The sequence below is a fragment of the Apus apus genome, chromosome 3 (genome assembly GCF_020740795.1).
Source record: "Apus apus isolate bApuApu2 chromosome 3, bApuApu2.pri.cur, whole genome shotgun sequence".
NCBI lineage: Eukaryota > Metazoa > Chordata > Aves > Apodiformes > Apodidae > Apus > Apus apus.
This window is the reverse complement of record NC_067284.1, coordinates 32,976,499-33,120,677: the sequence shown is the minus strand read 5'-3', so window position 1 is coordinate 33,120,677 and position 144,179 is coordinate 32,976,499. Positions and strand designations below refer to the sequence as shown.

The 144,179-nt window shown below is 44.5% G+C and overlaps 2 protein-coding genes across 5 annotated transcripts; one reads left to right on the top strand and one right to left on the bottom strand.

Annotated features, from left to right (window-relative positions):
* The first annotated feature begins 645 nt into the window (after positions 1–645).
* ODC1 (ornithine decarboxylase 1) lies at positions 646–9,903 on the top strand. 2 transcript variants are annotated; one of them, XM_051615185.1, is made up of 11 exons: positions 646–777; positions 3,476–3,621; positions 3,792–3,965; positions 4,115–4,287; positions 4,580–4,714; positions 4,865–4,946; positions 5,284–5,367; positions 6,648–6,810; positions 6,899–7,011; positions 7,303–7,517; positions 9,427–9,903. In XM_051615185.1, the coding sequence occupies exons 2-11, from the start codon at positions 3,520–3,522 to the stop codon at positions 9,566–9,568; spliced, it is 1,383 nt and encodes a 460-aa protein (XP_051471145.1). In that variant the 5' UTR covers positions 646–777; positions 3,476–3,519; the 3' UTR covers positions 9,569–9,903. The 2 variants fall into 2 exon arrangements, with proteins under 2 accessions (XP_051471145.1, XP_051471146.1); XM_051615186.1 differs by lacking the exon at positions 646–777 and adding an exon at positions 972–1,024.
* Positions 9,904–26,352: 16,449 nt separating this feature from the next.
* On the bottom strand, positions 26,353–89,716 carry HPCAL1 (hippocalcin like 1). 3 transcript variants are annotated; one of them, XM_051615495.1, is made up of 5 exons: positions 89,608–89,716; positions 74,219–74,265; positions 31,865–32,267; positions 30,595–30,700; positions 26,353–27,624 (listed from the first exon to the last, which is right to left on the bottom strand). In XM_051615495.1, the coding sequence occupies exons 3-5, from the start codon at positions 32,240–32,242 to the stop codon at positions 27,527–27,529; spliced, it is 582 nt and encodes a 193-aa protein (XP_051471455.1). In that variant the 5' UTR covers positions 32,243–32,267; positions 74,219–74,265; positions 89,608–89,716; the 3' UTR covers positions 26,353–27,526. The 3 variants fall into 3 exon arrangements, with proteins under 3 accessions (XP_051471455.1, XP_051471456.1, XP_051471457.1); XM_051615496.1 differs by lacking the exon at positions 89,608–89,716 and adding an exon at positions 89,498–89,587; XM_051615497.1 differs by lacking the exon at positions 74,219–74,265 and having other exon boundaries at positions 89,608–89,698.
* Between the last annotated feature and the right edge of the window lie 54,463 nt (positions 89,717–144,179).

The following is a 144,179-nucleotide window of genomic DNA, read 5'->3' as shown; positions in this document are numbered from 1 at the left end:
GAGAAGCGTTTTGTGGGCAGGGAGGGAGGCAGGGGCAGCACCGCGGGCAGCCGCCAGCGCCGACACCAGACCCGCAGGGGCTGCGGGTGCGGCGCAAACGGGGCGGCTCGGCGGGACACAAGCGCTCCTGAAGCGTCACCGCCACTGATGCCGCCTGCGTGACGCTCCGGGTCCCCCGGCCCGGCGCTTTCTCTCTCGGACACCTGCCAAAGCATCCAACGCGGCCGAGGTCCTGCGGCCCACCCGGCCACGCAGGGCAGGGCAGGGCAGGGCAGGGCAGGGCAGGGCAGGGCAGGGCAGGGCAGGACGCGCAGGGCTGCCGCCGCGGGGCCCGGCGCAGAGAGGTCCGGCGGGGACGGGACCCGGGGGGGCTGCCCGGGGGGGCTCCCGCAGCGCACCCCGCCGCAGAGACCCGACGCGCTCAGCGCACGGCAGGGCGGGGCGGGGCGGGCGCGGGGGGCGTGCCGCGCCTGGCGCGTGTTGGCCGCCGACGTCACAATAGCGGCTGGCCAGAGTCCCTGCCCGGTCCCAGCCGATCGCGGCTGGTTTGAGCTGGTGCGTTGCCATAGCGACGCGGGCTGCCCTATATATAGGCGCGCGGCGGCGAAGCTTTGTCAGGCGCCCCGCTCGCCCCGCCGGCCTCGCCCCTCCCCAGGCGGCAGGGCGCTCCCGCCCGCTCCTCGCACCGCGCCCGGCTTGCTGCAGGAGGAGGTGGCTCGGAGCCAGGGCACCGGCCGCCGCTTGACGGCAGCTCCCGCCGCCGCTGCCTGGAGCGAGGTGAGCCGGGACGGGCGGGCGGCCGGGGCGCGGAGGGGAAGGGAGCGGCGCGGGGAGGTGGGGGAGCCGGCCGGCGCGGAGCCACGTGTCTGCGGGGCCTCTGCCAAGAGGCCCGGGCTGGGCGCCGGCTGCTGCCGCCGGGCACGGGGCCTCCCTCCGCGCCCGGGGAATCCCCGGCCGCGCGGGGGCTGGGGCTGGGGCGGGGGCGGGAAGGCAGGCTGCGGGCTGCTGCGAGCGGGGCAGGCGGGTGAGCCCGGGGAGGTGGTGTCGGTGTCGGCGGCGCGTCCGGGGCTTGGGGGAGGGGGCGGCTGCTCCGCGGCCGCCGGGCTGCTTCCGGGGTGGGGGGAGGCAGGTGCGTGGCGGCAGCGCGGCTCGGGGCGGGCCGGCCCGCTGCGCTGCCCCGGGGCGCCCGCCCGGCGCGGAGGCGGGAGCGCGGCCCTCCCGCGGGGCTTCTGCGGGGCTTGGGGGGCAGAGCTGCCGGCGGCAGTGGGCTTCAGTACGGGCGACCCCGAGGGCGAACCGAGATGGCTGCTCGGGAGAGGGACCGGCGGCGGGGTCAGCAGCCGCAGACCCGCAGCGCTGGGCAGCGGTCTGCTACCTCCTCGGGCGCCCTTTCTAGGCGCAGTTTTGGTGTTTGAGTGAGTGCAGAGCCTGCAGGCATGACTCAGCCGTGTCTAAATACAGCTGCTGAGTAAGGGAATGTTCTGGAGACCAACTTCTAAATGAGCAGAAATTAACCTTTCTTCTGGGAAGCTGCAGACGCTTTGCACACAGTGCAAATAGAAATATGCTCTGGGAGGCTACAGTTTGCGTCTGCACGATCATGTGCTGTCTGTATTCTGTGTAATTACACTGTCGTGAATATTGTGCAATAAACTGGAGATGGAAAGCTTGGAAGAACTTCTTAAAGTCTGCTGTGACCAGTAAAAGTAATACCCATTTTATAGGTTAGAATGAAAAGTGCTTTTCATGCAGCTTTGTGCAGGGGAGACGATAAACTAAATTCTTCCTGGTGGTGTTCAGGTCTCTTAAACACAGCTAGAAGTCCCTGAACAGCTTTCTGCAAGGCTGCAACGTGGTGTTGAAGTTGTCCTACACTCAGATGCATCTTCTCTTTGGTAACAGTTTCCTGAGAAGTGTTTAATTTGCCGTTTCTTAAGGTGCTTTTAAGAGAAGGCTTTAATCCAGCTTCTGGGAGAATTAACATTGCATGTAAATGAGAGCAGGGGGTCGAACAGGCTTGGTGGATTGTTGGGGCTTATTTCATTAAAGCTTAATCTGGTTTGAGTCCCAGACCGGGTTTGTCTCTGGTAAGTAGGAATTGATCAAAAGATGTGAAGTAGTTCTTGACACTGGCAGTTCAGGTGCCGTATGTTTCCAAAGGCTGAAATTAAGTTGTATACTCACTGACTTTTCAAAGTCATTCAGTAGATAAAGTTTATGGATTTTGGTATACACAGTGTATAGAATGAATTATTCGGTTGGTCTTAGAACCTTGTGAGTCTGTAACAGCTGTACACTATGTTCTTTTTCGTATTTGTTATAAACAGTCTTTTTGAAAATAGATGGAACAGTGATGTAACTAAAGATCAGTGAACAATTTAGAGTTTGCATAATCTTCAGTTCAAATCTATGTGACTGGATGGAGTGTAAAAATGCTGAGGGAAGCTGAGGGCTGGACCTCATTGCATGAAACCGTATCTACCCTATGAGTCACTTGCAGTGCTGAGGTCTTTAAAAGGTAGCTTGAGTTAACAGCTAATGAAGTAGACTGTCATTCTCTACATCCCAGTAAAAGGGTGAGCCATACACTTTGCCACGAACTTCATAGGTCTTGGGTGGCTAAGGAATGAGCTTTTGCCCTTTAGTTCTAGTTCTTAAGGGACTTTCTAGTTTGCTGGTAGATTTCTATTAGCAATGAAGATTTTTTTGTAGACTATTGTAAAATCCTGTTATAAAGTGTTAATTTGGATCACTGTTAAGACTTTGCAGACTACAGGTGGGAACCACTCCTAGTGTGTATGTGCCACTCCTGACAGCTATGGTTTTCTTTTTGTGTAGCCTGGAGGTCATGGGTAGAACAGGGAGACTCTAACCACCAACAGAGGAACTTCAAGGAAAGCCCTGACCTCATGGCTGGTTTGTTCCTGGTCTGAACTGTAGTGAGAATCCAGATGTTCAGCTGGCTTTGACCTAGTGAGAGTTGCTACTACTCAGAAGTCAGTAACGTATAAGCCCTTTTGGTAGTAACATACAAGCCCTTTTCCCAAAACTAGTGAGCTACAGTAGTGCTTTAAAGATGTTAAAAAAAACGTGGCAAGGTTGATACTGACACTAGCTGTAATATTAACATCTTTGATGTGGAGGTGAAGAAAAAGACAGTGGAAACTTTTGGGGACAAATAAAATCTGGCAGTATTTTTTTATTTTTTTTTTCTTCAGATAGGTTTAACACATCATACTGTTGCTGAATAGAAGAGAACTTGCCTTCAGGCTTGCAAGATTATTGTGTAGATTGCATCCTGGGTTTTTGATTAAATCTGATCTGTGTAAATTCTGAACTATGATGCTGTTAGTGATCACTATAGGAATCATATAATTGTAAATTATGTGACCATATGAATTCAAGTGAAGTAGTGAATGTAAACCATATGGATTTAAATGAAGTAATGAGTTGCTTTTTGGTTTTGTATCAACAGTTTGTACTTAAGTCCTTTCAATTAAACCTGAAATCTTGGAAATCATGAGCAGCTTCAGCAATGAAGAATTTGAACTCACCTTCCTCGATGAAGGCTTTACTGCCAAGGATATCCTTGACCAAAAAATAAATGAAGTGTCATCTTCTGTAAGTATGATAGGATAATCACTGCATTTCATGACGCTACAAATTTATAAACTAGTGGAACAAGTTGTCTTTGCAGATTTTCTTCTGCAAGGCAACCTCCTCAAACCCTGACCTCTAGGCTTATCCTGTTATCTCTTGCTTGTAACTTAAAAGATGTGTCTTTGCTCTAGGATGATAAAGATGCCTTCTATGTTGCTGACCTCGGAGATATCGTGAAGAAGCACATGCGATGGCATAAAGCCCTTCCTCGGGTGACCCCCTTCTATGCTGTAAAATGCAACGACAGCAAAGCTGTGGTGAAAACACTTGCTGTTCTTGGCGCAGGATTTGATTGTGCCAGTAAGGTATGATCTTGACTGTGTTCTGGTATGTGATGTTATTACATGTTCAGCTTTACAGGATGTGTTAACGTAAAAGAAAGCATAACTGAGTGCTGCCGTTTTTCTTGTACTGATTAGTTTGATCTCACAGGTGTCATCTCTTCTTTCTTCAGACGGAAATACAGCTGGTGCAGAGCATTGGTGTGCCTCCTGAGCGAATAATATATGCAAATCCCTGCAAACAAGTATCTCAAATCAAACATGCTGCCAGCAGTGGTGTACAGATGATGACATTCGATAGTGAAGTAGAACTAATGAAAGTTGCAAGGGCCCATCCAAAAGCCAAGTAAGTTATGCTAATTGTTCTGGAGTTCTTGCTTGGGTTCCCAAGTTACAGAAATATCTCTTACCTGAAACTTGTTCTTCATTGGTTAAGATAGGCTGGAAAATTATGAGAAAATAAACCTACTTTTAGCCAGTGAAATCTAATCCTGTATAGTCTACTGGCACAGTTTACTTTTAAGTACACTGGAAAAGACAGGAAATCTTGTATGTCAGTCATCATTTTAAGATCACATCTGCCTGATCGTGGTATCTTATGTACTGGAACTTGAACCCTTATGTTTTCTTGTTTCTAGATTAGTCTTACGCATTACAACTGATGACTCCAAAGCAGTTTGTCGTCTGAGTGTTAAATTTGGGGCTACGCTTAAGACTAGCAGGCTTCTTCTGGAGCGTGCAAAAGAACTTGACCTTGCCATTGTTGGAGTTAGGTGAGTTGATGATACCAAAATACGCTCATATTAAATAAGATTTCTTTAAATGGTCTACCTGACAATAGAGATGCATATGATAACTTGAGTTTTGTAGAAACTTCTTGACTAATTTGCCAAATAGCAACTGATAAATTTGTATCTTTGTAGTTTCCATGTTGGAAGTGGATGTACTGACCCAGAGACCTTTGTTCAGGCCATTTCTGATGCTCGCTGTGTGTTTGATATGGGAGTAAGTCTAGCTCTACTTTCTCTGGAACTACTGCTTAACTGTTGTGGCAAAACAGATTCAAATGTAAAACTGTTACAAGTTTTAAAGCTAGCTAAGTCACTGATTTCATGTTGTTGGAATTTTTGAGGTCATGATGGCTTATTTTGACCAGTTCTGCAAAAGTCATCTACAGACTTGCTAGAATCAGCAGCTCAAACTCAAGTGGTTGTTACTTGAGCATGATGAGCTAGGTCTGATCCAATATTAATAAAATGACTCTACATTACATTACTTTTTAAGCTAAAATGATTAACTAAGAACTGCTTTCTTGACACTGTTGCCGTTAATCTCATTTCAGGCTGAACTTGGCTTCAGTATGTATCTGCTTGATATTGGTGGTGGCTTCCCTGGCTCTGAAGATGTCAAGCTTAAATTTGAAGAGGTATAGCTTTGCTAAGAAGTTCTCAGGTTGCTGAGTCTTTTTTGGATGTTGATCTGAGTTAAACAAAATCTTGCTCTTTCTATTTTTATTCAGACTCATTTGCAGAAAAATTTGCTTGGCTGGAAATTTAATGTAGAGGAAAAGGGGAATTAATCTGAAAAGTGAAGATGAGATGAACCAACCCATTAGACACTAAATGACTGCATAAACATGCAGATATATCAAACTTAGAAATCATGTTGTAATTGCAGACTTGATTCTTACTGGCATAGACTTCTTCCAGTTGATGCTATATTTAAGAATATCTTGTTTGGCTGTGCTCCCAAACAGGGAGAAAAAGAATCCAGAATCCTTACTGTACTTCTGGGTGGCAGCAAACTAGATCAGTGCCTGATCTGATTTAGAACTAGGTTTTAGATAGTTTTTTAATTGGTCGGTGTTCTTCAGTCTGCTTTTACACGGAAGTAGTTCTGCCCTCAGAAGAGGCAAGATTGCTGGGTATTAATAGAACTCCCCTTAGAGCAGTGTTATCAGAGCACCTGCCAGTCTGACATAATCAGTTAAATGATGTTTACTAAAGGAGGCAGCAAATAAGTTACATAAAGTGAGTTTTCTGCTAATAACATGGGCTAATGTTGTCTCACTTGTCATACCTGATAAGAAGGCTGGCTTTTTGTAGTGTAGTATTGGCTTACATAAAGTCTCTGGAGCCAACTGTTGTCATTGAGCTCCATGGCATAACACAGTCATGCTGTGGTTGGAGGCAACTTACTAATTACTGATAACTTCAGAACTTGGAAGTAACTGTATCTTAAGGCAGCTGAATTTCAAAGGTGATGACAAAGCCTTCTTTCTTCATAAGATACAGTCAGGTGACTTCTTTAGGATGCAGTGTGTTGGGGATTATTGCATGATTAGCACAACTGTAGGTGGACTAGAAATTAAAATTGAAGTGTGGGGGCTTGCAGGGCATTAATGGTGGTTTAATGAGTCTGGGAAGATTGACTTCCTTTAGACTCTTAACATGGGCTGTTTAGTCACTTGAATTTTTAAGCTGCAAGTGATGTCTGCTTTTGTTTCTTTGTGCCCCCTTAATAGCAAACAGAACTTCAGGAAAATAAAGCTAAAGCAATCAAAAGATACTACAGTATGCTAATAGTTACTGCACACTTGGAGCAGGGTACCATTGTCAGCATGAAAGTCTGACTTTGTCTGAGACTTCTAAAATAGCATTTGAATAACTGCCAAAGTTTTAATATTGGCAACTGATTCTTCCCTAGATCACAAGTGTAATCAACCCAGCTCTGGATAAATACTTTCCTCCGGATTCTGGAATAAATATAATTGCAGAGCCGGGAAGATACTATGTTGCATCAGCGTTCACACTGGCAGTCAACATCATTGCAAAAAAAATTGTATTAAAGGAGCAAACAGGTTCTGATGGTATGTAATCTTGACCTAATCTTACTTCTAGCCAACTATGTATTTCTTTCCAAGCATTCTCTTACTAGCCTGTCTCTAATTCTTCCAGATGAAGATGATACAAATGACAAAACTCTTATGTACTATGTGAATGATGGAGTCTATGGATCATTCAACTGCATCTTGTATGATCATGCACATGTTAAACCAGTTCTGCAGAAGGTATGCTCATTCAGAAGTATCACATACTAGCCATGTGTCGTGGGTGTTTAAGAACCCTCATCACAGCAGTTGCTTCTGTAGTTCACTGCTCCCTTCATGTTGCCAGAATTTGGCATTTCACTTAAGAAACATGCAGTGGAATTAATTAAAAGCCCAGGGTGGAGAAAGGACCTGCAAGCAGCTCTTCCTCCTCTTCTCTGCAAGGTGGAATGTTACACTATAATTATGATATTACTTCTGGAAGCTCTTGTTTTGGTAGTCAGACTAATGATAGTGAACTCTTTTCTTCAGCGGCCTAAGCCAGATGACAGCTGCTATTCCTGCAGCATATGGGGACCAACATGTGATGGCCTAGATCGTATTGTTGAACGTTTTAATATGCCAGAGTTGCAAGTTGGTGACTGGATCCTGTTTGAAAACATGGGTGCCTATACCGTTGCTGCAGCTTCTACTTTCAATGGATTCCAGAGGCCAACAATACACTACGTGATGTCAAGACCAGCATGGTTAGTAATCAAGTATCTTGATCCATCCATGCTTTTGATAGAGATGACTGTAGTGAATAGCTGATGTTAGTTGGCTGCCCCTTAACAAACAGGGCCATAGTCTTGGTGCTGTTGCTCTTGGAAAACCTCCTTCTGGTGTGGAAGGAGGCAATGTCTCTGAAGGTCCTTGTTTGCTTAGAACAATGCTAACACTACCAATTACTCATTTCCTCTGATTTACTCACTTCCAGGAGAGGTACTTCTACAGGGAGTAATGTTAGGGTCTTTTCTTTAACTGGGTTTCTAGCTGGTGTTTTTCACTCTTGCACAACATACATAATCATTACAAATTCTTTACTGTTAGCTTGTGTGACCAGTCAATCATAGTTCTAATGGGACACTGTCTTCTAAATTGATAGCTTGCTAAATCCTGATTGCAGGATGCATGAATATTCAGCAGACTGCTTCTCAGTATGATCTGTTTGAGAGCTGTCCCTTGGTTTAGGTTGAGCTCTGGCTGATTGCTTAGTGCAGAGTGCTAGATCTCCAGGGGAAGTTACTAAACAGGTAAGCAAAGAAAGCAGAAGTGCCTATTCAAGTGCAAAGACACTGAAACTGCACCTTAAACAGTAGTTTAGAGTAATCTGCATGCTCCTCAGTGCAAGAGATTGCATCTTCTGTCAAAGTGGGCCTTCCTGTAAGAGGAAGTCCTTACCCTCTGTGTTGATGTCTGCTTACTGAACTGGCAGAGAGCATTTGGGCAGCATCATTACCCTAAAACCTGAGTGATTTTGCTGTAAGTTCAGGGGAATGCCTGCCATAAAAGTAAGAGGAAGCTTCCTCCATTCTTTTACTAGCCTTGCCTCTTTAAGTAATGCTTTTATTGTTTCTTTAGTGAAACTTGCTGTCAATTGACGTGTTCCTCAAACAAAAAGACTCCAAGCTTGTGCCTAGTTGAACTAAAAATGGTCCTGCAGGAGAATAATTAGCTCTTTAACTACAGCAGTGGCTTTCTGTTAAAATGTAATACTTGGTCTGAGGCATGCTGAGCTTTATTATGCAGTCATAACCATCATCCAAGGCTACAGTCCTCTTTTGGTCTACATGATCTCCTACATTTTCTGTTTTGCCAAAAAAATTCTGTCATCTAAGCTGGCCCTTGACCGAGGAGGGTGTATCAATGCAGATCTTTCTAGCACAGGTGAAAGCTTTTTGGAACGTAATCTATGTATAAAAAGGTGTACAGCAAAATCTGTGGCTAGATAACTGAAGATAAAGGGACAGGAGTATTATATGTGTCTAAGTAAAAGCTAGGAGTATATGGGGAGCCATGTAGTAGTACATACAACTTCTTGGCTTGCATATCATGTAAGATAACAAAGTCCAAAAACTCAGTCAGCTGAAGGTCTTCTGGAATTATCTTTCAGTACAGCTGTCTGGTTATGGATGGAGTTGCATGGTTCTCACTGGTCAGCTCATTTACATTCCTAGTCTCATCCATACTTGGTTCAAGCTACCCAGGAATGTGAGGATGCGGCATAAGGGGATAGTCAGTGGTGTAGGTCAGGAATTTGGAACTCCTGAGCAGTAGGTCATTAAATTCATATAGCGTGTGGTATATGGAGGTAGCTACAGGCTTACAGCAGATCTAGCTAGGTCCTACCCAGAAATGGTGAAGCCAGCTTGGTATTGGCATTTGCCCTAAAGCCCAGTGAGCCACGAGTCATCTGCTCAGAGTCTGCTTGGAATTTTAAATTTTTCCTTCCCTCTGGTAATACTGGCTAGATGGCAGATGATGAATAAAGAGTTCGTGTCATGCTCCTTGGCAGTAAAAAAATAAATTGCTTACTTTATTTTTGGCATATTGTAGTGAGCTGCTTTTTGACTGGTTGCTTTATTTTGTTGTGTTGTGTGTTTTTTTTCTTTCTAGGCAACTTATGCAGCAGATCAAGGAGCAGGGGTTCCTAGCTGAAGTGGAGGGGCAGGATGTTGCTAGTCTGCCGCTCTCTTGTGCCTGGGAAAGTGGAATTGAATATCCGGCAACTTGTGCTTCCGCTAGTATTAATGTATAGGTAATATTTAGTAATAAGCTGCAAGGTTAGGCATTGAAATTAGGGCATTTGTGGGACCATTAACTTAATTCTTGCTAGAATTTTTAAGTGGTTTTTTAAAGTTTAGGTTTGGCATAAATGCGACAAAAATGACTAGGAGATGGGTCACAATTATCTGTGTTCCTATGGAAACTATTTGAATATTGTTTTATATGGATTTTTATTCACTTTTCATGTATGCTACTAAAGACTGACCCTCAACTGTCAAACAAGTATTTGTAGCTTGTGTATGGCAGAATGGGCTAAGCTTAGTGTTTTGTGACCTACCCGTTTTAAAATAAAGTATATTGAAATAACTGGTTTTGTGTTTGATTAATTTGTAGAAACTTAATTTATCATGCATGGCTCTTACAGCATATATGAAGACAGCCAAGATGCTCCCAGCCCAGAGCTTATTAATAAATGAATAACACAATTGCCATCTCCCCTACCCTTGCTCTCCCAACTTACTGGAATGAAGGAAGCCCTTAATGGGTATGGAAACTAAACTGTCTTTTAATATGTGGTTAGAAAAAGCTTGACAATCAACACGTTGAATACAGTGTGAAATGTGGTGAAATCACATTTGGTTTTCCCTGTTGAACATGGGTTTAACACAGTTGCATATTCTATGTTCAGTGCAGTGTTTCTTTTTATTCATGTTGGTTTAACTGCCTTGGTCAGGACTAATGGCTGTTTAAACACATCTAGTTGTTAATGAGAGAATGCAGCACAGGCTCCAAGCTGCTTGTTACATGTGTGAGCATTAAAATATGTCATGGGAAAACTTTAAGAAGCTGAAACCAGGGCTTATGAGTGGGTCACAACTACTCTGACCCTCCTTGCCTTGGGCCATAGTATAAAATGGATGATCAGAGATGGGAACTCAGCATCATTTTTACATGCAATACAATTAGAAGCTCTTACTTTAATGTAATAAAAAAACCCCAACCTTTTTAAACTTCTGACTTTAGATTAAATGTGATGCTTAAGTAGTAAATAAAGGGTGTGTTAATGATAAAATCAGAGCCTGCTTACTGGTGTAGAGCATTCTGACTTCTGCTTAAACTGTTGCTAGTTTGCTGCCACTTGTTGCACTAAAATTGCAACATGTTTCTGACAAATTATTGGATCCCGTTACCAGTCTGGGATCTGTACATTGCATTCCTGACAGAATCTGAATCTGTTCAGATTGCCAGAATACCCTGGACTTGCAAGTATCTTAGCAAATACCTGATGTGTAAAGATGAAAATGTTAATGTACCAATTAAGTATGGAAAGCTTAAGCCTAATTTAGAATAAGTGCTAAAATTTAAAGGGTTATCCAAAATGGGTAGCATTGTTGATAGAAACATCTAGCAAGATGGGAAATAAAGCTGTTGTTTTTCACAGCTGCTTGTAAGAAAATATTTAACCTCCAGTCTGTTTGCAGCTGAGACTACACTCGCTGCTATCTGAGCTAGTAGGGTAAACAGAAGTGATGGTACCTTTTTCCTGATTCTCTTGAAGCACCCCAGGTGACTTTTTAAAAAAAGTCGTCATTTGCTTTGGTCCTAGCTTCAAGCTTGGAATTGAAATAGCACTGGCCTTTATTCTCGTGTATGGAGCAGACCAGCTGCTTAGCTATTGTGCTACACTGCTGGAAACTTCAGTATGTGGGGGAACAGTAGCCTTTATCTCAAAGAAACTCCACCCAAACCAGGGTTTCTTTTAGCCTCTAAATTCTCATGGAAACTTGATGATACTTAGCATGAAAGCAGAAGTAAGGTGTGGTAACCAAATGTTGGCACTGTTAATTTCACATCTAAATCTTGCCATGTGAGATCTAAGTGCATTTGAACCAGGGGAAAAAAAAGCCTAACGTATGCAGAAAAAGCATGGCTGGAAAGCCTGCAGTTGTCTAAAGGAGATGTAGCTACTTAAATTTGCGTGTTTGAAGGCTGGGGATGGTTGAGTCACAAGCAAGTGTGGCTGTAGTGAGACCTTAGGTGGTACTAGCACTGCAATGTGCCCCAGTGGCAAATGGCACAGACTGGTTTCCTCTACTTGCAGCTAGTGCAGACCATCTCCAGCAGGTAGTCTGAAGGCAATCACTTATGGAAACTAATTAGTAAGCTTCCTTGAGAGCAATTCAGCAGGCTGCCAATTAGTTTCTTAATCTGCATTTAACTTGATTGGTTGTTTTAGCTATTTCATTGGGGTTTGTCTCAAAAAAAAAAAAAAATTAAAAAAATTACATCTGTTTCTCTGCTGGAGGCCAGTGCAGTGGCAACACGCTAATGAGCATTTTGATTAACTTATGATGCTCCCTTAGAAGAGGTGTAGCTGATCTCAGTTCTTTATCTTCCTCTTCCATGGCAGGTATGTCACAGCCTCAGCTGGCACTCTGTTGGCCATGTTTAAGGAGATATCAAGTGCTTAAAAAAGAACTGTTAATTGTCTTGAGCCTATTCTGTGTAAAAGCAAACAATGATGGGGTTTTTTTAGGTGGCTTTTACTACTTGTGAGAATAATAAAACTTTACATTAATGGTGGTGTATTTTTAAGCAAGACACAAGTTTCCCATTTTAAGTTGGATTATGCTGAGCAGATCTTGTGGGCTTTAGGACACTGAGTATATATCCTTCATCTCACAGCTGCCCTGCTTCTGGCTTCCAAGAATCTTAGTGGTCTGTTTCACTTTTCAAAATTATTTTAAAATACCCCAAGTGGCAGTAATAGGTAATAAGGTGACTGTGGAGATTCCCTACCCATCCACATTAAGGGAAATGCATTTTTAAGTGTAAGTTGGACAGCAATGATGTAACAAAGTAAGCTTTGAACTCCTGTAGCTTAACTTGACCCCCCTTCCCCAAGTCTTAGGCCATTGAAAGCCTTTGCTCTGTTTTGCCATGTTAATTGATCAAAGCCAGTTGTTCCAGCTACACATCTTAATTATTCCCCCCTGGAGCAACCTTGTCTGATACGGGACAGAAGGAGTCGCATGCCAGAAAAATTGAGATCAGCTGCATTTGTATTATACCATTAGCTCAACAAGTATCAAAGTTGGAGCCAAGAATGCCTGTGTTTTCAGCTTCCATCTTCCTAACCATGCTCCGTTCTGTGCTGTGTGTCCCACTGTGGACTCTGTTGGCCCATTTGCAGGGACTGTGGTATTCCTGCTCCTGGTGTCCCTGGCAGTCACTGCCCTTGCTGGCACTGGTGATGGTGCTGTTGGGATCACTCCTGGAAAAATAAGAGTAATATCTGGGACAAATAACAAGACGTCTCCCTGAGAGGAGGGCATGGCTTCTCATCACCCCTTTCCTCTTTCTTGAGTGGTGAAGCCACTTAAAATCTGAAATGAATCCCCTTGGAAGACTTCAGTCTCCTACCCCATTTGTACCAGCCGGCTAATCTTGAGCTGGGAGCAGCACTGAGCAGGGACCCCCGTGGCTCCACCTGGAGCGGCAAGAATTTCTCCAGGAACAAACCTGGAGCTGAATGGAAGGCTTCTCTCTCACAGGCCTCACCCTCAGCAAGCGCTGTCATACAAACAGACCTTTTATAGCTAAACACAGCATCAGTTAGCAGTAAGACTGAAATGGAAAGTTTTCTTTCCAGATCAACCCTCTTCCCCCCCCCCGAAAAAGAACATCATTCTCATAGAATCATACAATGGTTTATGTTCAAAGGGGCTTTAAAGATCATCTAGTTCCAACCCCCCTGCATGGGCAGGGACACCTCCCACTAGATCAGGTTGCTCAAAGTCCCATCAAACCTGGCCTTGGAACACTTTCAGGGATGAGGCATGCACAACTTCCCTGGGCAACCTTTACCAGTGTCTCATCACCCTCACAGTGAAGAATTTTCTCTTAAAGTCTAAGGGCATTCCTCCTAATGTCTAGTTCCTCCTAATTATCCACAAGTATTGCAAGAAGAGGTTAAACAAATATGTTATTTGATTGTCAAAAAACAAAAGGTCATCAATCATTGCAATAATCATTATTATTTTTTAATTTTCTCTCAAAATAAGCTCTGGTAGGTACCAAAAGAAGTAAAAGTAATTTGCTTTAGAGAAATGTCCCTGGTTTTGACATGCATTGCCTGGTTTTCTTTAGTTTGAAGGCAGTTGGTATCTCAGTGGCTACGGTCTGGTTGCCATTCCCACGTCACAAATGTCTCCAATTCGGGTTTGTCTTTAGCTAGTTGACTACCCTGAAAACACACTGAGAACAGGCAGCATATATGGGGCTGGGATTCCTCCTTTGCCAGGCATTGCCATTGCTCTTTAGCTGGTGGTGTAGTCCTCTGCATAGAGGAGGTGTTTAGAGCAGCTGCACTACAGGAGTGCCATTTTTGGAAATCTGGCTGTGAGTGCTCAGAGTGATACAGCCACCAAGATGTGGCCCTTTGTGGCATGACTCTAAGGGCTAATGCAAAGATGAGTACTTGGAGGGTGAACACTGATCACCCCTTGAGCCCCCTCTGTTTCCATAGGGAGAGGCCACCCACCCTGGCAAACAAAGGGAGCTCCCTCAGGGAAGCATGCTGAGGTCTTGCATGTGTCCGCCTTGTCTTGCAAATATTGCTGCAGTCCAACTAATGTTAGACCCTTATTTGCTTATGTTTCTTGATGCTTACACTACAGCAGCAATTTTTTTCAGTCTGTTAGTCTTTGCCTAAATGCAAAAGCGTTAGCACATTGAAACCAACCCTTCCTCTTCCTCATTTTAGGGAGTTGGTCCCAGTCTTGCTCACAGTATTCCCACCAACAAGAAAAAAAAAAAAATATATATATATATATCCTTTTTAATTCACACTCACAGAGTGCTTTGCAAAGGATTAATTGGCTTGACCTTTGTGGTTCAGAGCCAAGTGCCATCTTCCAGTCCAGAAAGTGGTCATGAGACAGCCAGGCTGCACAGCAGTTCAGGAAAGGAAGCAAAGGCACAGACACTTTTCAGCCCAGCAATGCAAAGGGAGTGGTGATCCCTGTTGGATTGGTACCAACACCTTCCTATTGCTGGGAAGGGCAGGATCTGTCCATGTACCTTAATAATACAGCAAACACCGTGTACAAGCTGAGAAAGGAGACCTTTAGCAGATCAGTGCAAAGGATTCCCAAAGTGGTTTGTAATCACAGGTGTTACTTCACCCATCCTTAAAATGCAGTTCCCTGCTTTGGGAGAAGATCAGGATTTGGGCATTCAATGGGCTTAATCATCACTCTTTTGTATTTGTCTACTATGCTGGGAAGAACAAGATATTAGCTCTAGGTTGACACTTAAAAGGAATGGGGATACTATACTTGAACAGAATAACGTCAGTGCAATTTTCAGTAAGATAATAGAGGTGCTGTTGCCCTTACTGTAAGGACAAGAATAAAATAATCTATTGTGTTGCTAGATAAAAAAAAAAATTCTTGCTTAAAAATTCCAGTTGCTGCTCAGCAGCAGCAAAAGCATTTTGCTGTAATGGCTCAATAAATATTTCCCTGCAATGATCCTCCCTCTTTCCTACAGTCAAAACTTGCATTAAACCATTAAAGTGTCTGACCAAAGTTTAAAGCAAAAGAAAAATCCAACTCTTCATGGAGACTGCTGATTTTGAGGGGGAAATTCCTCCTGCACCCTGCCAGGGTGGCTGGCCAGACTCCCCAGGAGGTAAGTGCTGTAGGACTCATCTGCTTGTGCCGTGCAGGTTTCGTCTCCCCGTGGGGTGATTATACCTAACTACAAGTGAATCCAGGGTGTTCCTCTGACTGTGGCCAAGAAAGATTCTCTCAGAGATAACGATGTGGTGACTAATTAGCCGAGCAAAAGCCCTCAAGATGGAGCTCAGCTCAAAAAAAGCATCAAAAAAACCCCTGTCTGACAGAGCCAGGGAAGGCAGGAGAAAGGAGAGACATGGAAAGCTTTCAAATGAATCCCACACTCCCTGATGCTAGACCGCAGCATAAGCAAGATGTTATTAGAGAGAACAAACACAAATAAGAAAGTACAAGGAAAAAGTATGTACAAAGTAATAATGAAATTATTGCACAGCTCAAAAAAAAAAACCCAGCCAAACAAAACTCCCTTCCGTTCTGTTCACAGAAGTGGGAAATTGAGGGTTTGGGGGTTTTGATACACAAAACACTTCAAAATGAGTGGTTTGGTTTTTTTTACTGTTAAGGCTGTTACCTCAAATGTCCCAGAAGCTTCCAGTTTTCTGCTTGAGGCTCAATCCAAGGCTTGGCTCTTCCAGTAGCTATTTTTGCAACAATTTTATTCTCCTTTATAATTTCTGGGGTTAATTTAGGTTTTCTGTTGTCAAGGGTTTTCTTGGAGCTAAGTCCATGGAACTGATCTATGGCATATTCTGTAGAGCAGCTTTGTAGAATTGCTGATGTTAAGTGGTAACAAAGCTGGAATCAGAGGGGGCTCAGGCTGCCTGCAAGGAGAAACTTTGCCCCATCAGGACAGTCAGGCAGAAGACAGGCTGCTGGTGGGGCTGGCTCAGGCTTCACCTCCGGAGGCTTTCAAGACCTGACAGGACAAAGCTCTGGGCACCCTGGGCTAACCTTGCAGCTCATCCTGCTTGGAGCAGGACATTGGGCTAGAGACCTCCTGAGATCCCTCAAGCCCTAGTGTGCCTGTGCCCACTGTGCTCCCCAGTGGGTCTGGCAGTGCTGTGGGGCTGAGCCAGGCAGTGCAGTCCCCTGGGTCCTGCAGAGGGCTTTGCAGTTCAGATTGACAACACAGCTCCTTGCCTGACTTCCCACTGGAGCTGTGCTTGGTGAGATGTTGGTGCTCCAATGCGAAAATGGATCTAAGAATGGGGTCACCAAGATGGGTAGCTGCCTCTGAGGAGCCACTGAGGAGAGCTGACCCACTTCTGCCTCACAGAAGGGGGGGGTGGTCCAGAGAAAGAGTGGGAATGGATGCTAGACCATTACCATGGCTGTTGGAGCAAAGGGAAGTGCCACATCCTACTCTATGGGACGAAGAAAGTTCCTCACCCAGGAGCTCTGACCCTCCTAAGGTGGCATCTCACCCTCCTGCAGCAGTTTCCCCGTGTCCCCAGCTGAATGTGCTGCGTGTCAAACTCGGGACCACCATTCACTCCTCCTCCCAGGTCAGGCAATAGCTTCAGGCTTTGCAGGGGGCAAACGGCTTCGGAAGCAGAGACCCACTCGCAGCCTCAGGCTCAGGGCACTGGGCAGGGTGGTGTGACATCTGCAGGGTCAGATGTCAGGGCTGGGAGCGTGTCTTCCTCCAGAGGAGGTGGATCTCGCTGGGTGGAAGGGCACAGCCCAGCACCTGTGGCCGCACCACCTGCGAGGCCGCCGGGAGCGGGGGAGAAGCAGCCGCCGTGTCCTGCCCTGGCTCGGGTACCCAGGGCGGCATCTCCCGGCCCCAAGTGCTGCAGCAGCTCCGGCGGCCACCTCAGAAAGGGTGGGCTAAACGGCGAGAACGTAAGTACGTCTTCTCCTTGGTGGCTCAGAAAGGGAAAGACGCAGAAAACCAGTAACTTGCACAGAAAGTAGAGGAAAAGGGGCGCGCAGGCCGTGGCTAGATGGCAGCAGCAGCCCGCGCTGGCGCCTCTTCGCTAGCGCCCGGAACTGCGAGTCGGTGTTTGCTGCCACCTGCTTCTCGGCAGACCGAGGTTTCGGCTCTTGGACAGTCCCACGGCTGCGGTTACCACCTGCATACTTAATTTTTGCGGGGAGAGCGAGGACGTTTTTCTGTTACCAGCCAATAAATTGTCCTGCACTGAGAAGAGCCAACAGAGAAACTGTGCTTGCTGGGAAAACATCACTCCTTACATCTTTGGCTTTTCAGTTGCAGAGAAGGTGGTGGAAGGGAGGTGGCTGGAACAGACAGCACCAGCTTACCTTGCTCAGGATGTGCCTCTCCACACCATGTCCTGATCAGAGCCGGATGAACACCCCGTGGCCCAAGGAGGGCTGGAGCCAGGTGCCTTACGGTGCTTTTTGCATGTGGAAGGTGTAGATCACCCCATACCCAGAGCTGGATAGCTTAGTCTGGGTGTTAAACCAAGGCTTGGTTGCACCCAAAGATGTGGATGCACCCCGAGATGCACCCTGGAAGAGGAGTCCTGCTGCTGTCCCCTCTTGGAGAAGAAAACTACCGTGCCTGGGCAGATGGTGCCACTGAGGCTGCAGTGAGGAACAAACAGTTCATCTCCACTGGCTTGGCTTCTCAATGCTGTTCCCAGTAACGCCCAGGGACACGGTGCAACCATCCTCTGCCTTCCTGCCAGCCCGCCCTGGCTTCCTGAGAGCCAGAGTGTGTGTGTGTGAGCAGTAAGAGGAAGAGGAAAACCAAAGTGGAATGGGACAAAAAGCTACCCTGATCAAGCTATTAATTACTCTGAGCTTTAAGTGCTGAATTGCTGGTACCTAATGAGATTTTGTTCTGTCCTGAGCAATACCATGCAATAAAGTATATTTTATCTTTGGGAGAGAGGGATGCAGCTGAGCTGATACCAGACTTAAGACAAGAGAATATTGACGTCACTCTGAGGAGCCCGGCTGCAGATGTTCAGCATCATCTCCAGCCTCAGGCCAAAGGTACACAGATTACCAAGGCAGATTCGCTGGCCTGTGTTAGCCGCAGGGTCAAGACAGGCTGATCAAAATGTTCCCTGCCGGCATTAGGCAGCTGTGAAGCTATTTGCTATCAGTCTGCACGAGTACCACTGACACTCTATGTGATTTATCCAGGCACCAGCTGGCACCTAAATAGCCTGAGAGTTTAATTTGTCAAGTGAGGATCTAAGGGCACACAGGTTATGAAGGAAGGACTGTCTGTGCCTGCACAGGAGAGGGGGGGTTTCAGAGGCCACCATAATCCCACATGATGTGTGCAGTGCCTGGGGAACCCTCTTACCCAGCTCAGTAACACCCTAAATCCAAAGGTTCCCCAAAAGCTTATTTCTCGTGTAAGTTGAGCACTGAGCTGATATTTTCGGACTACTACCCAAAGTGATCCCAATATGTTAATTTGGACCCTGAAGTGTATGAATAGTTAGAACTATTTTTTTCCCTGAGTCTTTTTTTTTTTTTTTTTTTAGGTAATAATAGGTAGCTTAACTAAAATTTTTACTGCTCCATCATCAATATGGAGAAACACTTCTGCAATGTTTTGCATCATCTCTGATGATCCTAGACAATTCTGTATACTGTATCCATCCATCCCTTTTGAGACCATTTAGGAATGTGTTACCTCTCCATTCCTGCAGAGACCACAAACAGATTAATCAGGCAAGACTTCATTTGTTTTAGCCCATTTTGTCTCTTCCTGAATACATTACATTTATCCTAGGATCTGGAATGTCTGTGCTTTGCTGCTGTCTCTACCATTTTTTTTCTGGTTCAGACATCGGGCTTGCCAGTCTGGAGTTCCTCAGACATGCTGGTGCATAAATTGTAAAACATTACTATTCTGAGATTTCAAAAAAAAATGCTTGCTACTCTGATAATTGGATAAAGGTAAAAACCTGTCTGGGTCAAATCTATTCACTGTACTTGGGCACTGGTTTCATTCAGTCCAAGCTTACCCAGGTCCTTGCTGTGCAATTGCATCCTGTCTCCTAGGACATGTCAGGGGATGTCTGTGAGCTCCAGTTCATTGTCAATCACTAATTAGTCATCCAAGATGTGGGTGCCCCCTACAGAACTCAGAAGGCGTTTTTCTGCATTAGTGTCATGCACAACACATGGATGTGCCATTTTTTCCCATTTGAGCCCTTTTCCTTCACACACCCATGGCAGAGGAACCCACTTATCCAAGGTTACCAGCCCCTTTCCAAAGACCTCTTAGAAATAAAACTAATTTCCTAGAAGCACCTTCCTTTCATCTAAGGCGCTATTTTGTCCTACAGCTAGCAGTCTTGCCTCAGAAAAAGCCTGAAAGACAGAGCTGTACAGCTGATGGACATGGAGACTTTGAAGTGACTCTGCTCCAGGGCAGAGGTGGGAATTACTCATTGCAGGAGAGAACAAGGCAAACCCAGAGGCAGGACATTAACCTTTATCCTTAGAAAAGTATTTGTAAGTAGTATAAAGTGAAGCAGCTAGGAGCCATGCTGCCCATACCACCAGCTCCATGCTCTGCTGGTGGTTAGCTGAGAGGTGGACAGTTTCAGGATAAAGTCCTCTTGCTTGGTGGGTCTAAGTTTTACATTAGTGATCCACCGTCACATCCACAGTCTACATGTATGTCAGGCTCAGCCTTCCACTGCTGGTCCATCCTCTTCCTCATACCTACTAATCCTTTCTTTTTTTTAAAATGCTGCCGCTGAATTTTGTGCCTGTGCTCTCCTCTGGATTTGCTCCAACAGCTGCGTGTCTTTCCTGTACTGAGGACTCCAGACCTGGATGCACTCTAGGTGGGGACTCATGAGAATGGAGGAGCAGAATCCCCTCCCTTGACTTGCTGGCTATGCTTCTTTTGATGCAGCCCAGGATACAGTTGGCTTTCTGGGCTGCTAGCGTATATTGCCAACTCATGCTGAGCTTTTCATCCACCTGTACCCCCAAGTCCTTCTCTGCAGTCTCTTCATTCCCCAGCCTGTGTTGATACCAGGGGTTGCCCTGATCAGGCAGTCCAGGTGCAGGACCTTTCACCTGGACTTGCTGAACCTCATAAAGTTCACATGGGCCCACTTCTCAAGGTTGTCCAGGTTCATCTGGAAGGCATCTCCTCTCTCAGGAGCATCAACTGCACCACTGAGATTGATGTCATCTCCAGACTTGCTGAGGTCCACTGAATCCCATTGTATGTCAGTGGCAATGTCCATGCTTTCACCCCGGGTGACAGCAGCTCTCCAGCCATGCTGCCGTGGATGAGCGAGCACCACAGCTAAGCAAGTGCACATAGATTGAAAGGGGTGATCCTGTACAGAAGAAGTTTCCAGGAGACATGGCAGTTCATGCCACTCCAAATGATGACTGCTGATGAATGGGTATGTCTGAAATTGCCACACGGTCTACAGGAAACCCAGGAGCAGATCTTGGCAAGACATGTGGCTGTCACCAGTGCCTCCTGCTTGCAGGCAAGGTCAGGTGTGAGGAGGCTTGCTGAGATTTGTGGCTCACCCCGACCGAGAAAGCATGGGCTGATGGGGGAATTTCTATCAATTGGTGCTAGCTCAAGCGTGAAAAGGAAGTTTAAAAACACAAGCCAGATAAGAGCACCAAAACTCATAGCTGGGTGGAAAAAGCACACAAAGGCAGCTGGCAAAGAAGAAACTAAAACTAGAAAAATGATGGTGGAAATGCAAGAAACAGCACAAAACTTGCTGACTGGTAGAGGAACGGTCTAACGTCAGCTTTGAGAATTAGATACTAGAATATGGAAAATCACTATAGTTGTTCTTCACAGTCCTTCATCCCTTTCCCTGTATTCTGGCTGGTGTCAAACCCCCCAGAAATGCAAGGGAGTGCAAAGCACAATTACCCTGAGAAAACTTCCTTGCCAGACAATTGCTATGATGGAGCAGAGAAATAGAGGGCTTTGGTCCCCTCCACTGCCACCTCACTGGATCATCCCATGCATGGTTGCACAGATGCTGCTCAGTAGGGACTTTTTGGCTCATCCAAGCATCCTGCCCAGTGCAGGTACTGTGAACTGTGAAGAGAAGCTGAATGTGGGGGGCTGTGAAGTCATCCAAAATGGGAAGTGAGGTTTTTCTTCAAGCAAGTTGCTTTACTCTGACAGGAAAAAAAAATGAAATAAAAATTAAACTCCTGGCTCCTTTTTGGATGTTTCCATAGTAACTGAGGCAGCCCCAGCCTCTGCTGCCTGGAGAGCATCACCTGGGTACCATGTGGTGGTCACAGGAGAGCCCACATGGAGGTGCAGCCAGCGTGGCTGGCATCTCCCTTCACAAACATCATAGGAAAGCATCACTCTCAAGGAAAAACAAATTAAAAAAACAAAACCTTTTTTCCTGGTTTTTTTACATAGTTTCTGGCAGCAGTGCCAGCAGTTATCAAAGGACTGAGCAAACTTGGAGCTGGTGAGTTGCATCAATTGAATGGTCCTGCAGGTTTCGCCAGTGTGGCCCATGATGCCTTGGTCCCAGATGGCTCTGGAATCCTTGCGGGAGAGTTGGAGTCCCCTGGGGGCCTGTTTGGGGAGCCTTGCTATACTGGGCATTTGTCACTGGGTCCCGTAGGGAACAGAGGGCTGGTGGTGGCATGCCATCCCATAGCTGATGTCACCAGCAGCTCATCGAGAAGTGGGTGTGACATCTCCTGCCAAGTAGCTCAGAAATATTCAACAACTGCTTTTAAGATGGCTTAAGCCACTCCTGCTTAAAAATGAAGTTCTGTTCTTATATACAGTTATCTTTAGCCCATAGGGCTTGGGAGGTGGGGCACAGCAGCGGCTGTGTCCAGCACGTCCAACCATGTGTCCAGCATGCATGCAGCCTTGCTCCCCAGTGTGACCATGGGCATGAGGTGCTGCTACTCATGTTCTTCAGCAGGCATCAAACCTCCTTGTTGGGAGCCTTGCAAGTATTAATAATTGAGAAGGAAAGCAGCACAGAAATTAACCATGGCTGTGCAACACTAACATCTAAATTAGCCGAGTTTTATTTTCCCCAAGGAAAGCATGTGCAGAGTTTGTGCTTTGTGCCTGGCTATTAAAGGCATATTAAGGCTCACTTGTTGGGCTACCTTTTCTCTGAGGAACCAGCTGCCAGCATTCTGCTTGCTGCCCATGGCATCAACTCCACAGTGGAGTCAATTACTTGCCCTGAAAAAGGTCCAGGAATTTACTGAAAAAACAATAAAGAGGAAAACCATATGGGTTCAGCAGCGACCTTGCTCTTGGCTGACAGGTTCAGTCATCACCTCAGCCCCAGAAGCCTCGTGTTTGCTTGCCCCAGTAGGGTCTGGCAGGAGGAAGGGTCTCTTCTCCCACCACACCTTTGCATCCCTGTGGGAGCTGGAGAAGAGCAGCCTGCTGCCTGCAGCCAGCAGCGGCTCCCTGTGTCCTCGAGAGGGAGATGCTCCCCAGCTCCATGCTGTGATGCTCAGCACATGGCCTTTCCTCTGGCTTCTCTCAAAACACTTTTAAAACCTAGACATCTTACCCCAGGAGGAACAGCCCAAACGGAAGACAGATCCCTGCTTCAGCTCAGGTTTATCTATACCAGTTCTGTGTTTCTGCATGTTAGGGTATGGGCTGGTATACTAATTATATGAGTTAGCTCACAGGCTACTCCCTGTCCAGGCCTTCCCTTCATCTGCTAGGCAGGTGATCTCCTCGTAGAAGGATACAAAATCAGCCAAACAGTATTTTCCCTTTGTGAACTCAGGCTGACTGTCCCTGATGATGTCATTATTCTTTAAATGCCTTTCAATAGTACCCAGTATGATCTTCTCCATAAATTTTCCAGGAACTGAGGTTAGACTGACAGGTCTGTAGTTCCCTCAGTCTTCTTTCACACCCTGACTGAAATAACACTGACTTTCACAGACTGAAATAACACTGGCTTCCAGTCAGCAGGGACCTCCCCAGGCTCCCAAGACCTTTGGTAAATGAGAGGGGTCCTGCAATAACAACCACTAGCTCCCTCAGAACTTGGTGGTTTCTGACTTGTCTGGCATGGCCGTCAAACTGGGATTAACCCAACCCTTTGGTGATGCATTGCCCACCCTTTAGCCACAGTGACCATGAGAGAGTGTTCAGAAGTGTGTCTGGGTCTGATCCATTATACTTGATACAGATGGGCAACAGGTAAGGCCTGCTTCCAGGCACACTGCTTCCAGTGATGTAGGCACATCTCCAAAGCTTCTATACAGAGAGCTGATCTGCTCTCCTTTTTTCCCTCACTTTTCCTTTTTTTTCCAATGAAAACTTCTCCCCTCTCCAAAGAGATAACTGCAATTCTGGTGTTCATCAGCAAGGCATCTGCCATCATGCAGCCTGGGGATCTCAAAATGCCAGCATGCCCACCAGGCCACTAAAAGTCAATGGCTGTTCCTAACCTTTAAAGATGAAGAGAGGATGCCCTGCATAATGGATCGGGGACCATCCATGGAGACCATCTGCCCAGTGGCTTAAGAAATGCTCATGTTGTTCTTTGCAGGAGTTTATTACTCAGACGCTAATGCTAAAAATACATTGCAAAGGGCCTTACTGAAAAACAAAGGGCTAATGCAAACGTGGTGACAGGGAAACACAAGCCTGAATCCAAGCACTTCTGCCATCCCGGCTGGAGTTAAGCTGCAACCAGACAGGCACTAACTTAATTTGAAAGGCAATGACATAATTCTGAATTAGCTTAAAAGGACCTGCAATTCATACAGAAAAGCCTGAATTTATGTAGTAATTAGCCAGAGCTTTCAGAGTGCTAGGTACTTCCGTGGTGAGAAAATACATAGCAAAGTAAAAATGGACCCGCTGATGGGGTTTTTTTGGTGCTAGACTCACTTTTGCTAAGTTAGACTCTATTTTTGTTTAAACATACAATTCCCACAAACACCAGCCACTTAACAAGTTGAAGTCTTCTATTAATCACTTGGACATCACTTAACAAGTGATTAACCCGCCCTACACATCAGTCCCTCACCAAAAGACATCCCTGGAGCTCAATGAGCAATAAAGGTTTGTGAGCTCTTCATTGATTTCTCCATCAGTTTTGAACTTTGCCTGGATCAACTCTCCAATGACACATCCTGGAGGATGAGCCTGGAAATTGCTCTCCCTTCCTAGTCCTCATTACCAGCCAGGGGAGCAGATGTATCCTCAGAGGAGCTCTTCAAAGCACAGCCAAGATGTTCAAAGTTACCCAGTGACTACAGATGTACAACTTCAGCCTCTGAAGCAGGTCTGATTTTAAGAGCTGCTTGACAGCAGCAAGATAAAGCACTTCCCAGTACTTAGCTGGCCTGTAATCAAAAGGTTCTCCGTATCAGAAGCCACCTTTGAAACACAGCCTGGTTGGGCTTCAGAGCACCTCACCAGCTCCCCCAGCATGCCGTGTGTGACCACCACTCCTGGGTACCTTCCTCACTTGCTTTCCAAAAGGCAAGCTGGAAGCATCTTGCTTGCCCACCCTGCGCAAGCCCTGGTTTGAAATGGAACCAACCCACTTGAAAAGAAGAAACTCGTTAAAAGCTAGGAAAGCAGTGGGGGACAACCTAAAAAAAAAACCAAATCGGGGACTGGAAAGGTTAAAGAGGAAAAGAGAAAGGGAGAAGTTTGGCCCAATTTACAGGACATAATTGCACTGTCTGCATGGGGCTGCTCAGGGTCTTGTCAGCCCACAGCAGGCAGCAAACTCCATCACAAATACCCTGGCACATTTCAGAGCAAATGATTTTTTTTTGCCAGTCAAATTCAGACTCTTTCATTTTGATTCTGCAAAAACAAGGTCAAAATGAGCTTTGGTAAGGAGGGGGTTTTTTCTTTTCAAATGAGAAGCGTTTGGGCTTTCTTAAACACGACTTAAATTATATATGACAGACCTAAGTAGAAACCAGAAGAGGAGAGATGTTAGGACAAGGTGGCAAAGGTGACAGAAGTCCTACTTACGAGAGCAGAGGAATGACAGAAGAACTGCTGCATTTATGAACGCTACAGCAAAACAGTTTTCACATCCTTGGTCCCTAAGAGAAGGATATTGTGCAACACTTGACTAAAAATACGCCTGACTCATTTTAATATTGTACAAACAAGACTCAAGTGCTGTGGTCTCTCTCAGAGGCATCATCCTGCAACAAGGTCAATTTCCATCTAAACTGTGTGCAACTAAACAACTGCTACAAAGCCCATGAAAAAAGAGCCATTAGTGTAAGAACATCTGCAGCATCTTTAACATCACAGTATCTTCTGTGATGACAGCCAGCCAGTGTGAACAAAGACTGGAGAGAGACTACAAACAACCACGGAATTATATATTTTTTTCCAATACTTGGCTTTTTTTGCTGGGCTCATCCAGAGAAAGCAGGCAGGGTTCTGATTAACTCTCCTTCCAAAGTTGTGCTCATCAGCAGGGTGTTGCAGTTGAAAGGACTGGTTTAATAGCTCAAATGTTAATTTCTAGGGGGATAAAAAAATGAACACACTTTTCTGCTTGGCAGCACTGACACGAGCCTGTATTGTAGACCGAGTCTGACCTAACAATGTGTTTCCATTGGGATATTGCAACCATCTCTTTCTCTTTTTAAAAAATACTTATTAACACCTAACCACTACTAGGCCGTTCCACACAGAAAAAATCTCTTAATTACATGCTTAATATTAACCTCAGGCCAAATAATGTGTTGATACTTTAATTTGCAGAGAGGACACACTTAAGCAGCTACCTGCAGACTTGATGAACACATGGAAAACTGCTTTCCATGCCACCAGTGTCAAACGTTACTCTTAACGGCATGTAGCTGGTACCTGACAGGAACGAGTTATTTTTATGTTTTAAACTTGTTGTCACAACAGCTTGGCCAGCAGGGCTGGCAACTTTCCCTTCAGTACCATGAGCATCTCCACATCCAGCAGAAACTAAGTTGTCACCTTCCTGCAGTCTTCACCAAGGAACTGCCTTCACCCAGGATCCAGTTGGGATGGAGCAGGATCCCACAGGCACCAAGATGTCTGAGTTAACCCAGCTGCAACACTGGCTCCCAAAAAACCCCAAAACATACTTACAAGGCAACATGACTTAGCCAAGATGGGGACACGCCGGGCAGGGAGCCAGCCTCAACCTTCCCCCAAACATGTGATGATGGGAACTTGTTCCATGGGTTAGACCAAGACAGGCAGTGACAAGAAAAGTAGTCTTTTATTTCAATTAATATTTCTTGGCATTAGGCAGATATTAAATAACACTGGAATGCACAAGACTATTAACATATCGACGGCAAAAGGGAGGAGGTGTAGCCGAGTTGAGAACAGCAGTGCGAGTCACGTCACCTTGGGGCACTCAAAAGCCATTTAACGCAGCAACCACCAGAAAGTAGGACTCCACTGAGAAATACAAAATGAGGATGAAATCCTTTCAGGTCTTTTGTTAATATAGTAACGTTGGAACAATCAACAGTAAAAATGAACAAACATTTGCATTCAGGAATCGAACAGAGTGAAATACCCACAAACTGCTAGTCATGCATTTCTTTTGGAACAGCAATTTGCTAATGCATAAATATCACCAAAAAAACCCCAAACAATCTCCAAGATTTTAATAAATCACAGACAACTAGAAGAAACAAAGCTCGAGTTCTATTTTATGCCTTAAATAGATGACCTAAATATTTAAAATTTTACTTCACCATATATATATAATTTATATATATATTAAAAGAAAGTAAAGACCAATAGATAAGTGCAAGCAATTTTCCTCAAGAAGAAAATTGGAACCATGCCCAGGAAAGCTGCTTTTTTTTAAATTTTATTTTATTTTTTTAATTTTTTTTTAATTTTTTTTTTTCTTTCTACTCCATTCAGTCCGCTTATTTTTCTTGTTTATTTATTTATTTTGTAACACAGTAATTTCTCAAGCAAAATAAATTACCTACCATCTGCTGTGTCGGGTAAAAGTCCTACCTAGCATCTTCTTGGGAACTACCGGAACGTCACCTTTCTCACGGGCTAAGTGAAGTGGTATCTCACCAGCAATTTGAACTCTTTTTGCAGCTGCATGTAAACATCCCTTCCGATTTAACGTTTAACATGTGTGGAGTGAACCGCAGCGTCACGGGGAAGCGGGAGCGGAGCTGCCGAAGGAGAGCTGCACCGGTGTTAGTCAGGGGAGCCAGGGCTGGTTCGCTCGGACACGCGCGCACACACACACGCGCGCGCACACGCACACACACGCACGCACAATCTGGCAATGGGATCTTATCCGTGAAGTGTGGAGGGATGGTTGAGAAGGCATCCGTTTGCGAGCAAAGCTTGAAGGACACAAGCCGAGATTCGCTGTGCACACTGTCCGCTTTCATCAGAACTGACTCGCGCTACTGGGGTCGCACTGTAACAACCGCACGATGGAGGGATCGCTCTTGGCACCTTTGATGAACTCTTCCAGAGACAGTTTACCTGACAGGGAGGAAAAACAAAATGGAAATACTTTTTTACAAGTCCGTTGCTGCCACCACCATCGCCGCAGCTTAACAGCACCCCCTCCTCACTGAAGCAACATATGTATATTTAATCTATCACAAAGGCATCAAGGGGAATTTAGCGCAATGCTCAGCAGCCAAATCCTACTCAAGCCCTTAAGCCCAGACACATTTTTCTCCTGCAAAACAATCCAGCATAATAATTTTTATTTTTTTATTTAAAAAGACAGTGCAAAATATAAAACCAACTATCGAATATCATTTGACAGGTTCTTGCCCAGAATCAGACTACACAAATTACATGACACGTGAACACAAGGTATAGTACCTGAAGAACACGTATACTTTGAAAATGCTGCTTATATTACTATAACATTTTTAACCAAATATCTTGAATTCCCCCACTTCACCCCCTTGTTTGTTGTGACATGTAGGCCTGAGCAGTGATGGCTTCTCCTGTACCTACAACGTCAGTTTGGATGGAGCTCTGAGCAATTTGGTCTAGTGGAAGATGTCTCTGCTTATTGCAAGGGGGCTGGGGTTGGGGTGGACTAAACGACCTTTAAAGGTCCCTTCCAACCCAAACTATTCTATGATTCCATGGTTCTACAAGCCCCTTTCTGTGCCCTGCTGGGTGTACAAGCATAGGACCAGTTTAACAGGGCAGCAAGAAAAGCCAGCCTTGGGGAAGCCACCTATTGCCATGTATCACTCCTGAGTGTTTTTTGTTTATAAATCTTTGTCTTAGGCTAGAGGTGCTGGCTTGGAGGGACCCTGTAACAGTCTGTACATCTGCAAAGGTGATCTGTGAGCAGTGAACACAAGGAGCAACTGCTCCGGCATCCCCTGGCTCCAACAGCATAGGAGGAAAGATCCCATCTGGTTTCCCAGATCTCATGCGGGGATGACCCAGACTCCTGGCAGGTTTTTCCTGAGCTCAGGACTAGCTTCCTGCACAAATGCCATCAGGAGCCTGTGAGCAGCCTCTGCCTTGCCTACTAGCACCATTACCCTCCTGCTCCAGCACTCCAAACCATGGCAGAAATAAGCCATAGCAGTATTAACAAGAAATGAAACATTTTTCCCTAAGAACTGGAGGAGACAAGGATTTGCTGCGTCCCTGACATCATGTCCAGTTATGTCCCTTCTACCTCACGCTCCTAGCACAACCTACCCCTAGCCTCACAAAAGACCCCATGGCCATCCTTACTCAACCCAAACTGCTCTGCTCCAGACAGGAAGGACACACACATGAACATCTTGCTCTTGGCAGCCACCTGCTGCCACTTTTGGCCACATGCCCCTGAAGGGAGGGAGGCACAAGCTCATTGCAGTGTTTTTCACCAGCCCCAGGATGGTTCCAGCCTGCTGCAGGGATGGGAGGAAGACTAAGCTCTGTGGCCAGCACCCAAATGAGGTCAAATAGGGAGGAATGTGTAAACCTTCCTCTTGTAGAAATTATGGAAGCTCAAAAACCCATGGCACACTTCTGTCCTAATTTCTGGCTTTTAAGCTAATGTCCCAAACCAAGTGTTTTCTTAAGTTTTTATCAGCCTAAAAAAGTACTCGTCAATATCAGAACACCGACTAGTTCCCCCCTCTGCTTGCAATACTTAAAAGCAACGCATAAGTTAAAATCTATTTGCAATGTCCAACTGTCTGATGGGGAAGAAACATTTCCAGCCTCCAAGAGCACACATCTGTGTGCAGGCTCTGCTCCTTGGCACTACACAGCTTGCAGGGTTGGTATTTTACTGGAAATAGGATGACTTTAGTCCAGCAAAAAAGGACAACAGATGGAGGATGTATCTAGCAGGTTTTGTGACCATGACTCTGTTGCACATCTGCACACGTCACTACTTTCCACAGAACAAAAATACTTTAAGCATGTCATTTTAGAGCCCTTCACATGTGAAGCCAGGGGACTAAGTGCCAGCTTTTATGAAGTCAAAGGTAAAATACTTGAGGACTTTAGAAAGGCCAAGAATTTGGGTTACAGCAGCAGATGCCAAAATGCAGCCATAAAATTCTCTTAAATATAAAACCTTTCTGTACATAAGATCATATTTTTCCAGGTCTCCATATCTCAGAGCTAGAACCAAATCTTTCTTTGCTCCCATTGAGCACAGCAGTAGGATACCGATCCCGGTTTTGACCTGGGCAGCTGCCACCTTGGCTGCTGCCAGGGTAATTCCCAGGGAAAGCTCTACCTTGACTGGGATGAGATGAAACACATTGGCAGACTGATGGGCAGAGGAATTTGCTCAATTTTGCCCGTGGTTTTTGAGCCAAAGGAAATCAGCCAGCTCAGGTGGAGGGGTCATGATGGGTGCTCTGTCAGATAATTTAACCAGTGGCTCCATAATTGGTTCGGGAGCTGTTACATCCCCTGGATGTGCTTGCTGCAACAAAGTAAACACTACAGGAGCACATGTGACCACGCTTAGATGTAAACACACCATAAACATTCACAGAAAATAAGTATTATGGACTGTGGAGAATTCTTGCTTTCAGGTAGCAACCACATCCCTGATCTGCATTACTGATGATAAACCCAGGACTGCAACCCTATCAAAGGCAACAGGAGAAAAGCCTTGTGCCTAGTTTGTGCTGCACCCAGAGAAAATAATCCAAAGACATCAGACACAGGGGAGTTTGAGGGAGCCTTTGCAGCAGGGGATTTACCTCCAAAATGTCAGGGAAGGAAAGACTGCCTCCCATCCCTTTATCGCCCCAGCAGGAAAAGTCTCTCACCTGCTGCCTTTTAATTCACCCTATGTGTTACGGACCACAGACCTCACTGTGGCCAGGCAGATACCAGAGGTATCAGTGGGACATCCTTGCCCTCCACCCCCTCTCCCCAAATACCATCATCTGCTTCGACCAACACTGGGCTAGAAAACCTATCTTTATAGAGCCTCTGAAGGGGTGCTGGTGAAGATCCTACCATCATTGTTTGTGTCCATCTGTCTGAAGATCTTGTCTGTTCGCTTCTCGGGAGTAGATTCATCTTCTGGCATTTTCATTACTGATGAGACCATTTTGTAGATTGCCTGAGTATTAAAAAGAAAAAAAAAAAAAAAGAAGAAAAAAAATATAGCAAAAACACAACCCAAGCAATAAAGCATCAGGACTGAGAAAAAGAATTTAAGCCTGCAGCAATAAAAAAAGACAGCTGACCCTGGCAGGCAGCTGCATGACTTTATAAACCAAAACAAATAGGAATTTCTTATTGCAGCTTTTTTTAATTTTTCTTTCCTGTATCCACTCACACTTCAAAATAAGTGCCCAGTCCGCTGGGTCAGTTTAACTGAAAGTCAGGGTCTAAATTAATGTATGAGTAGGACTGAGTTAAAACACAGAAGGTAATGGTCTGTAATTCTCTTTTATGCAACTAGGCTAAGCCATTGCCTCTCAACACACACTCAGTTACATGTACGTGTGAGGTGTTGTATGGGTTACAGGTGAATATGAACACAGAGAAATAGGGGTTGGTTTTTTGTGTGGATGGGTAAGGAAATGCATTTTCAGACTTAAAAGAATGTGAATAAAGATGAGACCTCTTTAGGACATCTGCAGTCCTAGCCCTCCTCCTAAATTATCCCTGCTCAGTCACGAGAACCAAGTGCCTGGGCACTGGTTGGATGCATTATGTGCTTCCCAGTGCCCTTTGCAGTGCACTGGAGACACATCTCAGCTGCAGAGCAGTTAGCAAGTAGCCCACTGCCAAGGCTGAGCCCTGGCCAGCATGTGGGGCAGGAGCACAGGGGGATCTGCCCCACACATCCCCCTGGTACAGCCTATAGGCTACACATCTCCAGCCTTTGGGAGACAAAGACATGCTATAGCCTTTAATTTGGATCTCATGTTGACTCAGATTTGAGGTTTCAAAGTATTCATTTTGAGATTTATCAGGTCAGTAATATTTGCATTTAGGGTTTTTGGATCCCACCAACACCCCACTAAGAAATCCCCAGGGAGAGCTGCAAGATTTTGGCTGCAGGCACAGTGCCAGTGCCATGTTCATCTCTTGATCTCTTTCCTCACTTGCACCTGGTAGGTCCCACCATAGCCCTCAGTCCTTTTGGGAAACACAGGCTCAAGAGCCTCCCTGGGGCAGGAGGGACCCAACTCAGCACATCCCTCATCTCCAGCTGTCTCAGGACAAAGAGGTTCCAGCAACATGAATAAAACACAGAGCAGAGACAACGTCTCACCTGTACTATTTCTAGCATTTCCCCGCGGCTGATGTACCCGTTGCCGTCCAGGTCGTACATACTAAACGCCCACTTCAGCTTCTGCTCCAGCTTGCCCCGAGAGGTGACGCTCAGGGCGATGATGAATTCCCTAAAGTCAATCGTCCCATCGCCGTTGGTGTCGAAGGTGCGGAAGACGTGCTCTGCGAACTTCGACGCGTCACCGTAGGGGAAAAAATTGGCGTATATTTTTTTGAACTCTTCCACAGTCAAATGGCCTGTCGGGCAATCTTTTAGGAAGCCCTTGTACCACTCCTGCAGCTCGTGGTCTGTGAACTCGGTGTTCTCGCGCAGGTCCTGGAGCACCTCGGGGCGCAGCTTGCTGTTCTGCTTCCCCATTCTCTTCTGGATCCGGGTTCAGCAGCTGCAAAGCAAGAGAGCATTCACCTGAGTTTCGATCCTACTTTGGTGGAGAGGGGCCAGGGTCAGGCAGAGCCCTGTGGGAAACACAGGCCCTGCTCAGGGCAAGGGGGAAAAAGGATAAATATGATGCTATAAATCACTAGGAAAATATCTGGCCTCCTTTCTTCTCCTCTAGGCTCTCTCAGTTACTGAGAGTTACTGGTATGCTGCAGAAGGACAAGGGAAGGCAGTTTGGGAGAGACTATTTGGGAAACATTAACACTTACTATTAATCCTTATTATTTAGGTAAAAATAATCCTCATTATTTAATTTCTCTCCTGCAATCCCACTCTCTATCATATAGCTTGATTCCCAGCTCCAGATCCCAACTTCTGACCCACCCCAATAGCCCGATCTGCTGTAATGACAGAGCGGGAAGGGACAGCAACGGTGATGAAAAGAAAAATCCATCTATTCAAAAGTGAAAGTAAGCAGGGACAAAGAGGCAGGAAGGGCAGGTGGCTCTGAGCCAGCAGCTTTCAAATCATCGGATGATCTTTGAAACCCCTTGGCTTATGGAGCATCTCCTCCCTCCTCCCATGACAGCAGCACCAGCACAAAGAACTTAATCCTTCCCAGCAGATCACAACCCTCTGTCACCCTGGGCAAGCAAAAAAAAAGTCTTTTTAAAGCAAACTGTTTGGCAAAGCAACTCCTTCCAGGTTTACTGGGGTTTATTCTTTTATATAAGCTTATTCAGTAAGTTAAGTATTACCCAACGCAAGCAAAATGGTATTTCAACCTCAGGATTTTATCAGGATTCCAGGTGGGGGCTGGGTTTATCCCCTCCTTTGACAGTGCCTGTGACGCGCGGGTGACTGCGCAGGCAAGACTGACCAGCAACAGGAAAGCTCTTTCAACAAAATGAAAGATGGTCAATCTGCACTTAGGAAACAACAAGAAAAAAATCATACCATGAAATATTTTTAGCTTTTATCTCTTTCACAGCTTTTCATGACTTCCCAGCAGTACCAAACTGAGTTGCCATGCAAGAGCTTGAGCTGCCTCTCCTTCCTCAGACTCAAGAGGTTTATTCACAAGCTTTGCACTAAGTCACATCCAAACCCCTGTGACCCATGCTTAGGAATATGGTTTAGCACTGGACTTGGCAGACTTAGGTTAATGGTTGGACTTGATGATCTTAAAAGTCTTTTCCAGCCAGAACAATTCTGTGATTTTGTGGTCTGGCAGAAGTGACATTTCTCTGCACTGCCTGCTGTGCCTATTAGGCTCACTCACAGCCAGTGCAGAAGGCAAGTTAGCAACAGGCAAACACCGCGAGGCTACTCGGAAACTGCAAGAGCCTGAGCAACAAAGCGTGCAGAGACCAGGAAAAACATAACAGGGGCTAAGCACTTCCCAGGGAATAAAAATCCCGGGCATGCATAAGAACAAAAAAAAAAAAAAAAAAATTAAAGGTCAGCAAAAAATAAGTTGCTCTACAGCAGAGATTTTCAACAGCTGAATTTAAGCTCATTCTATTTGTATTCCACCTAGTCTCTGTGTCGCCTCAGCAATGTAAAAAATCCACATCCTGCTCTGTGGCTTAATGCTCAGAGACAAAAACCAGCCAGCTGCTCATTAGTCCAATGCATCGGGCTTAACGGAAAACTGTGTTATCATTAGCACTTCTGTTTTCTAGAAAAGCTGCCAATATTTCAGCTCCAAAGCTTAATTTTTTGTCCATTATATTATCTGGGCCCCTCATGTACCTCTGCTTGCTCCCAACATGCTGGGATGCTACAGCTCCTGATCCATGCCAGCACCATCCCTAGCAGAGCACTGGGATGCCCTCCAGCTAAACCACTAACTCCCAGCTGCTCCTGCTGCCTTTTCATCTTTGAATCTCCCTTGATCCAGATATTTATCCTTGCAGTGCTGAAGGCAGAAAACAGAATATTCTACTCTGCTGCAGTCAATTTGCAGAAAACAATGGTTTGGAGCAAATAATGGCTGAACTGTGATTTTTTTTATTATTATTTCCCCCCCGCCAAGAGCAGAAATTGTAACACTATGTTTCTGTCCTTGGACACGGAGGTGCCTTTGGGTCCTGTCCTTCAGTGAATCCTCTCGGCTTCATGACGCCTGGTCCAAAAGCAGCCCTGTCTTGCTAGCAGCTGTCTCAGACTTCCCTGGGAGAGGGGCAGGAGCAGCAGAGCCCACTTAACATAGAAGCTGGACTTAAAACAGAAATAAACTAAGCTTTAATCACACACAGGATTGGGGAACACATTGCAAAACCTCCAACTGGCAGTTAAAAGAGGTTTGAAAAGGTTTAATGCCATTTCTCCCTGTTCCTCTAATGCCTCTATTATTCCTGTTCCCATAAAAACAGGGGCCCCTAGAAAACAGAGGTAAGATGTTAATTTATTAGATTTCACTGCTTCTACTAAGCAGTAAGACATATTGTTATTTGGATGGATACTCATTTAGTATAAGCTTCAAAAGCCTTATGTTCAACTCGTCTCTGCATTCAACAAATTGCAGGTTATTTCAACCCTTCCCTCCTCTTTTACATCTTTTCATATCAGAAAAGGAATGTGCAATGCTCTGAACACAAACCTTTGTGGCATATGAGATTTCTGAAAGTCTTCATAATGCGTTCAAACCAAATTAAACACTGCAGTTGTTGTAACCAATTTGTTCCAAATAATTAAATAACCAACACTAACAGTAATTTATTAAAGCCCATCTACAAAAAATACCAAACAAACAACAAAACCAGCTTCAATGTGCATTGTGTTGCAGGTAGCTCCTCCAGAATGAAATGCCTAAGTAACTCATTAATCATGACAGCAACCCCTGCTGCTGACATCCAACTGACATTTCATTCAATTGCTATAAAATGCTTTCATCAAATCATTTTCCAGAGGCTCAGCAGCTGATTTAGCCACAAGACCAGTTGGGGGTTGGCTGCTAATGGAAATCACAGAGAGTGGGTCTGGGATGTTCAGGTCAATCCTGTGATTAGGACTGTGGGTAATTTTTTTTTAACAAGGCTATACCAGCCAAATTGCTTGCTGCAGTGCGTGCAGAAGGCAAGGGAGGAGAAGCATCCCTGCACTCGGAGTTGCTCTGGGCAGCCAGCAGAGACCTAACTGCAAAACAGCCTGCCTTTCCTTCCTGTTCTACCACATCAGGGTGAAATCCAGGGAAGCGATGAAACACATATAGCAGCAAGGTCTGTCCCTGCTTAGCTTGAGGAGCAAAAGCCCTCAGAGCATCCGGAGCTGTGATGGCAGTAACAAAAATAACCACAGGAATGCCCTTGAGATAGATGATCAGACAAGGAAAAGCTTGGAAGTATAACTGCAGATCAGTATACTTTACAAGTATATCATTGCTCATTAAAGTGATGCTCAGTCATGTCAGACTCAAGAGGAAATGCAGGTGCATTTTTGTTCCAGTTTCACATCCAAATTTTTGTTATAATTATGCAGGGCTGCTGCTTGCCTGCAATAAGCTACAACCAGCAAGGCTAGAAACCAAGATGCCAGAGAATTCCTACCTGAATATATCCTCTGTTTTTCTAGGATCACCAAAAATAAGCAATAATATAATAGCAAAAGCCTAGCAATGAGGAAAAAGGTATTTTACTGAGGCCAAGACAAACACCAGTTACGCAGCTCTATGGTGAGTAACTCTGAAACAGCTGAAGTAGCAATTCTGAGTTTTTTAGCGACAGATGGGCTGGTATCGGCATCCATGCACTGAAGTATTTGAAACAGTTGTAACAAAGTGCAGTACATCCTACTTTTACATGAACTCTCTGCCGAGCAGTTACCATGGGTAGGAGAGTTCTCTGAGCACATAACCCAGAAAGCCAGAGACCAACCCGTTTTTTTCACTGTAAGCCTTCTGAAGGCAAAAACCTCTTGAACTGAATCCCTGATGGGATCCTCTTCGTGCATCAGTTACGGCTGCAAAACGTGGAATGACTCCTTAGGAAGTACTTTCTTGTACAAAGCCCCTTGGATACTGATACAGTGTTAACAAAAGGAGCAAAATTGATGAAATGCCTCCCTGTAGGACAGAGGTGCTCTCCAGCAGAGAAAGACAGTGCACAGAGAAAATATAATAAATACCTTTTATATTATCTGAGCTACCTGCTTTGCAGGGGGAAATTGGGCACCGTTTCTCTTGCAGTGCTCACTTATAAAAGAGAACAAGCGTGTCTGAGATCTGTTATGGTCCTGAAGCTGTAGCCCATTGACTCTAGGTCTGCAGGAGGCCAAAGCAAACGAATAGCATAAACCAGGCAGCAAATACTGCACTAAGTTGGACTGAAATGCGGGAAGCATTCCCATACAGGTGGAAAATCATCTATTTAAACACCTAATGTGTCAGATCTGTTGCTGATGCTTTCTGCCTTTGGGGTGAAGAAGAAAAGTATTTAGGCCACAGGGACCCTTGTGAGCATCATGTTAAGAAAGTCTTTGCTTGAAAACACTATTTTACAGCAGTGGTGGTCAAACACTGGCATAGGTTGCCCGTGAAGTCTTCATCCTTGGGGACACTGAAAATGCAACTGGACTTGGTCTTGGGCAATGGGTTTTATATGACCCTGCTTAAGCAGGGAGGGTGGACTGGACAATTTCAAAAGGTCCCTGCCAACCTCAACCATTCTGTCAAATAGCCTCAACATCCTTTTTCCCATGGCTGGCTGAACAGAAGAGCCATGAGGAGCTTCTGATGTCCTGGGGCAACTCAGCAACCATGGTGCCTTGTTATGAGGTTGTATTTTTTAAAGTTTGATCTGCTTATTAAAAAAAAAAAAGAACTACAAATACTGACAGTCCAAATAAAAGCCTCAGTCACTAAAGATCTGTGCTGCTGCACTTGAGGAACACACCCTTGGGGAAAAATGTTCTGGTAGCACCAGCACTCAACAACTCAGTCAAGGCACAGATGTACTTTAGAAGACACTACCTCCTGTGGGCCATGCTGCAAGTGGGAGATGGGTTCTCAGGCACCCCAGCTAGCCACAAATGTCTAGTGGTAAGAAAAGATCATTTACCAAATGGGCTGCAAAATGGGATTCTAACAACACCCTCCGGACCATGCTTTGCCCATGGCTGGTCAACGGGTCTGATTTGAAGTGGAAGGGGAAACGTGCAATTACATGGGCCTGGGACAGACAACGAACTCCAGAGTAAAGTGCAGATTTTGTTACATGTTTTAAAGCCAGTATCCTAAGCAACGAGTGTTGCAACAGAGAAGGCACAGGATATACAAATACGTTGCTATAGATATCTGGTCCTGCCGGGTAAACTCAAGTGAACTTCTTTCCTGCCCTGGGACAAAAGCAGGGCCAACGCTCACGTACCAGCTACCACAGCACCCGCTTTGCCTTCCCGAGGCGTAGACTCGGGACCAAAACTAACACCTTTTAACAAAGATTGAAGTGCAATATCTCCACCTCTTGTAAAGTTCGTAATAGAAGTAGTAAGACAAAAGAGAAACCTCAAACAGTAATGCCATGAAAAATTAAAACCCAGCTGGAATGCCACGTGGTTTGAGACGCAAAACGCTGTTGTCAAGCTCCTTCCTCAGCTGTCTTCGTGAAACAGAAAGAGAAATGAAACCTGACATGTGAAGAACAAACCATACTAAATAAATAAATAAATGGGCACTTTCAATGACTCATCACACTTTTATTTAAATAAGTAACATTGCTTACTTGCCACTTATTTTAAAATCTAATCCTTTTCAGAAGCTTATTAAAAAAAGTGGGTGAAGGGGAAGGATCACCACCTCTATCACCCACATTTTCATCTCCAGAAAACCTGGTAACAATTCAGGTATGTACATGAAAACCCTTACAAAAAGGTGCAGTGAATTGGTAACAGACCTCAAGCCTCAAGACCCTACTTTGTAAGTTTATCCATAAACATGTACCCTGGAATTGTGTGGTCTTGAAAACCTGATTCCATGTCTGGGGTGAAAACCCATTATGGACAGCCACCTACCCCCAGCTCACTAAAGAAAGATACAATTACAAAGGCTTAAAGCCTACAAGCAGCTACTTGAGAGGAGTATTTCCAGGGTGAACCATTAATTTAATGGAGACGGCTGCAAGGGCTGAAACCTAAGAAATTCACTCATAGGTTTGTGGATGGCTCACATCTATTGAAGTCACTTTACTCAGGCACGGTGGCATCCACTGCGCCTGCCAACACTGACCCCTGGGAGATCAGAGTTTGCCACCAAGGACATGGTTATGAATTCACTGCAAAGAAACAAAAGAACCACAAAACACCCCCAAACATTCACAATTTGCTGCTAATGAGGAAAAACCAAGACCTGTGTTGGGACCAGAAAAATGGCAGTTCCTCAAGGAGCTCTCCGTAATGTTCTCCAGTTCAGGGAGAGCTTATTATTGTAAAGGGCAAATATTTCCAACGCAATAAGAAAAGCTTAAAAATATTTCAAGTAAATTAGGAAATTGGGTTAATTTGGATGGGAGCAGATTGGGCAGCAATGCAGCTTGTGATTGCAGACAGGAAAAGAAAATCATGAGTGGATTTTCCTCGTCTCTTCCCTTTGCCTTTTTTTTTTTTTTTTTTTTTTTTTTAACAAAACCAAGGGAGAAACAGCCAGCCCTATTTTGTCTTCCGATGCTGCACAACGTTGGCAAGGCTTAAAAAAAAAATAATTACAGTTTGTTTACACAATATTACAGAGCAAGGAAAACATGTCAGCACAATGTCTTAGCAGACAAGGTCTTTTTCTGAGAGGGTTGGGCTGCATGAGGAAAAACCCATGTCATGTTTGCTGAAGATACTATTGTGATACATAATTTTAAATAAAGTTCTGTGAGTGAGATCTGCAGGACAGGGAGAGGTGCCTGATGCAAATGGGGAAATCAGAGAGAACACTGCATTATTTTAGAAAAAGAGAAGAAAAGTGACAAAAATCAGCAAAGGGCGTTATGTTTTAACATAATTAAAATCACAGAATTAGCACACTTGGACTGTTTTGTCATTGGATTTTAAAAGTTTCATATGAAGCATTTAATAAATTGACAAAGGTAAATCACAAAATGGTTCTCTACAGAATAATCACTGTCCTGGGAGAAAGGAAGCTGGATTAAATTTCATAAAAAATAGTCTAAATATGGCAGTATCAAGAGCCAGCACATGGCACCTAAGCAAATCCTGTAGATTCAGAGGTATTCATGTGGAGAAGATGGAGAGTTTGGGGACAATGAAACTTGCTAAAGAGACAGTGGCAGATGACAATCAGCCCCCAGAGGCTGGCCTTCAAGACCATCCTCACTGCTGATGACGCCTAAATGAAAAAAGTAAGAGCTCTGACATCCTTACCTCCCCCAGCTGCAGATACTGTGCTGAGATACAAAGGTTGGATTTCAGGGTAGCTAATTTGAAACAGGAAAAAGAGTTGGGTTTAAGAGTGGAAAGAAACAACTTTTTTTTTATTTAAAAAACAAAACAAAAAACCAAACAACATTATTTGGCATAGGTATATTTAGTAAAAAAGATGCTCAAAAATGGGGTTTTGCTGATATACCAACTAGATGCTGTTAACAAAACTTCAACCAACATTTTTTTTAAGTTTAATTAAAAATACTGAAACTCTGGGGAGAAAAAATAATCTGAAAGAGATATACTGTCACTAATATTTTCATCCACCAAACACACAGATATTGCTAACAGTTTCTTTCACTAACCAAGATTTTGTTCCAAAAAATCTCAAACGTAATATAAACGCACCTATTTTATTAATCTAGCTTTCTAAACAAGCTTTAAGCCACTGTTTAACTTTCTTGTAAAAATACACTCCACTAAACCAAAATTATTCTCAAAACACTGTTGTCTTCTCCCTAATGACAGTAATTGAAGTGTTTCAGACCTTTATTTTCTTGAATGAAACAAACACTGAAGTTAAAAACTTAAAGCAAACCTAACTTTCTTTCTTTTTCTGGTAGAGGTGTAAAACCCATGTGAAAGCTCTGTAAAATAACTGCATGAGAACAGCATCCCACCTGTAAGGAAGGAACCTGGCTCTGCTGGATGCAGCAATTCAGCCAGAGGCAGAGTAAATCTGCTGGTAGTATCGGCCCAGGCTGTGCTAGCTGAGAATATTACTCAGGTCTTGCTGCAAGTGACGGTACCAGCCTCACAGGGATTTTTTAGAATTTATTTTTAAAATCAAGGAGCCCAAAGTGCAGAGACGACTCTAACATGCAGGAAAGCCATGTCCCCAGCACACATAAAATCACAGAATCACAGGTTGCTCAAAGCCCCATCCAACCTGGCCTTGAATGCTTCCAGAGAGGAGGCAGCCCCAACTCCTCTGGAAAACCTGTTCCAGCATCTCACCACCCTCACAGTAAATAATTTCTGCCTAATATGTAATCTGAATCTACCCTCTTTCAGTTTAAAACTGTGAAAGGACCCGTTGTCCTATCAACACCCACCCTGGTAAAAAGCCTCTCCCCAGCTTTCCCGTAGTGCCTTCAGGTACTGGAAGGCTGCTGTAAGAGCTTTCTCTTCTCCAGGTGGAACAACCCCAACTCTCTCAGCCTGTCTTCACAGGAGAGGAGCTCCAGCCCCCTGGTCAACTTCGTGGCCCTCCTCTGGACTCGCTCCAACAGCTCCATGTCCTTATGCTGGGGGCTCCAGAACTGGACACAGTATTCAACGTGGGGTCTCACAAGAGCGGAGCAGAGGGGCAGAATCAACCTCAACCTGCTGGACCCACTTCTGGCTTGTGCAGCCTTGGACACACCTTAGACAAGAGAAATCATATGAGGAACATGATGTGAGGTTTGTGCTTAGGTAAGTATCAGGGCAACCACAAGCCTTCGTGCCTTCAGAATGCGGTACCAAACACCTTGTACTGAATTACAGCAAAGTCTATGCTGGATCGTGGACACCATCTGGGGCAACATCCTGCTGTCCTCCCAGGATGGCCAGGTCTACCCACACACAGGCACACCCAGGCTGGTGGCTCCCCAAAGGCAAGAGGGATGAGGGCATGCATAGATGTTTGCCCAGTGTCTTGGTGTTGTGAACTCCAGACTCAATAGCCAGAGGGCTGAGTGGGGTATTGGCATTCCTATTTAGGTGGATCCTGAACACAAAGTGCCATTTTCTATACCCACTGCAGAGACAAGAAGATCATCCTTGCTTGATCAGCAGCGATATGACAGACCATCCCGCAGGCCATGCATGATGCTCACCTCTTACTTCAGTTCCTGTCATTAAAAATGGGAAAAGAGCTCCAGAAAACAGAAGACACCATATTGTTTTGTGACTAGTTCCTACAAAATCAGTACAAAAATGAGCATCACCCCTTTGTTGAGCTGTCAGGGACTGTGCTTGCTGGGCTCTCCCAGCAGCTGTATCCAAGGCAAGCAGAGGCTGAGGCACCAGCACGGCAGGACACCTCCAGGCCCAGCCCACGTGCTAGGTAGTTACACTTTCATTAATACTGAACACCCAACAGTATGAGTTGCTTTTAAGTGCATTCACTGTAAGTTATGCAGAAGAGTAACATGGCTGGCTGTCTCAGAGAAAGGGAGTGCTCCATGTAAGAGGAGACAGCTAAAGAACCCCTGACCCAGACATACAATGACATTTTTAGGGACAACAAGAACAGCCCTATGAAAATCCTCTCTCTTCTCTGACATTTCTATGCGACATTCAACACTCAAATGCAAATCATCTTGGAAGCAAACCATGCAATCTGCACTTAAGACATCACTTTTTCCATTAACCTCCATGACAGGGCTCCATACTGAGCAATACTCCACACTAAATGTGCTTTTCCAAGCGCTGTGGGTTGAGGGTTGCTGGGAGCTGAGTCTCTGTCAGCAGGCTGGGTAAGACAGTAAATGGAAAAATCAAATCATGCTGGAATTTGTATTTGTATCTAAGTAATGCCAGTAGTGGCCAAATGGGTGTATTTTCCTCCCTAACTGGATATGGTAACAGGAAGAAGATGTGATGGTTTTGAAGCAGGAAGCATCCCAATAGGCATGGGATGAGAAGAGCTGACCTCTACCTGAGACCAAACATGGAGCACATCCTGCCCCAGCGCCTTGGTACCACGTCAGTGAAGGTCGTGACTGGAGAAACAGGAAATAAAAGTGTCTTCTCTCAACAGCAATGTTGAAGGATGATATTCATGGTGGGGAGAAGGGGATGTGGAAGAACACTTACTCCTGACACCACCTTAAGGTCTCTCTTTCAGGTGGCACTATCTTCGTAAACTTTGTTTAAGCAAAGGCAAAAGATCCCCTCACGTAATCAGAAACATTCTAACATATCAGGCCACAGACAGATAAACTTTTCTGGCTCTGGCCATGACAGGATACGGACTTCAGTGACTTTTTTGATCTTTTCATTTATTACTTAGGTCTCTGAAGAGACCCTAAGCTATACCTGAATATCATCTACTAGTCAACTCTGCTTCTAATAGGGCTACAGAAAATCCTACTAAACCAAACACTTTCAATAAACTTATTCATCTTTCACAAACCAAGATCCATGCTAGACATCAGTGTCATTTTTTAACAAAATCTCTCTTCCCCAAGGACAACATTATCTATTTTCCTAGAAATTTTCAGCAACTTTTCTGCACAAGGAGAAGGTATCCTGTGTGAGAAACCATGTCAACAAGATATTTCCGTAAGTGCAACATTTGCATAACATCAACACAATAATTTATCATTTATTTTTCCTCTTGAGAGGAACAGGAAAACAGTGTTTCAAGGACGTGGCAGTGGTTAAAAGGAGAGCTGTGCTGGTGGAGGACGGTGCACTAATTGGAAGTTTCTGAAGTGATGCCTTCTCCTGGGGTGTGCAGACATCATCTCTCAGCTCACAACAGCAAGGCTGCTTCCCTTTGCCTTGAAGTCTGCTAAAAGCTTTTTGCTGCAGTATGTGTGCTGAGGAGGAAAGGCCAGCGAGTGTACCACCTTCAGGGTCAGGGGAGCCAGCTCCAAAACTGATGTAAATGTTTGGAGTCACACTGGCTCAGGGAAGAAGTTCCTGCCAGAGAAAGGTGAAGCTCAGCTGAAGGCAGTCCAGACCATGGAGGCACCAGGCAGATCCTCCAGCTAATGCTCTGCCCTGGCTCAGCCTCCAATTCAGTCTTCTCTCTCTGCTCTGCAAATACAGACACAGTCTGGTTGCTGGACTGAGATACATATGCAGCACAACAGAAATAGTCCCACATTTCCACTCGTGCTCTGAAGAGAACAGGCAGTATCTAAAGAGAATTTCAGCCCCATCACGTTCTTTTGGTTATTATTTTTAGCTTCTTGCCCCTCTATCACATATACCATGACTTGTCACACTCACTTTGAGAGGCCCCTTAAGTTTCACAATGAAAATGGAAGCACCAACCAGGCTCCCAAAGGAAGCTCCTCTCTGCAACACAAGATTTCCAGCTGCAGGAGGGGTGGTGGGGGCAGGGCGTACAGATGGGCATTTATATATCCCTTAGCCCAGCCCAGGACAGTGCACTTTGGTGGTTTGGTTCCAAAACCTTCTGTTTTGGAAAAGAAGAGAAGCCACAGCTGAGGATGATCCTGTTGAACAATGGCACATCATCCCAGTATGCTGAACTTTGGAGTGACTCCAAGCAGGGTGGGACTGTAAGGAAGTGGACAAAAGCTTTGGATAGAGATCTATGGGGAGGAAGCACTTCCTACTTCCTATAATCCACAGAAAGGATGAGGGCTTTAAATAACCCTCCTTCAGAGCCCTGCTGAAAACCAAAAGGGTTGCTGCTAGAAAAATGTCCTATCTGGCTGGGAGCTGGCTGAAAGCTGCTGGGGGTCTCCCATGGGATGTGGCTGTCCTGCTGCAGTTCCCACGATGTTGGTGGGAAGGGGAAGGCTGGGATGCCCACAGTCGCATTTTGACCGGCACCATCCAGAAAAAAAATAAGCCTGTGGAAAGGCAAAATTTCAGAGCCAGACTTGCCTCCCAAGAACACCCTTTACTGAAAAAGGAAAATCAAGAAGATGCATTTACACTTTGCAAAGCCATCTTGATATCATGCTATTTCTCAGCCCCATTTACCTTTTAGCCCTTTCTGACATGGCCTATAGGGCTGGAGCAGTTCCTTTATTCTGATAGTTGGAGACATCAACTTGCTCCATCTATCCCTCCCAGCTCCTTTCCTCCTTCCCCACCTTTGCAGTACACCAGACTTTCTCCACTTGCTTCCCTCCTGCCTCTCGCATGGTCCAACATGAACAGTGGAGCCAGGACAACCTGCAAATCTAATGAATTTTGATGGAATATTTACTTTGCTTGGATGTAACAGAATCAGACTCTAAATACAGACATAGCCATTGAAACTGCACTTGGTCCAAAACTGAGAGAGATAAAGTTATCGACTCCTCTCCAGTTTTATAAAGCAATGAAAAGAGGCAAAATTATTTCTCATCACAATCATCTGCCAGTTTTTTCCACTGGACAATAAAATGTGCTCAGTAAATGACCTGTTGTTTGTTACAAAGATCCTGATTTATCACTACTAATTCATATTAGGGCAATACAGTGAGCACTCAGCTGAAAAAGCAGATTTGTTGAGCTGAAATTTGACAAAGCGCAGGAAGAAACAGCCCATGGTGACATTGAATTCACAGCCAGGGGTGAGAGGGGCAGACCTGCCCGAGTGCCAGCCCTGAGAGGCAGTATATCCACCAAGGACATGCACTGAAGTGAAGGCACTGACTGCCACTGTTCCTGCAAATTCAGTTCAGCCATTATAGGTTTCTCTTTTTCTTGTTGCTTCCAAACCATCTCAGTGCTCAGCTTCTGTTACTCAGCTTTGTCCTAATGGCTACTGTACAGAGCTATGTCAGGGTGGATGTATCTCAATATACTTGTACTTTAATACAGTCAATACTAATTTTTTCCAATATTCCTAAATATGAGCTGCTCCTCTTGGAAACATAGTCATGCTGAGACACTAAAAGCATCACACAAATCTGTGTTGAGATCTTTACATAAATGTTAGGGGAACCCACGCCCAACAAGATCTTGTTTGTTGCACTGGGATACAAGTGACACTGGAAACCCTGGCTGTCCCTCTGCATTCCGCATTTTTCCTGCTTCTTGTTGAGACACAGCAGCCACTTGTGCATAAACCCAGGCAAGCTTTACCCCTCCTCATATCACTGACAAGACCAAACTAATGATGCTGGCAATTCCTCTCATTCCACTGAGGTAACAGTGGGAATTCGACATGGCAGGGGACCACCAAGCTCACCAGGTTCAACCCCTGGTATGGCAAATGTAGCATTATTCACTGACTTTCTTCTTGAGCTTCATCCCAAAAGCCAGTCAGGCTCTGCTCCCATCACCCCAGTCACAGGCCTGATTCCTTGTAACAGCTCAAAATAATTTCCTAATTTTCACCCCACATGTGTTCAGTGCTAGTTACAGCACTTGCTCTGGTCCCAACATAACCTTCTCTAGAACTTCTTCTCTGCTACACCCATGTATAGAGAACCATAGCTCTCGTATCGGCCATGGCTTTCCTGGCTTAGCTGAGCAGGCTCTTCTTGCGCCCTCTCAGACACACGTTTTCCTTTCCCTGTGTTACAGAAATCCTCCTCTGCACTTAGTGCGGTGACAGCCTCCCAACTCCTGGCCACCAGGACCACACTGCACCATCTTGAACACAGTCTTGCCTGTGCCTGCACAGTGACACTGCGTTTCCTTATCTGTCATCTGGGAACACAGCCAAGAAAGGGATTTGTTTTTTCACCTTAGTGCCTTGGGTCAATCCGTGTTCAGCTCTGCCCCAGCTCTTCTCTGTGCTTCCAGATGAGAAGTTTCTCCTCTCTTCAGAGACCGATCCCCCCTGCATTTCTTGCTTTTTCTGTGACTTCCAGCCTCAGGATGACTCTCTCAGAGCCATGTCCTGATCTTTCACATTAATGACAAACAGCAGTGTCATGGCACCAGATATCTGATCTGTACACTTGCAAATGTGGAGCTTCAAAACCCATCTGCTGATAAGATCTAATGGAAGAGATGTGAAGCTCAATGGAAAAACAACATTAAGAAATAAATGATCCCAGATGTTTCTGGAACATCTCCACATACAAAACCTAGCAGTGCACTTCACACAAGAATTTTGTAGTTTCTTCTCCAGATACAAGTGCCAGGCAACCAAGAAGGACTTCTACCTGCCATCCACTGGGAGAGCAGAGAATAAAGGTATATTTGTTTTATAAACAAAACAGGCTTGTACAAAACCAACCAATGAACCAAATTCTACCACAGCTTTAACTAGGGGAGACCACAATCCCTATTTGCTACTCAACAGGATCTGTGTACTAGAAAACATTTTCAACCAGTGCAGCTTCTCACACACATAAATTTGTATTTTTATCTATAACCCTGTATATATCTTGTATATATTTTCCTCCTAAAGGAGGAGATTCAGACCTGGTATATCAGAGGAAAAACTGTAATAAACAGGAAGTCCATTAGACAGTTCTCTCTGAAAAGAAAATATCCCACCTTTACTAGAGCAGTGAGAAAAGTGACTGAAAATCCCCCTGGATGCTAAGAGCAGATTGCAGCCCCTTGGAGTGTGGGGAGCCTCAGGATCTGCTGTAGGGGCAGGGGAAGCAGTTCAGCAAAGATCTGTTCATACACGCTTGCAGACAGACAGTGCTTGCAGTAAATTAAATATTTGCCCCTGAGAAAAGCACTTTTTGACTTTTATTGACATCAAGAGAAGTGTATCCTTTGCTGCTTTACCCATCGTCAGGACTGCAGTGGTCTGGCATGACTCCTCCTCTGGCTCCAAGCAGCATCTGCACCACAGCAGGTGCAGCAGGACCCTCGGCAAACCAGAAAGGCACCCTGGGTTAGGTTGCCGTGCAAGCTAATGGAGGGGGAGAAACCATGCAAATATACTGAAGGTTTGACCATTTTCCTTAACTTTTGTCCATGCTGTACTGGAACCTGGATGTACATTGGGGCACATGGGTAGCTTTGGCCAGGCACAAGCCTCCTCAGCCTGGTGCTTGCTCCAGTGGCCCATTGCTGCTGATACAGGAGCTATTAAAAAGCTTCAAACCCCTACATGTCTCGGCATGCCACTGAATAAAATGTTGAATGCATAAATCCCCCAGATCATCTTTTCCTATAAAAAGTGACTGTTTCTTGACTGAAACTGCTCATTCTGGCAGGGAAGGGAGCTGTGGCAGCAGGTTTTTCCAGACTGCACTACGAGGCTGCAGGGGCTTCCAGGAGCACCTCAGGCAGAGCTTGCAGAGCTCCTCCACAACTGAGAACCACTCTTTACCCACAAATAACCCCACTACAACACATCCCATTTCTCTTGATGCTGCTGTTGCAGACAGTGTTTCTAATTCTGCAACTTTGCCAAAGAAAACCACGGCACGCACATGCTCCAGCTCGTGCCACGTTTTGCAAGAGTAGTCTGGTTTCACACATCTGTACAAGCAGTAGGAGCTACCATTTCTTTGCTAAGAGCACATCTTAGGCTCCTACACATTAAAGTTAACCAGTGGAGAAGCCTGCTGCTCCAGCTCTGTGAGGGGGATCACATCTGCTGGTGGCTGCCCCAGCCCAAACTCGGGATGCTGGAGGGCTCCCGCTGTGATGCGGAAAAGTGACAGCTGAGATCTGGTCTCCACTGTGCAAGGCACCATACTCAGGGCTATAAGGAGCCTGTTCCTGTGCCAAAAAGCCGATAATTTCAGTACAAAGGCATCTGACAGGATTTCCCTGCTTTGCCAAGCAGCTGGCTGGAGAAACACATCTTGCAGAAGCAACACATCTTGCAGAAGCAACCATCACCCTGCATCAATGAGGTGAAGGGTCCTTTCTAATCAGTCCTGGCACTGGGCATTAAGAGCAACTGCCTGATAAATGGCAACACTTGGCAAGCCTTAAAAAAAAAAAGAATCTTCTTACTCTCCCTCAAAAGGTTACAGACCTCTTCCTACCATTGCCTCCCAGCCCATAAAATATCATTAAATTTACCCCAATTGTAAATGCTAGATGCCTCATGTCTTAAACCTGAAGAACATTTTTCCCACTCGGACACAAGAATTTTGCTTACCTTCATCAAGCAGCAGTGCCAAAGGTTGTTCAAGTACAGTATAAATATCAGACTTTGCTGGTAAACAAATGCAGGTTTTGGCACCAGATTTTACATGAATAATCACAGAATGGTTTGGGTTGGAAGGGACCTCTAAAGATCATCTAGCGCAACCCTTGCCATGGGCAAGGACATCATCTACTAGACCAGGTTGCTCAAAGCACCACTCAACCTGACCGTGAATGTTTCCAGGGAGGGGACATTCACAACTCCTCTATGATACCTGTTCCAGTGCCTCACATCCTCACTCTTCCTAATATCTAACCTAAACCTACCCTCTTCCAGTTTAAAGCCACCCCCCCACACACACTATATCTACCCTCTTTTAGCTTAAAACTGTTGCTCCTTGTCTCTACAGGGGCTGGGAAAAATCTCCCTCCATCTTTCTTAGAAGCCCCCTTTAAGTACTGGAAGGCCACTATGAGGTCTCCCTGGTACCTCCTCCAAGCTGAACAACCCCAACTCTCTCAGCCTGTCTTCATAGCAGAGGTGCTCCAGCCCTCTGATCATCTTGGTGGCCCTTCTCTGGACTTAATCCAGCAGCTCCACGTCGTTCTTATGTTGGGGGGGTCCAGGACAAAGTATTCCAGGTGGGGTCTTACAAGAACCAAGTAGAGGGACACAGTCACCTCCCTCACTCAACCTGCTGGCCACTCTTCTTCTTGTGCAGCCCTGGACACAATTTGGTTTCTGAGCTGTTAGCACACATTACTGGCTCACATCCAATATGTAATCCACCAGTATCCCCAAGTCCTCAATTCATTCATCCTCCAATTTATACTGATACCAGGGGCTGTCTAACCCATGTGCAGGACCTTGCACTTGGCCTTGTTGAACCTCATCAGGTCCACGTGGGCCCGGTCCTCCAGCCCACCAAGGTCACTCCGCATGACACCCCTTAGCACAAACGTTATCGACTGCACTACTCAGGTCACTGTCAGACACAAACTGTCTGAGTGCACACTCAATCCCACTGTCTATGGCATTAAAAGGCTAAAACACACAACACCACCCAGCAAGGAAAAGCCTAGACAGGGGACGTCTGCATGGACCAAGCAACCCCACCTCATGGGACTGAAGAATGTAGGCAAACTAAGCTGGACCACAATTTCTTGAAACTTCATTTCCATGCTTTATTTATTTTTGTTTAACAAACTAAAACCCTAAGTGCTAAACTGAAGGCTCAGTGACAACTCATACTAAATAAATTATCTTCTCTGATCATTAAAACACTTGAGAGCTGCTTTACTTTCTCCTGTTTATGCTCTATTAATCTCTGTATTTCTCTCAGTCTGGTAAAGCAATTTAAAAACCCATCCGTTCCACTTTCAGTTTCTGACTGGAGGAAGCATCGAGAGTTCAAAAGCTACTGGGATTTTTTAATTTATTTTTTTTTTAATGAGAAATATTGTCCACCATATACTTTGGTAAATAATCCCAGCGAGTTTAGATAGGAAACAGGTCTGCAAAATTACACAGGCAAGAATGTAAACTTTGTGTTTCTGCTTTGAAACACTCCCGACCTCACCTAAGGAGCTCGAAAGTTACCGATTGAAACAAAGAGACCAAGTGATGACACAAGTGCCGAAGACACGGCAAGGAGAGCAGGGAGGGTTATGCCTAAGCCGGTTATGCAAGTGGGGAAGCACAGGGTGAAACGACAGGAGGACTCTGTGGGATGCAAGGCAGCCAGCCTTGGAAAGCTCATAAAGAGCTTTGGCAGGAACCGGCCTCCCCGCGATGGTGAAGCCGGGCTCTGGCACCGTGGCTGTGGGACCCCACGCGTGGCCCTCCGAGCAGCAGGGCAAAGCTCCTGGCTCTCTGCTGCCCAGCCTCGTGCTGGCTGGGAACACATCTGGAGCCCACGGGCTGCTGAGGAAAGCAACAAGAGGGCTTTGATGCTTTTTCTGCATTCTGGGTTTTAATACTGATTTTTTTTTTTTTTTTCTTTCCTGGGTTTGCTGCTGAAGAGCCCACAGACAATGAGACTATTTAGCATTTACTCCAGCATGAGATTAGTCTGGATTTCAGTTTCTGCTGAGCCAGCAGAATTTCCTTCCACATTCTTCTAGGAACAGATGTAAAAATACAAACGGGCAGTCATCATAATAAAAGGAGAAAAAAGAAGATTCTTCATATAACAGCAGTTCAAATTATTCTTTTCCACAGCTTTAGCCAGAAACATTTAACAGCTTGCTCCTCTGTCTAATTACACTACATTAAACAGGCAAGGAGCTATTATTTTGTCTTTTATTTAATAACAAAAAAACTCCACATACACACCTCAAAATATTAAAAACCCATCCGACCAAGAGAGAAACTCACCAAACTGGCCAGATGAAAAGAAGTGTTCAGAGGACCTAAATAGAAAAATTACTTTGGTCCCCTCCCATCACGCATGACTCCGGTCATGCCTTCAGACACCGACTTTGATTACTGCAGCTATTAGTCACAAAATTCAAGGTGAGTTGAAACCGACGGATACACCAAAGAGCATCTCTGAACTATAACCAGTTCTTTCCCCAGAGGAAAACCAAGTGGATTAATAACCCACAGTTAATAAGAAGCAGCTAGTCATTCCTGGGGTGCTGCACCAGCAAGACCGAGAGGATGGCAGCCCTCCTTAAACAGCTGGTCCTTGTGCCACCACCTGAGTTGATGCAGGAGCCCCTTCCCCTGAGGTGTTTCAGTACCCAACAGCCACATCCCAGAGCATGCCCCCATGCACAGGGCTACACAGCAGACACAGTGTCACCAGGACTTGGACTTCCTTCAGGGAGAAAAACAATGTTGAAAGAAACCTGGACTGTCTGAGACTCTCATCACAGCCCTGCTCTGCCACATCAGCCACGTTTCCCTTTCCACCCACTATTACTCCCTTCATGATTACTTGTGCAAAACTGCCTACAGTCTTCTGGAAACTAAACTGCATTTCTCAATTTCATCCCTGCTCAGAAAAGCCCCAGGTATGGCAAGATGCTTCACCATGCAGCTCTGCTCCTGATGCTTCACCAGCTGGATGGACAATCTGCAACCCCTCCAAGCACTTTTTAAACTACCTTTTACATACAGATGGAATATCCATCATTCACTAATGTTCTTAAAATGCTGGACGCTTCTCATCAGCTGCCCCAGCTGGGCAACCTACTGCTCAGCAAGCCCCTACCTCCCTGGTGGCACTCCACTGCTGAACTTGCAAGTGCCATCTCTTCTGGGCTGGGGGAAAAATATGGTAATACAGGTCAGAGAACCAAGATTACAGAGGACCAAAGCCACTGATTCTCCCATCAGGCTGCTTTGCTGCTCAGTGCAAATTTTTCAAGGAAGCTACTAAACCTCTGAGAACTAAGAAGCTGTGAAGTATAAATATGCAATGTAATATACAGATTATACACATTGGTAGGACTAATGAGGAGAAATCACTGATAAAACTTAGAAGGACTTGCAAAGAAATCTTTCTAAATCATCAGCTTCTATATTTGAGGGAAGTGAGGCAGGTTCACGAATGTAAAAAAAAGGTTCCTGGAGTAAAATGGATTGAGCTCACCCAGAGAAGTAAAGGCTCCTGATGGCAGCGCAGGCCAGAACTGGGCTCTGCAATATCTTACTGACTGAAAGCTAGAAGAGTTGTAAAGAGCAAACTATGCAACTTCCTATTGCTTTTGTCAGTTTATTTTATGTACTACAGTAGTACTTGATCAACTGGGCATCCCCTGCACAGTATTATTCTGTTTCTTAAGAAAAAAAAGAAAGCAACAAGTTAGGAAATGCTGTACCATCCTTCATGAATAGATAAGCTCCCAGGGCACCTCCCAACGAATACAGCTGCCATGTGCTCTCTCTCACCTCCTGCCTGCAGCTCTCACACTTTGAACTGGCTCAGCAAATGGCCCAGCAGCTCCCGACCTGGAGGGAGAAGCCCCGTGAGCCAGCATGGCTGCTCTGAAGACTGGCCTGGTGGCTCACAAGATGAGCTTCAGTGCCAGTTACACCACAGCAATGCCACACTGCTACACTGGCACAAGAGGCTACCATTATTATTTATTTCAGATGGCTTCACCTCTGCTCTGCCCAGCCCAGCCGTTTCACCCAGAGCTGTTCCTTCCACTCCAGACCTCTAAACCTCAGATTAGGACTTCAAAGCCAACCACATCGCTTATTGCCAAAACTCAAACCCTCAGGACCAACAGAGGACCCCTGTACCACGACATATATTTGCAGAGGGATGTCATGCAGCCACCCCAGGCAGGACAGACACCCACAGGGTGCCTACAGACAAACAGACAGATGGCAATGCGACACCCCCACACCCAGCCAGCTGCCTGCCACCAGCCCTGCTCTGCACCTGGCTGCCCGAGGGGTGCCAGCTGCCCCTGCTCGCCGCCCCCTCACCTCGCTCCTCTGGCTGCCCCAGACCCAGGCTGGGGATTCCCCAGTCCAGGATGGCTGCCCCTGATTATCACCCTCTCACCTCATTCCTCTGGCCACCCCAGGCTCAGGCTGGGGGTTCCCAGGGCCAGGCTGGCTGCCCCATCCCTCTGGCTGCTCTGCTGCAGCCCTGTGTGAACCAGGAAGTGGAGGCGAGTGGGGAGGTTTATTTTTAGACCTTTTTTTTTTTTTTTTTTAAATACAAAGCAAAAACACATGTCCAAACCACACATTCACCCTCACTCCACCCAGCTAGGAGCTTTACACTTTACATCCTTCCAACACTCAGAAATTCCTGGGCAATAGCAGAGAAAAGGTGTCACCACAGCACTCCATACGTTTCCACTATCCTCCCCCAGCATCCCCATTCCTACATGTGCAAAACAAGAGTCTCAAACACCGAACCAAGTCTCTCCATGAAGCAGGCAAAGCCCAAAGAGAGAGTTCAGAAGAGGAACAAAACCTTAGCGCTGTTGCGGCATAAAAGCAGGCAGCTGGCTCTGCTCTCAGCTCATCTCCTGCTTTCCCACTTCCCCAGAAAAACACCCAGATTTAGGACATCCAGGAGCACTGGCAAAAGATGCTGCTCACACCTCCAAAGCTTTGCTGCAGACATTTCAGAGAAAGAAGAGCTAGCATGGGATTATTCGTCCCTTCCAACAGTTCAAACACAGTTCTGAATCCCTACTTGGGAAGTTGGCTGGGGCTTCTCTTCTGCAGCTCCTCAGACATTACTTACAGTGTCTTTGGGTGCTACTGTTAAACAAGATGACAGGATCTCAACAGACACCAAAGAGAAGCTTTAAACTTCAGTTTCAGAGGCACAGGCAGGTAGAAAGCATCGAAGTGCTTTCCAAGCAGTTGACATTCTTGCAGTTTACAGCTTCCCAGGTTGAAGTTTTGGAGCTAGGAGGAGATCAGCCAGCTGGTCACTAAGATGGTTGGGTCACTACAACCACCCAGTGGTCCTCTATGCTAGGATAAAAAGTAGATTCCATGCAACACTGCAGATACCTTAACTCAAAAATCTTTTGGAAAGGCAGGCAATTATTTTTGTGTGTTTTAAGAAGCAGAGCTGAAGTGGAACATTTTTTCCCAGTCCAACCCAACAAACACACAGTAAGACACAGGCTAGACAGGACAGCAGATTACATTAGCTAACAGCCACCCCTTGCCTTACTGTCCTCCAGTGCTCCTGGCTGGTCTCAACCCACCAGACTGGGTTTTCAAACCAGGTCAATATATTGGGGTGTCCAGAGGGACTGGGGCAGGCTGCACGCTGACACACCATTCAGGCACAATGCAGCTCAGATCCACCTTGGTCAAGCAGCTGAACTTGTTCTGTCAAAACAGTAGTTAAAAATATACTTTTATCCTGTCCTGGACAGAGGCTTGGCCTCTTTTGGGGATGCCAGGACAGAGACATAAGCAGCACAACTCTGCTGTCCTAAGCCACCTCACCCTGCAAGATGCCAGCAAGAGCATCCTGAACACACCACCACAGAGGTCAACACTTTCCACAGCCTCTGCTTGCCTTACTGTCAAAAGTTGTTCCTACACGGTTAACAAAAAATTACATTTTTCGCTGTAATTAAGAAAAAATAACAGGATATTGGTGAGAAGAGCCCTGGGCGTTTGATACACTGGAGACATTTCACAAAAATATCACTGCAAGTCTGCAAGTGTCATTAGTCACCCTGTCTGTGCTTTATCCAATTGTGTACAGTGCCCATTCAACACCCTCTGGCAACACACTGGGATGCCTGGTGCCAAGCTGAAGCATCCCTTGGCTTAAAAACTGAAAGCTGTTTTATATGGACCTATCGGGAAGCGCATTTGCAGGGTGAAACGGAAGCCTTAGACTGTGCCCCCCTACCTTGAAGGAGACCTGAATTTAAACCTACTTAATTAGCAAACTGCACCCTGCAAAGAGCAGTGTGCTTACTTCTAGGACGCGTCACAGAAACACCACAGCTACAATACCCTATTCCCTTCATTTACAGAAGCAGCACCTTCGCTTTCCCACAGCCTGAGGCTTTGCCACACCGCTCTGCTGATGGGGCAGAGCTTGGCTGTGGTGACAGCAGTATCCTGCTCCCTTCCCGCACAAGAGCACTTAGAGTAAGGCAGCTCCTTCTCAACTCTGCACTCAGTGTGGGCACAGAGACCCATCAATACCCAGACCCAGATTTCCAGTAATGGAGAGCAGAACCAGTGGGCTGAAACAGGCTGCTATGATCCCCAGGGGATGCTGGCACACACCCACCTACACCAAACACGGGCAATGCCCATGGAAAAGGCATATTAAATGTCAAGACCTCTCCTTTCCAACCTCCAAAGAAGCCTACAGACTTCTCCAGCAGCCTAATGGACTGTGTTTACTGCTGCATCCCTTCACTTTGTAGGTCAACATGTATCAGGAGTGCTAGCAATTCTCAGCTGATCAGACTTACGTGCAGACTGACAAATGGCTCCCAATAAGAAAATAAATAAAAAAATAAACCCAGAAAAATCAACAGTCCCTATAATCAACTTGCTCAATGTAATGCACTAAGTATGCAGAAAGCTCATACACTTTAACACATTTGATTGCACTTTGTGGCAGCATCTGGGAGGGTTTGTGCACGGCCCAGGCCAGCTGCAGGAAGGAACATGTTCTCACTGGTCTTTGCTGTTTGCAGCACTAACATGCCATTTTACAACTTAATTAGTGACAAGTCCTTGACACACTAATACTGTGCTTACCAAAAGCCAAATGCTAAAACCAGATTGTGAACGCATGCTCACAAAGGACGTCCTTGCCTCCACTTCTGGATAACCCCAGGCTGACAGCTTCTTGCAGGTGAGTCACAGAATGGTAGGGGCTGGAAAGGACATCTGGGTATCATCTAGTCCAATTCTCTTGAAAAAGCATGTTCACCTAGAGCAGGCTGCACAGGATTGCATCCAGATGGGTTTTGAGTATCTCCAGAAAAGGAGACTCCCATGGGCAGCCTGCTCCAGTGCTCCATCACCCTCAAAGTAAATAAGCTTTTCCTCATGTTTAGATGGAAGTTGCTATGTTCCAGTTTGTGCCCACTGCCCCTTGTCCTTGTTGGGCACCACTGAAAAGAGTCATAGAATCACAGAACTGTTCAGTCTGGCCCCATTCTCCTGACACCCAGCCTTTAGGCACTGGTCCCTCCTATCTCCCCAGCCAGACCTCAAAACCATCAACTGACACTGCCAACAGGGTGTGTAACTCATTATTCCCTTGGAGACCAAGCATATCTTGTTACCCTGCCCCTGGAGCTCTGCCAGCTTTGATCCCTACAAACTCTATACACTTCACCCCAAAAACACTTCAGAAAGCTCACTTGTCACCAATAAAAACTTGAGAAGTTTAATAACATTGGTGACATACACATGGCTTCCCTCCTCCTTCCCACTGCAGAGCTTGCAGCGACAGTGGGGTCCTGCATATCCCAAGAGCTGAACCACTGAACCCAGTGAGCCAGGAGAGGAGAAGCTGTACAGAGAGGCAGGCAGAAAAATCACAACCTTCTCCTTCACCAAGGCCCACAGATGGCCTTAGAAGATGACCAGGATTCTCAGCTAAAACACTGGTGTTCTCAGAGATCTGGCACCCGAGCTGCTGAGCAGGTAAAGGGGAGAGCAAATCTGCCAAGGTCCCTGATTAGATGTGAAAGAAAAGCCCTGCACACACAATACTCTATAAATAGCCCCCTCTGAACCAAAGTTGTGCACACTGCATTGGCACTCCTGACTTAATAGGATTTGCCAGGTAGCCCAACCCAGCTCTGACTGCTGCAGGGAAGCCTCCCCAAGTAATTTTCACAACACATGTATACCATATGGTGCTGTGAATGGGGGGAGCATGGGGATAATCCCATGTTTTCCGTGTCCTGGTCACACTAAGGCAGGAGGAGACTGTGAGAAATTCCTAGAGGGTCTTAATAAGTTCAATTGCACAGCACGATGGGGAGAACTGTTTTGGTGTAATAAGCTTATCTCACAGATATGTTACAGAAGCTTCTATTCTAATTCCAGTGCAGTTTCCTTCTCCTTTATATTCGTCCTTTTTTACATTAGTAGAGTAAGATGGAAAGCAATGGTCTAATAAAATATATATGATAGTACCATTTATATAATTTCAAATTATTTCCCACCCTGCCTGGGTTACTGTCTGTTAACCTGAGATGCTGACCTGAGTACTGTTAGTCAAATAATCTTTTACTGTAGTATTTTCACCACACCACCTTTGTGGAGTTTCACAGCTTGCCAGTGGTGCCGAGAATCAGGTCCAGGCTGTGCCCCGATGCTTCAAGCACATATAAGATGTAGCCTCTACCCTTGGTACCAGGGCTGGGCTGTGCTGACAAGCTTGTGCCTGCCTTCCCAAGCATAACCACAGCATCACTTCACCTCCACCTTCCAGACCTGAGACCCCATCACTTCCATTGCTTGATAAAATACTAAAAAACCTGTCTGCTTATCTGCTCCAAGAAAAAAACCAAACCAAAACCAATATTGATACTTCTATTCCCAAAATGAAAAAGTACCAAGGACTATTTATATCAGAAATGAGCAGCCAGAGTCCCCTGACTACATCACCATACACCCCACTTTGCTCCACCATTGCAAGGGTTGAGGATCCCCTGGCAGAGAACATCACTGTGAAAACCTTAGGGCCTGAGCTGCAGTCCAGAAGGCAGCATGACTCTATGTTACACAGATGCAGAACAAAAATATGTCTTCCGGTACCTTATCACATCATTCCCAGCATCACTGCCTCACAGGCAACAATCCTGAGCAAGGAATGAAGTAGGACATTTTCATAACGTGTATTCCCTGCCAACCCCACCTCCCTTCAGCTGCTGCATGACACACAGGAACCTGGCAGGACAATTGTAAATGGCACCCATGTGCTAATTATTGCAGGTCACTGACCTGACTTGCTCAGGATGAGTTCCCAAGCATGGCTACACCTCAGGGGCTTAGGGATGAGGACTCTTCTGTGTTTTTCTGGGATGAGGTCTGGCTATTGGGAGCACTGGGAACTCGTAACACAAGAAGAAGAAATAATAAAGCTGACCTCAAGCGGGTTCAATACACTCATTCTGAAACTAAAGTAGCACAACCATGATGCATCATTTTTTCCTACCACAGTCTTAACTGTTACGGAAAATGCAGTCACGAAGAAAGGGGTCAGCTCGTGAGCTAACCTTACCTGTCTGCACCTCATCTGCTTCTTCAGTATGCAGTGCACACAATAACGATTCATGTAGTGTTTGCATGGCTAAGAACCCCAGGCAGAAGTGATTGTAAAGAGACATGTAGCTTAAAATTTCATTAAAGAAATGGCTATAATACAATCACAAGTCATTTGATGCACTGGAGGCTGAATGTTGCTAAGGAAAATTATGAGCCTCCCCCTGCAAATATCCTTATCTACCCCCAACAGAGAAAGAGCCAATAGCTTAACAACATCTTTATTCAGCACATGTACTAGACCAGAATAAGGTGATGATTAAATATTTTAAAACAAAGAAGCTAGCAAAATTTAATAAGCTTCAACAAAATAAGTGAAACAGGACTAAAAGTCTATACTTTTAGAGTCCCCTCTTAGGACGTCTTCTATAGGAGATGGAAAGGCAATCTGCTTCCACACAGGACAGATGACAGACAGGTGGCTCCTTCTGCAAAACTAATTTTCTTTATTCTGCACAAGTGGATAATTCACCTCAAGGGGAAGGTGGGGGGGAAGCAGAAGAGGAGGTAAGTAAAATGCTTGAATGTCAGAATAGGCAAACTACTGAGTTAGAAAATCTAGATTAAATTAAGCATTCCTGCAAATTTGCATTAGAGAAACGAATGGCTCCCATCTGGAAGCTCAGCAAATTAACTTGGATCCTAGTTAAGACGACGGCACCAGAGCCTGCTTCCAGAAATTTAAATATCCAGTGTGTATTTGCAATCCAATCACAGGCTAAAAATATAAGGCAACTCAGAGTGGAAATCTGATTTTGTGTCTACCCTCTTAATGGGAAATAAAACAATCACTCTCTGTAGACACAGCAATCTGGACTCATTCTTCCTGCTGGAGAATTGCTGTAAGATGTCTTTGCACCATGAAAGTCTTTCAGCTGCTTCCGACTGCGAGGCCACAGATCACGTGTAGGGAGCCTGACTGTTCTCAATCATGCTTCGCTTCTCCATCTCCATTTCCATCCCATGCCCCCAGCTGTTCCACTGTCCTGTCCTCAGCTCTGTCTACTTAAACCACTTTATTTGGTTCTTCCCTCAGGTTTATCTTTGGCCTTCCAGTAAGAGATGAAGAGCCCTCAGTGTGCAGCTGGAAAACTCAACCACAGGCATGAACAAGGCTCAGGACTAAATTTAGCCCAGAAGAAGACAGTCTCTCTGCCAGTGGGAGAAGTAGACTACGAAGGCAATTTAGAGCAGCAGCCTGTTGTAAATGCTGCCTGGTGGTGCCTATCTCCCTCTAGGCTACAGAGAACGCTTGGAGAGACCAAGCATCTGAGCATCATCCCCAGGGACTTTCTCTCAACACTACAGGGAGGGGAAGGCATTAAAAGTTACTGTCATCCATGTGGTTCAAGAATTGACATGGCAAGGGAGGTTTTAGTGTGTTCTACCAGCAGAAGGCATTAATGGAAAAACGACATTTCTCTGCAGATGAGAGATGGCCTTCTGTGATCACAGCAGGCACAGCTGAGAGCTTTAAACTAAAGAAAAACCTCTATAGAGAGGATGAGCAGGAAAATAAGTTAGATCCCACATCTGGTTTTAATAAACAGACAGAAGGACTGGTAAACGTGGACAAAAAAAAAATCACTTAATATCATTCAAACTTAGGAGAACAAAGAGCATATTAACATCAATAGCAGCAGTCTGATAGAATAGTAGATAAAATAGACAGAAATTCGCAGATGAGTAAGAAACAAGATCAAGGATTAACATACTGGTACTGGGAGCCAGGGCAATGAAACAGAAAAGTCAGGAAGTAGATGGAGAAGAAACTCAGAAAGATGTGAGTCATGGCCAGCCTACAGTGCTACAGGGTTCATGCTGCTTGGGAGAAGGAAGGACAACAGCATGGGTTGTCCTACACCAAAAGTTTGCATGGGAGTGCAGTGTAGATTGCAAGGTCCATAGCAAGACAAAAGTGCTGACAAGGCTTATCTTACTGTGGGACTAAAACATCCTAAAATACTAAACTGAAGAACCTACTATTAATGTTAAGAGCTGACCACAGATATTCCTGGAAGCAGCAGACAGGAGTTGTAATCCTCCAGCTGCTGAACTAGAAAAGGGCAACACTAATTTAGACACAGTAAGTAGCTGTAAGGGCTCACAGAAGGTAATTCTAAAGGCGATCATAATCATGGAGAGATGGTTTAGATAGAAAAATACTCTGAAGTGAAACATAGACATTAATATTTTCAATTTCCCACAAGCTTTGAAGAATCAAAGGAACTCGGCATGGAAGTCAACTGGGCTGAAGTACTCAAGGACACACCCATAAGAAGCATTAATATCTTTACTGCAGAGATGAAAACAAAATTAAAAAAAAAAAAAAAGAATTGGTACTTACAACCCCAAGCAAATTGGGGGAGATGTCTAAGATGTCTAGGGAATGATTCCTACTCTAATTAGAGAAACAATCACCAAAAAAGGGATTTTAGGACTGAGCGGAGTGCCTGCAAGGAGTGGAAAGGAAAGGCTGCTCAGCAAAGACAGCTGCGTCACGGAGGTCAGGAAGCAAAGGGGTAAAGAGAAATTGCCAAAGTCAAGCTGAATTAGATCATGCAAATAAAAATAAAGAGCAAAGACCAAAATGTTCTTCAGTGATACAAATTAAAAAAAAAAAAAAGAGTAAGGGAAGTGGCAGACTAGCAGCACTCGGCTGATGCACCTTAAAATGAAAGCATGATAAGGGAGAAGAGCTTTTGCTGTAACTGCATCAGGATGGTGAACAGCAGATGGAAAAAAATAAACCTAGAGCACTGAAAAAAAACCACAATCCAAGCTATCAAGCAGCCGCTGAGTAAGTTAAAACTGAAAGTGAGGCAGTTTCCAGTCAGGGTGGGAGGTGAACAGCCTCTCAGCAGGGCAAGCACCCGAGAGGGGACTTGTCCACTTGCTGGGGTTGGAAGCCTGCTTACTGCAACAGCATGAGATTGGGCTTTGCAATCAACACAGCTTCATGAAATCTGCTATTTTGAAACATGCTGACCACCATCAGCGCACAAAGAAACCCAAACATCAGGATGATGAGAGTATCTTGTGATGAATAGAGAAAACTATTTAAAAAATAAGATTAAATAGGATTAATTGCCACCTGTAGCTCCATTCCTCAGCACCCAGAGATGAAACAGCTCTTGGTGCTCTCCTTCAGCATCTTCACATCCATTTTCAGAACTCAGCATGCCATCACCCCTCTCTGATTCCCTTCAGCAGAAGTTGCAGCACAGGCTCTCACACTTGGAGGTTTGGAGAAGGGGAGGGCACTTGTTTGTAAACACTGGTCATCAGATCCATTTTGGAACAGGCACCAGAGCTATTTCACCAGAACAATCCTATCTGCTGCTGTTGGGAATGTCTCGTTTTTACCTATGAAAATTTGGTAGCACATACATTAAGACTAAAATCAAGCTTTGTTCTGGATATCATTAACATGAACACAGATGTCTGCCTGCAGTTCACTCCTGAGATTTGGTGTCCAGACAAAAAGCAAACATCATTTATAAGCGTGGTCATAACTGTTCCTTCCTCCATGTGCAATTAAGAAAAGGTGATTCACTTACCTAAGAAAGCTGGGATAAAATAAGTGTGCAGTATAAAACAGTTTTCAAACCTCTTGTCCTCCAACAGAAGTGTCACTATCAGGGTTGCCTTCAAGGGATGAGAAAATATTCCCAACAAGGAGATGCAGTTCTTTCCTAGACCAACACCAACTGCTTTTTAACAAGCTCTGTCACTTCATGAGGCCTTCACTACCACACCATGGGTGGCAGCTCCATCAGTCAGTATTCAGCCATAGATGCAATCATGGGCTTTGTGTCTGAGCTTTATTGAGAGTTACACTCGAAACATGACACAATGGAACTGCCATCACACAAGACACAGCAGCAAACCTATTATTGTCCAGAATTATTATCATATTATTAACCAGAACAACTTAAGGAAAGGGCAAGAAGCTATATGAGCATCTCCATTACTTATGCCCAGCTCCGCTGCTGATTGTGCTCCAAGCTGGCTCAACTGGGTGTACAACCAAACGTATCATTGCTATTCAAAGTAATGAGAAACAGCTTAACCTCTAACCTGAAGAGATATTCTGAGGACATCTCCTCAAACAGAAAGACAGTCAAAACAAATATGAGCACACAGGCAAGTCCATGGCATCAACAGACAACAGAGGATTTTTCTGAGTTAGTTGTTGCTATGTGGTACGTAGCATTACAATTCGTGGCTGCAAAAATGTTAAAAATGTACAAGTTTGCAGCATGTATGAGGAGCAAAACTGGAGTCTCTTCTGCAGTCTTGCTTTTTGTCTCATAAATGATTGCATTTTAAAGTGTTTAGTTATCTCTCTAAATTCAACTGCACATTCAGCTCCTTAACTAAGCGCTGGGAAGTCCTCACTCTGCACCATGTAGCCAAAAGGAGAGACCTTTCGAGAAGAAAACCAGGACGTAAACAGGTATTCCCAGTACAAGGACTACTCCAGACAGTAAAATGGTGGATGAATATTTCACATGCTCTACACATGATGCCACCAACTCACAAAGAAAAGCACTGGTGACCTCTAATAAACAGAAAGCTTTCAAGCATTGTTATTCACCTGGATTAAGGATGCATCTAGACGCAGGATTAAATCCAGCCAACCCCATGATAATTTAAGGATATGCCTCAAGTGAAATACAAGATTGAATGTTCTTCTGGCTCAGGGCAGACTTTAAACCCCTTCCATTACATGCTCTTCAGTGCGAGACAGCAGCAAAATGCTGAAGCACAGGCATAGACAGAAAGAGATCTGGGCTACAAATCACAATTAAGTTTATTGTCAGTGTCTTTCTTATCTTTAAACCACTCTTGCAGGGAAAGAACAGTGGGGAAAAGGCTCAAAAATTGCACCAAAGGCACTACTGCACTGGCTATCTGCTAGTAGATTAATCGCTTAGTGTCCACTTAGCAATAACCATCATTGTTTTGGAAGACATTCATACTGCAAAATGGTAAGAGAATATAGTAAGAGTGAGTCAAGCTGAATCTTACCCTTCTTAATTTTACATTTGCTTTAGACATGTTATCTCCAGTAGAGAAAGAACCAACTTGATGGGAAAAAAACCCATAACGTAAAGTTTATTGATTACAGACAATTTCAGCCCAGCAATTAGAGTTCTCTCTAAGGAGAAAGAAATAGTATTTACCAAAACTGCTTCTAATGAGAAAACCTTAAGGCAAGGAAAGTAAACCCAAGAGAAATATCAGTTTTTATAGATGATAAACAACTGTTTGCTCTTTTGCTTTTATAACTGTGGATTTCCTTTTATAACTACAGTCCCTATGCTCTACCTTCCTCCAGAAACACCCACTGCTAAACCAGGGTGGCCAAAGCTGAGTTATATTGCAGTAACTATGGGCAAAGCATGTTCAGACTGACTTAAGGTCACTTTGCCAGGAACAGCCTTCAGTTTACCAGTTCAAGAAAAACAACAACAGGTGTCACTGAAGGACCCTCTCTTTTCCCCCAGTGATTTGAACAGCAGTTTTGCACAGAGCTTAAATATCAGGGAGTATTTTATTCCTAAAACAAATCCTGGTGTCCCAAGAAGGTAAATTCATTTCAGAGAAGGCACCGAGCACAAGGATGTAACTTTTAAAAAATAAAACAAAATAATAATAAAAAAAATTAAAAAGCTACTTCTCCCAAGTTTCTTCCTGACAAGACAATTTTGCTGAAGGAAACGATGGAGAAGGCTCCCTTGTTGGCTGAGGGCATACATGAACCACTAGGACTTGAGAAATCAGCATGGGCCACTGATCTTTTGTGAAACTTCCCATAGTGCTCTGCAGACAGAAGAAACTCAGTCCTGCAAAGCTAATCCTTGTTATGCTCTCCATGTTATAGCTGCATGATACCAACAGTATTGGAGCTCCGACACTTGGGGTAAGCAAGGCAACTGAACCACGTGTCTGCTGCAGCTTCTAACAACCCTCAGTTCTGCAGGCACTGGGTCTGCCTTTGTCAGATATTAATTACCTTAAATTCCACCATGAGAGAAAAGGAGCTAAAAAAAAGCAAACAGGGGACAGAACAACTATGGCTTAAAGAATCCTCTGAACTGAGCTACAGCTGAGATTGCACGCAAACAGATTTGGGTTTCACAGACAAGCAGCAAAGATAGGAAAGGAATTAAGTAAACAGCCATTTGCCAAATATAACTTTCTAAAACAGTTTGTCAGAAAATGGCAGCTTTGGTGGAGTGAAGCAATAGGACATTCTCACAGCATCACGTTTTATTTAGAGAAGACAAATAAGAAAAAAATAAATACATCTTGCAGATGGCCTGTCTCTGAGTGGCCCAAATAAAAGCCTCCGCGCCCTGACTTTGGGCCAGCCACATTCCATCTCCAACTGCACAGCCTGCAGAAGCATTAGCAGTAATTAAGAGAAGCCAACTGTAGTGATAAGCCAGACCTCTGTAAAAGAAATACACACTGTGCTGATACAGATTTTTTTTTATTTCACTGTTTGGTGGACCAACATGGTGCACTCCTTATAAAGACAATTTCCAAGCTCTTCACAGATGTTCCTCCACCCTTGACTCACTGAATCGCAGATGAGACCCTCAGCATCACTTAACCCAGCAGCTCTCCAGGATGGTGCCAAGAACTTCATGTGTGGCCATCGTGTAGATACCGCTCTTTGAAATCACTGTGCAAGTGTCTGAAGTGCCACCCCTGGGAATTTGCTGCAATCTCACAAAAAGTATTGGGAACTGCTGATCTAATCTAATACCTCTTGATTCAAATAATTAATCAAAACATTTCTTCAACCAGCCACCATCCATTTGCCTACACCACATGTTTTCAGAAGATATGTGACCCTGACCTAAAGGCCTCCACAGGATGGAGAATCCACTATAGCCTAAAACAACTTGCTCCTAGCATTGATGTTCTTCCACTGTTAAGCCGGAATGCTGCGTACAGCTTTTTGGGGAGAGGTGGAATAAAGGAATTTGATCATTTTGTGTCAACTCCCTCTTCCTACCATATGTTAACTCAGCGCTCACTTGTGCAGCTCACTGAAAGATTAGTTGGCAAGTTCAGGCAGGCAAGGGTAGACCCTTAAGACGGTTAAGTGATTCGGGGCAAGATGATCATCTGTCTCCTCCCTGCCCATAATTAACTGTTACATGACCCTTGTCTGTACTAGGGTTGAGTTCTCTGCTGGCAGCAAGAAAGTGAAGGAGATGAGCTCCTTCGAGCATGATGAGGAGCATCCTTCCTCCTTCAGCTGTTTCAAGAAAGCTGGCACAAATGGAACCGATCCCACTGATGCTCCTGGATCCTGCTCATTCCACCTAAAGCTCAGACTTTCAAACAGCAGGAAAATTAAGCAACAAAGCCTTGAGGTAAGCTAATAAATCACATCATTTTATCTACACTCAGATGGTTGTAAAGAGCATGACAAACTTAAAACAGCCTGCAAATTTCTAAAATTAAGTGGTTCTTGGTGTTACAAAGGTCAGCCATCTGTTCAACTCTCCTCTCCTGACTCAAGCACACTCTCCAGGAAGAGGAAACCTCGGCTGAAGTCATGGCAGTTATGACAGCTCTTCTTGTCCACAAAGAACTGCCCACAGAAAACACAGAAGAGAAGAGTGGTGGAAAGCTGCAGTGTTATCCAGGTCTCACAGGACAGCTAAATCCTGCAGAGAGCTGCACTGCAGGTGACATACAGAAGAAAACTTATCAGGTTCTGAAAGGTGCGCTCCATGTCTCCAACACAGAAGGAGACCTCCAGCCCATCCTTCCCTACCTCTCCTCAGCCTTGAAGGACTTCTAGAAAAATCAGAGAGCGTTACAACATCCAACTTTAAACTGCCATCTCATGATAGGGAGACCTTTGAAGTGAAATACAACTGTTTGCCATGGATTTCACATACATTTCTAATGGAACTGTTGCTCTAAAAAAATAATTAAAAAAAAAATATTTTAAAATCAGTCTGCAGTTACTCACAAGCAAAGCCAGCCCCAGGCTGAAAGTGAGCTTACAGGGAGAAAAGTGGGCTCTAAGCTGTGTGTAGCAGGAAGAGAGGGAACACAAAACAACCAAGTTCTGCTGTTCAGCATCATTCTCCAGTCTGGGTTGTTCTGCCCTCTCCTCTATTGCTTATAATACAAGGGAGGGTGGGAAGGAGAAAGACAAAAGATGACAGGTTCTGATCAAGTTGAAGAACAAGTGAAACCAGGAGACAGAGCCATAACATGCTATTTTCAGGAATAAACCAAGCCTGGGCGGGGAAGGGGAAAAGTTATGCAAGATGTGAAAGTGGGCGGCCAAGAATGGGTTGGCCTTCTGCAACCTCCAAATGCTCTTAAAATGCCTCTTCAAGGAACTAGCCAACACACTTCAGATAGCCCTTGTCCATCAGGGTATCTCTGGCACAAAGGAAAAGGCACTACATGCATCTTTACAGCTCCAGCTCTAGGCTGGGAATGATGGCTTCAAAGGAGACAAGGCAACATGCTGCTTTATTGTGTATCATTTTAAACCAGCAGGAGCTGGAAAAGGTTTTGATGGAGATACTTGGATAAAATTCTGCATAACAGAGACCTCATGCAGAACTACCTACTGGGTTAAACACAGATGAGTTTGGATGAGAAAAGTGCCTCCATACTTGCTTAGAAACCCATCTGGGAACAGGTGTGAATCCTTGGTATTGCAGGTGGCTTAATTCAGGGAAATAACAGTGAAAACATTATCTGGAAACATTACCATTCACTATTTCCTAATATCTCCAGCTTAAAACCTAGAAAACACTCAGCAGCCTAACCTTTAGCATGAATGTAAAAGCAGTACTACAGCACCAAACCAAAATATTTTCCTGTCTTTTTTAAAGTCAATAGGACCTGTATTATTTGAGGAATAGTAGCCTAAGGGAATCTGCTTCACTGCAAAACCATTTAAGCAGCTGCCATTAGTTTAAAAGCCCATTTTTGTTTAATGGCTGCAGTTTCACAGTCTCCCAATGCCATGCATCGTGACTGCCATCCCAAAACCTTAGATTTATGAAAATACACAGCATCATTGTACTCAGAGGTTAGCTGACATCCCCATTTTTAATTCACTTCTTGCAGGTTTTGACTTGCATTTAGGTATAACAACCCCTGGAATCTGTGTGGGTGCTGTCACAGAGGTAGATACTGCTCCACTGCCCCAGGGCGCATGGGGCTCCAGGCAGAGCCATGGTCACCCCTGACCCGGGCATCTCACAGACCATGGGAGGCTGAGGGAGAAAGATGCTTGACATGCAATGAGAAATAAAATCGAACTTTTATATTTGTTTAGATAGATACAGACAGAACTACTCCCCTGCCATCACAGGAAGGGATGGAGAGCATGGTAAATGCCCATCGTCCCACTAGGTCACACTTTATCCAGGGTGCTGAGAAAGCATGTGGCTGGAGGGGAGTGCAGCCCAGAGCTGGTAGATGTCTGGAAACAACTCAAGAACCAGACACCCTGGAAAACTGAACCCCTTTCCTTAGAGACCCAGCTTACAATCTTTAAAAGCACACTGATTCAAAAAGACAATCTGAAATAACTTCCCAGGTACACTATGAAATTCAACATTGAATATCTTCCTGCTTTGAAATGTCTTTTATAGCTGCTATCCTCTGTCAATCCTACATTCAGTTGCCATTTTGCAGCTAAATTCATCTCCCACTATCTTTATAGTGATGAACAGTGTCCATACAACCCTCTTACCTGACTCTTTAAGCAAAAAACAGTTTGTTACATATACTTGGTCAAACTTAAAACAAAAATCCCAAACAAAACTAAAGCCCAAGCAAAAGAAAAGGAAAAAAGCTCTTCTCCTCAGATTCAAAATACTTAGAAAGCATATGCAAATTCAGGGAAGGTGCTCCTAGTACATTATGAAACCAATCTGCTCAAGGTTTGGAAGCCTCAAGCTTCTATTTTCATACTCCTGTATTAACATATCTATTGTGCTCCTTCTTAAAGTGTTAAAATATTTCATCATCATTCAGAGCTAAGGTATTTAAACCTAAAAAATACTTTAAAAACTGCCTTAATGATTCCAATATAAATTATCAGAACTAAATAATTAACTATTCTAGCATACAGTAAGTGATGGTGCCAAACAAATGATGAAACATGATAACACACCATGTGACAATCCAGCCCTCAGCACTGGCACTTTTGGGAAGTGCTGTCGAACCCCTTGTAACCCCTCAAAGACTCATTTGCATCCCAAAAGGCCAGACTGAGAGGATGGAGACAACACTTGGCCTGCAGGTACAGTGAGATCAGGACAATGATCTAGGGGAGATCCACTCCAGCTGCTCAGTCTTATGACTCAATCACGCTTGCTCACCCTTGTGAAACAAGGAAAGCAGGCCTATAAAACAGGGAGCTGCAATGGTTTTTAGTGGGCTGCAGCTCCATGCGTCTCCACATGTGTTCATACTTGCATAATTGAGGATCATGCTAAGACAGCCACGGACGCTCGTGGTAGCGTTTCCCAGAGCTTACCTGCTATGCTCCCACCAGGATCCCGGTGCCTTTGGGTCCCGCGAGCCAATTAGAGCAATTAAGCTGCTTTCCAGCTGGGCTGCCCCGGGATGCCGAGCCCATGAGGATGCCTGAAGGCACGTGCACACCAGCGTCAAGCTGCTCCACCAGTGTCAACCATCACCCCACCCCCTAAATGTCAGCGAAGGCCAGAAAGATGCCCAGAAACTCCCCATAAGAGACAGTGCTGCACACCCTGCTCTGGAGCAGCCCCCCAACCCAGCAAATCCTGGAAATGAAAAGTCTGTGAGTGGGTGATGTCCTTCGGACTGTTCTCCCTGGAAATGGGGCAGCATCCAAACTGCCAGTGGGAAATGATCCCTGACTCAGTGCAGCACTTCCAGGCCATTCCCAAAGCAATGTTGGGAAGACATTTTTTTTACCCACAAATAGAACCAAGACAGGCTTTCAGTGGTAGAGCCTCACCGACTGAAAACCCGAAACCTCTCGCAAAGGAAACTAATTTTGATCAGGTTCAGAGCATGAATATTCACCCCAATTCAGAGCAAATCATGCCTCCCTTCTCTTTGCATTCCGTTCCCAAGAACAGCCATACTTTTTCTCCCTTTCTGCTCTGGAAAGGCAACAGCTGGCAGACTGTCCAACCCACAACGATCCCACTGGACAGATGTGCTGTCAGTGGATAGTTCTGACTGCACCCCTCAGGTGACCTCAACTCTAAGGTGTACATTTATTTTTGCTGCTGCAGGATGATAAGAAGGAGAGGAGCAAGAAAAGGGTCCATACCAAACTACTGCAGTTTTTTTTCATTAAGAGGGATGGGGCCTGATATAAAAACCAGGGAGGTAGTGCTTATGTGATGTCCATGGGAGGACTTGTTTGCTTGAGTTAGACAACCCACAAGGGTGTAGATAGATGAAACCAACTGCTTCCCCTTGCTAGTTGCCCAGGTAATTCCATCGAGCATCCTTAAACTCACTTGCTCTCTTACACCAAAGCTTCTCCCAGCAAGCACCAAGACCCTGACCATAAGTCAAGGCACCCTCTTAGTTTATTCCAAGCCTGGCCAACACGATGGCAGTCACATGAAAACTGAAAAGTTAACAACTCACTGTAGAGGGATGGAGGGGGGGGTGGGGGGGGAAAAAAAGAAAAAAAAAGTGTTGAGCTAATGACTAATCTTTGCAGCTTTTGCTATGGACAGGATTTGTACAGCCATGTTGATTTTTTATAAAAATAGTAAATCGTATTACCCCTATGCTGCAAGACCAAAGATTCACAATGATACCTTAATACAGCTTAAATAAAAATAGCACTACCTGAGTCAATCTGAGCATGATAATGCTTTGTAATCCCACACTATTACAGGTTGAACAGTTGTATAGCAGTGAATCAACATGAGATACTTACATTAGGAGATTCCTTTTTCATTCTATATAGCAACCTCTGTACAAAATGCAGAAGGCAGGAGGTGTTGCAGGAGGCACAGTACACAATGGGGAAATACCCCAAACCTGGTACCCCACTGTCTTCCAGCTTCGAAATCTTGACCAATAGCTTAACATTTCTAAAAAGTGAAGACTTTGAATTTCCCCCTTCTTAGTAAAGAATCAATGAAAAGGCTCGATTTTTAGGAATTTTTGAAAAATCAGCAATCCCGAAGCCTGTATGCACCCAGGCAGAAGATTCATTCATAAAAACAAGCATGGTTTAACAGCAGAGTTGCATACTCATTCTGGGTTTTTTTCTTAATATCCTTGAATGAGCAAACAACATATATGGAAAGCAAACATTCAATTCAACACAGAAAAGCCTCAGTGAAAATACTAATAAAACCTATTTACAGAAAATACGTAGAAGAGAAAGCCTCAAAAAGCCATTTCTAAAGGAGACAAGGAAGAAAAAGGCAAGCTTTGATTAGTAACACATGAAACTATAATAAATTATTCGTAATTGCTTGGTTACATAAGCCACTCACACAAGGTACTTCATTTGCTGTTGTGCTTCCCATTTGTTCTTTTTTAAGACATATTTTCCAATTAATTGCACTTTTTTTTTTCTCCACTGAGGTATAGTCTTACGTATAGCAGACACCAGACCCTCACAGCTTCCTCCAAAGGATTTAACAGGCTGCAGGGGGAAAAAGTAACACTGAGAGGTCTCCCCTTCCCCACGAGGATCTGAATCCTCAAACCAGGGAGTTTTCCAAGGCTGCAGTGCAGAGGATGCCCAGGTAAAGGGAAAAACAGCCTCAAATTCCCCCCTGGTCTTGCCTGCTCACTCCTCCCCAGTGCTCAGCTCAGCTGCTGGTTTTCCCTCCCACAGAGCCTGGATACTCACAGGGAGGGTGACCCCAGGGTGCCCTGTGGCTGTGGGGAATGCCAGTGCATGTTAGCAGGGACAGCAGAGAAGAAGCCGTGCCAGGAGGCACCAGGACTCAGGGATAAGGACACGTGGGTGATGGAGGATGTCCTAGCAATGGAGAAGGTCCCAGAGCCATGCCATGGGGAGGTGCCTACTACCTCACTCTATGGACAGGAGTATTTCCAAAAACACCCCAGCACCAACAGGAAGAGCATCCACAGATTTCAATACTGAGCCACACACAGGTGGCTGAGGCCAGATGCCCCAGACCTCCAACCAGGAGCCCAACCTTCCAGGACTCATCTTTCCCTCAAAATCAAAGGCTGCACAAGTTTCAGCTCAGTTTGTAGTTTTAAAATAAAATGTTTATCAAAGCAAGTTTGGTAGAACAGATCTGTGAGTCTTTGGCCATGAAAAGTTTCACTTCAAAACTCAAGTCCTGGATGTTGCCAGTGCTGGACCAGAGGGGTGAGGAGCCCCATTTCAGCTGCAGAGCCCCACATCCATGCAAGCAACAGGCAGTCTCTGCTGTTGCTCATGCCATTTCATGTCCTTCTCTCTGCTTCCTGCAGGTGCAGCTGCTCGAGCACTCTCCAAAACAGAGCAAAGCCTATGGTGATGCCACTGCTGTGGCCCCACCACATCGCACCTGGGACTGAGATGTCCCTCACACTCATGTCACACCCCCACCCTCCTGGCACAAGTGCCCCTGCAGCACCCTGAAACATGCCAACGCACAAGAGATCCCAGCACAGGTGTGGGTTCTGATGTCCTCCCAGGGTGGCTCCGACATGGGTGCATTTGCTATCGCGTGTCTGGCTCCCTGGTCTCCACTGCTCAGAGCTACTTATGTGCTTACAGGTAGAAACACGGGTAAGCAGCTTGCTCCGTCAGAGCCCACAGTACCCGTCAGAAGAGCACCCAAGTCCCTGCTCCCCCTGTGCCAACCAGCACCCTCACCTACAGGTGTGCTCAGCTGGGATAAAATGTGAGCTACTTCCAGGCACTTTCACACTCTTTTCTTTCATGATGCTGTGCTCTGAAGCCACCCATGTGCCACTGGCCACACATTACATTTTGGAAAACACACAGATGGTTCAGCACCTGTCTGCTCTCACTACAGGTGAAATACAAACGAAGCCAACCAGACCACCATAAGGCCCCATACAGAAACTGTTACGTGCTAGAGATGTACCTTCATACTGGTACAGACCATCTAAATTCCCAAATAGGAATAAAGAACACACCTGAATTTGAGAAGGTAAGGAGGAATACAGATCATTAAAGCAGTAAAAATGCAATGTATAAACACCTGACACCTCTAAATTCTGCCTGCAAAAATGCAGCAGGAACCTGAGTTTCCATGAAAGAACACAGGACATTCATGCCTTTGAAAGCACTACCTGAAGGGACCAGCCAGGAGAAAACAAAATGAAACAGTAATTCTGTCAAGCCCAATTTTAGCAAGTTCCTTACTTATAACCTATACAGGTGTTACTTGTAACAAGAAAGAAACAAACTCCAACAGTAAGTACAATTTAAATTGACAGTTCAAAATTGCCTGGCCTTTTCACACACGGGTATTACAGTCACCAACCCCGTAACACCCCTCTGCCCTCAGGAAAAGAGAGCTTGATTCATCTTTCAACATCTCAAAAAGATTAACTGATGAGTCAGGTCCCAATATAGCAATTACCAGTACAAACAGCATGCAGGTTTATAATACAGATCCAATTCCAGCTGTGGGGCTGGGGGAGAGGAGGGGTACATAAGCTATTACTCACAATAACATTTTGGCAAAAGGTACCCAGGATTCATAATCTGACCTTGTAAGACTTACGGTTTATGGATATTAGACTTAGTCAGAAGGACTGTCTGAGGTTAAATTAGCGCCTCTTATAAAGAAAACATAGATAACAGTTTATTAAGCAGGGGATGTTTTCATCAATGAAAGATCTAAATGGTGACAAATACATATAAGGGGCATTAAGTCAGACCCTTATAGGTGTTACAAAAGCATTTTCTGATTAAAATTAACACATATTTAAGGTGGATACAAGCACAGTGCAACGCAACAAACCCCAACAAGAAACAAGTGAAGACAGCTGCACTTCAGCTGTATGGACACTTCAAATCAACCTGAGACCATCTGTATTGAAAGGCACCTTATCTATGGAAAACACATTGACTTGGAAGATGGAGAAGTCCATTAGAGGTTTAGGACATCCAACTATACTTCAATTAGTCAGTCTGAACACACAAGAGCTCTAATAGCTTGTATCCTGTGCACTAGGGAAATGCAACTAAAGAATAAACTTCCTGAGCAATTTATGGGTAATGATATAATCTGGTTAATCTCACTGGAATGAAATCTAGAATTGAAAGAGGAAACAGGGTATGTATTTCTCTAGAAACAACGAAAACAAACAGCAAAGGGTGCTACAGAACAGAGTCCCAGTTGGCATTTGCCGGAAGAGATGGGCTCCACCAGAGGGAAAGAAAATGCTCTGATTTACATCAGGGTAAGAGATGGCTCTCCAGCTGCAATGCCACAACATTGGCATTTCCTAGCAATCTCATCCTCCTGCAGGTCTTTACCGATTTAATGTTTTGCTTACTTCCAAATAAGGACTTAATGAATAGCATACAAACGAAACAGACAGAAGTCTTAGGTGCAGGCAGGACAAAATCAGTCACACGCAGCACAGATTAGTGCAAATTACGCAGATAACATAACCCTCTGGAAATTGCACTCCTTTAGATTAACACAGAGTCAGAACAGAAGGAAAAAAACCCTTGCCGTTGCTCTTTGACACAGAAAACACTACCCCACTGGACAGTGTAGGCTGTTAGTAAAAAATACAGTGTAATTTATACAGAATTTCTCTAAAGTAATTTTTTTTTTTTAATGTAGCATTTATTTCACTCATCAAGTCTCAGAAAACTCATTCTGGTGCAAAGGTAAAGCTTAACATTTTGATGTCAAACCCCTACTCAAAGATTAGCCTTGCCAGCTCTAAAATTAAAGTGTGCCACAAGCTCAGCAAACACAAACTTCTGCGCACCCAACACAGAACAAAACCCAATAGTTGTATTCTCTATTACTAATTTAATTTTTCTATTACTAATTTCAAGAGTGCCTTGAAGGGATCAAGCTCTGGAAAGTACTCACCGCCTATCTTGGAACCTCTTCTGAGCAAGTCCACGGGGCTTGATTGCCTGGAGAAGACACAAACCAAACATGCTTTACATTACAGCTTTCCCATTTTTTGGCCTCCCCTGTAAAAACCGATTTTCCCACTGAAAAAGAAATCAGAATTAGTCTAAGCATGCAAAAACTCTGCTCCAGTTCTTAGTGTACACTGAGAAACAACTTTGTTGCCTGCATTTTTTATTTCACTATTTGTCTTGAAATAAAAAACAGCTCCCATGTTGAAAAATGCAGATTTCTATCAAACAGTAAATTCTTCTGGCATTCAAAAATCTGCTGAAACCACCCTTTCTACCTTAAATCTTTTCTGTAAAACTTATCTTTCAAAATAAGCAAGTATGAAGTTCAGATTGAGGTTTGCTTGGCCTATACCTCAAAATATTACTATGCCGAAATATAAAACCAGCAAAAAATAGAAATAAAATGTGAGGGAGCCAGTTTCATGTTTTATGGAGCTATTAAGCATTGCTCTGAACAGTTAGAAATTACTTCTCTTTCCATTGAGCAAGCTTCTCAAGAAAGCAGAGTATAAGAATTTCCACCCCTTCAGCATCTGCCAGCTGTGAATCATGAGGGTTTATCAGCGCTTCAGGAGTCACAGAGGAGAGCACCAAGAGCAAGCTCACCTGCTCCTTCCATCCCTAATCTCTTGAAATCTGCGGATTAGAAAATCAAAAACAAGTGACTCCCTCCAATTCCCACCTTCTCACAGAGCCTTCCAGGATTTCTTCCATCACCAAACCAGGCACAGCTGTTCATCACACATGTTCATTTCCCCCAGCCCAACTTCTCCAGCCACACCAACTTCCTTCTTACTAGATTCTTGTTTGACCCAGTAACCCCACAAGTTCTGCAAACAAAGTTCCACCAGGTTTGGGACTCTACTTCAAGGCATCTCCAGCACATCCCTAACACACATATTTCCTTTACCAAACACAAAACCTCAGCCATGGAGATCCCAGACATTACCATGCCTCCCAACAGCCTTCTTCAACACTACACTATCCCTAAAAGTAGGAGTTCATTCCTTTTGTGATACCACTCACACTGATTACAGCTTGCCCGAAACCCCAGTGACAGGGGACAGAGGTTTCATACTTCTCCCCTCACAGCAGTCTTCTAGACACTGCAAACCTGTTGTGCTAATCCTTTGCCTTCCCTCCAGATCAAACACGGAGCACGGTTAGCACACCTACACTGCATCTGCCATAAGGCAAAAGTTTCACCAAAATTTCTTTTCCTGGCTTCCTGCTGAGAACAACAGAACTGCCAAAAACCTAACTAGGATGGAAGTACATCGTATCAGCTGCTCTTCTATCCACAAGACCTATTACCCTGCTGTAAAAGGAAATTAGGATGTCTGACGTGATTTGTTCCAGACTTATCCATGCTGTTACTTATAAGCACCCAGAAGATGCCTAGGTGGGAAATCATTTATTAACTTCCAGAAAAATACTGTAACAAAAAAAAAAAATCATCAGACTGATCATACTGCATTTCCATCTCCTCCTTTTTAAAAAAATTAGCACGGTATTTTTTGCTTTTTCATTATTAGGGAAAACTCACAAATTCTCTGTGGGTTTTCAGAAATAATCACTCAGAAGAAATTTAAAAGAATCCAATTCAAGCAACCAGCTGAAAGCCAGTTCCTTCTACAAAGCATCATATAGGTGAGCTAAGGACATCCAGCCCTGCCGTGGGGTCACCAGCCACCCCCTGCAGGTGCCCTCTCTCCTATACTGCTGGTTGACCAGCTTTTACTGAAAATCAATTTTGCCACAGGTGTCCTCCAAACATCTGGGGAGGTTGCTTTAAACAAACCCTTCCCCAAGGCCCAGAAAACCTGGAAGAAAAAATAAAGGTGAAAACCCTAAGTGAGTGCTCCCTAAATGGTTCTCCTATTTAATCCTGGTATCCCCACTCATCAGTGCAGATGTTAATGACATCTTCTGCTCACAGTAAGGAAGATCCAAGACTTCATGACATTTTCTATTACTCTTGAGATCCCTGGGCAGGCACTCACACATGTTGCAACCCAGCGGCAACACAAGCATTTCAACAAGTCATTTTAGCTCCAACATCTTTATGGGAGGAAAAGCTAGTATCCTCATTTCATACAGGGTTGGATGTTATATGTCCAAGCTGACAACCCAATGGAGCCAAATATAAATACAAGGTAAGGACTGAATCCAGTCAATGGCAAAACAGGAAACACAAACCAGAAGCTCTTCTGATTTCTCTGCAGTGTTCCTGATACAAAATTGTTGTGCCTTCCCCATTCAACAAACCTTGGAGAGTAGCGCAAGATTATTTGGCCATATCTATAACTTTAAAATAATTGATATTTCTCAGTCCTTGGATATATTATGGCACCCCAAGAGACTTCTGGGGTGGGGGAGGGAAGGCTACTTAAAGTCTTGTAATCATTCAAAACCTTTGCTCCAACAGGATGGAGTAGAGGGTAACAGGACAGCACACATTAATTTCTATGTTAACAGCACATGAAGTATTTAAATCCACTGCCAATTAAAAGTGAGGTATAATTGAATTAGCAGAAGCAACTTAAGGCAAAAATTCAATTACAAAGCAGAATTAAAGGAAGAGATGTCAGTAACTTTTGGAGACCGGGCAGGAAGAGGCGAGTGCATCAATCTGCTATTTTCAGAGCTGCTAGCAAAGAGCTCAAGGAGGAGACCGCTCCAAAGAATAATTTGTAAAGATCCTCCTTATAAAAAGAGATTAACTGACAGATGGGAGACACCAAGGTGACAAATGTGGGGGTTTTTTCAGACCACACTTTGACATGGCTGGCAGGGGTAACAGTCCCTTGCAACGGTCAGGCATCTCCCACCCCTGCCTCCCCCGCAGGCATTGCAGCTCTGCCACATCTTGCAACATCCTTAGACCTGCCTTAGCTTGCACCAGAAATGTTGCAGACACCTTTCTTTTTCTTCTGTCTTGTTTTCCAAAGTGATTTTAAGCCCATTCCTTTGCTCCAAGTCATATACACAGTATGTTAACCTTTAATGATCACTGTTTTACCCCGCCTTTTTCTAGCCTTCTTTTCTTCCCCTTTGGCTGATACTATCCTCAATCAACATTGACACTGATTACCAATAAGGCCCTATCATACCTCCAAGGTTCACCTTTCATAATTGCATTAAGACAAATCAGTCCTGCTATTAATGTTGCTACATTTGTGGATGGTGTGATCTGCCTGCAAACACCACACGTGTCAGCGGAGATAACCCCCAGCACCACATGGAAGTCTCTGCTCTCCCTTATTTGCAATTTATTTTTCAACTAGACTCTGCTATTTTATAAAAGCCTGTGGGTTTTTTCTTCCTCTCTCACAAATGCAAACCGGTGAGGGCTTGCAGGACATACAAGTTGCCTCAACATGTGGGTAGCAGTAGCCCACAGACAGCCAAGAAACTAACTGTCCTGTCAGTATGGACTAGATGAATCTTGTAGGTGCCTCCCAGCTGAGCCGTTCTATTCTATTCTATTCTGATCTGATTTTCCTCCAGTCCTCCCCAGCTGGCCAACTCATCACCCACTACTGCACCTCACCTTACTGCACATCCACATGCTTGTGGATGCACCCTGACTGCATGTGTAGCAAGGCCAGCACTCATGCCAGCTGACAAACTGCTCTGGAGTGTGTCCACCTACTACTCCTTCCTCCACAGCATGGTCTCTTCCCACTCACCTCCTGCTCCCTTTTTCTTCCTCACCTTTCACAACAGGCCTGTAAGCCACCATGCTTGGAGTCCACTCAGCAGCTCTGAGGTCCCACCTCAACATATAATTCAACAACAGTGAAAGGAAACTCCCAGAGGATTCACTCTCCAGGTTTGCTTTCTTTAAGAGCCCTTACATCCCAGAAGAGGAGTTAATCAGGTCACCCTGTTCATCAAAGGACTGTCACTATCCAAGCTCACTTCCAAACTGTCCAAGTCCCAGGGATCCACAGCACTGCTTAGCACAGCTCAGAGAGCACAGATGTCACCGCAGCACAGCACGGGTTCCTTTTGCTCAGCTCCCTGGGAACTTCTCAAGCCCATTCTGAGCTCCAGGGTGCTAAACTAGATTTAGATGCTGGCTAATGTAAAAGCTAATTCAGGTTTTCTCCTTAATACCCTGCTTGGCTTCAGCACAGATACACCTCAGGCTGTGTGTCCCTGAGGGGCTGGCACTCCTGAAAGAGATTCCTGTTGTGTCAACAGAATGAACTGCTGCCAGTCCCTTCTCTCTTTCTCTGCCTGGGATACTGCTAGTGGCATCTCTCCTGTTACCCTGTACCCTCCCCAGGAACATCTCAGGAGGCATATGGTTCAGTCAGACACCCCCTCAAGCCCTGGGCCATCAGCAGAGCCTCCAATGCATCAGCTCTGCTAGCAGACAGGAGATAATGCCCTACATCTCCTTCCAGCTGTCAGCACAATTCTGACAACAGTGCATCTCACCTCGCACAATCAAACTGGACTTGCTTATGCAGTGAGATGGTCACAAAGCCCAGAAACTCTTGACGAAACTCTTCTCCTGGCAGTCACCACAGCAAAGCACCACTTCTCACAGGGAAGACTCTAACCTAGCGGCTGCCAGAGCACAAAGGAAACACCAAGCACCGACACTATCAGGAAACAGCAGCAGGGAGGAGTTCAAAACACTCCTCGGAGGCTGTGCTTGCTTATTTGGAGCACCTCCTGCACCTATTTACTAAACAAGCTGAACAGGCTTCCAAGATACTGCTCTTTAGCAGTCTGCATTTTTAGAAGGTGTCCAACTCCTGCCAGTTCTTTGCATTGAGGCTTTCTCTCTCTGCACTTTATTTGGACAACTTTCCAACAAATTGTTGCAACCTAAAGCCCACTGCAGCATCACTGGTGCCTACACCTGTTCATGAAGCTACCTTGACACTGCTTGGTGAATTTAACCTGTAACACAGGTGAAATGCAAGGCCAGGTGCACCTCTCAGCAGAGAAGACAGAACAAAGAATGGTGGATATTGCATCATGAAAAATACAAAACAAAACAGGGAGAGTGAGGTTGCTGGGTGTTGGGGGATGATGGTGTAATCTCTGCCCTGACAGAAGGTTGTTTTATCTCAGTTTCCCTTGGCAGTCAACTCTATCAGGTAAATCAACAAATCCTGAGGGCATGACAAGATGTTTACTTGGGTGCATAAATGTAAACTCTCCAAGTGAGTAAGAGACCTACATCTGTCTGGAAGACTGTGACTTGTGCTCCTACCCAAGTAGAAATGTCACACCTTAGCTGTGAGACGTCAGAGTTAGACTCAGAGGAGTCACAGAAATCCAATGAAATTAAGCTACCTATCTCCTTGGTATTTATTTACTGTGAGATTTCAGGAAATACTCCATGCTGCCCTGCACATCTCCACTGCACATCTGCTGTGCTGGAACTCACTTTACAGCACAGAAACACTTGAACCTAAGTTAGTAGAAGATCAGGTGAGCAACTGTTGTTCCACATCTCCAAAAACCCATCCCTTAGCATCCCTGACTGAAGAACAGTCTGAAGTGTGCAGCACAAGAACCTCCTCTCTGGCTGATGCTACTGTAACAGTTATCCCTGCCAGGCTAAGGGAAACCAACTGAAACCAAAAGAAGCCTCTGCAAAGGAGAAACCCACACACCAACAAAGTCTATTGTGAAATACATCATGGGGTCCACTGCCACAGATTCATCTTGGTGGAGGCAGATGCAATTCCCCTGGCTCCAGTGGAGTTTTGCTTACTTCAGCCCACGCTGCAGACTGAGCTTCTCATTTACACCTCCTTTTTGGGTTCAGTCCCTCTCACAAGTTGACCAATAACCTTTTGACCACTGAGGATGACCATGCCACAACGCCTTGCTTCAGAGGGGTGAGGAAGCTGTGCAAACAACTCCTCTGCCTAATTCAATGAGTAATTAGTATCTGCACACAGTTTTCCACAAGCAAAGCTATTTGACTTAAACACACCCCAGACTCAGGTTCCACAAAACCAACTAAAAGAAAACCACAACAGGGTAAGGAAGCTTTACAAATTAAAGGGTAAGCAAAAGCTTATTGAGGACAGCACTAGGGCTAAGACTAGAAGCTAAGCTGGGTAAGTTGATGTTATCACAAAATTGATTGCCCAAGTAAGCTGTACAAGCTCATGTACTGCAATAAATTCCTCCAGAAGTTGTGTGCACATGAAATGAGGAATCATTTCAGTATTTTTTCCTTACTCAATTGCAGGGTTATTTTGGTGGTTTTACTATTGACAAATGCCACATACTGCCTGGTCTGACTTGCACACAAGCAATCAGCCTGTAACAGTTTAACAGTTCAAAAGGATACAAACAGTAGGGGACAGAGCAGTGCCAGTTATTTATTTCCGCTTTTAGACTTTTTTCCAATACAATTAACTAAACCATGTCATTACACATTCATTGTCCAGGAAGTTTATCTCTTCCCCTTTTTAGCCTCCTTTTCAGTTGCATTTCCCTGCTTCACAGGATGCTCTAAACTAAACATTACATTCAAGTTACACAATAAAAATTTGGGAGGGATGGAGTGAATACAGAAGGTCATGGGAAGGGAGGTGTCCGCTATAATAAGATTTGCTAAGCAGCTACACAGAACATGGTGCCAACCACTTTTCATTAAAGGAGACTGCAAATTTGAATCAGCTAGGATACCAGGTGGTGGAACATAGCAGAGCAGTAGTTGAAAGAGTTCAAAAAACTTCCCAAGGTCTAAATGAAGCCTGCATTTATTCAAAAACCAAATTACAGTAATGAATGTTATTACGGCACAGTCAAGGTGCCTCATATAACCTTAACCCTCTCTGCATATAGAGGCTCTTTTACACTATATAAAACCACACTCCAGCTACAGAATATGCAGCTGCATTCAAATTAAATTTATCATAAACTAGTGCTCCTGGGCAGACAATGTATTAATTAAAAAAAAAGTACCGGTTCTCATCTTTATAATTATAAGGGGAAAACCACCCTGAAAGCAAAGCCAAGACCAGATGCACAGGTGTCTTGTTAACCTCCAGAGAGCTGGCAAATCAACATTAAAAGCAAAACTTCCTGCACACATCAATCACAGCTTTAGAGGCTGTAAAATACCAACTTCAGGTGACAAAGACTGTTCCAGGCTGATGGGTCTTGCCTGCTCTGCCAGGACAGGCTGCCACAGGCTGCAGGCAGTCCCCCCGTAGACCACTGCTTACCTCAGCACGGGCTGTCCTGGAGCACTAGGGGATGTGGAGATGGGGTTCTGCCAGTAGCAGGGCTGTCTGAAACACAGACGGGTGAGCCCCTCCTCAGGAGCTGCAGGGACAGTCAGGTGACAGCACTGGAAGTCCCCTCCTCTTTGTACTCGGTGAGAGCCACAATCTGTGTGAAACGGGTGACCACCTTGAAGTTTAAGCTGTGGGATCTGTCACCACTGCTACTCTGGGTAGGGATTTTTCCCTTCCACTGCTGATGGACATCTGGAAATGGGTTCAAACGGAGGCTGATAAGGAAAAGCAGGAACCTGGCATCTCCATGGCTTGATGTGGACAATAGGGTGAGCTGGGGGAGGAGACAAGCAGTGGCAAATGGGCACCCTGCAAACCCTATGTCATGCTAGCCATGGGCTCCAGCCAGAGCTGCAGAAGCCAGCACAGGGATATCACAAATGCTGTCACAAGCAGAGGTGGCAGCAGTGACCAGCCCTGAGGGGCTCAGCCTGCAGCATGGCTCTACCCCAGCACCCTCAGATCTTACCAGGCACAAAACAGCAAGTGTGCTCACACGGAAAGCAGGATGCACATTATACCCCTTTTGAAACTTAAAAGCCACTGACAGTTCATCTTTCTGTCTAATGACTGTTACAGCAGGAGGCATGCTTGTTATAAGCCCCTCAGCAGGCATTTATATTCAATAGTCAGCCCAGCCTTTTCCAACAGTACAGCTCAAGAATATTAAAACTTTCCCAAAAATGTTTTTGCAATGCTTTCATGAAACTGAGCAAGCAACGCAGAGCATTTTTGTTCTAATCATGCCTCCCCACCGAGCATAAAAAGCCATCAAGCCCATTAACGAGGCATACAATACCCCAGCACCAGCCATGGCCACCAAGCATCTGAAAACAAAGCTTAGCACCAAGATGCAGCTAACTCAAAATGTCACAAAACAAATGGGACTAGCCAACACCTAGTTGTGAAGCTCCTGTTCCGCAAAAGACAACTGCTATGCCAACAGCCAAGGAAGAAAATCCTTGAATGTGTCCTGCATCATGCTAGAGCTCTGGAAACAGCCAGCAAGGGCACCTTCACTTCCAACCCTTGCCTTCTGAATTACACCTCTAAAACAAGCCCTCAGTAAATTCACTTGTTTCTGGTGCTACCGGTTCATAACATCTTGCCATGTGTAGGGGACTTCTGGAAAGCTGCAGCACACACCTTGCAAACAGCCTGCTGACAGTGCTTGTCGGGGGTGATGAAAGCATGGGCAAGCACCAGATCTGAGAGAGGAGAAATCGCAGTCAGTGTGGCTGAGAAGCTCAAATATGGCAAAACCTGTGTGCAGCAATTCTGTCAGAAAAAAGACTCCCTCCTGCTCTGAAGTATCCAGCAGCACCTTGGCAGGCACTGACTATGGGATTTTCTCAGGCAAAGACTCCTCTGCTCCTCCCGGCTGTCAGGGAGATGTTGCTGGAGTCCCAAATTCCTTCTCCTGCAACTGCCTGCTGCTTTGGAGGGCTGTTCGTAATCTGAGCAGGATGAGAGAGACCTGCTCCTTTACAAAGTGCCACCAGGGTCACAAATCTTCCCATGGGGACAAGCCTGGCTGGGCAAGTCAGCCTGTAGATTCAGGACATCCTCAAGGAGATGGGAGAGGAGAGCTAGAAGATGAATTAAAAATGAAGGGTGGTCTTCCTTCACTTTGCGTATTGCCTGAGAAAAACACAGCTCTAGTAACAGAGCTTTAGGGCCAGATTTAGGAATGAATGCCATTTTAAGAAGCATGACACAAGCAGAACAGAAAGTTGTGACTGCACTCTACAGAGTTCATTCTCATTTGCTTTCAGACTATTACCACAGCTCCAATTACCCTCAGCTGGAATGAAATCAAATTTCCATTTAAAAAAAAAAAAAAAAAAAAAAGGTTGATACATGTTCTAAAAAAGCCCCTGACTGGTGCAGGCAGAGCTGCTGCTCCTGGATCAAGTGTGGCACAGCCCCCCGAGGCTCTCACTGTGCTCCCCAGGAGGACAGGCATGCATGCAGTGACCAAACTCCTGCTCCGACACCCTGAGAAGGGGCCACAGCCATTGCCAAGGTTACAACACCCAGAGAAACTGTCCAGGCAACAAGTTACCAAGGAAGCCACTGAAACAAAAAGGTTTCCCACAAACTACTTCAGTGAGTTTGCTACACATCAAACCTAAGACAAGGGGAATCATTTGCTGTGGGATTTGAGGGACTCAGGCTCCCTACACCGGGGAAAGGCTCAGCCTGCCACCCTCCATGGGACATAAGCATCCAGGCTTCATTGCATAAAGCCAGGAAACAGGTTGGACACAGATACAAGCTTGCTCCCATTTAAATCATTCTGGCTTTCAGAGACTGGTCGCAAAAAAGTGACTGTCAAATACCTGGATTTCTAACTCCTGTTTTATTTTTCCTTCCTTAATAAACCTTTACAGACAGGAGCACCCATTTTCTGGAAATCCCTACAGAATCCCTCTAAAGCAAAGCTGACATCTATGACCTCAAAAGCAATAAACTCAGCTCAGCAAAAATCAAAGTAGTGTCTAATCATGGAAGGCCTTTTATGCTGAGTCTGCTTTCTTCTCCCTTCTCCTCTGTGCAGCACTCCAGCTGTATCAGTACAAGAGCTTTAGCAGGACAGACACCAGGGAGAGGAGACTGAGAGAGGTGACACAAGACACAGGGGTACTGAACACTGGAAAAGAAACTTGAATTGGAAACTGGAAGGAACAGCGGAAGTCCCAGCTTGTTCCAGGATGGTGCTCTGACCACTCTGCAGAAAGGCAGCTGCCTGCCACATCCACCGTGGTGCCAGGCAGCTCCTGCCAGGCCTGTGCTCCCAAGCCTAAGTTCCGAGGTGCTGCCTTCCTTTCAGCTGTGGGGAAGGCGACACCTGGTTTCAAAGAGTCTTTAACACGCTGAACAGATGTTGATCCTAGGCACTTTCCTAAGCACTGCACGGTATGCCTGCTTTCTTTTGAACACACATTTCATAATTAAAGTCAACACTAACAGTTATGCAGCCACGATGACTGCCCTTGTAACACCCACTCCCCTCTCGTGCACTTGCAGCTCATCCTTTGGCCCCAAATTCTTCTCCAAATGAAAGCCTGCTTCACTCTGCCTGGTTGAGTTAAGAAATCCAAAGCAATGTATTTGGAGAAACACTATCTACCTGCTAAAACAAACAAACAAACAAGCTTCCATAACGAAATAAAAGGAAAGGACACCCCACCAATGCTTTGATGGCAGCACTTTGCAGCACAACCGAAAGCAGCGAGCGCTGCTCTCCCCTCGCACCACCCCTCGCACCACCGGGCAAGCTGCCAAGAACAGAGCATCCTGCACACAATGCCCTTTAGAAAGAAAAAAAGAAACCCGGAAAAAAAATCCTACTACCTCCGAGCAAGGAAAAGCATCCCCTCTGCACAGACACGCGAGCCCGTGCGGAGCAGAGGTGAATGAGAAGCAGGGCGAGGAAGGTTTGCAACACGCCCACACTCTGGCTCCAGGCCCCCCCAAGGCATTTCTTTTCCTCCTTCCTCCCACTGCCACCACCCCCGCCTATTCTAAAACGACTTTGCACGAGCCACGTGCCAACTTTTCAGCATCTGCAAGATGTATTTCCTTATCCCATGCCCAAGCTACACCATCCATCACACGTGCTTGTATTTTCACAGAATTACAAGAATTTTGGGTTTGCACACCAGAAGACACACGCGTGCTCCCTCTCCCCAGGGCACCCAGTACGAAATGTTCCTTGCACTTCCACTGGTGGGCAGTACATTCCCCATACTGGCACACTGCATGGCTGGGGAATCAAAAACAAACCCCTTCGCCACTCTGATTAGTCCACCGGTTAATTCATTACGATAAACCCATTGTCCAAAACAAAAACACCATTTAATTGCTAAACCAGCTGCCCAAGCATAGCCGTTGCTCTTGGCAAGCGTGTCAGGATCTCAGTATGTCTCGTTTCCAGAAAGCATCTCTGTAGGTGCCTTTCATCCTTGAAGCCCCCAGGTGTCTCTGCCACCCAAACCCAGTGTTTTCCAACCCAAGTGGATACTGAAAGGGATATTATCAGCTCAGGACACCTCTCTGAATACATTACGGTTGCAGTGACTGAAATACTAGTAATCATCCTTTATTTTCCCCAGTTGTTAAACCTGCATTTATCCAGCTGCACCTTCTTCTCTTTAGGCAGCCTGACCTCCCTTGAAAAGAGAGGGCAGAAAAAGAAAATAGGCTATTTGTAGAAGTCACCAAAAAAACTGGTAGAGGGTCTCAAAGTCTGGTGCATGAACTTGTCCATAACTACAGTTACATCTAAGTTTTCTTGCTCTTTGTTGTTGTTTTTTTCCCCAGCCAGATTTCAAATAGATTGTGTCGCTTGATACAGGCAGTTCCACCACTGGAAAACATGTGGCATGCAAGAGAAGAGAAAGCTGACCAGGTTGCAGCTGACATCTTTTGCATGGAATGCTGCCATTGTGGATTTCCAGTCTCTCAAAGAATATAGATCCCCAGAGAGAACTCCTTACACTACTTGCTGCTTTCTTTGACTTCTAAAAGATACACACCTACAGGGCAAGAAACACTGACATAGTCAAAATACTATTGCCAGCTCTTCCATCCGGGTTATTCAAAGCTATCTACAAACCTACTGTACAAATTATAAGCAGCATTTCTTAATAATAATAAAGGCATATTTCATGGAGTGCAAACCAGAAGAACTGCAATAATTCTTAGATTGTGAGATGGATCCACTCCCCTCTCATCTCCTGCCTTCTAATTCCACGGCAATCAGTGCAGAAGAATGCATAATTCATGCTGCAGTCGATCCTATGGGTCTCCCTGTCATTAAGCAACATAACACTGAACTTCCAGAAAGGTCACATTTCCAGGATGTTCAGCTGAAAAATACTCTCTCCTATCCACTGAAAAGACTCCGGGAGGTAAGGATCTCCTTCATGGAGTATTTGCCCCTATTGTTTAAGGATTCACAATTACTTTGCTACTGCAGCATAACAATAGGCAGAAGATATTTATCTGGGCAAGCCAAGAAAAGCAGAAATCTATGGGTTAATTAGCAGGTTAGCAAAACACAACCGACCTATGATGGCTTTTATATGGCAAAAGGCTGATGAAGAGAAGATAATTATTTGCATTTGTTATACTCACAGGATGGGCAAGGATTATTGGAACAATAGAAATTTCAGGCATTGATTTAAAATATTTTCTTTTCATTAAAAACACAAACGTTTTGCAAGAGCATATCCTTCAACAATCCACGGGTGGGACACCATACAATACAGTAGTACAATCAACATGAGCTATAGATAAGTCACCTCTTGCCAAAGGAAATTTAACTTCGGTTCAAGTTAAGCTCCATGAACATGCTGAAGTTGGACACAAATTATTTTCTAATACAGGCAACGAATGAAGAAACTGATCCCACATACAAACATGATGGGAAGCATCCTAGGAACATGAGGAAAAATACGGGTTTTTTTGAAGTCTGTTTTTCTTGCATTCACTGGAAATCATATTGCATTTGTTACTGACTCTGACCTAAGTCATGCTTGTAGGAAAGACCAGCAATCCTTTGGAAAAGTGTGAGATCCTCTTCCCATGAGAATCAGTGCATCTTGCATATGCAGACCTCATTCCACAAAAGTCTCACATCATTAAAAGCAAGAAAAACAAACACACCGATACAGAATTTTAATTCAGATTGCTCCCTTGGTCTACTAGCATTCTTATCTCACTCACGTCAAAATAATCAACACTCAAAAGAATATGGTCATGCTTGAAAAACATAAAATAAAATCATGTTCCATGAGTATTTTTAATTGCAACCATTTCTAATCACAGACAGCATGTTTTTGGCTTTTGTTGTGTTTGTGTTTTGTTTTGTTTTTTTTTTTCCTGAGACATAATCCAAGTTTAATGTCACTTAGGCTACAAAATAATCCCTACCATTAGCTCCCAACAACTGGCCCATGTCAGAGCCATGCCCAAGAGCTCGGGTGGCAAAACCAGGCACCGCGGAGCCAGCGGAGACACACGCTGCACAAAGCACCGCCTGCCCAGTCCCAGTGACAGCCTCATGCCACAGCTCAGGTTTGCCTACACTTACACCAGCTCCTGCCAGTGCAAGCATCCAGCTGCAGCTGGCAGAACTCTTCTCACCGTTGCAATTCCCTGAACAGACTCAGCTACGCCAACTAAAAAAGCACTTTTTTTTTTTTTTTTGGCCAACAGAGCTGACTCCTCAGCAGAGCTGCTGCCAGCATTGCGACAGCTACTCCACACCGGCACGCGCTTTTCCCCCCTCCGGGTTTCCTACACTTCCAACTCTACACAGAGAAACCCTAATTTAAGGCAAGAAACAAAGAAAAGAAGAAAACAGAGGAGACGAGTGCCCTGCTGGCTGGCCAGCATCTCCCCACATAACCTAAGGGGGCCAATTAGCTGCATTTTCCCCCCAAACCTCACCACACTAGATGAAGTCAAAACACGGGCAGTCGTAAGATCCTTTCCCCTGAATCAACGGGACCCCGATGAGAGCACCAGAGAAGAGTCAAGGCAAGGAAGCGAGGTGGATACATTCAGAGCCGGAGCAGGCTGGCCCCGTGCGGGCTCCTCTCTGGCTCAGCTCCTCGGCTACATCGGGAAGCACCCGATGCTGCTGGTGGGACCCCGTGCAGGACCGTGTTGTCGTGGCAGTGGCTGCTGACAAAACCCCCTGGCCTCTTACCTGAGTTTCATCTCAAGCAAGAAGAGCTTTTGAACCCACGACCACAACAAATGGCTTCTATTGGGAAAACTGCAGAGTATTTTGTGAAGGGAGTAATTGATTCCTCCTTTCCTTGCCCCACAGAGAAAATTTCATCTCCCTACCTGATTTTCACTTGTGAACAGGGATTACAAGTTAATGCTTAGCTCCGGTGCTTGCCTATAAATATTCTCGGGGAAAAACAAACCCTCATGATTTTGTCATAAAAGTGTAAATTACCCAGCTGCGAGTAGGGGACACAGACCCCCTGAACACCCAGCTGTTATACTCAGCAAACCTTTCATTCAAGATGATGTATTACGTGACCTTTTCCCAAACCAAGCAGAAACTTATTTGCATGGAAAATCACTTGTAAACACACTTGCCTTGTTTTATTTCCCATTTCTTGCAATTCTTGGTACCCCGGCATCTACTGCGCACCGGAGCCCGGCACGCCAGTCAGTCCCCCGGCAGCCCGGCACAAACCGAGGCTGGAAGACTCCTTCACTGTCACGACCCCCCAGAAGCAGGTTGTGCCCCTTGCCCAGGGTTCAAGGAACCGGGGTGACCTCGGCCACAGCCATCCAGCCTCCGGCACGGCCGCAAACATCTCCCAGGGGAGGAAGCAGCCAAAAAAAGCCTTTTCACCAGTGGCAAACGCCAGTATTTTTTTTCAGAGGCCGTTTGGAAAGGTGGCAAATAGGAAGTCCGGATCTGGAGGAGTTGACTCAAAGCTCTCCGCAACATTTATGCGGCGGGAACTTCGCCGGGTAAACCATTAACCACCATAAAGCAGAGCTGCGTAACTCCCTTTATCATCAGCCGAGACTCACACTCGCCCTACACACGCTCGCGGGCTGCATGTGTAAATGCACACATACATAGGCTGGGATCTCCATACGTACTCAAACGTACCGAGAGAGAAGGGCACTCACACACACACACCCCGGTGTTTCTCCGAGGGCCGGGGGGGACGCTGCGCTCCCCGCTGCTCGGGGCGAGGCGGGCGCTGCCGGGGCCGGTGCCACCGCCCCGCAGCCCCCGAGGAGGAAGGGGCGACCGCCCCGCTCCACTCCGCGCCCCGCGGGGCTGCCAGAGACGCGCGGAGCGCCCTGCGCCCCGAAATCCCAGCCGGGATCTTCCCAACCCACGACCCCGCAAAATACCCCCCCGTAAAAGCCGCAAAGGCCCCCACCCCAGCTCTCCTCTTCTGCAGTCCCCGCGGAGGGAAGGAGAGCAGCTCGGTTCTCCCGCGGCTCCGCCGAAGTTTCCGCGGGCGGCAGCGGGGCAGCCACAGCCCCTTACCCGGCTGGCGGAGCGGGGTCCCGCGGCGGCCTCGGCAGCGGCGGGGAGGGCTGCGCGGCGGCTTCCTGGGAGCTACAACTCCGCGGCGGCGCCGGGGCGAGCCGCGCGCCTGCGGAGCGGCGGCGAGCGGGGAGGAAAAGAGGAAATGAGCGGGAGGCGCATTGGAGGGAGGGGGAGGAAGGAGCCGTCGCCGAGGGACCGGGGAGAGCGAGGGACGCAGCTCAACTTCCCCGGCGGGGCAGCGGGCGCGGGGGGGGGGGGGGGCGGAGCGCACCGCACGGCTGCTCCGCGGCCGCCCCGCGGCGTGCGCAGCGCCCAAGCCCGCGCAGGGCCGGCCCGCCCGCCGCCGGCGCTCCCGCCCAGCCGGGCCACTTGGTATCGCCCTGCCCGCCTCCCCGGGCCCCCGCTGGCGGGCAGGAAGTGCGGGGCTGGCGGGGCAGCGCGGAGAGAAGGCTCCGCGGGGTTGCGCGACCGCGGGGGATGCGCCCGGCCAGCCGGCGATCGCTGCCGGCCTCACTGGCAACGCGGGAGCGGCCGGAAAAGTTTGGGTTTTTCGTGTTTCTGTTTTTTTTTTTTTCCTCCCTTTCTTTAACCCCAAAGCAAATGTGGGAACGATAGAGCAGGACTCCATCCAACCAGACTGTTGGACTTGATAATCTTTAAGGTGTTTTCCAACCAAAACTGTGATCCGGTGACTCCCGTGGCACCGGCTCCTGCCAGGCCGTGCACGCATCTCCAAGCGCGGCTGGAGGTGGCAAGTTTGCGGTGCGCAGGGGGGCGGTGGCCGGGAGGGAGCCCCGCCGCCTCACGGCACACCCCAGCCCTGCCTGCTGAGCAGGGCGGTGCGGACAAAGCCCCGGGCCACCCGAACTGCCCACCTCCCATCCCGGCCGTGCCACCCACCGGAGCGGCACAGGTGCACCTGGTGACATTCGGTGCGCCTGGGGCCGGGTGTGGTCCCACCCGGCTGGAGGCGGGTGCGTGCGGTGCTGCGCGCGGTGCGGGCTCGCACGCTGTGCCCGCGCACCCCGCCGTCGCAAAATGGAGGGGATTTAAGGATTGATGCTAATCTGCTTCCCGAGGGAGGTAATTGGAAGCATTGCTCAGAAATACGGCCTGCAGCACAGACAAAGAAATTTATCCTCCCGTTAAGGATTTTTTTTTCCTCCCCCAGCTCCTGCCCAGCACGTTTTCAAGTCAAAAATACATAGTGAGTTTAATGTAGTTGCCAGTGTGCCTTACCCGTGGCTTTCATTCTGTCTCCCCTTGTAGGAGACAAAGTGAGCACATGCAGTGCAGTCACGAGATAAGAACTGAATAGAGCTGAAATCACCAGAAAAAAAGATAAAGATTTTAGCAACAAACCTTGGGAGGCAAGGAGGAGTGGGAACAAACAGAGAAATACCATCACCACCAAAGTAGCGGTTTTTCAAAGCTTATCTCTACACTAAGTCCAACAGATATTTATAAGGACAGAGAAAAAACCAAACAACAAAAATCCAAACCAAAACCAAACAAAACCCCAAACCTTTCACATTTACTGCAAAGCTTGAATACATTGAAGCTGAATACATTAATGCAGAGATGAAAATGTTACTCAACAATAACCATTTTCTCAAAGGCCTTTCAGAAACTGTTCAACCCTTTTTAAAAACATAATAACAAAAAATGTCTCCCCAAGGCAAAGAACCAACTTGGAAACTAAAGAACCTGAACAGTTAAAAACTAGGAGCAGCTCCACCAGGAACCTATAATGGAAAACTGTATGCAACCACCATTGCTGCCAACTTCACATACTTGAAGCTGGGTTCTTCTTGCAGGAGATGATTACACGTGAGTAATCCCCTTGATTTCCGCTGGGATGGGGCTGTGGCTCCCATCATGCCTCTCCAGCTGCTCTGGCCAGGGAGGGCGGTGGCACAGGTGACGACACCACCCTCCGCCCAGGAACAGGTGGCAACAGAGCCAGGACCTGCTTGAGGCCTCCTCCACGATTTACAGCTCTCAGGGCTCACGTCTGGCAAGAGGAAGCTGTTTATGGCATTCAGTCTCTCCTTCAATTTTAATGCAGTTGTCACCTGGTGGCCCTGCCCATGGTTTGGGGTGATCCTCAGGTGGGCATCCCTGTGCTGCACTGCACCCTGCTCTGCACAGTGCTCTAACCTTGCTGTCAGGAGCTGCCGATGGTGGGAGACTCCGGGACATTTTATGGTCAGTGCCATACTTACTTAAAGGACTCCTGGCTGCTCCTCTCTTCAAGCCCTCCAGTATTCTGTATATTATCTCATGATAAATTGTGTAAGTACTGAAAACAGTTCTGGATTCAATAATTATTAGGGAACACACAGTAAGAACCAAAAGAGGCATTACTGTAAGTTATACCCAACTTCTTGCTTCAAGAATTGCACCCTTCCAGCTGTGGCTGGATACAAGATGCTGCAATCCAGATGACCAACCAAAGAAACATCACCAAGATTTCAGATGATTTTGAGTCCTTCTGCTAGATAACAAGCCATTTCTGAATTACAAAAATCCCTGGGGAAACAAGGAAGGATGACCTTAGAAAGTCCTCAGCTGCTCACAGAGAATCTGAGTTGAAAAGAAGCTGCGGATTGATTCCTGCAATGAGTTGTGAGGGCTGCTGCTCCTGCTCTGCAGCCTCACAGCTCTTCTCTTGAGAGAACGTGCCTCATGAAGATAGTCAAGCCCTGCACTTACCCAGTAAGGTCCATGAGTAGGCAGTTACCTTCTCATATTATTCACTTGAGTGTATACTTGAACATACTAACATGAGAAATTCATGTCCTGTGAAATACTGTGTTCAATTTTGGACCCCTCTCTACAAGGACGTTGAGGTGCTGGGGCATGTCCAAAGAAGGGCAACAAAGCTGGTGAAGGGGCTGGAGAACAAGTCCTAGGAGGAGAGGCTGAGGGAACTGGGGTTGTTCTGTCTGGAGAAAAGGAGACTTTGTTGCTCTCTAGAGCTATATGAAAGGTCGTAGTGAGGCGGGGCTTGATCTCTTCTCCCAAGTAACAAGTGATAGAACAAGAAGAAACAACCTCAAGTTGTACCAGGGGAAGTTTAGATTGCATATTAGGAATTGTTTTTTCACTGAAGGAACAGACTGCACAGGGAAGTGGTTGAGTCACCATCCCTGGAGGTATTTAAAAGGTGTGTAGATGTGGCACCTAGGGACATGGTTCAGTGGCGGACGTGGCAGTGTGCTAGGTTAATGGTTGGACTCTGCTCTTAAGGGTCTTTTCTAACCTATCCAGGTTAGATTCTGTGATTCTACAAAAGTAAGCATGTTTGCAAGATCTGGCCCAGTGGGTGTATCTGGTTTATTTGAAGTTCTTCTTTTGATGGTGTTATGTTCATTAAGCCCAGTGTAATACTGCTGTGATGACCTAGTGTGGGCCTTCAGAAACTTAAATCCATAGCTGCCCTGGCATCTCACCTTGTGTTTATTTTCTTTCTTTCTGCTTTTCATGCTGTTTCCACACTCAGAAGACATAAACAGAGAGGGATTAAATTAGATTAATCTTGATCATTCCAACTATGCTGAATTTGAAAATACTGTGTGAAATTCCTTCTGCTGTCTGAGCTTTAAACACCTAGGGATTAGAAGGAAACTAAAGTATTTGGGGTGTGTGGCACATTGCTATTCTTTAAATATCTGCCATAATAATGAGAGCTTCATGAAGCTATTGCTAATCTTGAATTATTATCTGCCTTCCTGTGGTTTGGCATGATTAAATCGAGGAAGAGCAATATTTACCTTTTTTGAGCAGTTTGTCAGCTTGACCTGGACAGCCTAGCACAAAAAATACAAAGGAAGAAACTGCTGGCAAGGATTAGGGGTTCAGCCTGCTCTTTTCCTGTTGATCTGCTGATACCTGTCATGGTTGTTGGGATGGAAAATGCCAGTGCTTCAGGAAGGGCTGGTAAGCAGCACTGTCATTGAAGGTGGCTGGTGGGAAGCCTGCCTGGGTCAGATAGGCTTTGATCTGCCTCTTCCAGGAGAGCCAGGACTTGCCTCCACTGCAGACAAAAGCACATCTTCTGGCTTTGAGCTGGGGACATGGTCATCCTGGTCATCCCTATGCTGCACTCCTGGAGGAGGACAGCACTGCTCCAGGGGGAGCTGCTGGCTGGCATTTTTGACTTGGAAAGAGTTCCTGCCTGGCCAGTGCATTTGCAGGACAACCTCATGGGAGTACCTCTCCATCACTGAGCTTCCTCACACCTTAGGTTTGATGGAAGAAAGCAACATTTTGAAAGACTGTAATTGTTTATTTATTTGTCCTGATTTAATCTTGCTTTTGGAAATCCCTCACCAAGGAATCAGTTTAGAGAAATTCGGCACCAATGGAGAAGTTTCAGCTGGTGTTATTTCACTGTGATGAAGCCAAGCTGCATGGTAGGTGCTTGGGGAAATATGAGGGAAAATTGTTTATTGGAACTATTTTCTTGGAAGAGTTTTATCTTCCAGTAATAAAAACCTGCATTCTCATCTACAAAGCCTTCTGTGTGTTTTTCTAGCAGATGCTGGGGCTTGAATCTTTACCTGCATTTCCAACTTGGACATAAGAGGCAAGCAGATTTGGGAAATGCCAGCTACACACACAGCTCTCACCCACAATATGGGCAAGCAGCATCACCCGAACAGGCAGACCCAGTATTTAATGTACTACTAAAACAAATATGCCAAGGGGTTTTGCCAGTCATCTCGATCACAGAAACTGGAGGTGAAAAGAGCAGGGAGATTTTTATACTGCATTTTCCTGCCAAAGCATGATTGTTCCCTGCAGTATTTTTTCGTGTACTTTCCTGGCCTGTTTTGAATGACCTTGAAGGATGGGGAGAGGTGGAATGGGGGGCATCTGCTAATACCCTCTGGAGTCTCTTTGTCTAATTTGAATAATATAATGCAGAGCAAGTGCAAATGGGTGTTCAGGGAATTTTCTTACAACCCAATATTTAATGTAGGTTTTTTGCATGCTTTTTCATCTTCAACCTATTTGCTTTGCCTGACACTGTGCCAGTAATATCAGATAAATGTAAAAAAAAAAAAAGTAACAAAAATAGTGGCAGTACTCCATCATTGCATGATTTCTGCTCTTTCTCTTAGCAGGAGATTGTCTTGGGTGCTTTCTTTCCCTGCGAGGAAAAATGAATAGTAAGAGCTGTGATGATTGGCAGCAAGCCTGAGAACAGCAGATGTGAGCCTGCACAGCTGGACAAAGCAAAAAATGCACTTTGCTACCCACATGTGGGTTAAAGTTGCCCCAGGGATACCTCACTGCCTATGTGGGGAGGGGGATGGAACGGGATCTTAGCATATGAACAGCCAAAGCCATCAGGTACATTTCCATATAGAAGAACACTTGACTGTCCTTTTCAAAGTCAAAGAGAGCAACTATTAAAGCAACATAAAGGAAATTTGGCTGCATGGCTTTTCTCTCTGTTAATTGAATGATGGAGAAGGGAAATAGAAAAAAAAAAAAAAGAAAAAGAAAAGTAGGCCTGACATAGGTGAAGGATTTTTTAATTAAACTGGCACATTTTCATTTCATGTACTGCTGTCTACCAGTTTATTACATGGAAATCTAAAAAGGACCTGATTTTGCCTCCCAGGCTGCAGTTGCTATGCCAGACACTAAAAGTCAGGTGTTTTAGATAAGATTTTAATATTAAAGCTTCTTACACAAAAAGGGGAAAACCCTGCTAAACAGGGAAAATTAAAAAGCCTCATTTCTCTCTGTGGTGCTTTACTCTAGTTTTGCGCTCCAGGGCTTTGGCACAGTGTTTGCTGGGATTTATAATTTTTTTTTAAAGTGTGAGGTAGGGGGTGTTTTAACTAAAACTGGTTTAAAAAATGGAATTTCCTATGCCTCTTAGTCTGCACATGCCTATTTGGAGTTGCATCTACCAAGAACCCAGCTCTCCCATGGGATCTACACCCAAGGATATGCGCTACTGGTGTTGGTTATTATCAGTACAACACTACCAGGGCACAGTAGCAGGGCTGTGGGTGTCCATCCAAGATCCCACGGCATGGGGAGGGCCTCAGCATCCTTGGTGTTGGCATTCCTACCCAGGGTTTGTCCCCACACCACCACCACCACCAGCAGCAGCAGTGTCAAAACACAAAATGCCATGTCTAACTTGTCTGAGCAGAAAATAACAGGGAGTTTTCGAAGTGGATGAGAACCCACACAGCTATTGAAGCCTGTGGTGTCGATGGGATGCAAGGGAGTGAACTCTGGGTTTGTGGTCCAGAATGGCAGATTTATGCTGAGAGAGGTGGGATTGACTAAGAAAGCTCAAGTGTTTCTATGCAGGAGAAAAGCTCGATGCTGTTACTTGTTTCTGAATCACAGTACGAAAATGCAAAAGCCAGTTTCTAATTGTGAAAAATACTTTTGTGTCTAAATCAATGTTTTAGCCTGGCATTAAAAAAGCTTTAAAAAGCAAACCCAAACAAACTATTTTTGTTCAATCAGGGCAATAAAAAAATATGATAGTAAACCTGGCGTTTCCTCACAGCAACTTTCAGTTTTGCTAAGACTACTATTTTCTTTTTTTAATATGACTGAACAAAAGAGGGAAAGAAAGAAACCCAACAGTGCTTTTTAGGATTTTGGAGCCAACAAGATGCTAATTTAGTGCTCCGCCAGCCTGCATGCTCCAGGATGACATGCAGAGTACTGCCAGAGCTGGGGACTCCCCACACAGGCCCTCAGGCTTCTGCTGCCCCAGCACTCTGGGGCTAAGGGGCTTTGCATCATGCTCCACCCATCATCCAGGGCTCAAAACTTCTTGCCAGGACACCCTGGTCCTCATGCTCCTCCCATCAGCATAAATCCACCCTGAAAATACAGCATATTGAGATTCCTTTCAATACTTAAAGGGCGGCTATAAGATGGAGACAGACATTTTAGCAGGGCCTGTTGCAATTGAACAAGAGGTAATGGTTTTAAACTAAAAGAGGGTAGATTTGGGCTAGATATAAGGAAGAAATTTTTTACAATTAGTGTGATGAAATACTGGAACAGGTTGCCTGGAAAGGTGATAGATGACCCTGTAAGTGTTCAAAGCCAGGTTGAACAGGGCTTTGAGCAATCTGATCTGGTTGAAGATGTCCCTGCCCATGCAGGATGGTGGAAACTAGATGATCTTTAGAGGTCCCTTCCAACTCAAACCATTCTGTGATTCTGTGAAGTCAGAGAGGCTGGTAAAGCACCATGTCCCAAGGGATCAAGCACTCCTGCTCAGTACCCAAAGGCGAGGCCATGTGGGTAATTCAGTGCAATTTGGAGGAAGCCAGATTAATTTTGTCAGGGGCCATGGAACCACTCCTGTAGTGCTCCTGTTGATAATTAAGTGAAAGCAAATCACAAGGGAGGACAATAAAAGTATTAATTAACAACACTTTAAATAAGGCAAAGTTAGTAATTTTTAAAAGGTTGGTTTATGCCTGGAGAATATACTCCAATAGGGCAATCACATTGTTGGGCATCTGACAAATGCACACTAATAATTAAATGGGGGTATTGATTATGTGTTTAGTTAATCACCCAATCCTCTGTGCTATTGCAGGAACATCCCAATTCTGCTACCTCGAGCTTTGATTTCAAGGAGTGAAAAATACACTTAATTTCAAGCATGTAGACAACAGCACGTTGCTCACACACTTTCACCTGAAAAATCCACCTAGGTTTCCCACCAGCTGGAGAGCCCAAAATACAATCCTGCAACACCCTGGTAGCCTGCAGGCTGAGCAAAGGGTGCTGACGAGGTCTCTGACCCACCAAGGTCAGCCAGGATGGGCAGCAATGCAAGCTCAGTGCCTGTCCCAGTGGTGAGGAGGAGAGGGGGACAGAAGGACCCTTCAACAGGGTAAGCCTGAGGCAGGGAGCAGCATCCCCCCAGGAGCTTGATGGCCTGCTGGTGCTGCCCACCCACAGCAAAATGTAAAGGACTCCTGCTGAGGTGGGAGGAATTCTCCCAGGGGCAGGTCACTTTCTAGCCCTGCTAAGCATCCTTCCCTACCTTTGCAAAACACACATTTTTTTATAAACTGGCTGGGAGAGGGGCAGCCACTTTGCAACTAAAAGCAATCATGGTTTCCAGAGATGTATAATCACCTTTGGTGACAGCACAAACAATGAGGCAATTTGTTTCAAGCAGAGGAGCTTTTTTCCTCCCTCCAAACAGACAATAATCCAATAAAAGAGCCCACTAGCAGGATCCCAAACATGTGACACCATGTTCTCATCAGCATCCCACTGGTGTTCTGGCAAGGTACCTGATGCTCCCAGCACCCACCAGTGCAGTTGCTTGCAGCTGATCCACCTGACAGTGTTCAAAGGCAAACAGGAGCACAGCTTATTGAAGCCATAGCAGCTCCTCTGTGCTCAGACTGTAATGCAAATACCACAAGATATTTTATATTATCGCATACCAGGTGTCCTGTTTTCTATAAAATGATATCCAGGAAAGTAAGAGAAATGCAGTTACTTTTTGCTGGGAGGATCTAAATTACTTTAATTCTGTCTGATGAGAGACTTTGACATCACTTCACTTGGACAGAGATTAAGAAGGGATAAAGAGCACCCAATGAGTTCCTAAAAAAGATTAGTTCCTAAAAAGTGCTGGACTGGGTCATCTTTTACATAAACTGCTAGACTTTCAGCACTGATTAATTAACACACAGTTTGGCCTCAGCCATGCAGAGAGCACATTTCTGCCTTTGCACATGGCAGCTCCTAAGAGTGACACAACTGCCATCTTGCTTTGGGCTCCTGTTTGGAACAGCAAGTCTTTGGTGGCACATAACATTTAATTTTTTATAACAAAAAGTTAGCTAAACAATTTAAACTAGCAGGACAGAAAGCAAAAAGTAGGGACTCTGGAGCCTTTTGGATCTTCCAGTGTCTTCCTCTCCTGGCTGTTCTTCTTTACAGTTTTACTTCATCTTGGCAAGGCATTTTTCCACTGGAAAAAAAAGTCGTTTCTTCTGAGCCATCTCTGCAGGAAATCTCCCATTCTAGTGGGTCGTCTCCGCCAGGCACTGGTGGGTGCTGGCAGCCATTGCCTTCCCCAAAGCAGGTCCTGTCTCCCAGTGGTGATGTTGAAATAATAATACAGACATCCTATTAATAGTCAAACTGCAGACAATTCCAGATGTGGAATTTGGTTTCTGAAATTACAAACCCGACCAAGCCTGAACCAGTACAATTCAGCTCTTTCCTCTGACTCATAACTGTTTTTACAGGGAAGTTTTCAGCAAAATTTCTTCAGCAGTTCCTGTGTTGTTGCCTGACTCATATTGAAACACCAAAATCATTATTAAAATGAAATAATAGTAAATGCAGTGTGAATACTTGGTATTTACCAGTTTTAAATGCATAGAAATCATATATTACTATGGAGCATGCTTTGTCCAGGAATTAAATACTGTATTACTTACAAAAGCAAAAAAAAAACTGTCATATTGGGCACAGAGGAAGTCAAGCACTTAAGAAACAACAATTTTGAAATGCAAGGCAAATTTGTTCTTCAATAAGCATTAATTAATTGTCCTGACACGTGTAATGTTTGTGTTCAGCATCCCACCTGCTTTCTGTCTGAAGCCCCCGTCCACACCAGCAGGGAAGGGGATGCTCAGTGTGAAGGATGAGGTGTTCAGATGTCCCAGGGATGGGCAGTGGTACAAAGTACATGGCTGTGAGCAGCACTTCCCAATCATGTGAGCAGAAATGCATGCAGGCATGGGGGCAGAGGTGCACCCACAGCCCCTCAGCAGTGTAAACTGATGGGAGAGGGCTGGTTAGTCAGGCTGGTTATCAGGTCACTGCGGCCTCCATCCCTGAGGAAAGATCGCAATCTTATTGTGGTTTGCTTCTGTTACAGGGTGATGTGCTGCAGGAGGGCTGGTGTGTGTCATGCAGCCATCAGTCCATTGCCCTCCCCATGGGATTGCAGCACAGAAGCAGCATCCCCTTTGCCTGATGCAAAGCTGTGCATGGGGGAACCTGGCCCCCACCCACAGCAGAAACCCTGATAGCCCTCCCTGGGTTTTACAATGCCATAAATCACAGGGGGCTGTGAAGGTAGAGACGGTGAGTTTGGGGAGAAAAAATGCTGCAATAAAATTTCCTTGCTTTTAAAATTAAAACTTAGATTATTGCTACAGAAAAAGGACTGAAAAAAATCCCCCAAGTCTGGGAGCTTGTATTTACCTCCTCACCAGCTTTGCAGATACTTAATTTGAATGTTGCTTCATCTCCTGTATCCCTCATGTATCATTGCTGATTAAAGTACACACTCCACTCTTACCCAAATGAGGATGTGGGAGGCAGAAGAGGCTCAGTCTCATTTTCCATGGCTGTATTGCCTCTGCAGAGCCAACCCCAGGGAAACCAGGGTCCTGCTCAGAGCCCACCAGCTTCAGTGCAGACCCTTCCCTTTGCCACTGCTCAATGAGATGGAAACCCCTGGGGTGTGTGTGGCAGCCTTCAGGGGAAGGGCTCACTGAAAGAAGTGACCATGGCCAGATGGGACAAGCCTGGTGACCCCTCTGTTCCCAGCCAAGGAAACCAGAGGAGATGTGCTGGCAGCAGACCCATAGGTCTGTGCTTTGGTGCCTCTATGCTCTCCAAACATGCCTCCTAACTTCTAACTCAAGTGAAGTTCAAACAAAACTCCCCCAGCCCACACCCCAAAGAGACACCTTTCTGACACGTCCCCAGAATCTGGCCATCCCCGACCCCACATCCACTTGCTCCCATCCAGCAAAATGAGATTGCTGGCTTCTCCCCAGCTTCTGGTTCCAGGCTAGAAGCCTGTCTCCTTCAGCCTCCCCACTGCACCCCTGCTCCACTTCACTCCCATCCCAGCTACAACGTGGGGATGTTTTGGCAGTGCCCAGTTCTGCAGCCACACAGGTCCTCATGCTCATTGCAGCCCCTCCTGCCCCAGGATGCTACAGGTGGCATCAACCTGTATTGGCAGTAGGAAGACTTCAAAGCCTATGAACGCCAGGGAGAGAATACAGACAGTATTAGGCTCAGAGATTATCTGTGCCTCAAAAGATTCAAGGAGATGGTTTCCAAGAAGGAAACGCTGAACGCAGCATGTTTAACATTTGGCCAAAGTCATTCCCTCGTCCCTGTCTGAACACACTCCACTCTTATATGAGCTAAATGCATCCATGTCCATAAAAGCGAGGGAAAAGAGCTGCTCAGAACTTGCACAGCTCTGAATAATTAAATCCCAGCACTATAAAAAGCTGCAAGAGAATGAAATTTAGAAAAATCTAGTTTTAGGATAATTATAGTACAAATCAGGAGAGCATGTGGACCCAAGACAGATGCATTAGTAGGACAACCGAGCACAGTGGGTCAAATTTATACTCAACAGAACTGCACAGTCTTCTACAGAGCCCTCCCGGGATGGATTCAGCCCAGGAAGAGAAAGCAAACCTTGCAGTCAGATTGATGGACTGAGTAGAAATCTAAAATAGCACCTCTTGGTATAGAAAGCATAAAAGAAAGGAGCGACATTTTTTCAAGTTAGCATTCATGCCCCAGGTGTAAACAGAGAGTGATGTTTTCTGCAATATTTTGTTATAATGCTAGTTTAACCTACTTCCACCTATCGTGCCTCCACTATCACATCCACTGTATTATGATTAGATCTATAAAATCCCAGTTTGTTTGCAGATCTTACCACATCTGGGATTTTTTCAAAACTCTCCATATGCTGGAATTCACATGTTGCTTGTGAATGCAGACCTTCAATTTTGTAACCAGTTACATGTTCTATGATCTCTGACCTTCCCCTGAGCTTATGTAGATATATGGAATGGAATATCTCTGGCCAATTTTGCTGTCTGTCTAACTCAGTCTCCTATGGGGGGGTCACAGATCTCCCCGTAGTGTCTGAGCTGACAGAGTGAAGGTGTGACCTTGAAGCCCAGCAGTTAGAAAAACATTCCACCATTATCAGTCTTACTTGGAACACTCTGCTACTAGTTAAAAGAAAGCTTACTGAAGGAAAAAAGAAATCAGTAAAAGGAAAATTTCCTTCATCATGGCTCAAACCAGGACATTACACTTCTAGCTGGTATTTTTTCATGGCAGGTTTGAAAACATTAACCCTGAGCCCTGAGTCACCAGCAAGCAAACACAGATGTTTTCTTCCAGTTTCCCAATTTTTGTGCCAGTCATTACAATGACCAGCTTAAGATGTGAATCCTTGGGACTACTCATTTAACTTGCCATTCTCAGGTAGGAGAATGTGGGACTTCTGTAGTTTAGGTACTAACACATATAGTCAGGTTGTATATATTTGGCATGCTTTAATCAAATACTGGAGGAACCAACATTGGGTAATTGGTTTATGGCTGGCATCATGCAACCCCACTGCCCTCAGCATCTCAGTGGGCTCTCCAAGGCTCCACACAGGGCTTCCCAGGACAGACTCAGTATGTTGCTTTCCGGTAAAAGAGCAAACCCACAGAGAGACAGAAGTTTTTGCCTTTTTTCTTTCAATGACAGCAACAGATCACCTGAGAATTCAGTTTTCTGCTAGCTGGAATTGGCAGGCAGCTCACAGACTAATTAACAAGGGCATTAGTACTGCTCCAGAAGAGCTGTTTTAATGTCCAATTCTCTGTTTCAGCATTATTCTTGGTATCACAGGACCAGACACTTGCCATTGTACCTCTCAGACAGACACATGCAGGATGTCAGAGGGGTCTGTCCTGTGTCAGCTCATGTTTCCATGAGCTCCCTGTAATGACATTATTCATCCCCAGCATGAAGTTATTTGGTACAGTCATAGCATGCTATCATACGGTGCTCTTTTCATAGTGGGGAGCCACGATTAAGCCATAGGCTTAATTTACTAAGGGCTTTGGCATCCTTCAAAACAAAAGGTTCTCCTACTAGCTCATGCCATTCCTTGACCTTAACATGTGCATAAGAGGAGGGTGGATTATAAGCAGATATACTCTCTTTCATTTCTAGTCGCAGGAGCTGTTTGACACTGCGCAAAGCAACTGGAGAGACAAAGCAAGGATTACTGTAGCACTCAAAAATGCAACCAGCTCTGCTGTGGGGTTCTTGCTGCAAGGGGAACAAAAGGCTATCTCTATGAGATTCAGGTCTTTAGGGCTCTTAAACTCTTAAGTGGGTTGCAGGGAAAGCATCACATATTTCCCACGTGGCAAAAACATTAGGGTCAGTTGAAGAGAAGAGTGTCTGGCAAGGGCACAGATGATGAAGAAATGGAGAATATGCTTATTAGCTTACAGATAAGGCAAAGCATGTGGGAGATGTGGGCTCATTGGAGGGCAAGATGACAATTCAAAGCAATGCTGACAAGTTGGGGAAAAGGTCTGGGAAAAAAGAAGCAGTTCTGTAGAGATGTATGTGAGGTAGACAGGAACAATCAGCTGTGCAAACACAGGCTGGGTTCAGCTACAGCAGCTCTGCAAAAAAAATAAAAAAAGGTCTGAGAGGGTGGTTGTGGATTGCGGAGTGAACATGAATCAACAATGCTATGTTGCTGTGGAGAAAACAGATGTTCTAGGATAGATAAAGGAGGAGCAGAGGCCATACAATAGGAAATTACCTTCCCACACCAGCCAGAGGGATGCACCATGGCTTGAGGAGTGGCACTTGCAGACAGCCCAGCTGCCAAGCAGGGAGATGGAAAACACCCCAGGAGCAGAGGCTGAATGAATTAGGGTTTAGCCCTAATATGTGAAGCCTGAAGAGAAACAAACTTTCAGCTATGTAAAATCTTGTCTTAAATGGAGGGGGATGTCTGCACTGAACAGGAGCAATGAGCTTATTAAATTAAAGCACGTAAGAGTCAGAGCATGCATGGGGAAAAAAATTGTACAGGTAAGGGCAACAAACCACTGGTTTGGACTGCTGGGGGGGATTGAAATTTCCATCATCCTATGAGCAGGTCAGACAAGTGGTGGTTAGAAATGCTAAAGTGGTACATCCTACCTTGAGGCTGGATAAAAGATTAAATGGACCTTTGTGAATCTTTCTAGCCCTGTTTTCCTGTTATTTATCACAGGACTTGCAGCTGTAGTTTCCCACATTTCCAGGGTTTAAAAATGCAGCTCTAGTGGCCAATACCACAGTGGAGATCTTGGGAGAAAGTGGAAGCACTCTTGTCCAAACCCAGTGACACCTCATCCCTTTTGGAGCAAGCCCCCCATGAAGTCACGAGCAAGACATGCTCTGGTCTCCTTGAGAGCTGAGAAAGTAATGCCCAAAGTTTTTATCTCCATTTTTTTTTGTAAGAAATGATTCACAAATTGAGATTCATATGGCTTTTCAGACCCTCAGAAGCTATAATGAATATGTGGGCTCACTTTTAGTTCCTTCATTTGCTAGTTTTGGGGGAAGCATCAGTGCCTTCTGCTGCCTAATAGCATGGTAGGTGACAGAGAAGGACAAAGCCAGACTCTTCACAGAGGCTTATCACAAGAGAACAAGGGACAGCAGACACAAATGCAGCAAGCTAAATGCTGGTTAGAAACGAGGAGGCAATTTTCATCATAAGGGTGGGTGGTCAAGCACTGGAAAAAACTGCCCAGGTAATCTGTGGTACCTCCATCCTGAAGTGGGGAACTCAATAGGATGAGACCCTGGGGAAACTCACCTGACTTTGAAGATGGTCATACAGAAATTAAGACCCCAGAAGATCCTTCTGTGATGCCAGTGGAGGTAAGCCAGAAGTTTCCTAGGTGACAACAGAATTTCTCATACTTCTTCATATCTAGAACATAGTTTTCCCCTGGATTTGAGTTGGCAACAAATAGCATGTGTTCCCATACTGCCCCAGTCCTACCCAGTGCCACCAACCACCTGACCCAGACCTTGCTTCTGGGTCTGTTCCACACCCCATCCCAACCCTCAGCTCATCTTTCTGGCTGGGCTCTGGAGGCTGGCTGATCAGTACAAACATCTCATTCACCTGCTGTGTTTCTTTTCAACCGAGTGTAAACGAGGTACATACACCAATGTTCTTTAAAAAAAAATAAAATCAATAAAAATACAAACACACACCCTTTATTTCATTGCTGTGCCACTGCAGCATGGGAGAAGACAATTTATGCTAACTCCTCTCCCTTTCTCATAGTGTTTGTTGGTTTTCCACCAAATTTCCACAAAATGTCAGCCAGAGAAGACACACTGTAGCAGTAATGAGCATAATTGGTACAATCTCAAAAAGCACTTTACAAAGACTGCAAAGCACTCGCCCTATCTGAGAAAAAAAGTTTAAACCATCAAGACTAGCATGTTACTCAGAACACAATGAGCACCTTTAAGCCTTGAGGGCAATCAGTCCTCCCCAGTCTCACAAATGTTTTTACATAGGCTTTACTCACAACTGCACCGAGCAGTATTTGCGGTCACCAGAAAGGGCAGAAGCTCTTTTGACTTTCAGATTCAGGGTAATAGGGCAGAACAGGGCTATTGGGAGATGACTGTCTTGTAACCAAGCCAATTTAGCACAGCTCTCCAAACCCTGTGCTGATACAACCATGACATTATATGTAAGGAAACTATCTTGTCTTCTTGCAACAGTTTTCTGCCTATTAGCTAGACAATAAATTTTAGGAGCGTCCTGTTTCTTTGCATGGAGGTCAAATATCTAAAGCCAAGATAACATTTAAAAACAGCACAGAAACTTCTTGGTTAAAACATTAAATATATGAACCTACCTTTCCATCTACCAGTATCAAGGGATATTCAGAGGTGACAGGGCTTTCATCCCCTCCATGGTGTGGCTCTCCTGATAAGAGGGGTATTTAATGGTAGGTGGTGCTAAAAGAGCCTTTCTGGGTGCTTGCATAGTGGAAGGATGGAGGAGACAATCGATCTGCTTGAATTTAAAAATACAGATTTATGAAGAATAATTGCCTTCTGACTTGGCAGAGAATGTGTACTGCCTTGAAGGGTTTCACAGCTGTGCCCTGTTCTTGTGGAGTTAACTGAGCTTAGGAAAAAAACATTTTATCTGTTCTTCCTTCCTTAATTCAACGTAGCTGAGAATCTCCCCAGATATTTCTGTTTGAATTGCAGCAGACTTTCCATTTCAGTGTGTTGGCAGTGAATATCTGTCACACTGATGGCATTTGCTAAATGGAAAGTATCACTGACACTTAACAACAGAAAGCAGCATATACATCATCCAAATGGCTGACTCTGAGTATTGCGGGAAAAGCAAAATGAACCACCTTTTTCTCTAACTACGGATGCAGGTTGGCTCAAGCAGCATGAGTTCTGCAGCCAGATTCCCAGATTTTGTACCATTCCTGTGATAGATTGACAGCTCTGGCATTTAGCTTCATTTAAAGCTATGCCACAATTAAGTACTAAAGAAATAGATCAGGCAGCAGAACTACTCATGTTCGTAACAAGCTCCCGAACTTCATCCATTGTTTCCTGCAACTCTGTAAAGATGCCTATCACCTTTTAAAAAGACTTATTTTATTTTTTTATTTCATATTTGTACAGTACTTGAACACAGCTGAAAACTCCCTGTATAATCTTCTTCCCAGGGAGGAGGAGGAGACAAAATCGCCTGCAGGAGCTCCTGAACAGTGACCACAGAATTATATGAGTAATACCAAAAAAACATGAGCCAAAAAGAAGAGAGAAAAGTAAATTTCAGCTCCAAACCAATGGTTTATTATCTTCTCTTTTTTTCTTCTGGATACACAATGCTGCTGCAATAGGCCTATATTATGTTGATGGTATCAGCACTGAAACTAGTATTTATAGAAATACAATGCAGCCACCACCAGAACCGGTTCACAAACCCTCTCAGACATTACCTACCTGCCCTGACTCAGACTCTGAAGCTCATAATTGACCTTCTTGTACTTACACGAAGAATGCGAGTAGAATTATAGAATCATATACCTAAGGCTAATCCACCATTGACAGAAAAAGCTGTTCCATGAAAACTGTATTTCTGGGAAAGTGCATGAGCCCTAAATTCTTTGCAAATTAAGCCCACTGAAGTCATGTCTCAAGGCTAGTTTCTTTTATGCAAACATTTGCCAAGCAAGAAAAAGCCTGTTGTGACACACACAATGTCTGTCAAGCTCTGCTGGACCTAGAGGGACCCAGACCTTGTCCAAGTCCCTGTTAGGACCCAGGTTCCCTTCAGTCCATGGAAAGGAAACCCTGAGCTTGGTCCCAGCATGGGGACCGAGGCAGCAGGGGACAGGACCACAGACCTGTTACTCATTTTAGAGTCAAAGTGCAGATGAAGCAGCACTCACTATGAAGTTCATGCTGATGTATGGTTAATATTAAAATTTTAAATTATGTATTTCTGCTAAATCACGTATTTGAGAGTTTTGAATCCTAAGATTCTGACACAGTTTTTTGTGCTGATATGGTGATCTAAAACAGCCATTTATGCCACCGTTGTCAGAAAAGCATTGCCCTAGAGAGGTACTTTTTCAGTCTTGTTTTAAATATTCCTGTAGTTCCCCGAGAAGCCATCCAAAGGTCTGTTTCATGACCTTCATATAGAATTTCTCCTGGCACTTGCAGGATATGCATATGCTAAAGGCATGCAGAAGTCAAACGAGGCTTCAGGAAAAATTTCCAAATGAGTAAATTTAATTATATGAGTTTACTCTTTCAAATTCATTATTATTTTCTAGCAACTCTACAAACACACATTCAGCAACGATGGGATCATTCAAATTGCATTCCATCAAAGTGTTCAAACTCAGGATGTAGCTGGGAGCACAGAGGAAGGTCCCTTCTTTGTACTGTTGTCACATCTGCACTGAGACAGCTCTGAGAGCCATCAGCCCCTTGCACTGCCTCTTAGGGGGCCTGCTGAAACTGCTGGGTGGTCTCCTGATCCCCATATCACAACAGGAGTGCACCCCTGATTTCCCTACAGGATAAACAATCCCTCACAAAAGCCTCCTCAGTTGAATTCAAGAACACTAATCTTTTATTGGAAATGTATTGCTTCTTCAAAAGAAGCCTGTATCAGTCCTTCCCAACTGAAATACTGCTGCTTATATCTCCCTGGTTTCAAACGGAAGCCTCCTGTCTCCTGCCTTTGTGACCCAGCTGTGTCCCTCATGTATTCCCCAGCCTTTCACTTCTTTTGCTCCTGGGAGAGGTACCACACTCAGCCTCTTCTCAAGCTGCAGGACTGTCTCTTTCCTATGATCAACACCCCTTGACTACCCACTAAGTTCCTGCCTGGTTCATTAAGTGCATCTCCACATCAGCCCTGCTCAAATGCTGTTGGCCTTTCACAGCCCTTTCATTGACATTCAGAATTCCAGTCCTGAGTATCTGAGATAAGCAGACCCTTAACCCAGATGGCTAGTAAGTGCTAGGATTTGCCATTCTATGGTAAATAGACTACTTCAGGTTTGGCAGAGAAACGTAGAGTGCTCTTTATTTTCTGCAGCTGGCGTTAATACAAAAGATATTAAGTTCAAAATCTCCCTTCTCCTGTACTTGTCTCCCCTAAAGGATCATGCATCCTGAAGTATGATGTGCTCTGCCAATCTGTCCCAGTTGTCTTGATGAAGCTTGGCAAAGCAACTCAGTCCTTGGCTGATATAAGCTATTGGAGTGTTCTGAAACACATCTGCCAGCATTTTGATAGTATCGTACAAACCCTGTCCCTACGGACTACACTTAATGTTGCAGCCATGTCTCTCAGAGGTGGCCTTGTCCTGCAGCAGTGACTGAGGAGGCTTTCCATTGAAATGTCTCAAGGCTTTTCCAATTCCCTCTGATGCACTAGATTTTTGTCTCTGGTGTATATGGGGCACCTCAGGCTTCTCTGTGCTTGACCCCAAAGCAGACCTTAATCAAAACGGGCTGTTTAAATCTGTGGATCCCTTCAAACCAAGGTAGTGGTACAAAGACTGTAAACTCTTACCTTCCATGTGGGAAGACACTCACATTTTACTTGACATTACTTCTAGTCCATGTTTTGGGAAAGACGCTAAAGAAATCCTTAATTAAATATTGGAAGGTTATCTGTCCCATTGGCTACAGACCCACTTGCCTCCCCACCGTCATGTCTTTCTTCACATCCCAGCTCCTTCCCATGCTTTTTACCCTACTCCTGTTCTGACTCCCAGATTACCCCAGTCTATCTTTACATCTGTTTCCTCCTCACTAGTCTGCCTCATCTTTGTCTGCTTTTCACAGACAGTCTGTCTTATGATCCATATGCTTCAACTGCAGGCATAGCATTTCTTTGCTCTTGGCTCCAATGTCCAACTATGAAAGAAAATCTCCAGAGACTATGGTGGGCTGGAGCCTTGGGTCTGGAGATTACATCATCCAAGAATTTACCCACACCACCATTGCAGTTTGGGCTAAAAAAGCTCCAAGAACTCTGACTTAAGAAAATTAAACTGGTTTGTCTCAGACTTCTTCCAAATTTGCTGGATCAGATTTGCTGAAGCTTGCAAAGTCACCGAGCTCTGGGATATACAGTATAATATGTAATCCACTTCAAACTTATTTGACAAGGCAGAAGCCACTAAAACCAGGACTTGAGAGAGCATTTTTTAGTAACTCTTAAGTCTACACAGCTCTGCAACTTTAAATGTCCCTCTCCTCTAAGAGTGTGGAGGCACAGAGGAAAAGTAAACCTTGATGAAATACAAACTATCTGTAGTAGTCTTAATATTTAGTAACATACAAAATTAGAGACTAAATAAGATCTATCTCATTAAGTGCCAGAAAAATATCAAGTTTTGTTACGAGTAGTCATCTTGAACCTCTCCCAAATAGCCAGTTCAGACTTCTGAAAGACAAACAATGCAAAATTGGGTTACAAGCTGAAGGAAGACCTTTCATAGTCATGTATTACAGCTCAGAAATCCAATGCTCAATTACCTAAAAAAGTAAGTCTCTATGTTAGCTTGCACCACACCGCAGAACATGACATTTCTAAGTAATTTGGACCTGTAACAGGCTTTAGTTTACCCTTAATTAGAAAGAGGTTCTTACCTCAAAGCAAAGCTGACATTTGCTCTCATTTGCTGATTATATGTTTACCTACCACTCAACACAGCAGAGCCCCAAGCTTTGCCCTTTGCGTGTTACAACAACATGAATCAACAATATTACTTCTCTATTAACTGCAGTTTTTCCCAGCTTTTTCCTTCCACCTCCATGGTTCACAGAAGCAGGTGCCACTGCTCCCACTCCAGTAACAGAAATAGATGCAGACTCTGGCCATGTCCCATCCCAACCCTAATGCTGTAAGCTGCCCTTCCCACCCCAGTCTTCTTTCACACATGCAGACCCAGATATTTGCCTCTGAACAAGAGTGGGACCTCTGTTCTTCACTTAGGGAATATCTGCAGCTGCTTTCCAGAGGAGCCTGGGACACTAATTTATCTGGATTTGAGAATCTATTCTACCCAGCCATCTATGGTAAAGGAGAAAAAACTAATGCCTCTAGCTTAGGAATCTGCTGGAAGTTGTTTCAGGTCTTCATGTAAAACTTCTTCCTTGCAGCTCATGAGCTGCTGGACCATCCCCAAATGTATGCACCTGAGTTGGCTCTGGACCTACAGATACAACAGTTCCAGGGCAAGGTGGCTTCATCCCACAACCCCCATCCTCAGCCATGTGCACTATCTCCAGTTGCTGACGGACCCTCACTGGAAGACTCCAGGACTGCAGGGGCCCCTTTGCCACTCCATGACTTCCTCTTCACAGATCTCACTGTTGTATATCAGGGTGTTGCTCTCTTGAAGAACAAACTCCTGCAAAAACCCATCTTCAAACAGCCAAGCAGCAGCAGCAGCTACTGATTGCCTCCTGCAGACCCTCACAGAGTCACAAAACTCACACAGCGTGACTATAATAACTATATGGCAGATTAGACAGATCTTTCACTGCACAAAATGTTACCACACAGAGCTGAATAGCATCTTCAGTCATTTACCACAAATAATGGCACAAACTTCAAAAAGAAAACAGAGCTCCTCTTCTTGATAACTCAGATGAAGATATGCTCTTTTCAAGACTCCATAAATATATCTTCTCCCATTATATAAAATTAATTTCCGTATCAGACTCAGCCAAAGAATTATTAGGATGAAAGGTTGCTTAAAATGGTCTGTATTACTGATTTTATCAGTTACTACTTTAAAAAAGTCAATGCCATCTAATAGTGTCCATATTTTATCTGTTGAGAAATCTAATACTCTCAGAAAAGAAGCAATATCAGACTGCATGGTCAGTCTTACTTAGGAGAGAAAATACAATTTTGAGAAATTTAATCTTGAGTAATAAGAGAAAGGAAATAGTGAACTCAGCTGCTATGTTGCATATACCCATGGAAGGAGAGAAGAAACAAAATTATTGTGATGAATAGAGAGAACATCTTAGAAAAATGCAGATGTCAGCATAAAATATTCTTTGTTTCTGGTGTTGGTAAAGAGATATGATTGCTGCAGTATTGCATCAATACTATGACTGCATTACATTGAACATTAAAATTCCATCAATAATCCCAGGTACAGAGTGGTGTGGGTACTTAGAAGGTATTTGTTTCTGATTCGGGAGTGCAACAGTGACTGTCTCGTAATCATACTAACCTCTCTTTCCCTCATAGCTCGTGAAACACAACCACCCCTACGCTGCTGTTTACCCCATGGCAGCATCTGTATGTCCTGACTTGGGGTCCCATTGTGTGGAAAGCTGCAGTTTCAGTTGACAAAGGCTGTGGCTACTCCCACTGGGTAGGGAAAGGCCAGCAGTGCCCAGGCAGAAAGAGAGTCCTGAAAAAGGAGCACATCTTGTCTTCATTTAAATGTACTCATATATGCCCGGCACAAGTAAGCCTAACTAGATTAATGTAGTAGCAATGAAAATCTCTCTCCAAGGGAGAATCTTACCTCCCATCATTCAGAAACCATGTCAGAGCTTGCTTAGTCCCTCATCTAGTCCAAGGCAAGCCCATGCACACTTCCATCTGCATGGAAAAGCCCACTTAAAGAGGCCTTACTACCCTCTTTCAAAACAAACACTACTATAACACACCAGTGCTTCACACGTGAAAAGACAAAGCTTGTTTTTGCACGAAGAGAAGTGCTCTCAGTGCTGGGCACCAAGTTGTGTTAGTTACTGGTTCTCAGCTGCCGCTGCAGGTTGTCTTTCTTTTCCGGTGTGGACAGGGACATCTGAGGCCTTTATCCACCCTCGCAAAGCACTTCACCCTGTCAGCAGCAAGGGGCAAGGCAGCCTGACTCCAGCCAGCCCTGCCCGGCTGCCCCGGGCTGGGCGAGCTGCGCCACGGGCAGGAGTTTCTGGCAGGCCTCCTGCCCCTGCTGCAGCAGGGATCCCATCCTTTCCCCGAGGGAAGTTACACACTCTGGGGCATCTGAAATAATCCCCTTACAGTGCCCAGAAAGGGCAGTTCCCAAGGGAAGGGCATGGGGCTTTCTGAACCACTCCAAGCCACCCAGGCAGGCAGTGCCTGGGCAGGAGTCTAGTCCATTCCTCTTATTTTACCCTGTGCCGTTCATTACTTGCTCCCACTCTACATTAAGAAACATTTATTTCTGCTTCTCATTTAATGTTTTGAATCACTGGCTTTGTTAGTCCTGGCTGCCTGAGCTATACCAGCAGTGCTGTGCTTGTTCAAAGGGCAACACAACAACCAGCCTTGTTTTGAATCTGATAAATCCATTTCAGAGTTTCAGCGTATGACATCCTCCCTTTTCAATACAGTTCTATTCATATTTTCTTTGCTAAAAATGATTTTTTTTTTCTTTTTACATTTTTCATAATTTTTTTTAAGACTCACTCCATCTCCTTGATCTGGTCCACCCACAAAAATACTGCAGTCAAAAGAAATATGCCTGACTGTACTAGATCACTGATTTGGAGTGAGACCATCTACTCTAAAATTGTGCCTCAAATCAGCAACTGAGATACTATCTCCCTAATCAGGTGGTCTGCCATAATTTGCTCTAAAAGGCTGCATGTGTTAAAAAAGCAAGTCAGCTGACTTGCTGAAACTTTTATTGTCATTATCTATATATGCATCTTATGACCAAATCTAACAGGTGTGCTACCCAAATGCTTACAGCATTGCTTTGTTATCCTAACTTAAATCTAGTTAGGAGCATCATTTACAATTGTTATTTTAATAGAAGCCCACTCCAGAATTACCCTCATGATCATGACTCCTGTTTAGCCCGTGAACTTCACGGTCTTGCAGGATTAAGCCTTACATTATCACAATTTTCTGCAGAAAGTACATGAACATTTTTTGTATTTCTCTGACATGAAATTGTGTGTTTCCTATTAGCTCCTAATTTTTTGTCTGATAGCACAGTGATAATTTCTTCCTGAACAGCGAGGATAACGTACTTGACAATTACAGCCTTGGAAAAGAAGCAATTATTTTGCTTACAATGCTTTATAAATTAAGTTCACAAAGGTCTAGATAGAGATGTCAGGTACTCTCTATGCAGTCTGATATTTGCATGTTAATTGAATCCTCCTCTGAGAAGGCCACCCTATTAACTCATCAGGGAATAGACAAGAAAGCCTCAGAGGGGTAGGTGAAGAAGGAAGGCCATTACCAACAGGAACAATTACCACATTCCCTTCATGTTAGAGATAAAACACACAGGTAGGCATAAACAAGGCTCAGGCTGTAGCTGCTGTTAATTGGCCTCCTTTGCAGTCAGTGAGGCTACATAGATTTGTAACAGCTGAGACCTGGATCCATGCTGAAAAAGTCCAGGAGGAGTAGGAATTTGGGAAGACCTCAACGTGGGATATGGAGCAGAGTGCTAGATCCCACCAGGAGGAGGGTCTTTTAGAGTCTCTGAAAATGAAAACTTGTGTGAGCTCAGAGTGTCAGAGGTGTTGTCCAGAAAGGAATCCCCAGTTCCTTCCCAGTCAGGAGACCTCTATCATCAACACTAAGGAATAGCTGCAAAATTGCATTAAGACTTTAGCTAGACTATATTACTCAATTCACCCAGCTGTTCCCCTTGGTTTTAACCTATTGCTGTAGACCAGTATAATGTGTGACTCTCTAACTGTGGTATTTTGCTTACAGACTCAGAAGTAAGATTATGAGATTATTTTTATTTCATCAGCCAGGAAGATTTGTGCCCTGAGCTGCTGGCTGACCAGAGGATGCTGAAGGACCACCTAAAGCAACAGCTCTCTCCTAAAGAGCTGCCTCTGACCACTTGCAATTTTTATCTGTTTCAACAAGCTCTGCCAACTGCAGATACGAAGGAATTAATTTTAAGCATACTTTGCATATTTGAGTTGAAATGAAAAAGCAAATCAATCATCTGGCATCCACCAGGATATGACATTTTGCAACTTAATAAGAGATGGAGGTACATGTGGCACTTTCTGAGGACTGGGATGTAGACTGTATTTGGGCATGTGTATCACCAGTTTTCGGTGTAGCTCATAATTTCCTATTTTTAAATCTAAGTTAAAGATTTGTTATTTGCTTGTGATTTTTTTCTTAGGTAATTTGGGTCAAGTTGTATTTGGCTAAAAAATACAGATAAAAAGCGCAAAAGCAGCTTTTGAAAAGAAGCAATTTTTTTGGTTTTATACTCTTTAAACCCTCAGTGAAATGCGTTTAGTATTGAGAAGGTTTCTCATTTGTTAACATGTATGTTTTCTATGACAAGTGAATTGATCTGGCTGATACTACCCACAAGGTCCTTTAAGACATTAAAACTAATCGAGCTGGTCTCCTCACATCCCACATTTACTTCTGTGTTAGTGTGGAAAAATCACACTTTGCTTTTCCTATTTCAGAACAGTTTTTCAGCTTTCAATGAACTTGTCTTTGAGCTAAACTAGATGAACAAGCTGAAACAATAACTCCACTGGATTCCTGCTGAGATGAAATAGCTGTAAAACTGTCTTATTATTTTGACAAAAAACTTGTATTAGATGCTTGTTTGGTGACTTTTATGAGTTTAATGCTTTCTTTTTTAAGTTTTGGAAATAAGTATTGTCATTCTTAAATATTATATTTAAGTTACATCAACCTAAGTTCTCAGATATTATCACAAGTTCTGGCCTTAATACACTTTTCATAAGATGATGTCTTAAAACAAATAATCTGTTTCATTATTGTAGTTTAATTTTAACTTAGCTTCTTACCAAAATCTGTTTAAACTAAATATCTTTTGTTTTTTTAAAACAACATAATTTTCTATAGCAGCAAATTACTCTCACTGTGGATGAAAAACCAACCAAACAAAAACACAAGAACAGTTCTTGCTTTATTTCCACAATATTGTTTTCTGAACAAACCATTACCACTCAGGAAAAAGATCCTGAAAATGTTAATAGATGTAATGAGTTGTAAAGAGCTTGAATAATGACATGAAAAATGTTGCTGATAATACAAAGTTATTCAGAACTCAAAAATCTGAAGATGACAGGGGAATTTCAGAAGGATCTTACTGGGCAGGAGCTATGTAATTTATGGATAAAAACAGAGTGACACACATGGAAAAAATCTAATCCTATAAATAGACAAATTTTATATTATCTTTTTCTGTATGGTTACTGGATAGGATAGTTTTTGAAAAATTAAACACAGTAGCTGTTAAAAGTAGGAACGTAAAAATAAGGAGAGGAGCAAAGAACAGAAGAGAAGTTGTCTTCGTGGGACTGGGACCAAGCAGGAAACATCTCCATTGGGCACACGATGTGTGGGTTGGGTGCCATCCACCTCCAGCAGCATCAGTTGGAGCTGGGACAGACAGAGAAGGGCAACAAAGGCTTAACATATTGGTCATCTTCAGGCCAGTAGAGACAAAAGATCAGAGGCACCACAGAGAGCCACAAAGTCCGAGTGGGACAGGGAATGCAAACAGGATGATAATTTCTGAACCTAGCTCTGTTCGGTTTTGTTTAATGCTTTCCAACAGGACAAAATTATGAACACACTGAAAAAAGCCGATTATAAAACACCTCTAGAGTTCCTTCCCACAGGTTACAAAAAACTTGTGGGTGCAAAATTGGAGTTACACAAATCTGGAGGAGGATGGGAGTCTACTGAAGAGTATCAGCCTGGAGAAATATCACCTGTGGTTCTCAACAGGTTGGAGATGCAAATGGAAGGAAGGTGTGAACATGTTGCCACATGCTTGCTCTGTTTCTTCACTGTTCTATAACTCTAAAAATTATCATATTTCTGGGAAGGGCTGGATTGTCATCTAGGTAAGATTATGCACTTGAGCAATTCCTTGTGCCTAAAACCATAACCTATACTGTGCTAGCAGCTGTTATGTCTTACTGGGTAAAGTAATTCCCTAAGCATGATAGCATTACCATGCAGATACTAGTAACATCTCAGAAATTAATTAGGAAATGCTTCTCATGGAGAAACAAGCAAGGTTTACTTTCATTTCTATTTAACATATTTAATTCTGGTACTGCAGATAACAAAACTTATGAGGGCACTTAAGCATTTGGAATTATTAAATGATATCAGAAAGCAATCAGAAAACTCAATCTATTAGCCTGATTGTTACAATAGCAATAAAAGACTCATTTATCATATAATTCATAAATGATCCAAGTATCCTTGACCACTGCCTGACTTCATCACACAAAACATATTCCAGTATCTCTAAAGATCAGACCATAACCCTGACACTCAGCATCCAGATGGGATCTCTACAGCTTGACTGGAACTCTACCCACATGTTATTTAATTTTCTCATTTGGCAGCAAGTTAGAAGGAACGTAATACAACAGAAACCCAACACTGCTTTCACTTACCCAGGCATTCATAGCAACTGAATGGCAACAGTGCCTAGAAAGCAAGTTCAGCCTTAGGAATATAACCCAGCAAAGTTATTGTTGCTTTGGATATTTAAATAATATGGCGGTTTGTACGTCTTACCAGAGCAAGCCCTGGGACACTTTGCTGCATAAGGATTTGTAGAGGAGTAAGTGCAGCTGGAGGCATGACAAGACCATCGCAAAACCTATGCCCCATTATTTTTAAAGAATGTTATAATGTAGTCCCAGGTTGAGGAAAGTGTCTTCATCTACCCCCTTGGGATAATGTGGCTAGCAGGAGATCTTGCTGTTTCCAGCTGTGGTGGCCAGACCATGGAGGAGGGCTGTGAAACCTGCCAAAGCCTGCGGCTGGTTGCTGAATGTGAGAAGAGGGCACGATGAGCAGAGGCAAGCTAAAGATAGCAAGTAGAAAGGGTAAGAGACAAAAAGGAATTACTTGCTCTCTCAAGTTTTTCTGGCTTAACATCTCAGAACATTAACAGCAATGCCAGGCTCATATTTAGCACTTCATTTCACCAGTTCTCAAGCACTTTGTGAAGAGAGACAGAGTCATATCTCCTCCAGCCCATTTTGCGCCAGTGCATTGTCTCACACCACCTGCACACTCAGTTACAGCCTAACTTCACATCTTACTTTCTTTAAGAGTCATGCTAAGAACACCTGCCAGAAGCAGATCTAGTGTTTATCCACTAGGTTTCAACAACCAAAAGCTTCCTGACTTAAATCTCCCCAAGTGTCCCTGTAAAATTAGTGTTTTGTCGTCATGGAGACAGACAATTGAGAGCTGATCTCTGCACTTTGGTCTGAAAAACGAGAAGCACTTGCCTGAAACCAATTTGAATGAACTAGGCTATCCACCATTGGAAACAGTCCATCTGTTATTAATTTGATGGCTGACAGAATGGATACATGACAAAAGGAAACACTTCCCACCCCTGCTTTGCCACAACCTTGCTTTCCTGGCAGTTTGAGAGTTTCTTGATAATGTAAAACCTGAATCTTTCTTCCTGCAAATGTAAGGTTCTTATTTCTTTTCCTATCCACCAAAGGCACGGAGAACCAATTTCTCCTTTTCTCTCTGCCTCTCCCAGCAGCCCCACAGCACAATCACCACAAGCCTGCTGCCTCTGTCAGCCCTCCCCACCTTCATCTTCCCTACCTTCCCCCACTGAGCAGCACCTTGCGTTTGCCACCATTGACTCACCTCCTACAGTTGTAGTCCATTTTTGTTACTTTGAATTTTCACCCTGCCCACCCAGTGGTAGGTTCAGCCAGACCATGTTTCCTTTCCTGGTCAGACGGGGCATTCACATGTAACATCCAAAGCGTGAGCATACTGGCTTTTATCTAACTATAAAGAGAAAAATACCTGGGAATTTTAAAGACCAGGCTGTATTTGCTGCTACCTGTCTTACCTGGTCCTTCCAGGTGCTTCCCAACAGTCCGTTGTTCCACGTGCTTTTGGGTAGGAGGGTGCTATCTTCAGCTGATTCATCTGTGATTCTCTTCTCCCGCTTTCTCTCCAGTACACCTGCATGCTCCTGGGCTTCCGACTACCTCATACCTCACATAAATTTATTTTCAAAGGTGAAAGCAAGAATGATCTCTTTACATCTCTTTAAATTCAGGAACAACCCTCTAACCTGTTCTTTCCCTCTTTTGGGTTGAAGCCTTTCGTTGTTGACAGGGCCTGAAGGCAGATGGTCTAAGGAAGATTTAGTCCCACCAGTGGGCTCTGTTTGTTTCCTGAAATGCCTGTATGCTAATGCACGCAGCATGGGGAATGAGCAGGAAGAGTTAGAGGTCTGTGTGCGGGCTAGGGGTTATGATCTGGTAGCAATAACAGAGACATGGTGGGACAGGTCACATGACTGGAATGTGGCCATGGATGGTTATGTACTTTTTAGGAAAGATAGGGTGGGGAAGTGAGGTGGTGGAGTTGCTCTTTATGTGAGAGACCAACTAGAATGTATTGAGTTTTGTGCAGGGACTGATGAGGGGCAAGTGGAAAGTCTGTGGGTAAGAATTAAGGGGCAGGCTGGTGTGGGTGATACAGTTGTGGGGGTCTACTACAGACCTCCTGACCAAGGCAAAGAGGTTGATGAGGCTTTCTACAGGCAGCTGACGGTAGCCTCACAACTGCAGTCCCTAGTCCTCATGGGAGATTTTAACTACCCCAATATCTGCTGGAAGACTTACACAGCCAGCCTTTCACAGTCTAGGAGGTTCCTCCAGTGCATTGATGATAACTTCTTAATGCAAATGGTGGACAAGCCGACTAGAAGAGGAGCGCTGCTGGATCTTGTACTAACCAACAAGGAGGGCCTTGTTGAAGCAGTGGTGGTCAGTGGCAGCCTTGGCTGCAGTGATCACGAGATGGTGGAGTTCAGGATCCTGTGTGGAAGGAACAGAATACCCAGTAGGACCAGAACCCTGGACTTCCACAGGGCGAACTTTGGCCTCCTCAATCAACTGTTAAGGGAAATCCCATGGGACAGGGTGCTGGAAGATAAAGGGGCTCATGATAGCTGGTCAACATTCAAGGACCACTTCTTGCGAGCACAGGATCAGAGCATCCCAAGGGTTAGGAAATCTAGTAAGGGAGCTAGGAGACCAGCATGGTTAAAAAAGGAACTACTGGGCAAACTTAAGTGGAAAAGGAAAATCTACAGATCGTGGAAGGAGGGGCTGGTCACTTGGGAGGAATATAGGAATGTTGTCAGAGAATGTAGGGAGGCAATTAGGAAAGCTAAGGCCTCCTTGGAACTTAACCTTGCAAGTCAGGTTAAGGATAATAGAAAGAGCTTTTTCAAATACATAGCTAACAAAACTAACACCAGAGGCAATATTGGCCCGCTGATGAATGAGGTGGGAGCCCTGGTGACAGAGGATATAAAGAAGGCAGAGGTGCTGAATGCCTTCTTTGCCTCTGTCTTTACTCCTGCAGGATTTCCCCATGAGCCCCAGATTCATATAGCCCCAGAAGAAGTCAAGATAGAGGAGGAGTTTGCCATGGTAGATGAGGATTGGGTTAGGGATCAGTTGAGTAATCTGGACATCCATAAATCGATGGGTCCAGATGAAATCCATCCAAGGGTGTTGAGGGAGCTGGCAGAGGTCATTGCTAGGCCACTCTCCATCATCTTCAGTAAGTCATGGGTAACAGGAGAGGTGCCTGAGGACTGGAGGATAGCAAATGTCACTCCAGTCTACAAGAAGGGCAAGAAGGAGGACCCAGGTAACTATAGACCGGTCAGCCTCACCTCCATCCCTGGAAAGGTGATGGAACAACTTATTCTTGTCTCTATCTCTAGGCATATCAAGGACATGGGGCTCATCAAGAGCAGTCAGCATGGTTTTATCAAGGGTAAATCATGTTTGACTAACCTCATAGCCTTCTATGAGGAAATTACTAGGTGGATAGATGATGGTAGAGCGGTGGATGTGGTTTTTCTTGATTTCAGTAAGGCATTTGACACCGTCTCCCACAGCATCCTTGTAGATAAGTTGATCAGGTATGGGTTTGGTGACCAGGTAGTGAGGTGGATTAGGAACTGGTTGATGGGAAGGAGTCAGAGAGTTGTAGTCAATGGGGCAGAATCTGGTTGGAGGTGTGTGACTAGTGGAGTCCCTCAGGGGTCGGTACTGGGACCGGTGTTGTTCAACATCTTCATCAACGACCTGGATGAGGGTATAGAATGTACCCTCAGCAAGTTTGCTGATGACACCAAGCTGGGAGGAGTGGCTGACACACCAGAAGGCTGTGCTGCCATTCAGAGAGACTTAGACAGGCTGGAGAGTTGGGCGGGGAGAAACATGATGAAATTCAACAAGGGGAAGTGTAGAGTTTTGCATTTGGGGAAGAACAACACGATGTCCCAGTATAGGTTGGGGGCTGACCTGCTGGAGAGCAGTGTAGGTGAAATGGATCTGGGGGTCCTGGTAGACAGGAGGATGACCATGAGCCAGCAATGTGCCCTTGTGGCCAAGAAGGCCAATGGCATCCTGGGGTGCATTAGAAAGGGTGTGGTTAGTCGGTCAAGAGAGGTTCTCCTCCCCCTCTATTCTGCATTGGTGAGGCCGCATCTGGAGTATTGTGTCCAGTTCTGGGCCCCTCAGTTCAAGAAGGACAGGGAACTGCTGGAAAGAGTCCAGCGCAGAGCTACTAAGATGATTAAGGGAGTGGAACATCTCCCTTATGAGGAAAGGTTGAGGGAGCTGGGTCTCTTTAGCTTGGAGAAGAGGAGGCTGAGGGGTGACCTCATCAATGTTTACAAATATGTAAGGGGTGAGTGTCAGGAAGATGGAGTTAGGCTCTTCTCAGTGATGACCAGTGATAGGACAAGGGGTAATGGGTGTAAATTGGAGCATAGGAGGTTCAAGGTGAATATCCGAAAAAATTTTTTTACTGTAAGAGTGACAGAGCACTGGAACAGGCTGCCCAGGGAGGTTGTGGAGTCTCCTTCGCTGGAGACATTCAAAACCCACCTGGATGCGTTCCTATGTGATGTACTCTAGGTGACCCTGCTCTGGCAGGGGGGGTTGGACTAGATGATCTTTTGAGGTCCCTTCCAACCCCTAGGATTCTATGATTCTATGATTCTATGAATTGTATTTGCAGGCAGGGAGCCTTGAGACAGCAAGGAGGTGTGAGTGAGTTGGAGCCAAAATGAGGAGGAATCTCCCAGGCAGCCCAGGACAGAAAAGTTCAGAGCAGCCTTTGCACAAAACAGCAGAACTGTGACAGCTACAGCAGCTTTGCCTAGATGTCCCTAGAGAGTCCCTGTCTATGGGACAGTGGCCGGAGACCTGACTGAAACATGCAGGCGGATAACCCCGGCCCTGAGAAACTGCTTCCTGCCTCCAAACCAAGCCAATACCTTCCTATAATTTCTTAGTTAAGTGAAAGCTAAGTTGGATGGAGGAAACCACCAGACCAAATCCTTAGCCAGACAAGGGTTACTTGTCTCCCAAGAATGCTGTGCATGTACTACTAATGAAAACAGATGCCGTTTACCTCTTTATTAAAAACTGCCAAGAAACCTGAGGAGTGAAAAAACTCAAGCAACAAAAATATTCAGGGTAGAGGCAATGTTTTCTGAGGATCTTCTTGATGAAAATGGTGTTGTTGTACCAGGACCCTGGTCCCAGAGCATTCAATGTCTCTCCTGTTGCCAGTGAAACATTCCTACCTCGGAAAGAATTTCAAGGAGCCATGATCAACCCCACCACCAGCTGTGGTTGAGAATGGATGTTTAGTAACCCATCTTCAAATCTGGCTGAAAACTGACATGGGGTGCAGCAGGGCCAGTGGATTTGACTCTTCTTCATCTTGCAGAATCAGATTCCCACTGGCAGCATATTTGATAGACTGCCAACAGAAGTGGATTCAGCCTGGTGAATGATGCTCTCTGTACCTCTTTTGAATTCCAAAGGCCTGCTTTTTCTAGGTAATGACAGTCAGCAATAGCAGGGTAGCTCTCAAGTATTGAATGATTACAAGTAACATTAACAAAGCATCTTTAATTCTAAAGAACCATTACAAATAAAATGATGAGGAAGTTACAGTCTAGCCTATAGCACCTATGCTTGCTTTGCTCCCCACTTTAAAGTCCCAATAAAGTTGTATCAGCAAATGGTGACTCTGAACTCTCATTTACTACTTCTCTGCCAGAAATTCACTAACAAGTAATAGTATCACTGTAGCAGTGTCTTATTATACAAATTATTTCACATGCATAGATCTAGCTCTTTGGGATGAGACTTAACAGCTTTGACAAATGGTCCACATCTAATAAATATAAAAAATCTAGATCCAAGTGCTTAAGTCACACTGAAGTTAACCATAAATAAACAATATTCTTAGTGGAGTCAGTCCCCTAAAGTTATCTTTATTGACATGGACCTATCTGCCATAAGTCTATGACAAAGGTAGGAACAGATGCCTCTGATTTCAGGTAAAGGTCTTAAGGATTTGAAAGCACAAATCCATAGCGTGAGAGGTACTTGGTGTTTATTTGATCAGAAAAGCTCACCCTTTCCTTCCTGGGGTACAAGCTCCAGTGTTAGTCCCAGATTATCCCATCTGCTGCTGCATGAGCCAAACCCAGGGGCTTTACCCATGGCATGGAAACAGGGGGAATGTCTAGGAGCCAGCCAAGGTGAACCATCCACTCAAAAGGCAGTGCTAGGGATCAAGAGAACATAGCCTGGCTTTGTAAGTCACACAAGGAAGCTATTGCTTATTCAAGATGATTTCTGCATCCCAAGCCCAACCTAAGGAGAAGTCCTGCCATCTTGCAGAGATGGGTAACAGATAGCAACACAGAGCAGAAAAGAGTGCAAGCACAGATAAACTGGGATAGGAAGTAGAATCACTGCCAGAGAGGCACAAGTGCTAGGGAGCTTTGGGAAGGTCACTGAGGATTTCAGTGTAGAGCATCACAGAATCACCACCAAAGGATTACTGTGGAACACCAGAAAAGCTGTTGAAGCTGCTGCCATGACCATCAGTGCTTGAGGTGGGAGCACTGGACACATGATTAGCACTGTATGCGTGAATAACACTATGTATATGAATAAATATATTAAATTATCAATTCATACTTTATTGAGAAGAACTGCAGTAGAATTTGGCTAATTTTAATAAATTTAAGGATCCTCTGAATCTCATTTTGCAAATGCACATGATATTAAACCACTTACTGTGAATAAACCTGTTTAATACAAATTAAAAACAAACAAAAAAAAACAACAAAAAAAACCCAAAACAACTGAAAACTTTCTATAGTTAGCTATATAGGAACTTGCCTATTTTATGATCCACGCTTTATTTTGGCAAGTGCTGAATTCAACAGTTAAGCTGACAAAGAAACCTTAACCAGCTTAATCTTCCTGTTAGTCTGGGCATCTTTGATACAGCATGACTACATTAAAAAGACTATTATTATATTTTGCCTCTCAACTTTAATTAAAGTCTCTTTAATGAGATGCTGTATTTGTGACTACTTTCCCTTTCCTAAAATGAGCCATCTTGTCTGGTACAGTAATTATAACAACATCATTGAATCTGTATTCACAGCCCATTTTTAAATTCATTCCCATTTCTAAGTGAAGATAAGGGATGTTTGTTGGGAGAAATGCTAATAAGATGGGTCCTTCTAGCTACATTAGTCAGAAACACAAGAATGGCACATAATACCCACAGCAGGAAAACAATTTTAAGTAACAAAAGAATGACACCCTCAAACTTTGCATTAGAGGGATATGGCCCTCTGCCATGCCAAGTTGCAACTACCCCAAGAAATACAGTAGAATGCAACCAACCACTTTTTTTCCAACTGGAAATCATTAAAATCAGGAACAGGACCAAACTGCCTCGGTGGAACCCTCCAGAGCCAAAAGCAGATCCTAATTCTGCAGCTGACTGATAACACAACCACAAGTGACTCATGTCATCTCCTTGTGCAAGAGTTTCCTCTCCAATGTTTGCCTCACATTTCATTACTGAGGAAACAGAAGCAAACAGATCATCTTTTGAGTAGCAACTACAAAGTGCTTGTCACAAGCTACAGCTGAAGTCTATTAGCAGTTTTTTTCCAGGTAATACTGGATGACAAAGATTGGCAATACTCTAAAGTGGCAATTTTGCCCAAATATACACAGCTGTTATACCCAAAGCAGCTGACCTCACTTTGACAGCATTGCCAACAATTTGCAGCTCCTGTTTCTTCACAGGACCCCTATATTCAGTCTACTCTTCAGTTACTGTTGTCACTCTACCAGGAGGAGAACAGGGAAGTCTGAGGACCTGACTTCCAGCTTTTTCAACTCCCCAGCACTAGCAGGAACCCAGGGCAGAGGTGATCAGTGGACTTACCAGTTTCAGTGCTGGCCATCACAGGCTGCTGTGCCATTCTGTTAATGCCTTGCCTCAAACTCTCAGTGGAACTTCTATTCCCTTTCATCCCATCACTCCCTGTCAGCTGCTCACACCACAGGCTGAGAAACCTTTACCTATGATTAAAGAAGAGCAGTGCAGGTACAAAAGGTGAAAAGCCATAGACAATATAGTGAGAAAAGGAAAAAACAAACAAGGAAAGTTCTATGACTGTGTTTGACATCTCAGTGTAACAAAAAATCCAACAGGAAAAAGTGCAGAGAAAGTGGATGATACTTTTTCATAGTAACTTTCTTGTTTTTAGCAGCTGGAAACCCTTGTTAATCCTTGAAATCTGAATCCTGCTCTCTAGAGCTCACTTATTTCTGTTCACTTTCCTCTGTTGCATCCATCATAACATCACTGATGACTGATCTTCACCATTGTGTCAAAGTCTAACCCAGGCATTTTCTGTACTCCAAGGCACAAAATTTGCTTAATAAATAACAGTGTGTGTATACACATATATATAACTTCAATTCACTCTCCTGCTTCTTGTTGCCATTGCCCCCCACCTCTTCCCTTCTGTTGGCTACTTTAATAACCAAAGATTTATTTCACATGAGAGACAACGATGCAATGACACCACTGTAATCACAAGAGATGAATTATCTGGGATTCAGATACCTGTTCCTAACAGATGACTCATGCTAAAAGCTCCAGAGAAAGGATGGAAAAACTCAAGTCCTTGGTCATCTGGAATGCTGGGAGATTTATTGCTTAGGGATTGCTTGGTGATAAATTTTTGCAATGCATATATGAAATGAAAATCAGAACACAGTAAACTCCAATCCCACGGGTAGACCTGATTCACCAGGGCTGATTCAGCAAACAGCAGATCTAATCTTTACCCTCTCATTTTCCTCCCCTTTGCACTCCAATTCTTTACAAACTAAACAAATTGTAAGTTTTACAAAGTCTCTTTTAATCCAGGTTACTTACAGAAGAAAAAATGACACCCCAAGTACAAAATCCTGTGGATTCTGAAGGAAAACAAGAGAGCTGCTGGTGTGGGGTTTATTTTTTAGTTTGACATAGCTGTGTTACTACCATGTCTTGCTGCTCTGGATGGTCCCAGTCAGTCGCTCTCAGTGCTGTACTAATCACTCTGCAGGAACCAGCTACTGGGGGAGCTGAGCGGTTCCGCCTGTGCTGAGAGCTGCTGCTATCACATCCTTCATGCTGCGTATTGTGCCTGACTTTCTTCATCACTGATGTATTTTGGGAAGAATTTCCATTAAAACCAAACCAAAACAACCCCAGAAACCCTTGACTTCATCATAGAGATGAACTAAAATTAGAACTTTAAATTTGAGCTTTGTTAGCTCTTGCTAATGAGGAGGCATCCAAATCAAATTCCTGAAATATATAGGAAAAGATGAGGCTGTTTTCTGGCAGCATGTGAAGTAACAGTAACTCAAGAGCTACTGATTGGGTAAGACTTCTGCATTTTTAAAAACTCAGCCTAAGCCCCAAATATCTCGGTTTTTGTGGACAGCCTGTAACAATAGCACTTGAATTGCTGCCAGACATTCTGAAGGCATTTTATGGATTGGAAATTGAGGGACAGAAACCAATTAATTTGCCCAGGCTTTAAAAAAGCCCATGACAGACTCAAGAACTGATTCAAGACTGGAGTCTCAACATGCTGCCTAATTGCAGGCCTATCTTCCCCCCTCAGGCCCCAGCTTTCTATAGCTTTCTGCTATTTCCTTGCTCATTCACCTCTAACATGCTTTTCTTCCCATATTCCCATCAGATAATTTATGATGCTTTCAAATTTTTACTGCTAGAAGTCAAGGAACACTATCCCTGGACCTAACAAATTTAGTGCCTGAATTTGTTTTAGGAATAATAATAATACAATGTTGTATGCATTTGCAGAACCAGGATATTCCTGCCATCTATTTCTTTGAAGCTTTTATTGCTCTTTGCCTCAGAGTTTATTCACTGTGGCAGCAATGGAAGAAAATGCTTTCCTTCTTATTTCACTTCATGTAAGTAGACCCTGAGATACACTGGTTAAGCACCTACAATCTAACAAGTACAGGGACTAATTAAATCAGCCTTGGTTTTCTAAGCCTATTCTGTGCCTCTAGAAATGCTTCTTTTGTTACAAAAGGAGAAAAGGAAATGGAAATGGAAATGGAAATGAACAGTAATACTTGTCCCTACACTAAGCTAAAAAGTCTTCTAACAACAATAAAAAAATAATATTTAGGGCTTTTTCATACTGCTCTCATTTCCACAAGAGCAAAATTTTGTAGTTAAGGGAGTTTAAAGCTTCTGCAATGATAACTCAAACTTGTCAAGTAGTAAAAATGTTAGAGAATGGTGCTTTTTCCTTTAAAACTGAAGCAGCAGTTTGTGAAGAGTGGGGATTTATTCCTCATGAGTTCTTAAAGATACAAAAGGATTCAAAGCCTCTTTCCAATGACCTTGCTTACAAAATCAATCTTTTAAATATTTGGGTTTTTTTCTACAGAATTTGTATCAGCAGCATTTTCGAGTTTCCAGTACTGGTTTCTTAAAGCTCAAATTTCATTTTCTGACCTTTGGCTTAGTTCTCCAGCATGCACTGTGGAAACAGTTCTCCAGCATACACTGTGGAAACCCTGTGGTTTCTCCAAAAAATTTGTACTGTAGAGCAGAGTATATTTTGTTCCTGTACTGGTTTTGTGTGGATGTATGTCAGCATAACCCAGTCTTGCTAAATCTGAGAACAGTTGTTCATCCAGGACTGAACTATATTAAACTATTTTTCAGAGGCAATTTCAAGGGGCACGTGTAAGTCAAGTGCAAGGGGGCCTTAAGCAGTCCAAGTCCTTCATTTTATGCTACTGAAAGTTATTAAATTATGTAGGAGTCCAAAACAGAGTAGGGCTGTATATGAAGGGATTTACTATTAAAGCTACAGCTGTGCTTTAGTTAAGGGTAACTTGAGGTCCAAACTCGCTGCAATGCAAAAATAAACCTACAAGAGAAACGCAGACCAACAACAGGAGGTCTTGGGTTTCTGCATCAAAGGTGGCCTCATGCCTAGTTTTGCCTTCAAGCCCTTCATCTTCAGCAGGTGCCTTGGGATCTGCTTCTGGTTGGCCAGCAGCAATGCCCTTACTCTGGGCACCCACAGCATCCCACTTAGCTCTGTCAGGTAGAAACAAAAAACAACGAGAGCAAGAGGTGGTCAAACATTAGGCTGCTTCCTGAAGGACTTTGCTTCAGGGGGCATCGGAGACACCTACACCAGGAGGCAAGAGCCACGGCAAGAGCAAGAGCTCAAACCAGGACAGGTACTAATGTAGATTGCAATATATTAAGCAAATGAGGGAAGGGCAGCTTTGGTGTCAGGGGCTGGTTGAGAATACAGTTAAGAGATTGGCATGATTTGGTAAAGTCAGGATAGACAAAGTTTTCCCATATGGATTAAAAATCCCAAACACATATTTAGAAGGGATGTTGAGCTGCAAAGCAACTCGTTCAGGTAACTAAGAGCACACATTAGGTGAAGAGCTCTATGGTGAGCCCAGAATACTGATGTGAAGAAAAAATAAACAAACAAGAGAGAACTGTGAACTTCGTAAAATGGCTACATGTCTGTCTGTGTAGTTCCAGAAACACAGGAGAGAAGGTACATTTGACAAATGAGAAATAAACAAACCATGTGCAGAAAGGTGGTTGGGTATAGTCTGGGTAAGATCTCACATCAGCCTACGTTACGATGGAAGGTGCAATTTGCTGAATTCATCATATGCAATATGAAAGACCTTTTCTGATGGAAGACAGTGAGCTAGTTTTCAAAAACTGTGAGCTACTCCCACAACCAACTGTTGACGTTAAAAAAAGCATTGTGTATATAAAATGCCAATCTGAAAGCCTGAAGATTTCCATCCCAATGTTTTAGAGGATGTAACAAAGAGAAAATTACTTTTTTAAAAAAAAAAAAAAGCAGCAGCAAATTTTATGCAAATTTTTTTATCCTGTTTTTCTTGAAGTATTTTTAAAATGTTTGTCTTCATCAGCCCCTCAAGTTTAGCCTGGTTACAAAAAAACCCTCAGGATTTCAAAGATACAAAAATAAAGCAAGTTACAAGGAGTTCAGTGTGAAGAAGAAAGTGCTTCTCTTACCCAAATAAATATGCAGTTATCAGGTTCAACTGATGTGGAGAGAAAAAAAAAAATCTATGCTTAAAAAGTGCTTTAAAAATAAAAGAAAATTCTCCAACAACTCCAAATATTTGAGGAAGAAAATGTATTAATCTCTGCAAAATCTGTTTTTAGCCTGCAGTTACTGAACAGAACCTAAATATCCTGAGTTGTCTTTAATTGGTTCAGCATTATCAGGCCTTTACCAGAACACTAACTGCTCACCTCTCAGCCTCATCTCCACATACATATACAGAAGACTTCTCATCTTCTTTGATGCAATATTGCAACTAAGGAGGGTAGAGATGGCTGGCATCATCATCAGGCTGCAACACCATCCCAGTGGGAAAAAAAAGAACATCTCTAACAGTATTGCACTTTCAAAATTGAAAGAGGAGTCTCCCCAAGCCCTGAGCTGTGTTGGTATGATTTCCTATTATTATTTGAATCATTCTTCTACATGTCTTTTCCATGTTGCCAAGGCTTCAGTTGCTCTGTTCTTTAAGAACAATTGATTTCAAAAGGAGCCCAGCAGACCACAGTAAGCACTCACATACAAGAATGTCAGCTTAGATTTATACAGAAATACCAACTTACATTAAGTACAGTCCATTTAAGGGCTGAAATCCTGGTAAAGATGTCAAAAAGAGGAGCTCTCCTGAGCACGATGTGGTCCCAGAAGGTTTTAGTCACTACTTAGAAAGAGAGATTCAGCAAAAGCAATGAAGTAAGCCCAGAATGTGTTGTTCCTTATGAGGATTTTGTCTGTTTTTTTGTTTCACCTTCTTCCCCACCCCCACGACCCATGTTTATTATTAAATTGCTCAGGGAAGACTCTGCACAGGTTTTTCATAAAATACCTTCCATGCAGACCCAGCAGAGTTCTTGTCTGTTGAACTCTCAACCTGCCTCTTCAACAGCTCATCCTCACATCACTGCCCTGCAGGTGACCCAGCACGTGCAGCTGGTCAGGAGTTCAGAAAACCCACTTAGTATGCAGAGTTAGTCAAGATGCTCTAGGCATGGGGAAATAATGTGGGAGGGTCCTGGGTGCAAAAGTTGCTCTGTAATGCTGCAGCATGCTGCCTGGTACAACATGATAACGTGGACACTGGGTTATCATTTTCTACAAGGATGCATTGAAAAAATGTGCAGATTTCCAGAAACCCTGTTCATGCTAGCCAACTTCTACTTGGTGTTCCTCAATAAAAGGTAAGAAAAGGCCCCAGATTTTTAGTGACAGGCCATAAGGACCACAGGATACCCATTCAGAATGGGAGTGGTAGAACAGATTGTCCTTTTCTCCAAGGCACAGTGAAACATTCCCTCTCTCAGCTCAGAGCAGCTTTTTTTTTTTTTTTCTGTAGCAAAGCTTCATGCTGTAGTGAAACCCTACCATGGCAAACCTCAGCACCTGACAGCTGGTTCACCACAAACCAGTGCAAATTAAGATGTGGATCTAACATGAACACCCCAAAACACTGAGAGTCTCAACTCTCTAAGATGATATTTTACTCTCAAAATAAACTTTTAATGTAGAGAAACTCATGCCAGATAAGTTGTAAACAGGTCTCTTCCCTACCATCCATGGCCTTGCAGGGCAGGTCCCAGCCTCTGGACTGACTTTCAGTCAGCTCAATAAGGCTCCCAATATGTAGCAAGCCCTGTGCAGTTTCTTGGAGCTCTCTTTTCCTCTTCTCTGAATCCAGCTGGGAGCATGTTGGTCTTGGGAGTTTCCTAGTCTCCTTGCTTACTGCTTGGCTCTCCAGAAGGCTGTGTTGTACGCATCTCCCTAGGGTGCAGGCATGCAGCCTCTTTTCCAAAATAGGGTCCCCACCTCACTCAGGATCAGCAACCAGAACAAGGCAACCAGGGAGGAGTCATCCACCCTGCTGCCTGGCTCTGCCTTGCTGACAAAGTGTGGGATCAAGCACATGAAGATGCAACCCAAACAGCTACTGCATGTCCCCCTGCCTGTGGCCAGGCTCTAAGGAGCAGTGAGATGTCCCCTACAACTCTCCCTTCCTACATTTGAGGATTAATGCACTTTTTAGACATGCTTAGAACAAGGCTTAACACAGTCACACCGTCTTCTCATCTCCTCCTAATAACTTCTGAACCCTTCAGCTCATCCCAGCCAGAAGTCGACAGAAGAAGAGCAAGACTCAGAGATAATCTAGCTCTTCAAGTTTCATGAGCACAGGGGCTGAGCATGCAGTGGAGAAAGAAAACATACTGTAAGTGTCTCAACAAATGGTCAAGCTGGAGCCTAAGCTCACAAATTAATGCCAGTTATGTGAGCCTTTGTATGAGGTCCCTCTGCTCCCTAGGAGGAAGACATCCACTGGGCCAGTGGACAACTGGCAGACAAATCCACTGGAAAGCAGGCTTCATCAGTACCTGTACACAAAAATCTACTTGTTCTTTCTTCTGTTCCTACAGGTAGAAATAAAAATAGTACTTTATTACAGAAATACTGAGAGATGAAAGACCAGACTGATTGTCTTCATTTGTTGCTGGACAGGGTTTCTCCATGTTTTTAACCCTTTATTTTCCCTCAAGATTTTAATTTGAATCCTGGAATTCTGTTTTCTGTATCAATATAAACATTTACAAGTAAACTTGCATTCATACACCTTTTCTTTTGCCCTAGTCATATTACCAGACAGTTAAAACTGGGAACATCTGGATGAAAATCTGTATGTTGCTCCTGTTCCAGTCTTGTAATCCTGGCTCCAGCTGAGCTGGAAGTTTTACAGCTTAATTGCAGTTCTGCTGCATCATGTTCACCAGCATTCACAGTTACAGCTTTGGAAACTGCAGAATTTATTCCTAAATGAAATAAGTGTAGTTACAAATTGCTATAGAAATAACTTTGGCTTCACACAAAGGTTTCTAATTTTACCAACAGATAAGATCTTATTTTCAGGTGAATGACCCATGTCATAAAGACAGAAGCTAATATTGAGGGTTTTTTAAAATGCATTGTTCACACAGGGATGCTATGAAGGCATAAGGACAGGGTATATGTGGTGTTTTCCTGTATAGCAAGTTCTCAGCTGAAGGAACAACTGGAGTGTAACTGAACAAAGACATAGAAGCTGCTCAAGGGCCAGTGGATATTCTGCCTCTCAGTAATTTAGTGTGTTTAAAATGGAGGATCCTTTCTACGTTAGAAAAGGAGGTTACCAGCTTGCCAAGTGAAAAAAACTGCGGCTTGACTGCATTGAGGACTCCTTTTGGTATAGCCAAATGAGAGCATCCAGAGAGCCAGTCCTCCCAGAAGTGCTCAGAGCCATGGAACTGCAGCAGAGGCTGACTGCAGCTTCCTCCATTAGCATCCTGAAGCCGTGGGCTAACAAGAGCCAAAACTGAAGTCTTGCATTTTGCAGTGGTTCACTTGATGATTCTTGACTGCTATTTGCACTGTGTGAGCTTCTGTATCATGACACTGCTGTCAAAGCTGCAGGCATCGTGCTCAGAGCAGCCTTAGCAAGTGCCTCTCCCAGCCCATGTGCCACTGCTCACATTCCTTGTCTCACTTGTGCCACGACTGACTCCTGTCCTTCCCCTTCCCAAGTTAACCATGTTAACTCCTGTTGTATATCTCGCTAAACAGTGGTGTCTCAGTCAGGGCAGGCTTCTATACTTACTTTTTTACAGCAACAGTAACAGTTTAACAAGGATATACACTGTACACAACAAAGACCCTCAAATATTCCCCTACATTTAGTCATGGAAAACAAAACCCAGTCTTCCCTTGTAAATTTTGCCATAACATTATTACATTGGATCACAAATATTAGTTCCCTCTCCTGGCATTCTCTCTTCCTGCAGAGTTTAGATATAGATGATACATTGAGGTCTTAAGAAATCAGCATAACATGAAAAAAACTCCAACAACAGTATATATGAAATGTGGTTTGTTGTTTTGTTCATTTGTTTTCCTTGGATTTACTAATTTCTACAATTTTCACAGAGAGGGATGTCTTACAAGAGTCCCAGATCTATTTTTTCCTTACTACCTCATTTAAATTGTCTCTTGGGTACCCTAACCTACTTTCTATACAACTACCTTTCCTTGCAGCACACTTGCTTTTCAAGTTTTCCCTTTATAAAAAGGTTGAGTAGTTTCATTTCAGCTACTTTAGCTTTTGTTATCTCCTTAAATACTATTGCATTTATTGAAAGACAAAATCTGTCTCCTGCCTTATGTTGCAGCTGAAGCGAGAGGAGCAGTGAGCTGATACAGAAGTAAAGGTGTATCAGCGCAAAACTGTTATTAGAGAAAGAGGGACTCAGTTCTCCTGCAACAGCACAGCAATGTTTTCTACTTCATAACCTTCCACAATGTCTCCATTGAAGGAAAAATAAAGTAGTACATTTTCACTTGAGAGCGAGAGCGTACTTTCATACTTGAGAGTATGAAAGAGTTTTTACATTATTTTTACTTGGAAAATGGACAAGAGCATGTAAATAACTGTAATACAAAAGCAACCATTCTGTCACAATAAAGTGTTTTGCTGGGGTGGTCATCTTCCCCAGACTTTCATGACCTACTGCCCAAGTACTTGTTCTGTCTACCCTCTAATTCATTAGGCTTCAATTTATTACACTCTCATCTTTCAACCATCTTCTGCTCAGATCTTTTACCCTTGGCAGCTTTGTATTTTGCTTTCACTGGAAAACAAAGTCTTACAGTCTTATATAGCTATTAACAAGGATCAGGTAGAAGTGGTTTTCCCTCCTGCAAGTCTCATCCTTTATGAACCAGTTTATCAGCAAATTTTTAGTCCTGTGGCATATGAAGTAAACAGAAGGCCTCTTTAATTGAAGCTTAGTTGTTTAGCTGCTTTACTCATCCAAGTGCCCCCACTACAGGAATGAGATGTAGCATTGAGTAGCCAATGACACACCAAGCAATGTATTAGCCTTCTTAGCAGCTGTACTTTAACAACTTGTACATTAAGGATACAACCAGCAATAAAGTTTGTAGAGGTTTTTACACCCTACACACAGTGCAAGCATTCATAAACAGTTAACAAACCAAAGTCAATATTTGCCTTGCCCAAATTACTCTAGGTAACTAAAACAAGGTTATTGACAGGGAGCTAAAATTTACTGTTGAGGGTCCACCCATTGTTTCAAAGGCTTTGCCAAAACTGAGAACCTCAAGCAAATACAGCATCTCAGTAAGTTGGCACAAACATGGGGCTGAGCCATCCCTGCAGAGAAAAAAATAGGATCTGGGCTGAGGATCAAACAGAAAAGGACAGGGAGAGGAGACATCTCACCCAGGACCCTACTGTGAGGTGAACAGTGTGACGGGTTGGGAGGCAATTACCCCTCAGACAGCTGGCACAAGCCCCCTCAAGTCACAGGGGCACTTGTGTGTTTGGATCTTGTGGGGCAGCAGAAATGTTCAGCATTTCAGGAACTGTAGGGTAGCTTGTTGTTTCACAAATTCAACTAGCTGGTCATAATGGTATGGCACCCAGTTCTGGGGCACTGCTACTGACAGTCAGGGCTTACAGACACTGGCATAAACCTAATGCCACCTGTGTGGAGGTATATTTCTCAACCATGAAGGATTTCAGGATTTACAAAACAAAAATAACAGCTAACTCAGTGAGAGCATTTTGTTGTCCAGAATTCAGTGAAAGTGAATCAGGAGCCCAGGACTTGGCATATCAGTTTTTAAGCGATCATAGAAGGCCATGGGGATGCTTCCCCAGCCCAGACTCTCACTGTAGACAGGATCTGAAAACAGGGAGTTCTGTGCTGTAATGGGGAAAGGTTGATCTTCAAACTGGGTCGGCTCTGCCAGTTCCCCCAGATCTTGCATGAAGCCACTCCCAGGCTCAAGGACAGATATGACTCTCAGCTGCCTGTTTCACAGTGAAGCTGTGTATTTTGGCATACATACACCAAATCTGCACCTGCAGGCAATAATCTACTGCAATGCATCCTCACACAGCTCTTCCAAGGCCTTATCTGAGGCTTGCAGTATCAGGACTGGGAGAACATATGACTTTGACATTTCTGCAACTCCGTGGTCAAAACCCCACACAATGTAATCCCCAGGATCTGAGGATTCCTACCTCAGCTGGTCAGCTGGAACTAGACCTACAAGAAACTTCTTCTCTGACAATTTTATCTCCAGGTAAATGACAGCATATTTTCCTTGCTCTGGGCCAGCTCACAGTTTTCAGCATCCTCAAGGAGTCCATTCTCCCACTGTAGCCTCTCAAACCCCTTAAGGTTTCACCTGATCTTTTGCAATTAGCATCTACCTAAGCAGAGTCTTATTTCTCTTTCTCAGTCGTCTATAAGGAGATCTCACTTCAAATCTGTCAGCCAGAGGATGCAGGAAGCAGGGCATACCTTACAAACTAAGCACCCAAGAGAGGAAAGCCAGTGGAAGTGAGAGCAGTTGAAAAGCATGTACAAATGTTCCAGCACTAAGAGAAAGGCAGCCCAAGAAAGAGGCAGCAGGATCCCCAGACCTCTAGAGATTACTATGAGAAAGAGGGCTGAGTGGTCAGCAGGGCCATGCAAGCCATGGCAGGGTATGCCTGTAGTCTGGTCCAGGGGGCGAGTTCACAAGTCTCTCTCAAGCACCTTTACAGCTCTGGTGAATTATGGTTCATTCTGCAGACTCAAGAGAAACACAGATGTGTGAGAGAACTGACAGCTGACACATGGAGTCAATACTGGACACCCACAGGGCCTGTGGCCCCAGGCCCCAACTCACCTCCATCAGCAACTTGAAGTAGTATGTTGCTTTTTTTTTTTTTTTGCATGCTGCCTCAGCCAGCAGGCAGAGCTGAATGTTCCTTACCTTGTGACAGAAGGATCTCTCCTTGTTAGTGGCCAACTAAATTGTTTCTTTCTAACTCTGAATAAAGCATCAGTTTAATCTCTAACAGTCTGACTGGAAGTCTATTCTGACAGTTAAACATATTTTAAAATCACATCAAAGTCTTTAAAAAAATTCAGGTTTTCATTATAATGAAGTGAGGAGTTAATCAAGGGATGTTTTACATTTTCAAGAGAAGCAACCTCTGAAGCATTTCCACTTAACTTGATGGAATTTAAGAAGCAAGCTACTTAATTTGTGGCCTGTGGAAGAACTCAAGGGCTTACTGTAAATTCTTAAAGACCATTTAAAATTATTTAAATTTTGCAAAAGGTACTCATGCATCACCTCTGGAGACTGAAGATGCCTTATTTTCTGCAGAGGGGTTCAGTCTGCCATATGTTTCTCAGCATGACAAAACCAGCATGCCTAGGACCAGATAACCTGAGGTAAGAAGTCAAGTGTTCATCCTATGCTGGGTCATGATTAAACACACAGTTGAATGTACCCTTCCTTACACACATGTATTTGTCTCAAGGCTTGGCAAACTTCAGTAGAAGACAAACTTTGGACTTCACTGCTATGCTGAATCAGATCCTTGGACTTGTCTTCTCTGTAGGGAAGAGTAAATGTCAGCAGTTACAGCTGTGATTCTGTCTCTTAAATTGGAATGAGAGTGGGATTACACCAGAAAGTTATCCACAAGAGGTGGTTAAAAGCTAATAAAAACTTTGGCCCTTATCTTCAGAAGAGGTATAGCTGCTCAACTACCACTGAGCAGTGGTTAAAATCACTGTAAATGCTGAAAGCCCGAGGTTTGGGAATTCATGATGGCATGGTTGCTTTACTGTGTTTGTATTCATTGCACCATACTTCATTTTCCTCCTCATCTGAGGTGCTGTTTCCCTCACTGATCATTGAGCTCCAGACACTTCAAACCCCTGATCTTGGAGGCCTTCATCACAGTGTTCCTGAAAAAGTCTGACTTTTCTGATCAAATCAAAGAATTTGTCTTCACTCTTTAGCAAGAGTGAGCAAAGATAAGTAACTATAATACAGTAAAAATGAAGCAACTTTCTACTGAATCCGTGCTTTGACTTTGAAGTCCTACTCCATCCCTCCCACCCCATGAGATTTCTAAACCAGCTTCCTTGAAATCCATATGAAAGAACCTTAGCTTTTCCTCTACCCCAAGCTGTAATTAGGGACCAGTAAATTGTTCATTCCTTGCCAGCTGCCTGTGCACCGTTCCTGACCTTGTCTCCCCTACACACCTGGGTATAATACAGGAGATCTATTTCACTCCCTTGTGTTTCCTTCAAGCCTGGACTCCAGGAAGGTGATGTCCACACTCTGTAGGTGATCTCTACTGAGAGAAGCAGACCTAATTGTTTTTCAGCCCCTGCAGACTATTTCTTGGAAAAGAAGCTAGCAAGAATGAGCATTAGTCTTTTCAAGGGTCCTTCCCCCTCTCTGGAGAGGACGTGTGGGAATTGAGCACACAGTTCCCACAGAACATCTCCAAGAGGCAGGAACCTAAATGCTCCTGAAAGTGCTCAGTAAGCACTTTAGTGCACATGATGCTCTACTTCCAGCTTTGCATGCAGTATTTTATTGCCAGCCACTGAACATTACATGCAACATTGAATACAGGGATGAACAACAAGGTGATTTTATGAGAGAAGGGCTGGCAGCAGAACTTCTGGCTGCTACTACACTTCAAAACCTCGGATCAAGAGCTCTGAGCTTACTCATTTGCATTACCAAATCAGAACCACACTAAATAATTCAACTCCTTCACTTAACTCCAGTACTGACTCAAAGGGGCATCTTATGTGCCATAAACTTGGTGTTGTTTCAGCATATCATACCTGAAAGAGTCAGAAGAGTATTATTTGTCCTGATAATATGGCTTGCTCAAGAAAATTCCAGGGGGGCTTCAAAGGGAAAGCAACTACTCTGAGATACCACTACATTAAATATTTGTATTTACCTAAGGAACAATATTATAGTAGATAGTTAGAAAAACAGTTATTAAGTGAAGATGAGGGCTAGAAATGGGAGACTTTGTTTTGATAAAAAGAAGTGAAAGCCAGAAAAGGTTTAACACAAAGAGGAGGTGTATTTTTGTGAAGATTTCTATATAATCCAAATCCCTCCCCCCAGTTCATGCTGATGGGACATTCTGTACCAGCTCGTTGGTTTAGACCAGAACATCACTGCCATTTGCCAGACAGTGTGTTAATGTCCCAACAGCTCTGCATGAGGCAGAAGAGCCAGTTGCTAAACTCCAGCAGTGGAAACGTATCTCAATCCTTCTTCTCCTGACTCACCCACACAGCTGACAAGCCAAGTCAAGGGAATAGTTGGCATTTGTTCCTGCTGATAAAAGACCCACTCAAGAACTTTAAAGAGAATACAGACCTCAGTATCAAACAGGAACCATTGTACAAATGCATGTCACAACCATAAAAAAGGAACATCTCTTCAGAGGGACAATGCCAGTAAGAGGATATAGCTCCCTGGCATCTCTGCTGCCCCAGCTCCAGTGGCTCTCATACAGGAGCAACTGGATATATTCCAGTGTCCTGGTTTGGGCCCAACACGACAACAAAAGGAACAGCCCCATGGCTGCTCACTCAACTCCCCTCCCCACACATACTCTGGGAGTAGCAGGATGTGTGAGACATGGGCTGAGACAAAGGACAAGGAGGGTTCTTCATCAATTAAGGTCCTGGGCAAAACAGACTCCACTTGGGGAAAAAACAGTAATTTAGTTTCACACTAAACAAACACACACAGGACACAGACAACACACAGAGCGGGGCTTGCATATGTTACCCCACCCCTCCCTTCTTCCCGGAACCAAATCACTTTGTTCCCGGTTTCTCTCCCTCCTTCCCCCCAGCGGCACAGGGGGACAGGGGATGGGGTTTAGAGTCAGTTCACAGGCTGGTGGTTCCTGCTGCTCCTTCCTCCTCAGGAAGAAGGATTCCTCACAGTCCTTTCTTGCTTCCTCACAGGGTCCCTCCCATGGGAGAGAGTCCTCCATGAACCTCTCCTTCATGAGTCCTTCCCACGAGGTCAGCAGCTGCTCCAGCCTGGGCTTCCCACAGAGTCACGGGTGCTTCGGGAACAAACTCCCCTGGCACTGGGCTCTTCCAAAGCTGTGTAATCAAGAGTCCACAGGCAGCAAATCCTCTGGCCACAAAATCCAAGTCCCCTGGCCCAAGTTCAGCCCTCCTGGCACCTTCAGGGAGTGTTCCACCACGTTCCTCCATGAGTGCAGGGGCACAGCTGCCATCTCGCCATGGGTTGCAGGGAAACTTCTGCTTGGGCACCTTCTTCCCCTTCTTCCTCACCAACCACCAGCACAGCTCTCCTTCCCCAGCACAGCTCTTCTCTCCTAAGTGCTTCTCTGCTCAGGTGTTATGTTGATTCTTTCGTATGCTAATCTCTGAGGCGCATCTATTGTCCCTCTAATGGCTCCTTGGCTGGTTTTGGAGCAGGGGGAGCTTCTCAGCTTCTCACCGGAGCCACTCCTGTGGCCCTTCCCCTGTTACCAAAAACCCACCAAACCAAACCAGAATAGCCAGCCTAGCTACTCAGCATTTTTATGCAGCTGTTCAGTCTAATGTACATTTTTGCATCAGTAAAATGTACTTGTGGTCGATATGGAAGTGTTTCTTACTGTTTTATAGGAAGGAGCCTGTATTTCAAAGGAGTCCCACTGACCAACCCTCTTCAGCAGTGGGGACCTTCATAAGAATAGGCCAAGGCAGAGGCAGGGAGTGCTACACCCCTGCAGCTGAGAGCTGAATGAGGACTTGGGCTTCCTAACCCTCTCCTGCCCAAAATGTTACTCACTAATAGAATCTTTACATCTCTAGGTTAAAAATGAGGAACACAACCTAAAATTAAAAGCCAAACCACTGCCCTTAGCACACTGTGCTATACATTTTTACTGTCATACATGCTTTTATAACATCATAAAATATGCAGTTATTTTAATATATACAATTATCCAAAGCATCAACTTATTATTGAAAAGGGCTTTTCCTATATTTAATCAGTGACCGAGCTCTTTAGAGGGATCATTCAAATTAATTTGACACTCAGTATTTGCAGAATCAATATTTAGCAGGTTGATGCAATCTGTTCAAGCATGGTAACACACACACAAAAAGTTCTTTACAGTGTTGAATTTCAAGCAGAAATGAAAGCAGCAACTTCCATTAGTTCTAATAAGTGGAGACAGCGAGGAGCTGAAGATAAAAAAAATAATAACTTCTAACCCAAAGATTCCTGAAACATACACTGTTGAAATGAAAATGTGAAGTCAGTATTTAAGAGCTAATATGTGCCTTATATTTAATTGAATATTTTTCCAATATTTTTTGATTCGACTTAATTTTCATGTCAAATTCCAGCACATGTGATCAGGTTTTTTTCTGAACTTAACACGATAAGAGGAATGCACTCAGGATATTGTGGAGAAGCTACTAAGACTCAGTAATAAAGTATCTGTCTGTCATCCCTATTGTTTTGTACATGCTTAGGGAAAGAAGAAAAATTTTTAAGAACTTAATATTGCAGTGAATAAGCTTCATCTAAACCCATGTTTGATAGAAAACATTTAACAGCTTTTCAGCTGGACATGCCTTAACATTTCCCCACTTTCAAATACTGATAAAATCAATTCCTTTCTCTAAGTCTGGATTTTTTTGTCCTGCTGAGATGTGTGACTTGGGCTGTGGTGAATATTGGAAAACCAATCTTAAATTTACTGTTACAATCAAGTGATTGATATAAAAAAACAGTGGAAATCTGTTGCATCCTTTCATTCTTCCTGCAGGTCATTAGTTTTTGTACATTCACATTTATTGGGAAAAAAAGGTAAGAGTTTAGTTCTTAGATGATACCAGAATTTTTGTCTGTCCCTTTTGCATACTCTTACATTTGACAGTCCCTAATCAGCATATTAGTATGGAAAATTTACATCAGCTATTTTTTCCTGTTTTTACCAGTCTGTATAAGATTTCTCAACTCACGGAGAAGTGTAAATCTCTTCTTTCAGGAGATGTATCTTCAAATGCTGAGACAACAGCCAGTGTCATGCTCATGATTCAGGTCAAGCTGTAATTTCAGTGACTAGGAATGTATAAATTACACTGAGATTTAAGCTTGGATCATGACTGCTCTCTCTGTGCTCCAGTTTCTTCATTCCAGGCCTGGAGATTCTGGAGACTGTTCTCTGTACAGCCAACATCTAGAGTATGATCAAAGGTTATGACTCAGTAACACCTTCAGATACCAAATGGTCCTATTGACATGCCCATCCCGCTATAGCCTTACTGGCAGATGACTAACCCTGTCAAAACATTTTAGGTGTATCTTTTTGCCTTTTCATAGCTCTTAAAACCATGACTGCATAAAGCTGATTTTAAATGCACTGAATAAACTCAAACTGTTGTTTGAGGAAAGGAAGCAGCCACGGGCAGCAATGTTGCAGAATGAGTCAGTGAGAAATTAGTATTTCCTCCCTGGGGACATATAAGTCATTCCCCGATTTTTACCTGAGTCTGATGATGTTCCTCATCCTTTTAGCGGCCTTGGTTGAGCTTTGCTAGAATTTCTTCCCTAATGTGTCTTGGTTTTCATTAAATAACCAAGATTTTAATCTTCTCATCCAGTCCTCACCCCAGGCTCACAGGGAGCTCCATCTCAAGATTGTGCCACCTTCCTGCTGCAATCTCCTTGGCTGCAATAGAGGCACCAGTGGCTCAGCCATCTCTGTGTCCACAGGCTGCTCAGCTGGGATGAAAGTTTCTGCAGCTTCAATGATGCCTCTGCCGAAAGGCTTGACCCCACCAGGAGGACCTGTTTGCCTGCTGTTACTCATGGTCCTGTCCAACACACAGAGCCCACTAAATCTTTGCAATGAAAATACAAGCATTTGCAGGTAGCAAGTCCTTGCTGTTTGCACAGCCATTAATGGACCTCTTTAGTAGTGTCCTTTCTTCTAATCCAGGTAAGCAAACCACATGTACATGCCAGAAAAGGGTTTTATGCCCCCTCCCCACTTATGTTTCCCACCTGAACCATAACCTGCATTTTTTTTGTGGATGTGTCTTGCAGGACAACCTGAGGTAAGATCAAACCAAGAATATCTTTTCATATAACCTCTTTTTTAAGCTCTCCTGTTCTTTATTAAAAGTCTAGGTTTGCTCAGAATAACTTTAGGGTGTAAATCAAATCTCATCAAGCTACATAGCTTAGTCATACTTTGCAGAAGGTAGTTTGATTGATTTTACACTCCTGAGAATGACTGAAAATAAGGACCAGATATCATCTTACTGAGAAATATTAGCAAGAAAGAATATCCTCCTAGGAAGGAACAATTTTTTTAAAGACAGGAAAAGTGAATTGTTACAACCAGAGACATAAGTAATGCATTTGTAAAAGTAATGCTGAAATGCATGAATATGTAAGCCTGACAAAAGAAGTGTTTTTCATTCCAGACCTTTCTACCTCCTTGAGGATAAGCTGTTCCTTCGTGGCTGCTGCAGGTACCGTGCAGCCATTTGCAGGTGATACTGAGGTTACAGGTGTCTCAGTCCAGCCCAGGTCCTGTACTTGGAAATGGGTTTTTCTGCCTGCTCAGGGCCCCTGCTAAGGGCCACTGCTCAGGGTCAGGTTGTCCAGCCAGATGTGCACCACACGGTAAGGACATAGAATTCAGTTTCCTCAAAGCAAAAGAGCTACAATCAGGAGCATAAGAAAAGCTATTGAACAACATATTGGACAACTCACACAACTCAGTAGCTGCCACTGAGGCTGTTTGAGACCCCTCATTAAAGTTTCCAGTTTCCTTAAATTCTCCCTTGTTGGAGTTAGAACCCCAATAACACTAGGCTCTGTTTTTTTCCATTAATATTTCCATAGCTAGTACATGCATGGTCCTGACTTTAATATGGTTCTGTTTTATCTATTTACCTTATTCATTCTGAAGGTGTCTTCTTCAATAGTCTTCCATTCTTCTTTATTGAAGATGCAAAAAACCACTTCATTAGCACACACTCTTTTGCACCAAGGCTGTGCATGAAAACATTGCCATGAGATTTCCCACAGGGGCAGACCCTGGGAAACTCCACTAAGAAATTCCCACTGTCAAAGTTTTTATCCTCACTGCATCTTCCTCCCCGTGAGCCAGTTCCTTGCAGATCATGGAGTCCCTGAGGCAGCACCAGGCTTCTCTACTTCCCTGACACTTCTCCCTGCAACATCATTTTGCCTATGTACAGTGCAGTGGAGTTTCACATAATTTACATAGGCTGGATTAATCTAACATGATTCACCCTTACTTCATACCTTATCCTATTCATTTAATTCTTCTTTTCTTGAAAGCTTCTCATCAAGTCTTTTAGGCTATTGAAGTCAGACTGATGAGACCTGCTCACCTTGCACTCATCAACCTCAATAAATTGTCCAAAGGACACTTAGGAAACCATCAGACATTTCCAGCAAGGATAAGGAAGCCTGTGAGAAAATCAGTGTTAATCTGAAACTATGTGCTTTGTTCTGCCCAGCACACATGAGAGCCAGGCAGTTGTAGAGGGAGGTTAATTAGCTGAGAAGGAGACTTCAACTTGTCACAAAGAAGAGTTAAAAAGTGTGGTTTGTTTCTCTAAGATGGACTGAGAAGGAATATGATTGTAGTTTCTAAGTACATCACAGGACAAGGCATAAACAGAAGGACAAGCATTTCATAGGCTAAAGGTGATACAGAAGTAAATGATTAAGAGCCTTGGAGATGAGATGGTGGAGCTAAGGAGTATCTATCTCTATTTAAAGAAATCAATGTATTTAGTAATGAAACATGACTGTCTGCTATAGGGGAAAACAAACTCTGTGTTTCTAAAGTTGCAAACAAGCTTTCAGAAAGTGTAACCACAAACTGCTAGAATGGCTGAGAGGATTATGAGTGTTTATCCCCTGCATAGGCAGGGACACCTTCCACTAGACAGTTTGCCTACTGTCCAAGGAGCACTCTGACAACATTTATCTGAAGTCATCAAGTCCCTCCTTCAGAGCACGGGACACCAGAGAGTCAATAAACAGTGGCATTGCACCCTGTGTCCAGTGCTGCCCATCTGTGCATTCCTTTAACATCCTTTCCAATCCAAACCATTCTATGATTCTATGATTCTGTGATTCTTATTTCAGCTCAGTCTGCTCTCATCAATTCCAGCTTTCTTGGCTCTTCCACCCAGGTTTAATTTTCAGACAGTTTTGTGGACTTGCTGCATGTTGAATTCTCTCCAACTTTATCTACTTGAAACAGCGGTGCTCTTTGTTGAGGTGGACAGGAATATTAGCCTTCATACATTCTTAACTCCGGCCTCTCCCTAAAACAAACAATTTGGCAGTGTGGGTGGTATAGGTTTACTTCAGAGACATCCTCCTTCCCCTAGGCTCTGTCTAAAATGCCTCCCTCACTACCCTGTTTCTGTCTTCGTTTCTTCTTATTAGTAGTCCTCATGCATCAGATTTTCTCAAAAACGTTGTTCATGCAAGTTGCCTGATGATGTTATTATAAGGCTGGTTTTGAAGGCCTGTTATACATATCAAGGTTCAGTGAGAGCTGCATGTGTGAGAATGCAGAAATTGCCTTTGCAGTGTGGGATGTAAGGGATTAGTGCTACTACTGGCTCAGCAATATGGGGCAACGAGTCCAACCCCAACGGGGAGGTT

What these genes read in the sequence shown, in the direction of transcription:
- ODC1 (XM_051615185.1), top strand. Translation starts at nt 3,520, where the DNA reads ATGAGCAGCTTCAGCAATGAAGAATTTGAACTCACCTTCCTCGATGAA. An exon ending in TAAATGAAGTGTCATCTTCT is followed by an intron (nt 3,622 to 3,791) that starts GTAAGTATGATA and finishes TCTTTGCTCTAG; the next exon opens with GATGATAAAGATGCCTTCTA. An exon ending in GCTGTGTGTTTGATATGGGA is followed by an intron (nt 4,947 to 5,283) that starts GTAAGTCTAGCT and finishes ATCTCATTTCAG; the next exon opens with GCTGAACTTGGCTTCAGTAT.
- HPCAL1 (XM_051615495.1), bottom strand. Translation starts at nt 32,242, where the DNA reads ATGGGGAAGCAGAACAGCAAGCTGCGCCCCGAGGTGCTCCAGGACCTG. An exon ending in AAATGCTAGAAATAGTACAG is followed by an intron (nt 30,701 to 31,864) that starts GTGAGACGTTGT and finishes TTTAATACTCAG; the next exon opens with GCAATCTACAAAATGGTCTC. An exon ending in GATGGACACAAACAATGATG is followed by an intron (nt 27,625 to 30,594) that starts GTAGGATCTTCA and finishes CCTCCCTGTCAG; the next exon opens with GTAAACTGTCTCTGGAAGAG.